Source organism: Miniopterus schreibersii (genome assembly GCF_964146895.1).
Source record: "Miniopterus schreibersii genome assembly, chromosome: 3".
In the NCBI taxonomy this organism is placed as follows: domain Eukaryota; kingdom Metazoa; phylum Chordata; class Mammalia; order Chiroptera; family Miniopteridae; genus Miniopterus; species Miniopterus schreibersii.
In genome coordinates this window covers 22745312-22853421 of record NC_138103.1, presented here as the reverse complement: position 1 = coordinate 22853421, position 108110 = coordinate 22745312, and the positions used below count along the sequence as shown (strand labels likewise).

At 46.6% G+C, this 108110-nt stretch overlaps 1 protein-coding gene across 13 annotated transcripts; it reads left to right on the top strand.

Annotated features, from left to right (window-relative positions):
* Nucleotides 1–40375: 40375 nt before the first annotated feature.
* Nucleotides 40376–105850, top strand: SYT17 (synaptotagmin 17). Of its 13 annotated transcripts, none has more exons than XM_081132725.1 (8): nucleotides 40389–40522; nucleotides 44669–44691; nucleotides 45350–45498; nucleotides 51467–51615; nucleotides 53029–53648; nucleotides 75720–75840; nucleotides 77418–77573; nucleotides 104489–105850. In XM_081132725.1, the coding sequence occupies exons 1-8, from the start codon at nucleotides 40465–40467 to the stop codon at nucleotides 104683–104685; spliced, it is 1473 nt and encodes a 490-aa protein (XP_080988851.1). In that variant the 5' UTR covers nucleotides 40389–40464; the 3' UTR covers nucleotides 104686–105850. The 13 variants fall into 13 exon arrangements, with proteins under 13 accessions (XP_080988850.1, XP_080988851.1, XP_080988856.1 ...); XM_081132730.1 differs by lacking the exon at nucleotides 40389–40522 and adding an exon at nucleotides 40616–41028 and having other exon boundaries at nucleotides 44674–44691; nucleotides 45364–45498; XM_081132726.1 differs by lacking the exon at nucleotides 40389–40522 and adding an exon at nucleotides 40638–41028 and having other exon boundaries at nucleotides 44674–44691.
* Nucleotides 105851–108110: the final 2260 nt, after the last annotated feature.

The window sequence follows — 108110 nt, the reverse complement described above, 5'->3', positions numbered from 1 at the left end:
AGAGTGCGTCACGCACAGAGGTGAAGGAGCATTTCGGTTTGGCTGGAAAGTGGAGACGGGGAAGCCAAGGATGAGGCAGAACAGGTAGGAAGGCACCAGGACACCAGGGGTCTTGAAGCCAGAACTTCTCACTACTGAAGTGTGCAGATCGCTTGGGAGTCTTGTTAGAATGCAGGTTCTGATCAGCAGGTCTGGGTGGGACCTGAGGTTGCATTTCTAACAAGCTTCCAGGGGAGGGTGATGCTGCTGTTTTGGGGGCCACGCTTTGATTGCAAGGCAGTAAACCGCACCGCAAGTTTGGACTGATCCAGAAGATACTAGATGAGCAAGAATGGCAGGGTCAACATTTGAGTTTGCCTTGCTCTGGCTGTAAGGTGGAGAATGGATCAAGCAGGGGTTGACAAACGATTTCTATTTATTTAGTTTAATTTAATTATTTTGTAAATAAAGTTTTATGGGAACAACCACACCCATTCAGTTACATACTGTCTTTGGTTGCTTGCACCCTGCCTCAGCCGAGTTGAGTAATTGGGACACAACCCTGAAGATATTTAGTCTCTGGCTGTCTACAGAAAAGGCTGGCTGAAAGTAATCAACCTGGAAGTCATCAGATGCTGCAGTGGTCCAGGCCTGGGTGGGGCGGGGTGAGGGGGGCTGCAGCAGGGACAGAGAAACCAGTTACCCTAGAGACAGAACAGTGTCACAGTGAGGGCCAGTGCTTTAATGCCAAGAGACCTGTGTTCAAGTCTTGTTTCCTGCACTTCTCATCTGTGTCTCTCTGCAAGTTACTTAATCCTTTCTGAATCTCAGGTCCCTCCTCTATAAATGGGATTCATAATAGAACCTCCCCCATAGGAGCAATAGGGGATTAGGTGAGTTCATGCCTGTCAAATGCTAGACTCATGTTAAGCACCCTGTACAAGTCAGCGTAGAAGTAATGATCAGAATGGATTGTCATTTAGTCTGTATCTCCAGCCTCTTCCTCTGTCCCTTTGCTGCTCACTCTTTCTCCACTGCAGGATTGTCTCCACTTTGTCCACCCAGCCATCTCTCTGCTACCCAAATTTTGTTCATCTCTTTCCTTGATGCCCATGGTGTTCCCCTCTATGAAAAGCTCTCACTGTAGCGTAGTGGACTGGTTTCAAAAATAGTCCCTATTCTCCAACCCTTCCTATACCCACACCCTTTGCAAAGTGACTTTGCGGTCTCCCCCATCAAAAAGGGGAGTGACCTTTTGCTGACTGCTTGAAACTGGAATGGCTTTGTGACTTTCTTCAGTCAATAGAATGTGGTGGTGCACATTTCCTTTATAGCACAATTTAATATAATACCACAATAGACATTGTGCTAGTTCCGGGCCTGGGCCTCAAGATACCTTACCTGCTTCTGACTGTTCTCTTGGAAGCCTGCCACCACCAAGTGAGGATGAGAGACCTCATGACCCAACCAGGCCTTTCACCAGAGCTGATAGCCAGCCACCTGTGAGACAGGTGGGGCAGCCATCCCAGACCAGCCCCACTACCCACTTCTCCCCGACAACTGATATGACAACAGACTGATTGTAACTCAAACCCATCTAAGACCAGCTAAACTTGACCCAGGTCAGCGGAACCACTCAGCTGGCCCATAGCAATAATAGACATTGTTTTAAGCCACTGGGTTAGTGGTAATTTCTTGCTCAGCACCAGCTAACTGATTTGGAAGCTTTAAAAAAAAACAAAAAACTGGTATGCTAGGGCTGCCACTGGAGAAAATATAGGCTGCCCTTGACTTCTGTGCTTTGGACTTTTTTTTGTTAATCCCTACCCCAGGATATTTTTTCCATTGATTTTCGGAGTGGAAGGAAGGCAGAAGGGGGAGAGAGAAGGAGAGAAACATCGATGTGAGAGAGACACATCAATTGGTTGTCTCCTGCACGCACCCACACCCGCCCTGACTGGGGCCGGGCATCGAACCTGCAACCGAGATACGTGCCTTTGACTGGAAATCAAACCAGCAATGCTTTGGTCCATACGCAGACACTAACCCCTGAGCCACACTGGCCAGGGCTGTGCTTTCAAACAGCCAGACTTTGATACAAGCACTGGACTGACAGTGAACCACCTTCCCCACGGCGCACCCAGGTTTCCCTGGCCGGCTGAAGCCCAGCGGGCTGCTGGCCTCCGGTTCAGTGGTGAGGTGCGGCAGCTTTGCCATCTTTGAGCTGTGTGTTTGCACAGCTGTTGGACTACATTCCTGTGCTTGTCCTTATCTTGTAAAAACAAATGGAAGCTGGGAAAACTAAATACCGATTCGGGTGACAAAATGCCACAGGTCTCAGATGATGGCACTGATTCAGCATCCCCAGCATGGCTAAGCTTCAGCCTCAGCCAGATGCTGGCTGGGGGGCAGCTGGTGGGCAGTGCAGTGCGTTCCGCTGTAAAGACCAGAACGACAGTGAGGAGCGGCATTTAGGAAGCGGCATCACCTAGGAATATTTGGCCACAACTTATAAAAACCTAACCTACAGTGACAAACAAATAGAGGCTTATATTTTCTCATCAGCCAGAAGCCTGGAGGTAGGTGGCCAGCAGTGCAGGGGTGAATCGGGGATCCAGGCATTGGTTTGCTCTGCCATTTTCATTTTATCCGTATTTTCATTTTTAGCCATATGCTTGTCATGTGAAGATCCGCAGTGGCTACGATAGGGATGGAGAGGAGAAAATGGATTAGGGAACACCGTAGACTTCCTCTTTCATCTCATTAGCTGGAATAGTGTCACATGGCCACACTTAGCGGCAAAGGAAGCTGGGAAAGAGAGGCTGGCACCTGTCGTACAGCAGCCCTGAGCATAATATGCAGGAAGAATGGGTGTTTGTGGGTAAATAAGATTCTGCTAGAAACAAATAGAAGATTATGTCGAAGAAGTGAGACGTAATTAGGGAATTTATAATTCTATAATTTATATTTGCCTAAGTCCTAGCGTAGAGTAAATGCTCCATAAGTATTAGGATTGACGTCTCAGCTCTGTCATTCACTGGCCTTACTCTTTTGAGCAAGCCAGTTAACTTGTCTGGGCATCAGTTTTTTGATTTGCAAAATGGGGGTGAGAGTACCTCCTTTTATAGGTTTGTTGGGAGAAGCAAAGAGTAATGCATGTGAAATTGACAGGTGCCATCCAGTTGCTAGCTGTGGTCTCCTAGGAGTGTGGCCAGCAGCTTTGGGACAACAGAAAGGGGAATCCATTTCTTAAGAGGGGGCCACCCTCAGGCACTTTGCCCAGTGCTTCCCCATCATCAAACCTCCCTTCCCACAGGACTGTGAGTGAGTCTGCAGTTGTGAGTATTTGTTGTACACGTTCCCAGAAGGGAGGAAATTAAGTGAGAGGACTGACCGCCCCCATATCTCTTTGTTTTAAATTATGTCATCTTCTTATAAGCTTTCTCCCCATTTTATTTCTCAAATGAAATTTGATTTGCATTGTTTGAGTCCTGGCAAAAAGCTCAAGCTAGTGGTTCTCAATCCTGTACCTATAATAACATACAAGGGGCTTTGTAAGATTGTCCATGCTCAGGACTCCACCCTGGCCCCATGAGGTCAGAAATTCAGGGGTCCATCCCAGGCTTGGGCACTTTCACAGCTCCCTGGATAATTCTAGAATGCAGCCAGGGTTGTGAACCACTGACTTAGGTCAGATGGTCCTTCTGGAACCTGTCAGTAGAGAACCCCTGATTTCCCCACCAGGTGTGTAGAACCACCAGTTGGTGGGTGTGAAGTTTGCTTTGTGGTAGAGACAGACAGCTGAAGCGGGTGGTGGTGGAATAAAATCCTAGGATGGAACCCTTTAAGAGACACAGGCAAAATATTGCTAAGTAGGCACAGGATTTAATTCCATTGGCAGTTCCTCTTTTCTTCAACCCCAGGGAGATGGAAACGATGAAAAATATTTTGAAAAAATATAAAAAGCCATCAGAGTCATCCTGACACTTCTCAGCAAAGAAAAGTCTATATTTGGAGGAACTGTAAACTCAGTCTAGCCTGGAGAGAACATATATCAGATACAGCCTGTTTTCACAAAATGCTGGCTCTTTTCATGAATAGTCAATGGTTTTTCCCACACTTTGTCCCAGTCTCTGCCCCCTCTGCCCCACCATCCTTAGATGCTGGGACTTTGAAGTCCATTAAGACACCTTCCAATGAAGCTGGGGGCGGGGGGGGGGATTAGGAGTCTAATTGTGTGCCAGACTCAAACTAAAAGCTTTTAAGGACCTTGTCTCATCAAAAGATTTTTATCTTCATGGTTTATTTAATCATTGGTCTCCTGGAATTAGGAGCTATGCCTCTGATGGGCAACTGTCGATCCTTATCAAAAGGAAACGATGAAAACATATTTCAGTCACATAGAAAAATGGTGTGGCATTTGGAGATGAGGGACCCTCGGGGCCTTGCATGGCAAGAAACTGCACAGAAAACACTGCTCCATATTTGAAGCAAAGGATTTGTGATGATTGTTTTTCCTCTGCTCAATACCTGGTTTTCAAAAGCAGTCTAATTTGTAGGAATCTTCAGCTTCCAAGCCTTCAGAATGCATTTGGGTATCATCTCACTAACGCTGGCCCCGTGAGGCCAGCCAAGAATTCTGAGCCCTTTATGTGGCACAGACACCTCTGCTTGCTTAATATCCTTGAGGAACCCAATATCTCCCAGCCCCCTACAGTTAGGAGGGCCAACTGACTGGTTCTGACCAATGGGCAGGGAACAGAAGGGACTTCTGTGAGATCCTGCAGAGGCAATAAAGGCCAAATATGGGGGGGGCAGCATCACCAGATGGAACTGAGTCACTACAAAGAAAACAGCTGTCCTTGACAGTCATCTGATTCATACTGGACTTCGCATGGGTGACAAATAAACCTTTGAGATGTTAGGCGTCTGAAACAAAACGTGGGCTCTTTGACACTGCAGCATAGCCCCACCTAACCTAACTAATGCAGCAGGAGGCCGAAGAGGGCTGCTATCATAAACTTATTCTGGAAGACCCCATTGAAGGCCCTCAAATTGATGTGTTGATTAAAAATGGGGAGAAGATGCTCTTCCCTAGGGCCCCAGGGAATTCCACATTATGAAGTGCTCCACCTCCAGTCACTCATTCAGTAAATAGCCTACTATGTGTCAGGCCCTGTGCTCGTGCCCAGGATAAAGTGGTTAGCAAAACAGGACACCATCTCATTTGTCTGCAGCTTCCAGTCTGCTGGAGGACAGAGATGCTTATCAATAAGCACGCCAATGAGTGCCGAATGACAGAGGTGAGCGCTCTGAAGGAAAGAAACAGGTTTCTGTGACACCAAATCAGAAGGGACCTCACTGAAGCCCCGAGGGATTAGGGCAGGCTGCCCTGAATTCTTGAAGCCCAGCACACTAAACCATGTGGGTCTGTCTCAAGGGGTCACCTTGCAGAGCACTTTCTGTGTGCGAAGCCCCATGTCAAAGGCTTGATACATACCATCCTCCTCAGTGGATCATCGAAATAGTCCTAGGAAATGGGACTATATCATCCCCATTTTACAGATGAGGAAACTGAGGCTCAGCAAAATGAGGCCACATGCCCCAACGCCACTTAGCAAAGTAAGTGCAGGCTGGGATGTGAATCTACGTCCACTGCTTCCTAAATGAACACTTGCTGCGCTTCTGGCCCTTGCAAACCCAGCCAAGGAGGTTAGTCATGCAGGAAGTAGTTCCTCATGAGTCCCACAGTGGGAGATCAAAATGAAACCAGCAGGCAGATGTTTACAAGTTGCCTGGAAAAGCCACCCACCCAAGGAGGGGGGATAGCTTTCTGCCCATCCCCCAAGCCCTTCCTATAAAGCTCCAGAGTTCCCTTTTCAGTTTTACAGTGTTCCCTCCCCCTCCCCCCAGAGGGCTGACCTCACTGGCCTTTCTGCAGAAGGGAAGGCGTGGGCTGCTGGTTCTGTAGTAGCCCAGCCAGCCACCAACTGGCTTCCCTCCAAACCTAACCCAGATGGACAGGGACATACCAGCCCTTTCTCTTGGGTTTCTAAGATGCTTCCCTTTCTCCCCAGAATAGAAGCAGGAAGGCCTGGGGTAGCTGCCTTTAAATGTTGGGTGGTACAAGCTTATTGCTTTCTTTTTATGGACTAAACAGATTAGGCGCATAGACACATTTACACTCATTCAGACACAGGCTTCCCACGCAGACATGTGTGTACACATATGCATGCATAGACATCCACACTCTTCATAAATACACACTGACAGCTAACACGCGGCAACACTTTTACAGCACTGTGTTCCGGGCAGTTTTCTAGGTCTGGGTAAACGACTGCCTGTGGGCCAAATCTAGCCTGCCCCCTGCTTGTGTAAATAAAGTTTTACTGGAACACGGTCGTGCATGTTTATTGACACAAACCATCCTCTGTTGATCACTGCGACAGTCCTAGTTATTATCTGTGGCTGCTTTTGCACTACAGCAGCGGAGGCAAACCTGAAATATTTACTACCTGGCCCTTACAGGAAAAGTTTGCCAACTCCTACAAAGTATCAGTTTATTTTCTTGACTCTGAGAAGGAATATACCTGTCAAAAAGGACTCTTGTGGTTAACAGGGCCCAAATTCATAATCAGTCTAGCAGCATTGTTTACGGGGGACCTCGCACGCACGCTGCATTTCAGGGAAAAGCCACAGACTAAGCTGCCAAACCTCCTGCACCGTGTTCCTGCCAGCTCTGCTGACCTTCTTAAAGGAATTCCTGGTAAACGTTTCAACTAATGGGCTCAGACCAGCCCCATCAAATTGGAGCTGTACACCTATGTCCTTATTTGCATCTTTTTTTTTTTTTAAAAAAACATATCTTTATTATTGATTTCAGAGAGAGGAGAGGAGAGGGAGAGAGAGAGATAGAAACATCAATGATGAGAGAGTCATTGATTGGCTGCCTCCTGCACGCCCCTGACTGGGGATCGAGCTCGCAACCTGGGCATGTGCCCTGATCGGGAATCGAACCCCGATCACCTGGATCCTAGGTCGATGCTCAACCGCTGAGCCACGCCCGGCCTGGCATTTATTTGCATCTTTACTGACTAATCAGAGTGGCGCCATAATGACCCACCAATAAGGACACACTATTCTGGACAACCCAGACAGTGCAATTTGGACCAATCAAACTATGCAAATTTAGATGCTCCATTTGTATAAAAATGGGCCAGTCAAGGACCAGGGCATGCCCTTCCTCTGTATACGTAGGCCTCCTCTTTGTCTGGAGGAGTGGAGTTTTGGTTTCTTCTGAAGGCTTTTTTTACCCATTTTGCAAACTGTTTACCTGAATAAAGTCACTCCTTTTACTGCATCCCAGGTTGGGGACTCCTGTTGGCATTGGATTGGTGGCAGGGACTTATTATTGGCAATTCGCTGCATGACTAACCACCCTAAAACTTAATGGCTCAAAAAATCACCACCACCACCATTCTCCCACAATTCTGTGTGTTAACTGAGATCTACTGACAGTTTTGTCCTGGTAATGTCAGCTGGGACTACAGTCTTCTGAGCATCAACTGAGATGGATTATCCTGTCCAAGAGGGCCCACTCCCATGGCAGGCAGTTGGTGCTGCTGTGTGTTGTGAGCTCAGCTGGCACTGAGGACCAGTGTACCTCAGTTTCCTTCCATGTGGCCTCACCTTTTGGCTCTGGCTTCTCATGGCTCAGGCACTGGGTTCTGAGAGGCAGTGATCTGTGTGTGCAAATGCAGAATTGTGATCTCTCAAAGCCCAGATTCTACTTGTCAGAACAAGTCACAAGTCCAGCCAAGGTTAAGGGGAACTGATATGGAACCCCCCACACCTGTCAATCAATGGTAGGAATGGAAGAGAATTTTTGGCTTCCTTTAATCCACCATGGTAAGTACTTAACCTTCATTTTAGACATAGGGAAACTGAAGCACAGTAAGGTTAAATAACTTGCCAACCAACAGCCAGATAGTAACACAAACACTCTCATACACACACAAATATGCAGGTGCTTACATCATCACGCATTATACATATATCCATCACATCCATAATTTCCATACATATGTACACTTACCTATAGTCACGTTTGCATCCTCATATAGACACCAACTCCTCATGCAAATTCACATATATGTGCATTCATGTTTGCACATAAGCATTCTCAAAGACACACTCCACTGCACACACACATACTCCTGGCCTACACACCCTCAGACACAACCCTTCCAGTCTCACATACATAATCATATGTATCTGAGTACATGAGTGCACATATACAGTGTGCACACAGTTTCCTCCCTCTGCACTGACCACGGCAATTTCCTCCAGGGTCTCAGGAGACCTTCCCCTCCTCCCATTTGAACGAGGTGTTCTCTTGGTGCCAGAAACCCTGCTGCCTCCCCACCATTGTGCAGGCTTCCTCTACCACAGAGAGGCCCCCAGCTCGGGCCCCTGGGTCCCCAGCCCCACTCGTAATGGCCTTAGGCCCTGAAACCCAGGCACCTCGGTTGGTGTTGGGTGTGGAGGGAGTCAGGGCCCAGGAAAGTTAAGTACGGTGTCCAGTGTTGCCCAGCAGAAGCCGTGCACCGAGCTGGTAGCGCACACCGACCGCCCAGCGTTCAGCTGGGCCAGGCCCAATGAATGAATGATTTGGAAGCACTTGTCCAGACTGAGTTTTAAAAAAAACAACTTTATTCTTTTAGAAGCAGTTTTAGTTTCACAGTAAAATTGAGAGGAAGGTACAGAGATTTCCCCTATCCCCCCTGCCCTGCACACATGCACAGCCTCCCTCAGTATCAACACCCCCACCAGAGTGGTACATTCGTTACAACTGATATATCTCCGCTGACACAACATCATCACCCAAAGCTCACAGTTTACATTAGGGCTCACTCTTGGCTTGTACGTTCTATGGATTTGGACAAATGTGTAATGACATGCTTCCATCGTTATGGTATCATACAGAGTAGTTTCACTGCCCTAAAAATCTATTCATCACCCCCCCGCAAACCCTGATCCTATTAATGTCTCCATAGCTTTGCCTTTTCCAGAATGTGATATAGTTGGAATCATGCAGTATGTAGCCTCTTTCCAGATCAGTGTCTTTCACTGAGTCATATGCATTTAAGGTTCCTCCATGTCTTTCCATGGCATCATACCTCATTTCTTTCTTTTTTAAAAAAAATATATCTCTGTTGATTTCAGAGATAGAAAAGGAGAGGGAGAGAGAGATAGAATCATCAATGATGAGAGAGTCGTCATTGATCGACTGCCTCCTGCACGCCCCCAACTGGGGATCGAGCCTGCAACCTTAGCATGTGCCCTGACCAGGAACTGAACCTCGATCTCTTGGACCCTAGGTCGATGCTCAACTGCTGAGCCACACCCAGCAGGGGCTAGCTCATTTCTTTTTAGTGCTGAATAATATTCCATTTTCTGGGAGTACCATGGTTGATTTATCTGTTCACCTACTGAAGGACATACTGGTTGCTTCAGTATTGGTTTTTCTTAGTGGCGGTAGAAAGCAGGTAGTACAGAAGTGCTCCTTAAACCTTATGATTCAGACACCAAGGATGTCAGAAAGACACATGAGATGTAGAGAAGAAACGTCCTCCTCATTGGGTGATCATCTGTCACAGCCATCTTTAGCCCTAGCCGGTCATTATAGTGACCACGTAAGATTTTAAAAATACCAATGCCTGGGCCCCACCCCTAGAGACTGTGATTTATTTGAGTGCAGCTGGGAAACAGGATTTTTGCATGCTCCCGAGATGATTCAAATATGAATGAAGGCAGAGTCAAAGAGCCCAAAGCAAGGTCAGAGAGAACCAGCTAACGGAAGGGTCCCTCAGGGAAGTGATGTCAGACTGAACTCAGACTTGGGGAAAGGACATGCCAGGCAGAAGACACAATGTAGTTTGACTTCAGAACTTTGGGGAAGTCCTTTTACCTCTCTGAGTCTCAGTTTCCTCATCTGTAAAGTGGGAACCTTCCTCGTGGGTCCTTGTGCGGATTAAATAAAATAAAGCACACAAGGTAACTGGCCCAGAACATAATGAACACTCGTGAATAATAATAAAGGTGCCATTTGTTGAGGGCTCATTATGTGCTTGGCACCTTGTTAAAAAGTCTATGGCTCATTTGGACCTAGGAGGTAGCTAGTGTTCTTTTTTTCACTTTGGAGTCATTGTAGTCTGCATTTGTAGGAACCAGAGGCTCCCCTTTCAGTTATTTCCACAGAGAGTCAGGCCAAGGAGCAAGTGGCCCCAATAGGTCAGAAACTGAGCCTGGGAATCTAGACGGGTACAGTCTGGCTCTGGATTGGTTTTTCAAAACACAAATAACTTTCTTGTTCGTTTGTGATCATAGAAATAATATATGCTCATTGTAAAATGTTTAAATCATGCAGAAGCATGTGAGAAAGAAAATCTTTGGAAATCCTTAAAACTTCTGGTCCAAGCTTCTGCCGTGAGCGAGCAGGCCTGGGAGGAAAGGGCTGCTCTAAGAGGGCTCCTCCCACCCACCCTTGCCCATCCTTTCAGGACAAAAGCATATTCCCATTACATCATGTCCCTGCCTCTTGGTGTTAGGGACAATGTCAGGATGTGGACGTCCAACTTAGAATTCTGACATCAGCCTACTTGGAAAGGGCTTGGCCTGGCTGGGACTTGCCCCGGTCAAGGCCTCTAGGAGGACTGTTTCAGCGTGCGTCCAGAGCTGTTCCCAGAGTGATTAATACTGGTGTTGACTAAACTATGACAATACACCGGGCATCACTCAAAAGGTGAATTAACTCATCAAATCCTCGTGACCAGCCTAGCAGTCAGGCTCTGTAGATGAAAAACGGGCCACATACTAAACTGGACAAGCCCAGGGGAGACCTGGACGGAGGGCCTTACAAAATCAGAGTCCAAAAGTAACCACATAGGATGTTCTGAAGTTAAAACTTTCTGACTAAAAGTGAGACATAGCACGTAGTCACGTCTTAGGCCAGAATCTTCCTTGACAAAGGTCAACCTTTACCTTCACCGAGCCTCTGTATTTTCTTTTTGCATCTAAGATAACATACCTTTGAAATGTCAGAGTAATCTCCTCTTCCAGACCCCTCAGGGCTCACCCAGGCACAGAACACAGAACCTCTCATTGTTATTTTGTTCCATGTCTATGTGCTGTAAATGTTAACTATTAATTATCCTGTACCCACCAATATTAAAGATGTATGTTCTCTGTTTTACTTTTTATCCAATTCCAGAGATTTTCTGGCTTTGCCTTCTTTCTCCCCCTTAACCTACCACCAATGGATTTCATGTAATCCCCTCATGTCTTCTCCTTTGATTCTAAATTATAAAGTAACCTGCAAAACTGCCATTCTCCAGAGCGTTTTTCTCAATCTGTTGAGATTTTGCTTCCTGGTAATTGTCATCAGTTCGGCTCAAATAAGCTCTTAAAAATTCTCTATAGGTTTGGATGTTTCTTACAGTGACAGTGCCATTATGCCCTTCTTACAGAAGCAGCAGCAGGCTCAGAGAGGTAAAGTAATTTGCCCAAGGTCACACAGCTCATGAGCATCAGAGCCAGGACTGGTGCCTGGTTCCAAGCCTTGAGATCTTCACAAGCCACATGTAAGCCTTTCCTCCCTCGAGGTAACATCTCAGAACAGCCATATGGGGCACGTGTATTTAGAATCCTCGTTAGATACATAAGGAAATCAGGGCCTTGCACAGCTGAGTGACTTGCCCAGGGTCATACAGCCAATGAGAGAGCCGAAAAAGAATTTAAAGCTCATGTGCCCTTAGAGCCAGCTCTTGGTACTGAGTTTCCTCAACTTCAGCCCTTGAGGTACCACCCTCATAACCTTTGCTACATCAGTGTACCTTATGTATCTAATCTTTTTTCTTAATGTTGCTGTTTTGCCTCTAGCCTCATTCCAAACAATATCTGTTAAATGATTGTTTTACTGTGCTAGTTATATATATTTTTCTAATAATTAAACCCCTACTGAAGTAAACCATGTATGTCATATGTTCTACTAATTATATATGTATTCAACTATAAAAAAAAACAGCTCTGCCAGTGTTGCTCAGTGGTTGAGTGTCGACCCATGAACCAAGATGTCACCGGTTTGATTCCTGGTCAGGGCAATAAAAATATATTTTAAAAAAACACAGGATGGTGCAAACACTGTGGAAAACAGTATGGAGTTTCCTCACAAAATTAAAAGTGGAACTGACTTATGACCCAGCAATTGCACTTCTGGGAATATATTCGAAGAAACCCGAAACATTTGATTTGAAAGAATATATGCACCCCTGTGTTCATTGCAGTATTATTTACAATAGCCAAAATTTGGAAGCAGCCCAAGTGCCCATCAGTAGATGAGTGGATAAAAGAGCTGTTGTACATTTTACATAATGGAATACTACTCAGCCATAAAAAAGGGAATCTTATCTTTTGTGACAGCACGGATGAACCTGGAGAGTATTATGCTAAGTTAAATAAGCCAGTCAGAGAAAGACAAATACCATATGATTTCACTTATAAGTGGAATCTAATGACCAAAACAAATTAACAAACAAAATAGAAACAGACTCATATTTATGTAGTAGGCAGTTAGATAGACATGAGCACAGCAAGGACAACGATGGGCCAGGTACAGAAGGTCCAGGGTAGAAAGCCCTGGGTGCCTAGCAAAGGACAGTTGTAGGGTAGGACCTCATTCCAGGGTGACCTTTCCTCCCCTAGCATATCTCTGGTCTTGTGGTTTGGACCTCCTGATCTTTCCTCCCTAGAGATAACATTTAGGCCTCAGTTGTATTTCAGCTCCAGGCCAAGAAAAGCAGCAAAACCAGACAAGTGACGCCACAGCTGACCTCAGGACCAGCTGAATTGAATAATGAACCCCCCTGCCCTGGCCTTGACCAATCAATCAGTGAAGACCCAGACCGTGAAACGCCATACCTGGAAAGCTGCTAAATATTCTATTCATATCTTCCCCTGGGACCTCTCCTAAAATCTCCATCTTTAAAACCCTTAGGACAGAGGACCCAGTTCACTCTCCCTCCTGGGAGTACACCTTGCCCCCAGGTGTGTCACCTTGACCGTCCTCACTTCTAAGCTCCAAGGGCCCTTCCTTTGCTCTATAACTTGTTTCCTAAGTCCATTTCTTTTATGACTCACTTCTTCAACATCTGTGACTTTCTAAATAAACTTTCTCTTATAGTTTGAGTCTTGGCTTTGAATTCTTTCCTATCCAGAACTCGAGTACCAAGATTGTTGAACTCAGGTCTGTTCTGACCCCACCTAGTGCCGTCCTCACAGCCACCAACAGATACAGAGAACAGATTGACTATGTCAGAGGGGAAGGGGCTTGGAGGGCTAGGTGAAAAATGTGAAGGGATTAAGAAGGGGGGAAAATAGACTCAGACAACAGTAAGGGGGGTAAATGGTGTTGAAAAGAGACTTGACTTTGGGTGGTGAGCACACAATGCAATATGCAGGTGATGGGTTATAGAGTTGTACATTCTAAACCTGTATAGGTTTATTAACCAATGTCACCCCAATAAAATAATTTTTAAAAACCACAAGAGTTTCTCTGACTAGACATGAACTCAACATTTATGGAGCTTACAGGGGAGTGGGGGAGATGGACAGTGTTATGGGCTGAATTATGTGCCCTGCCCCCCACCCAAATTCATATGTTGAAGCCCTAACCCCCAGTACTAAGAATGTAACTGTATTTAAAGATACTGATTCTCCAACTCCTTTTTCATGTGAGAGAGAAATAGACTTTAATCTCAGCCTTGTTATTTTCAGGGTTTTTTGTTTGTTTGTTTTTCGGAGGGGAACCTAATCCTAACTGATTTAGCTGCTTACCAAAATGGAAAGATGTGACATTCCAATCCAAATTTCTGTCTTCACTTGAAAAATAAGCTCTGGCCACTCTGAGCCCACATTCCCATGTGGCCACATTGGGGCTGGGGCTGAGGAGGGTCCCCTTTATTCCGGGCATGAACTCCCATCTCCAGTTCACACGGTTCTCACTAATCACAATTGATCTCTGACTTCATTTATATTGCCTGCCTGCCTGCCTCTGTAGGCACTTGAGCTTGTGGCCCCTGACCCACCTTCGCAGAGCCTCAGTTTCCTCAATGGCAAAACTGGGCTAATAGAACCTCCCTTTTAAGCTACTGGACAGTGGGAAGATTAGATGAGCTACCAGATGTAAAATACCAAAGTGACATGCACAAGCCTCAGTAGTGAGTGCCATGGTTACTGTCACCATCATCGTCTTTGTCAATATGGGAAGGAACTTGGCTTTCTTGGTGGATGGTCCAAAATCAGAAGAGAAAGCAGGGGAACAGCGCAGACTCTATTGAGAGTTTCCAGTGTGTGATCATGCCTGTGGGCAACTTTTCTTTTCAGCCCAGGGAAGTTTCCGATGTTTAGCTCATCTCTCTCTTTAAATGTGTCAGCAGCTCCTGGCATCTGTAAAGGATGAAGCTGCTTTTGATCTTGTCCAGCAGCTCTCAGCTTCTCTGGTCCCAAAGGGAAGGGCCACCCTGGGCTTCCGCCCACAGCCCCTGAGTTTTCCAGCCCGGGCCTCTCTGCCTCACTCTTCTGTGGGGCTGGGGCTGAGGGCAGGGCTGCCAGGCCCACTGAGGAGGGGCAATTCCAGTTAATCCAGGGAATGAGGGAGAGTGGGCTTTTCCTTTGCACTTTGATTTTCCCGAGGCTGGTACCTCCCAAGGAAGAGGCAATAAAAGGAGGGCATTTTGTGATATAACTCAAGGCTGGAAAGGAGACAGACACCCTTATTGCAGAGGTCTGGGGGATGTGCTGCAGAAGCACCCTCAGCATGTGCAGGGATGCTCTAAGCACCTTCTCTCTCTGAGGGCTGCTCCTGTGAACCCCTGCACCTCGGGCCAGAGGACACCCCATGCAGGACCAGAGGGAAGTGCTGGAGACTCAGAGGCCCCAGAGCAGGCCTCAACTAATGACCATGGGACTGGTGGAGAGACACCCCAGCTCCCTCACCTTCAAGTACAAGAGCTCTGGGATGCATGCTAGGGATGGTGGAAGAAAGGGTCTGGGGGCTCCAGTTGCCTGTGGAGACAAGGAAGACGGCCCATGCTAAGAGGGGTGAGTTGAAAGGACTAGGGAAGCCCCTCCCACCTCACCCGCGGGCTTCCCACTGAAGTAAAGAGCTAATGTGCCTGCCATTGGGATGCAATTCAAAGCTGCTCAATAGGCCAACAATGAGTTCATGTTGCTCCTGACCTGCTGGGTACCAGGGGGACCAAGGAGAGTACAGTGGCCAGGAGCTCCGGCTCTGGGATCAGATCTTGGTTTTCTGATTCAAAAGCTGTGTGATCTTCAGCAAGTTGCTTAACCCCTCTGAGCCTCAGTCTGCTATCCCAGTATCCGTGTGGTGAGCATTCCTCACCCTGTCTATTCAGGCAATGGGCAGGAGTTTCTCTAGAGCACATCCCTGGGGCCCGGACGTGCTGAGTAGTAGGCTGTGGGCAACCTCAGTGTTATTAATGTTATTAACGAAGGCCAGGGTGCTCTGCAGGGATGAACAGCAATTTACGCTCCCATCAGTGTGCGAGCTTCTCGAGCCCCTGGACATCCTTTACAAACACACAGAATCACAAGGTCGCATTCTTCAATTTGCTTTGTTTTCCACGTACTATGTGCATTGGAGATCTTTTCATATCAGCCCTATCTAGACATGCCTCATTTAAAAAAAAACCTTCTTACTGAGTTTTAACATAATTATGGAAAAGTGCACAGCATGATGCATTTCCAGAGTGAAAAACACCTGAGAAATCGATGACTACTTAAATCCAGAATCAGAATGTCCCCCTCGTCCCAGAAGCCCTCATCCTTCCCCTTCCCGCTCCCTGCCAAAATGGCTTTGTAAGTAATTTGTATTCTCTCTGTGTGTGAGGGGGGTGGGGGTGGGGACGGTGTCTATGTCCTTCAGCTAAACATCATGTGTGTGAGATCATCTATGTCGTTGCCTGTAATGACATTTTGGCAACGTCTGGAGACATTTGTGGCTGCCACGACTTGCAGAGGGGATGCTCCTGGCATGCAGAGGGGGAGTCCAGGCATCCTGCGCACAGCCTGCAACTCACAGGGCAGCCCCACAGCGGAGAACCCAGCCCGCTGCCAGGAGTGCCGACGCCGGGCAAGCCTGTTGCAGTCCAGGCTGAGAACTTCGGGTTTTATTCTGAGCGATGGAGAGTGGGAAACCCTGGGCTAAGTGTATGTCCAGGTGAACTAGATCCTGCCAAACTGTTTTCCAAAGTGGCTGTGCCCTCTTGCTTGATTAATGCCCACATTCTTTTCTGTCATGGGCATCCTTTTACCAGGTCCCATTGATTAACTTTATATATAGTTTATATGGTTTACACTACACCAGCATCAAAACGAGAACCCTGTCACAGTTTATTTAGAGAGAATATCATATTTCTATATTAACACGTAAACACCCTCTCGCACACATAGTTTCTCTTTCTGGAGATTCCAGACAATGACCGAAATTTAATTGAAGTGTAAATTTCCTTCACCCCAGCATGTCGAACATAGAACTGACTTACAGAAATAGCTCCTGTCATCTTGGCTCCTGCTCTGGGTTCACATCTTGTGCAAGTGGACGAAGGATCAGGAAAGATAAACAGGAAATCCTTGGCTGCGTGGGAAGATGGGCCAGGCCTCCATTCCTCTGAGCTGGGACTTGGAAACTCAGCATGTCAGCCCCAGGACAGGGGGAGGGGGCAGAGGACCTAGAGCTGACCACCCTCTGCCCACACGCAGGACTGACCAGCTCTGAGGATGATTTACAGTGTTTTCCTCCAAATGCTTCATGTGAACTAACTCCACTTTGAAATGAATCTCTGGCATCTCCATGCCTTTTATCTTTATCTAAAATTCAAATAATGGGCAGTGCTTTGATTTCAAATGCACTGTTTAAACTATGACCACATAATATGTCCTGACCATTTTACCCCACCTATTTTTCAAGCAGCGGGCATAACAATTTAAAAATATTAACTCTAAATAAATGTTACAGGAACAGCAGCGTCAATAGGACAGAAATTTAAAAATATGCATCACATAAAAGAAGACTAAGCCCAGACTCATCCAGTTACTATTTATTATTATTATTTTAAATATATTTTTATCAATTTTTAGAGAGAGAAGAAGGGAGAGGTAGAGAGAGAGAAACATCGATGTGAGAGAGAACCATTGATCGGTTGCCTCCCATATGCACCTGGACTGGGGACTGAACCCACAGCCTAGGTACGTGCTCTGACCGGGAATCGAACCGGCAACATTTTGGTGCATGGGGCGGCATTCAACCAACTGAGCCACACTGGCCAGGGCCATCCAGTTACTATTAATAAGAACTAAATTTAGCTCTGAGCTTCCCAGTAGCCAAAGCAAAAAGGGAAGTACACGGCATCACACAATTTCTTGTCTTCTAATGAAAGGAAACCGGCACGTCTTCAGCTGAGATGACTATTGTCTTGATTCTAAGTTCTGAAAGGATCAGAATGTGAAAATTTTGAATTTGTGCTTTCAGTCTGTGTTTCTATCTCTGATCTTTTTCCTCCCCCGGGATGGGGTATAGGTATAAATGCAATCATAAAATGATAGGTATCATAAAATGATAGCTGCCAGGCACTGGGCTAACTGTTTTACACTCAGGATATGGGCTGTTTGGATCCTCATTTTATAGTAAGGGAACTGAGGCTCAGAGAGGCTGAGTAACAGCTCCCACCTCACACTTGCCGGTGATGGAGCTGACAGGCAGGCAGGGCACTCCTTTGAGAAGGTAAAAATCTTGTCTAAGGTCACACAGCTGAGAAGTGCCGGAGCCAGGATCCAAGCAGGAGAATTTAGATTCTTAGAAATCTTTAGCACCTACCAAGTGCCAGGCACACCTTAGGGCTTTTTGTGTAATTGTGAAGGGGTGTAAGTTGAAATTAAGAGAGTGCCTGATGGGAGCCCTCTTCTATCTCTTACTAGCCACATGACTCTGGGCAATTATTTAACTCCTTTGAGCCTCTGTTTCTTCCTCTGAAAGATGGGCAGGTAATAGTGCCAGCCTAAGGGGGTGTTGTGGGGTCAGCGAATTGATACCTGGGGAGGGCTTGGCACAGAATCTGGCCAGGAGGATGCCACCTGATGGGCTCTCAGTATCAAGAACCCTTGATGATAAAGAAAATGTGGTATATACATAGGATAACAGCTAATTCATTCTTTAAAAACAAGGAAATCCTGTCATTTTTTTGTAACAACATGGATGGAACTAGAGGACATTAAGCTAAGTAAAATAAGCCAGACAGAGAAAGCAAAGTATTGCACGACCTCACTTATATGTGGAATCTAACACAGCCAAGCCGTGGAAGCAGAGAGGAGACAGTGGTTGCCAGGGGCTGGAGGGAGGGGAAGGGGAGGCGTCAGTCAAAGGGGAGTTTCAGTTGTGCAAAAGAAGCTCTGGAGATCATCTGTGCAGCATAGGGCCTAGCTGTGACTAAAAAAGCTGTTATATGCTTAAAAATTTGCTAAGAAGGTAGATCTCACGTTAAGTGTTCTTATCACAAAAGGGAAAAACACACAAAGGGGGCAGGAGGAAACTTTTGGAGGTGATGGATAAGTTGATGGCATTGATAGTGATGATGGTTTCACGGGTGTATACTTGCCTCCCGACGCATTAGGTTGTATACATTAAAGCTCTGTATAGATATAGATTTAAAAATCCGCGGTGACACAGGAATGGCCAGCTCTGTGCCCCAGGTGGGATTAACCTCCCTTCCCCCTTTTATAAGCTTTTCTTCCCCCTTGCCCTGCACTTCCCCAGCCCTCTGATTACCCTGGGGCGGTGGTGGGAGAAGGGGGTGTTGAGAGGAAACAACCAGGACAGTGGCTGGAGTTTAATAAATAAGCTTCCTTTGAGGTGGTCAGAAGGCCCCGCTGTAAGCTGTCTGCAGCGGTTTTCGCTGCAGCCTCTTAGTAATGCCTTCCGTTTTTATCTGCAAGCTTCCCTGTTTCCTAGCCCTATAGCCGCATGCCCTCGTCTGCCTGCCAACTGCCTCACTTCACTTCTCCAGCGATTCTGTGAAGGCACCGGATTCTCATCTCCATTTTATAAATTAAGCAAAAGAGGCTCAGACAATTTTGAACAAAAATTTAAAAAAAGAGGCTCAGGCAGGTTAAGTGACTTCTTCAAGGTCACTCAGCAGAGCAGATACAGAACCCGGCTCTTCTGGCTCCAAGCTCAGGGCTTTCTTCTCCCACATCCTGCTGCAGGCCAGCAGTTAATAAAGCTATTTCCAGAAATAGTTAAGAGCTAGAGCTGGGGGGGAAAACCCAAACACGTTTTGAATTGGCCAGGAGAGATTTGAAAAATAACATGTGTCAAATCCCTGACTTTTCTCCTGATGTGGCGGCTCGGCCCTTGTCACACGCTGTTCCTTCAGTCCTTGTGTCCCTGACGACCTTCATCCCGCTGCCCAGAAACAAAGCAGCAGACCCCTTCATCTGCTCATTTATTCATTCACTCGTTCATTTTCTGTTACGGACTGAATTGTGCCTGCCCCCTCTCCCCAATTCATATGTTGGAAGTCCTAATCCCCAGTACTCCAGGGTGGGGCAAAAGCAGGTTTACAGGGATACGTATGGAAAATAACACAATAATAAAGAAATAATAATACAAGAATAAACTCTGCGCTTTGCGTACTTACAATTGTAAACCTACATTTGCCACACCCCGTATTGGGAGATGGGGCCTTTAAAGAGATACGTAAGGTAAAAGGAGGTCATATTGGTGGGCTCTAAACCGATGTGACCGGTGTGTCCTCACAGCGAGAGGAGAGTAGGACACGGACACACATAAGTGGAGGGGCAACCAGGTGAGGACAGAGCAAAAAGGTGGCCGTCTGCAAACTAAGGAGAGAGTCCTCAGGAGAAACCAACCCTGCTGACACCTTGATCTCGGATTTCCAGCACCACGAGGAAGAAGATTTCGTTGTTTAAGATGCCCGTCCGTGGTATTTGTTGTGGCAGCCCTGGCGGACTCCTACGCTCACTGTTTCTTCCTTCCCACGTTCATACACACCTGACCTCGCGCAGGTCTCCGCTTCACTGCCACCCGGCAAGGCCTCCTGCCCACTCCCTTTAAAACTGCTACCCCATTTCTTCTTGCCTCCAACCCCCTAGTTCCCTTCTCGGCTCTATTTTTCTCTATAGCGTTTACCACTGCCTGGAAAGTCATATATTTGCTTTTTTGTGTGTTTACCGCCACACAGCAAGGGCAGGGATTTTTCGTCTGTTTTGTTCAGTGCTGCATTCACATGCCTGGGTCACGGTAGGTGCTCAAGAAGCGTGTCTTGAATGAAAGAGGTCATGGACCCACTCAACCAAGCTCCAGCATCTGAGCTATGATTTAGCACCGGGCACTGCGCCAGGGGCCAGGATACATGTGGGGACCCAAGTGTCTGTTTCCCATACGAGATGGAGAGATACTAGGTGTCAGGGGCCACATTGTATTCATTCCTGCCACCTTGGCATCTGTCCCAGGCTCGGCCCGGGGCAGTGCTGGACCCATGATTGCTGGATGACTGCGTGTTGGGAGAAAGGACCTGACATAGCCTGACACCTTGGACATGAGAGTGAATGGTCTCCCTGTGGGGTCATGATGTGGCAGGTAACTCATTACTTATTTATAATGAAGTGCCCAAGTCTGCAAACGGGAATAGAGGATGTAGTCTCCTCCCCCATCACTTGCTTCAACTGTACCCCCCTGAGAATGAGAAACAGGACGGACAATGCCCTGCTTGTCAGGGAGAGACCTGCCCAGCACCCCAGAACCTCTCGGGGCCCCAGTGAGCCACACTCCTCACCCTCCTGGCTTCCATCCATGGCCTGGGGGATGCTGAGTTGTTATTTTAGAATTACACTTATCTGCCTTTAATTTCACCCATGGAGATATGTTCACTAAGGTGGAAGACCAGCAGGGTTGAAAAAAGCAAGAGCACAGGACACTTTCTGGGGTGATGGTGACGTCCTGTGTCTTCATAAGGGCTCGGGTTGCACAGCTGTGGGCCTTTGTCAAAACCCGTTGAGTGGGGTACTTAAGATGTGTGCAAATTACTATATATAATTTTACCTACAAACAAATACGGACTCTAGAGAACGATCATGTTGGTGAGGTATTTAGGAGGCAGCCAACAGTGCCGGCAGCTTCCTTTGGAGCGCATCAAAGCTCAGGCGCGTGAACAGGTGGAAAGAGGGACTAGTAGACTCGTGGTAAAGCCTGGGGAGTAAAATATTAGGGATGGGGAGTAAAATATTAGGGGTAGAGCCTATGTGGTCACTGTAAAATTCTTTAAACTTTTTGGCAAGCTTGGAAATTTTTATGATCAGATGTTGGGGGTGAAAAGCATGAGGAAAGCACTCATCCTTTTGGGGAAGAGGGGGATACACAGGTTTCTTGGACACAGTAGTAAAGGGCTGGACAAGGGAGTGAGACTGAAATGTCATCTTCGGGGTAGTTTCCACATGCTCCTGATTCCTGTTCCTTCCTGATTAAAGAATTGCACTGGCGATGGCATCACCCACTCATCTCCTCTTTCCTTCTTTTTAATCTTTCTTTCACTATCTCCTTTAATCACTCATTCATATAGAATCAATTCTGTGATTAACATCATAGAATTAATATCAGACAAGTGGAATGTGCAATAATGCCTTTTCATATTAATAATATGTTAAAATCTATACAGTCTATGTGCTATCATTTAAAATAATAAAGTATATTTATGCTTCTTTATCAGTGGTAGATCTGGACAGGGTTGCCAGATATAGGAAATACAAAATACAGAACCATAGGTACATTTGAATTTCAGATGAACAATGAATACTTCTTAGTTTAAATATTCTCATGCAATATTTGGGATATACCTATATTAAAAATAATCATTGTTTTTCTGAAATTCAAATTTAAGTGGGCCTCTTGAATTTTTTTCTGACAACCCTCACATAGTCTCACCTCATGTATATTCCTTGTAGAGTAGAAACCTGGAAAACGTTAACATTGGTTTTTAAAAATCTTTTTATTTTGGAATAATTTTATATTTATAGAAAAGTCACAATGATAGTATAGGCTCTTCGCTCAGTTCGCCAAAGTTAACATTTTATGAAACCCTGGTTCATTTCACAAGACTGAGAAATTCACTGGTACAGGAGGATTACCAAAATCCATACTTTATTCAGACTTCTACTACTTTTCCACTGATGTCCTTTTTCTGTCCCAGGATCCAATCCAGCATACAGATTGCATTTAATAACTGATTTTTTTAGGTACCATACTTTTGGAAGTGAGATTGGGTGTGTTTATTTGCCTTTTCTTATAAAAGGTCAACTTTTTGAGATTTTTAAAATGACTATTTTAAGTTTTCATAGGCTAGCAAAATATTAGTAGGAAAGCCATAGCAAAAGAACTCAGCCTTGGGGCACTGATTACTTCCTAACAAGTTTTGGTTTTGTTACAATCTAGATGTGCTGATGGGAGTGAACTGCATGTGTGAATATCTTTTTGCATCTGAGCTGCAATTAGTAGCATTATTTATTGAGCAATTACTATATGCCAGATATTGAGATGTTATTATTATCAGATCACGAGCCCCGAGAGGGCAGAGACCATGCTTTACTCATTTTGGTAACCCCAGCACAGTGTCTGGCATACGCTCTGTGCTCTTTTATTTACCAAATAAATGACGTATATGATTGCTCTCCCCAAGTCCATTACAACCAGTTTAACTGGTTTAAACGGTTAGATTTTTCATTAGTTAGATGAGGCTAAGTTCTACTGTGGTAGTAAATTCATGAATCCGCATGACTTAAGAAAACAAATGTTTATTTCTCATTCCTGCTACCTGTCTAATTTAGGGTGGGGGGGCAGGGGTGGAGCTCTGCTCCACTCAGAGACTCAGGCTGACAAATATTCCTACACCCCAACCTCTGCATTCTTGGTCCCCAAAACAGAGTAAGAGAGAACTGATGGTTGAACCCTAGGGTTTTTTTAATTCTCACCTGAGGACATACTTAGAGAGAGGAAGGGAGAAAGAGAGAGAGAGAGAGAAACATAGATGTGAGAGGAAACCTTGATCTGCTGCCCTCCGTATGTTCCCTGACTGAGGATGGAACCCGAAACCCAGGCATGTGCCTGCCCAGGCCGCACCCTACTTCTTGAAGACATTGGTCACTTCTGCCACAGTTTTTTGGTTAGAATTAGTTACATGGCCTCAACTAGCTGCAAGGGGGCTGTGAAATGTAGTCTTCTTTGACCCCCAAAAAAGGGGGCTTGGAGAATACATGGCACCGTGCGCCACGCGTTTAATTACTTCCCTTGAAGGGGAGCACGCTTGTGGTGTGGGGCTAACCTTCTCCAAGCCTGAGGGAAATCATCCACTTCTATGCACGTGCCTCAACCTCCCGCAGAGGTTGGCACCAAAACGGTGCACTTTGGGGACTTGGGGACTGAATAAAGCAAACAAATGGTCACCTCACTTTTAGCCTGGCCTTGGGAAGCACACACTCTGAGTCATATTTAATTCCCTCACTCCCAGGCTGAACCTTTTCAAAGATCCTAATTAAATTCTTAGAAGAAATAATACCCATCAGACAAACCAATGACAGGAGGTTGCCGGTGGAGCTAACCTCCAGGCCGGGAAAATGTAATAAGAGGGTCTGTTCCTCGGGGGACCAGACAGTCCGAGGTGAAAAGGTCATGCCTATTCCCAGCAGGCACGAAGCCCGTAAAGAGTGTCCTTCAAGGACCAGCGCCCCGTTCGCTGTTAGTCTGACAAAGAAGAGAGAACACGTTTACGGAACTGTAAGGACACTCTGTTTCTGATTAATTAGGCTTCAGAGATAAATTAAGTTCAGATCAGTTAAGCTCCAAATTGTTGACAAGGGTGTTTTACAACCAAAAAGACTGCATGGTGGGGAATGTGGGGAAATCCAGAACCATCTCTGTGCTGCCCTTTGGCAAAGCGACAGCAAGTCACCTTGGTGTTCTTGCCTATTATTATCCTCTTGTGTGGATATACGTGGTTTGTCACAGCATCGTAGGGTCTCGCGGGGACCTCAGAATCATTTGAGAACAACCAGCTCAATTTGCAGATGAGGACATTGGAGAGCAGACGGATTAAACTCAGCAAGGTTTAATGTCTGTCGCTGAGCAGGCTGTGCACTGCAGAACTTCGAAGGTGCTGTTAACATAGGCTCCATGGAGTGCGCCTCCTGGGATAGTCCTGTTTGCTTCCACTGTGAACACAAAATGATCTCTTGTTGATTTGAATGAAAAATGTGTATAAATTTCAAGTGTCGTTCAGCTGCGATGATTTAAAGAAGGTTAGCATAGCTCTGTAAAGTGTGATTCTGGGATGTTTGGAGTCCCATATTTTTATTTCCTTTTTAAAAGTCAGAATTTCATTGCAGCTAAGAGCTCAGACTCTGGAATCAGGCAGAAATGTGATCTGACTCTTAATTAGCTGTGACCTTAGGCAAATCATTTTAGCTCTCTAACATCAGGCTCTTCATTGGTAATGTGAACATAATATTATCACCAGGGGAGACGACGTTACCTACAAATGACCATCCCCCCCACCCAACTTCTTTGCCTACTCTGGATTTGTTCTAGGTAAGCGTGGGCTTGCCTTAGACTATGGATCATGGTTGGTCACAAGTCAATCTTGCAATCCCATTCCCTACTTTCCCAGACTCCTTTGCAGCTAGAGGTAGCCATGTGATCTGTCCTGGCCAATGGGAATATTGCTTTCATTTACAAAATAATCAATTACACTTGAGTCCATTTCATTCTTTAAAGGGTTAGAGCTGAAGGTGGTGTCCAGCTGGGAAGAGACTCCATCTGTGCCAGTGGTCCTACTGTATGACCTGGGGCTAGCCACTTGCCTGTGGGGATCTTGGTTTTCTCATAGAAAGTGAGATGATCTCCGAGAGGTTATTTATTTATTCATTTATATAGGCAGAAAGTACCCTTCAGACCTCACCACCCACTGCCCATCACCCTTTTTGCTTCTCTCCAAGGGGAAGGTGCTAGTTGGCTCCCTCAGACTCTGGGACACTCGTGGGGCCATGTGTCCTAGTGAGAGGGGTCACTAAGTGGCATGACTGCAGCTCTGCTCTGCCTCCTCCATCACTTCACGAGGCTGTGCAGGGCCCTGACCTAACACCTGCCTGAGATCCTGCACATTCTAGTGCATGCTGGCCACTAGGTTAGGTTATATATTAAAGTTGGTAAGACTAAGATTTATATTCATGGGTGGGGGTGAGGGATTAGGAAGACTGTTTTAGCCTAGAGCTTAAAGTAAGTGCTCTAATCTAACTTTTTAAGGGTGTTTTGCACTGGTGATTATTAGCTCCAGGCTCAACTTTTAATAAAGAAGTGTCCAATCCAGCCCAGCCGGGCGTGGCTCAGCAGTTGAGCGGCGACCTAGGATCCAGGAGATCGAGGTTCAATTCCCGGTCAGGGCACATGCCCGGGTTGCGGGCTCAGTCCCCAGTCGGGGGCGTGCAGGAGGGAGCCGATCGATGACTCTCATCCTTGGTGTTTCTATCTCTCTCTCCCTCTTGCTTCCTCTCTCTGAAATCAACAAAGACATATATTTTTTTAAAAAGTGTCCAATCCAGTGACTATTCTTTTCATGTGGCTCCCTAAGGAACTTTGGGAGTGGGGTGAGTGGGAGGGAAGGTAGAAGGAGATTGACGGGGGGGGGGCGAGATTCAGGCATCCCTGGATCTCCGTCTCAGTAGCATCAGAAAGATGCGCAAAATCCCAACCCATGCTAATTCCTATTAAACTTTCAACAAATGTTTCAGGATCACCCATTTTGTGCTGTGTCAGGTAGCTCCGATGTTCTAAGATGTTAAAATTCTACCACATTGGTTGGGATTGACGCTGAACCCCACATTCCCATCTTCCCAGTGGTTTGTGGTTTCCAGTGGTGGCTCCAAGGGACAGCACGGGGGGGGGGGCTTTAGCTGTCCCCACTGCCCAGTTTCTGTCACCCCACCGCACTCATCAATACGGGCCAGTGGCCTTCTCCTAGACTGATGTGATGTTAAACACTCTCATCCTCAGTAGCCTTTCCTGCTAGAGTCCCAACCCCAAGCTCCTCCTTGTATAAAAATTCTGGGGCTACCTCTGCTGAGCAGTCCCCACAGGCTTACACTTCCCAAACAGCAGAATGGGTTCCACTGGGAAATAGTTCCTGAAAAGCAAACATCAGAATGTCACAGCTGAGTCCTGGCCCTGGCTTCCAGCAGCTTTTGGGGGGGTGGCTCTGCCACTGGTGCAGTTTGTCTTAGGCACCAGGAACCCCAGGGCATTGTCACGCCTTGAAAATTAAAGTAACAGGTATTGTTGAGGACATGGGCAGATGTTTGTAAGTTGGCCGTACACAATGTAGTCTTATTCTTTTCGCTAGGCAGGAATTAAAACAAATTTTTAAAGAATTGATAAAGGAAGTAGGCTAGTTTACAGAAACTCCAATGGGTGGGGTACGAAAAACTCAGTTCAAGTAACCATTCCTGACAGTGTGCTGTGCCAAGCTCTGTAGTGGGTGTTCAGGAAACAGAGGTGAAAATGTGCAGTCATTGCCCTTGAGGGACAGGTAGCCTTGGGGTGAAATAGGCACATAAACAAGTAACACATAGACAGGCCAGCCTTGGCCAGTACCTCTCATAATTTAGTATTCATATGGACCACTTGGGAGCTCCTTAAAATGCAGATTCTGAGCAGATTTGGGGTAGAGCCTGGGACTCTGCATTTCTCACAAGCTCCCAGGTGATGCTGACGCTGCCGGTCCAAGAACCACACCTTGATTAGCAAGTGGTCAGGCATTGAAAGCATGGGCTCTAGAGTCTCACAACCCTGGGTTCAAATCCCAGTTCCCCCGCTTCCTAGCTGAGTGAGCTTGGGGAAGCCCCTTTATCTCTCTGAGCCTTGGTTTCCTTGTCTATAGAATGAGGAAGTAATTCTTACCTCATGTCAACATCAAATGGTATAATTCAGGTTAAGCACTCAGCCCAGCGCCTGGCACATAGTAACTTCTCAATAAGTGGTAGCTGGTATTGGGATAGCCTATTAAGAACTATCTCAGAATTCTGAAGTTAGTGCTATGAGCATTCAAGGAGGGCTTCACAGAAGTGGTGATATTTGAGCTGAGCTAGACGGAATGGTAAGAAGTGTAGGACAGGGGAACAGAATCAGCAGATGCCTTATACCTGGCAGTGTTCTGGATATAATCATTCTTGGGTCAAGACTCAGTGTGACATGGAATTGCTCCTTCTGTCTTGCTCACTCCTGGTGTCATCATTGCTCTGGGAGGGACATGTGTAGGGATCTGCATGGAGCTGTTCTGTCCAATATGGTCACTATCAGCTGCATTTGGCTAGTCAACATATGCAATGTGCCTAGAGCCACATGTTGAAATGACAGTATTTTGGATATACTGGGTTAAAGAAAATATAAAATAAAATATGTAATAAGATATATTATTAAAATTCATTAAACTATTTCTTTTTACCTTTTAAAATGTGGCTAGAAGAAAATTTAAAATTAAATATATGGCTCACATTATATTCCTATTGGCCAGCACTGGTTTGGAGCCTCCATGTATTCCTGACTGGTTCCCTTGCTGGAGGCTAGGGCAGGATCCGTGGGAAGGTCTGACTGGGGGCCTATGTCAGGGTATGCTCCCATTGGCTGGAGCCGCCAGGAAAGCAGGCAGAGAATAGAACTGAGGACTGGGTTTGAGGCAGTAAGGGGATAGGTCACTGTCCTACCACAAGTTCATACTTGTGTTGTGTATCAGTTAGCTAGCTACCACTGCATAACAAACTAACCTAGCACTTAGGTAAGAAAACAACCACATTTAATTATTGCTTACATGTCCATGGGTCCTAGACTTGGCTGGGCTGATTTTGACTGAGTCTCTTCATGGGCTTTGGACTTAACTGGTCTGTGATGGGCTTAGCAATCAGTACTTTTTAAAAGCTCCCCTGGTGATCCTAATGCAGCCAGGATGGAGAACCATTGATTCAGACCCGAAAGCAGTGGTTCTCAAACTTGAATGTGCATCAGAGTCTCCTGGAGGGTTTCTTAAAACATAGATTTTGGGCCCCACCCCTGAAGTTTCTGATTCAGAAGGTTTGGGTTAGGTCCTTAGATTTTTCATGTTTTATAAGTTCCTAGGTGATGTGGATGCTGCTGGTCTGGGGACCACTCGTTGGGAACTACTGAGCAGGAAAAAAACACTTATGAGGTAATGATGAAAGAGGATTCCTACCAGACATGATGGGGAAGTAGAATGTCCACCTGGGAGAGAGAAAGGAAGTGAAACAAGAGATAAGATTTAAAAGTCCTCATTCCTAACTTCCTGGAGGAAGTCGTGCTATGAGCATTCTGAGAAAGTGGCTGAATCCATAGTGTGAGAACAGGTCTGGAATCAAGCTGACCAGCCTCACTCGATAATTACATGGTTACTGTCTCAGAGGCAGCATTTTCTTTGGGGAGGGAGAGGATCTAAGGGGCAGGGACAGTTTCTGGATCATGCCAGATCCAGGGAAAGACCTAGAGTTATGGACTGAACTTACATCCATATAAGGGATGCAAGCTTGGCTGTCAGATGCCATCCATTCTGAGACTGCAGTGGGGCACCTGATTAGGGATGTCTGTGGCTCTGGTGGTCAGGGAGCCAAACGTAGTTCCCCAGACAGTGAAGTCTATCCAGCCACAAAGAGGAGCCACAGTTAATCCCAGGTGTCACAGTCAGGAGACACTTTCCCTTCCCAACGCCAGACCTCATTGTTTTAATTCAGCTCTACCCTTACTTTCTCTCCCCTTCTCCAGCTTTCCATGCATCGTATGTATTCCCTCTACAAGACAGGATGAAGTGGGGTCAGGGAAGGCCTTGAATGCCAGGCCAAGGGGTTGGTATGTATCCTACAGGAATGGGAGCCATGCAATGCCTGGTACTCCCCAGACCCCACACCCTGGACAGTGCCTAGCTCATGGAAATTTGTGCTCAATACAGTTGGTGGAATAAATAGTCCAAGCAGTGTTTTAGGAGGAGCCAGGGAAGTTTCCTTATTTCAGCACAGCCTCTTCTCCAGGCTTCGAAAGCCACCTCCAGCCCATCCTTCCTCTGCAGGGTGGTTCGCACTTACTCATTTCCAGTGACCACTCATTTGGCTTATTCAGGAAGAATAGTGTCTCGAGCTCCATAGATCTTTTAATTTATTTAAATTTTTTTTTTTTAATCTTATTGGTGAAAGTATTACAGATGTCCCCTTTTACCCCCATTGATCCCCTCCACCCCACATCCACCCCACCCCAGGCCTTCCCCATATCAATGTCTGTGTCCATGGGTTGTGCTTATAAACATACAAGTTTCATGATTAGTCTCTCCCCACCCACACCCCTCTCCCTGCTTTCCCTCTGAGATCCCTCAGTCTGTTCCATGTTTCTGTGTCTCTGGATCCACTTTGTTCATCAGTTTATTTTATTACATTCCACATATGAGTGAGCTCATGTGGTACTTGTCTTTCTCTGACTGGCTTATTTCACTTAGCATAATCCTCTCCAGTTCCCTCTGTAGATCTTAATTCTGAACCCACTAATGTCTAAAACAATGGGTAGTCAAGTTGGGTTTGACTTTGGTCCTCATTGAAGGCACTTTGGTTGGCATCTCTTTGATTTTTTTCCATAATAATCTTCAAGTTGATCAATTTTAATAGAATGGGAGCACTGCCAAAGGCATCAAAGATAAAAATGCCTTCGTTTACCCTGCATCCAGTATCCAAGACTCTGTGGGGTTAGAAATGAGATGCTCAAACCTTGTTGAAAAGAGCAGGGACTCTGCTCACTGTTACACCTCGGTTCAGATCCCAGCTCTGCTGTTTATGAGCTGTCTGACCTTGGACAATATCTCTTAGCCTCAGTTTTTTCTTGAAAGGTGGGTACTGTCTCTGTGCCTGGCTTACAGAGTTGCTGTGAGGATGGAATGAAAACATGTATTAAAGTGTTTAGGGCAGTGTTGGGCACATAATAAGTGCTCAGTAAATGGAAATGATTATTATTAAACACCATCAAGTGGTGGCAGCCATGGTGATTGATCTCCATTCAGAAAGCCACTCATCACCTTCAACCCACGACCCACGGAAACTACTCGACCAAAGATGGAGGTAAACATTACAAGATGTACTTTAAGGATAAAACCCTTAGATTGTGAATCTCTTTCTCCTCACAGAGTCTCTAGTCTCAGAGATATTTGGGTTTCGGCTTGCAGGGGGAGGAGGTTTTGCTGTTATTTTGTGTGTGTATGTTTGTGTTTTTAAGTTTCTAATACTGGATAAGAGTGGGGCTGGGGGTGAAGGAAGAGGGGTACAGGAGTGACTCAAAGAAGGAGAGGGGGTACTGGAGTCCTCCAGGTGGGACAAGGGAGAAGAAACTTGTCATGAAGACAAGGCAGATTTAGTAGCAATGACACAGAGCCCCTTCTCAGAAAGATTCCACACTTGGTTTGATGTTCTGCTGTCAATGTCATCTTGAAATTACTAATATATGTTTTAAAAATATATCTTTATTGATGTCAGAGAGAGGAAGGGAGAGGGAGAGAGAGAGAGAGAAACATCAGTGATGAGAGTCGTTGATCGGCTGCCTCCTGCACGCCCTCTGCTGGCAATTGAGTCCATCCGGCCATTCGCCCTGGCTGGGAATCCAACCTTGATCTCCGGGGTCATAGGTCGATGCCCAACTGCTGAGCCACACCCGGCCAGGCTATTAATATTTTTAATCAAGGGCCCTGAATTTTCATTTTGCACTGAGCTCCGAAAATGATGCGCACCAAGCTTGCGTAAGTATAAGGGTGAGGAGTGGAAGGGACCCAGGGTACCTGAGCTGCCTGCCCTGTGGACTTCCCAGGGACCATCACCTTTGCACCATGTGCTCCCCCGGAACCAACACTCACAAATCCCCTTGAGTGGAAAGAGGACTTGGATGTGTGCGGGGTGGCTTTAAGAATGGAAAATCTGCCCAGCTGGGCGTGGCTCAGGGGTTGAGCGTCGACCTAGGATCCAGGAGATCAGGGTTCGATTCCTGGTCAGGGCACATGCCCAGGTTGCGGGCTGCAGCTGATCAATGACTCTCATCATTGATGTTTCTAGCTCTCTCTCTCCCTCTCCTTTCTTCTCTCTGAAATCAATAAAGATATATTTAAAAAAAAGAAAAAAAAGAATGGAAAATCTTGCTGCCCCTGATCAAGGTGGCTCTGAATATAACCAGGCAGGCGTTTCCCTATAAGCAGCTGTGAGACTGGCACCTATGGTGGGTTTATGCCGTCTGAAGCCTGCTCTGGCTGCCCTCCCCGTAGGACATTTTGCCCAATTATGATTCTTCTGCACATGGGAATAATATAATGGCTATCTACTGTTTCTGCCAACTCAGCATCCTTATTTCATTTGTGGGAACTGTCCTTTTTTCCACGTGTTTCCAATGGGGCTGCTAATCGTGGTGTGCTGTCCTCTGCCCGTGGACACGTGGCCTAGGCTGGGCAACCGCAGGGCGGCATCCCCTCACATCTGCGATTGAGCCAGGGTGGCCGCTGAGAGGCCCCCAAAGTTGAAACTGTCTCCATCCTCCGATTGCATTGAGACGGAAATTGCAGGTCACCGAAAGACAGGCAAATCAGAGTATTTCACTCCCCTTTAATTCCCCAGTGATCACAATGCAACTGCTGCTGCTGCATGAATGTGGGAATGGAATCATCAGTTGCCCTGATGGGCACAGATCCCTGGAGCTGGAGCAGCTCCCTCAGTGAGGGGCTCGGACAACACAGGGCCTGCACACAGGACCAGAAAACCACTCCGAAAGCCCAGAACATCACCCCCTTGACGGCCTTAGGGAAGACATGAGGCCTATTTGTTTGTTTTTTTGTTTGTGTATTTAGTTAGTTAGTTATAACTTTCATTTATATTATTTGAGACACCAATGGGCACTTTTCTTTCATCTTCCATAGAAACCGATATCTGAAGAGCAAGGAAGTGTAATTCTCAGAGAGTTTAAGAGGAGATCCTTTAGACAGAACCAAAGTAAACTTTTAGCAGGGGCTTTTCATTTTCTTTTCTTTTAAAAAATAGCTTTGTTGACATATAACTTGCATACCTTAAAATTCACTTATTTTAAGTGCGCCATTCAATGATTTCTAGTAATTTGCCAACACCACAATACAGATATAGAGCATTTTCACCTCCCTCCCTCAAGTCTCTTGTTCCTGTCTGCATACATTCCCCATCCCCACCCAAGCCTCTGGCAACCACTAATCTACTTTTTATCTCTATAGATTTGCCTTTTCTGAGTATGTCTTATAAATAGAGTGATATAATACGCAGTCAGTTTTGTCCGGCTCCCTTCATTTAGTAAAACGTTTTTGAGGACCTTTTGCTATGTTGTAGCTGTATGAGTAGTTTATAGTTCGTTTCTTTTCATTGCTATAAATTACCCCATTGTATGTCTACACCACATTTTGTTTATCCACTCATCCATCGTGAACTTTGGGTTGTTTCCACTTTGGGGCAATTATGAATAATGCAGCTCTGAACATTCGCATGCAAGTCCTCACACAGAGCAGTGGCCCTCTGGACAATGCTGGAATCTTCCTCACCCCACAGGGACAGTCTCTTTCTTGGAAGAACCTCTGTGAACCTCGCTTGAGAATAATGGAGAGGGTGATAAAACTCATCTGCTACGGTTGAGAAGCCAAAATTGTTGTGGAGGGTGTCAGAAGGTCTCAGTCCCTAAGTAAGGGATTTTCCCATTTTTCCCTTAGCAAGGCAGGACAGGACCCAAATGGGGCCAATTAGTCCTTCCCTCGATTGATACATACTGATGCCTGGAAAAACCTCTTTTCTTACTGGGGTTGTTATACTGAAAAAATGTTAAATTGGCACTCACTAGTGTCACTTGTTCAGGATGTGGAGGGATACTGTTGCCAGAATTTATTCAATAATATTACCAAGTGCCTTCTAGGTACTAGGCACTGTTCTAGGTATTAAAAATAATAGCTGTGCAAGAAATGGGCAAAAAAAACCCCAAACATCCTAGAGCTTATTTTTAGTTGGGGAGACAGACCATGAAAAATATAAGATATGTCACATGGTGATATGTATTATGGAGAAAAATTGAGCAGGGGAGGAAAGTAGGGAGTTCCTGGGAGACTGTAGGGGTTGCTATTTTAAAGAGGGGAAAGTTGGGGAAGATCGGATTGAGAAGGTGATGTTTCAGCAAAACCTTAAGGAAGCTGTATTATCTTAATGCTATCTAACAAATTACCACAGACTTAGCTGCTTAAAACAATACACATTTATTATCTCACAGCTTACGTGGGTCAGGAGTCTAGGTGTGGCTTAGCTGGATCCTCTGCCTCTGGGTCTCTCAAGTCTTTAATCAAGGTGTCCGCTTGGGTTGGGGTCTTACCCAAAGGCTCAAAGGGGGAAAGATCTACTTCCAAGCTACACGGTTATGAGAATCTCAGTTTCTGGAGCGCTGTTGGACTGAGGGTCTCAATTCCCAGCTAGGCACCCTCATTTCCTTGTTCCATGGATCTCTCCAGTATGATAGCTGTGTCATCAAAGCCAACAAGGGAGAGTCTGCCACCAACACAGACAGTATTGCCTTGTGTAACCTAGTCACAAAAGTAACATCCCAACACCTGTGAAGGTCCTGTCCATACTCAGTGGGAGGAGATTTTTCAAGGGTGTCAACACCAGGAGGCAGGATTATTATGGGCCATCTTAGAAGTCACCTGTCATAGAGGGGAAGAAGTGAGCCATGGGGGATCACAGGGGGAGGAGTGTAAGAGGCAGAAGGAACAAGTGCAGAGGTCCTGGGGGGGGGGGGGACTCGTCTGGGTGTTCAAGGAGTAGGGAGGAGGCCAGTGTGGCTGGAGTGGACTGAGTAAGGGATAAGGGAGTGGAGATAAAGACAGAGGGGTAGGTAATGGGGGCTCGGTTATGTGGGACCTTTTTGACTTTTACTTTAAATGAGATGGGAGCCACTGGAGGATTTGCTTTGAGCAGAGGAATGACATGAGTTGACATTATTCTAGATCCTTGATATTCCAACTCTGATCTGTGGAGCAGTAGCATCGCCATCACTTAAAGCTTGTTAGAAAGGCAGCATCTCGGCCCCCCCCCCCCGACCTTCTGAATCAGAATCTGCATTTACTGAGATTCCCCAGGTAAGTGGAATGCACAGTAAAGTTGGAACCTTACTGGCATCAGAATCACCTGGAAGGTTTGTTGAAACACAGCTTGCTGGTCCCCTACTCCCACCCCAGATTCAGTAGGTGCATTTCTAGCAAGGTCCCAGATGAACCTGATGCTGTGGGTCCAGGGACCATGCTTTGAGAACCACTGGTCTCCAGTGTGCCTGGTGCCAGGGCTCAGGGCTGAGTAAGACAAAACCCCTGTCCTGAAGTTACATCAGGCCTTTTTCCCAGCCTTTGGGGAAAGACAACATATCAAAACCAAAGCTCTTTCCTTGTCATAATCCTGGGAAGGTAGATTTGATTGGTGCCCTCATGCTCAAGCAGACCCTGGTGCTCTGTTCTATTTCTGCAGTTAAATCCCATCTCTGTTTCTCCTAGCCATGGAGAGAGAGGGAACAGGTGGTCACCAGCTCCCTGCTGATAACTCTTCATATGTTTGCAGCCCATTATTAAATCGCCCTCAGATTTTCCTTTTTGAAGACGAAATAATTAGCTTCCCTTTTCTGAATCATGGGGTGGAGAGGGTTTGGCTGACAGTAGCTACCAGCCTCTGACACGATCATATGTGGTGGAAATTCCTGAACCAGTGTGGGAACTGGAGGTAAGATGGGGTGGGGGCTTCAAAGCTTCCACTGTCAGACTCCTTCATCTAAGCAAGATCCTCAGAAGCGATGCCGGCAGACAGCATGCAAAATAAGGAGGTGTCCAGTGGGATGCGGGAATCAGCTGGAGGTCAGCCTTCACCGGTGAGTCAGACATCTTCAGGGTCTGTGGGCACCATCAGGCTTACCCCCACCTCAGTGCAGTCTCCCACCCTGCCCCATTCTAATCAATAGAACGACACTCATGGGGCATCCTGGCTGGTGGTGATCAGCCTCTTAGGTAGAAAATGTCTGAACATCACGAAGATGGTGTCCTAGCATGCCAAGGTCAAGGTCAAACTTTGGACTACCTGTATCAGCATCTGCTGGGAGACTTATAAGGAAGCAGATCCCCAGACCCCACTCCTAAACCTACTGCATCAGAATCTCTGGGTGAGGAGTCTGAGAATAGGGAATTTAACAAGACAGCCCCCATCCCCACCTCCCCTACCCCTGCTCATATGCACAATCAAGTTTGAGAACCACTCTCCTAGTGTGTGATATGGCTCTTTCTCCTCTCAACCTTGGCCATCAACATAAAGGGAAAGTTGTTCAGGGTAAATAAAGTGCCTAGTACAGCTACTAGTAATAACATTGACTTGTCTGTGTGATGTGTTTATATTTTGAAAATAAAAAATAGTAATAGCAATAATTTCTTGAGGACCTCCTTGTTGGCAGGCACTGTGCTAAGGGATGAATATAGATTGGAACCCTCACCTCCATGAAACAGTGGCTATTAATATGCCACTCACTGAGGAGGGAGCTGAGTCACACAGAGACAAGTCTGGAGTCATACAGTTGGTTAGTGGCAGGCCACATGCTTAGACCCAGGCCTGGCTGACCCCGGAGGCCAGGATTTTCACCTCCATTATCCCTTCCTCCTCCCTGACACACATTTCCCTTCAGACTATGAAACAGGCTATGAGGCACTGTGGCCACAGATTAAATATTTGCTGGGATGAGAGAGGGAGAAACCACTAATTCTGAACTATGCACTAGTGCTTCACATGCATTTTACTAATTTTCCTTATTTTACACCAACCCTGGGAAAGAATACTGTGCCCATTCTGCAGGTGAGGAAACTGAGGCTCCCAGGGATTAAGTGGATTGCCTGAGGCCACACAGCTATTACGTAGGCCAGGCTAGACTAAAAGCCGGATCTCTTGCTGTCGAATCACAGGGCCCCTGGTGAGGATGAAGATGAAAGGGGTCAGTGTTTAAACCAGCTGTTTCATTAGCCCAGACTTCTTACTTCCCAGGTGTTCAGAAACACTGCCCAGGTTTACCGGCACAGCTAAAACAGGACCTAAATGGCACGTTTGGGAAGCTGTGTACTTAAAACAGACCTAGGAGACAAATGTCGTCAGCCTGTATGTCAGAAATAGAAAGTCACCTAATCAAATGTGTGCTGCCCATATGGATTCCAGTGACTGCTTTTGCCAGTCTGGAGCTTTTAATTATAATGGGTATCCTGAGGTCTGTGGTTTGTGTTACCATCTTAAGAGTCCTGCAGAGAAAACTGTTATCATGTGCCTGCGTCTGCCATCCAGAGCTGGGGCTTAGAGGGGAGAAGGTGAGAGACAGGTTCCTTACAGCCGCTATAGGCTGAGATGAGCCCAGGAATGCCTCCTGGATGTGACTGAAGCCACATCTCCTAATCATCAACTCTGTCATTCTGTGCCAGGAGGGGCTGAACCCCAGAACCCTCTAATCTGCCCATATCATTGTGGCTGTGTTGCTTTTGTGTCCCAGAGTCTCTTCCTTAGAGAACCGGGCCCTCTCCCTCTCTCCGTGGTCCTTGTGAGATCATGGCTCACTGTGCCCGCACATCCCTGGTTACCTGGTCCAGGCAGACTCCAGCAGAGTCCGAGTCCTCAGCGCTTGGGCCAGAGGTAGGCACATGACCCAAGTAGGACCAATTAGAGTTTTTCCTTAAGATTTCATAGAAAGTCTCTCTTTCTTTTGGAGCATCAGCTGTTAAAATATAACACAAGTGGCCATTTTTCTGCCATGTGAAGCAAACTTACTCTAGATGGGGGAAAAATCCAATGTTCAGAGAGAAGCTGTAAAAAGGTGAGATGTGGGGAGAGAAAGCATGGGTCCTCATGACCTCAACAGCATCCCTAAATCCAGCCATGCCTATAGGACTCCCAGTTAATGAGCCTGGAAGTTCTTTGCTCAAGTTGGATTGAATTGGGTCCCTTTCAGGAACCCTAGATAATATATACCTGAGATTCAATGTATCCAAACACAAAACCCCAACTCCTCTCCCAGCAAACTGCTTTCCTCTAGCTTCCCCTGCCTTCCACGACCTCATCACTGCTCATTCAGTTAGGGGCATCATTCGCTGCCATGACCTTAGTTCAGAGGCGCATCACTTCTTACCTGGATTGTGGCAATGGCCTTGTGCCTCCAGGCTTGTCTACTCCATGCCCACAAACAGACCCTCTGCCCCAGCCAAAATCTTTCTTTCTGAGCCCCATCCTTCCTGCTCTTGTATGGGGTCATCTACCAGGCTGCCTGACATCGGGCCCCTCCTACCTGTTAAACTTCGCCTGGCACCACCCTCTCCTGGCTCCAGCAGGGGAACTACTTGCATTTCCCACACTCACTTCTAAGCAAACACTCAGGCTACTTTCAGGAGTTCTCAATCCTTTCTGTGCCAAGGACCCCTTGCCAATCTCTTGAAGCCTATAGACCCTATCTCAAAATAATGTTTTGTTTTGTTTTAATTTTGGAGTAGAATACAAAAGATTATAATGAAATTATAATTATATTGATATCTAGTTATCAAAATATTCAAACTAATTTATATGGTAATGTGTGTACTCCTTCATTAATGCATTAAATAGAAAGAGCTTGTGATGGACCTAACAACTATTATAATTTTCAAGCAGTGAAGAGTGTAAAAGAAATTTCAAGTTATTTGCAATAACTGTAATGTGATATGAATATATATGATTTCTGCTGGTGACAAAGTCCCAGGTAAGTACTAATGTTGCTGCCTGCATTCATAATGAAAGGCAATACCGAACTTCAGATAGAGGTTAGTGACAATGGAGATGTAACTTTTTTCTTTTCTAAGTTCATGGACTCTCCAGAATCCTATCCATGGACACCGCCACCCCTCCCCAGTCAAGCACCACTGGACTCTAGAGTGATCTCCCCATCTTTTGTTCTTTGGGACTCAGCTTAATGTCATCCCCTCTAGAAAGCCTTCTCTGACCCTAAATACAGTAGGCTTGGTGCCCTCTTCTGTACCCCCACAGCCCCCTGGGCTCCCTTTATTATACCACAGGCCCCGCACAATTCCGCACATTCATCAGTCTCCTGGGTTGGGGCTTCTCCTCTGAGACCTGTGAAGGTGCCAGCTGCCTCGTCCAAACAGGCACAGCCTTGGTCTAAGTGCAGGTTACACCTCAAAGCCAGACTGCAGACCCTGAAATCTGGTCTTAGAGTCACAACAGACACTCCTGATAAGTGGCTTAGGACTAACTTGTCATTTATTCGTTCATCTGGGGCAGATGGTGCGGCCACAAAGAGCTGGGCCTTTAGACCTAAACAGATCTGCACTTTCATCCTGTTCCAGTCACTTTCTCTGTTTACCTTGGGCTGCTCACTTCCTCTCAGAGCTTTGGCTTCCTCACCTGTAAAACGGATGAGACTATAATAGTGCCCACCTTGTAGGGCTCTGGTGAGGATTTAACAAGAATGCCTGCGTAGTGCTCAGCCCTCAGTCCTAATAATGACTCGAGTCATTACCATCCATTTACTCTTTCAACAAGCATTTATTAAGCACCTATTGCATGCCAGGTGCTTACACTCTCGAAAGCATCTGATACTCCCAGAGGTAGGTTCTATGATCCCCATGTTAAATAACCTCCTCCATTGGAGGAGGGGTGCTTGGCATTCTCAGACAGTTTTAAGTCTTCAGGGACTAAGGTCCCAAACTAACCCTAAAGATTTCATCTTCCCTCTGCCCCCCAAGATTCTGAACTGTGAGGCTGCCAGGTGCAGTGACTAAGGGGAAGGTTCCGGCTCAGGCTGCCTTTGAACCCCAACTGCTCGATGCTGCATAGCCCCTGGGCAAGTGACTTCACCTCTTTATGCCTTTTTTTTCACCTAAGGAGTGGGATAGTAAGAGTGCTCACCTCAAGGTTATCAGAGAATTAAAAGATAGAATTTGTGCAAAAGGTTTAAAACAGTCTTTCAGACACGCAATCTCAAAAACGTTAGCTATATTCTTCATGGGAACACCTGAAAAATTCCTCCACCTCTGGCAAGTCCCCTCAAGGAGCACCCATCCCACAGGCACCCTTCCTCTGTGAAGCCCACTGCCCACAATCAATCACCCCTTTCCATCAGTTCCGAAGAAACACTGTGGATAAATACCAGAAACTGAATGCCAGTGCCACCAGCAGCCAGGTGCCATGCCTCGGCTTTCCCTCTCTGCACCTCAGTTTCCTCAGTTGTAAGTTGGGGGTAATTGCAGCACCTCCCGCATAAAGTTGAGAGAAGTCAAGTCAACAGCAACAACAAAAACATTGAATGAGTGGCTGCTCTGTCAGGGACTGTGCTAGGTAAGAGCAAGCAAAACGGACGACATGAAACAACGCTGTGACCTGTTGAGCACAGTGCCCGCTGAGCTATAAGCGCTTAACATGTGTTACATGCCATGCGCTCCAAATGAGAGAGTATATCACACTCCAAATGTATATGTATGCTAGGTTTTTATGCAAAATATATAAACATGTGTAGCACATCTTTCAATATTTCCATATACATTTCCTCATTTATTCCCACAAAACAGTCCTGGAGGATAGGCAGGGCAGAGATTTTATGCCAGTTTTTACCCATGAAAACACAGAGGCCCTGGGAGGTTAAAAGGTTGGTATGATAAACTGGAAAAAAGGTTGATATGGGGACCGGCAACTGGAGATGGCTGGGCATTTAAAAAGAGAACCGGCGGAGGGCAATGTTCCGCCTCAAATCCCTCGGTGGAGAGCCAGCCCCAGCTCTGTGGCCTGGGGGTGGGAGGATCGGCCTGGAGGAGGCTTCCAGGCCCAGCGCGCGCGGATCCCGCCGGGAAGCTGCGGGATGGACACACCCCGGGGCGCACGTTAGGTGGCGCGGCGCTTCGACGGGCAGAAGCGCTCAAGACTCCGGGCACGACGCTGGGTGGCGCTGCCGCGCCGCCCCGCGCCGAACCTGTTGCGCCAAGGGCACAACTCGGCCAGTTTAGGGTAAAGGGGCGCTCCGCTCTCCCCGCGAGCCCCTGCGTCCCGGCCACATCTCCCCTGGGGCGTCCCACGCCCCACCTTAACCCGAGGCTCCCATTCATGTGGCCTCTGCGTCCCTCACTGCAACCGTGCTAGGCGCGTCTGGTGGGGCGGGAATAAAGTTTTTCCAAGCTGGTCTCCGAGAGGGCTGAATTGGGGAGGACCCTCCCGGCGGCAGGCTCCATGGCGGGCTGGACTGTGCCCCCTCGGTTTCGCGGCCATCCCAGGGGCTGTGCTCTCGGTAGGTGCCAGCCGCGGCGCCGACCGATGGGCTGACCCGCGCGCCGCCCTCTCCCACCCGCTTCCCAGCCCCGTCCCCTCCCCCGCCTCTCGCGCGCACGGGCCCCGGCGTCTCCGGCCCCGCCTGCGCCAGGGTCGCTGCAGTCCCCGGCTGCCCCCGGCTCCCTCCTCGGGCGCCCCGGCCTCCATCCAGCCCGGGAAGCGCCTCGGGGGGAGCGCGGGACAGCGGGGGAGGCCGAGGCGGGGATCCTGGGCACCTCGTCCCCCAACCTGGAGGGGGCCAGACTCCGAGAGCCGACACGCAGGGAAAGGCAAGGACGGGGCGGCCGGCGGAGGGGCGGGCGCCGCTCATCAGCCACGCCGGTCACGTCTGGGGCCACCGGCCGCCTTTTCTTCCTTTCCCCCTTTGCTTTCTCCCCCCTCTGCCGCTGGCGGGGGCAAAGTGGCCGTAGCGGCGCCATGCCCGGGCCGGAGTGAGTCTCGCCGGCGAAAATGGCGTACATCCAGGTAGGGCTGAGGCTGGGGGCCAGGTCCGCGGTTGGGGGAGGGGAGGAGCGTACCCCCTTAGACCGTGAGTGCGTGCCAGGGAGGGCATGCGGCTGCGCTCCCACAAACTTGCCTAGGGAAAAGAGGGTGCCCGAGCGCAGCAACCTGTGCGCCCCAGGAGGAGAGGCTGGAGACCCCCCCCCCCACACCCCCCGAATAAAGGGCCCCCTGCAGACTCTGCACGCGCGCCTTCGCCTTTTGGGGAGGGAATGGGGGTGAGGCAGACTTTCCCCCCCCCTTCCCCCTCCCCCTCCGCTTCCCTTTGCACCCCACCCCTCAGGGGAGGGGCCGGGCGAACGCGGCCCGGGGCGCCCCAGCCACCCGGCCCGCCAGCTGCGGTTGCCTTGGTGACAGCTCGAGCTAATTGGCAGGCGGAGCGAGCCTGAGGCAGCTGTTCCGGCCAAGTGGGACAAGGACGTTGCCTCTCCCGGGCACTGGGTGCTGAGGGGTGGGGGCCACGCCAGAGGTGTGCTGGTGGTGGTGTTGGTGCTGCTGGTGGTGCTGGTGGTGGTGGTGGGGGGGCGTCGATTGTTTAGGCCATTGTCTTGGGGTTGGAAGTTGTGCACCCCCATCATTTTGGGGAAACTCCCCCAAGAATCCTCGGACTGAAATAATTTCCACGCATGATTTTTTTGGGGGGTGGGGTTGGGCTGCTTGCCTAAGAGACCTTTCTCCTTCATACAAGGCTGGAAGCGGTGACAGGTCAGTGCCAAGGTCATGCAGTCAGACCCTTTGAGCTGCTTGGTTCTGGGACTGACTCCTCTGAGCAGCCCAGAGAAGCCTACAGGCTTCCACATCCAGGGTGCATCTGGTCTCACTACTCATCTCCTGGGCCACAGTTTGGGGGGCTGCTGGTCCCCTAGTTTCCTTCTGACTCACACATCCCCTCATCTTGTCCTCAGACTTTTCAGTGGGCCGGGAACTCTGCTCTGTCACCTGGCTATCCTCCTCATCACTCTCCTGGCTTAGATTAGCTCCATTGGCTTCCCTTTCATGGAATCCCTAGGTCATCCTTTCAAGTTCATTGAAGGTCACATTTACCCTCACTGTGTGCTGGGTATTGTTAGGGGGACTATTCAGTAGTCACTCTGCTATCTGTGGGCACTGGGGGCACAGCTGTGAAAACAGCATGGCCCCTGCCTCTCAGAATGCAAATCTGTTGAGACACTAAGAACATTTGAACAGGCTTCTACAGTTCTTAATGACCACCTTCAGCACAGAGAAATTAAGTGACTTGTCCAAAGCCACACAGCTGCTTAAGGGGTCTTGGTGAGATCTAAAAGGGGGATGGTGGGGATCAGTGGAGTATTTGTTAAGCATCCAGTATGAGGATGACCTGGTGATGTTGGCTTAACTTCTAAAACAAGTTGTTAAACTTTTTCTGTAAAGGGCTAGATAGTAAATATTTTTTTCTTTGAGGGCTGCAATGTCTGTGTCTCAACTATTCTACTCTGACTATGGTGCTGAACAGCTATAGACAATAGTAAATGAATGGGCGTGGCTGTGTTCCAATAAAACTTTATTTGTGGGCACTGAATTTGAATTTCATATACTTTGCATGAGTCAAGAAGTATTAATCTTCTTTTGACTTTTTTTAAAACATTCAAAAGTTTACAAACCTTTCTCAGCAGAAGTGCCGAACAAGAACAGGCTGCAGGCTGGATTTCTCAGCCCTGATGTAAAATGTCTCGGTTGGCTTTCATCCGGTTTCTTTCTGGCTTGAGTCAGTTTTCCCACATTGGGTGAAACACATGAACCCAGTGGACGCAGTGTGAGGAAAGGCTCGCAAAGCGCGCCTGGTATCATCTTCCCTTTCCTCTTTCTTGGCTTCTCTTTGCTCCCTGGCATTTTTCTTGCACCTTGGTCTTGAGAAGGCTGGATGGTTGTTCCTTAGCAGGGACCTTGAAGTGGCCTTATCTCTGCTCATCATGGTTTCATAAATGGTTCTCTGATCACCACATACTGAGGAAACGTTTCCCTAAATGAAGATAATGGGCATGGATTGTGAAAAAGCATCACTTTATTCTTGCACTTTATTGGAAGCATTTTAGAGCACTTGCTCTTGTAAGCCCCACGAGGAGGTAGCCTTTTGCTACTTTGCTCACCAGCATAGTCCCTGGTACCTGGTAGGTTCCAGCTAGTCTTGACAAACCACCGTGTTCTCATACGCCACAGAAAAGGGGGGGATATTTTGCAGCTGGGATCACAAGCATTTTCACAGTGTCCTAGCTTAGTCTTTACACTAAAGAAAAGAGGTAACTGAGCCTCAGAGTGGCCCCTTGACTTGCCTGGCACATGATTGGTTAGTGGAGAGGCCAGGACTAGACTTCTCTACTCAGCTCTTTGCATGGCCCCAGCAGCAGGTCTTGTTCTGGTTTGATTTTGCTTTTGGAAGAGTTTATGATTCATACCCAAGACTTTGTTTTCCAAGCTGCAGCCATATCCTTATCACTGCAAGGATTCTGAACTTTTCACGAGCTATGAACCACCTGTACTGTTATTTACTTAATATTTTTTCTATAAATGGACTGGCACTCATTTTACTTTAAAAACTCGTATGAAGGGGAAACTTTATGTCAGTACCATAATAGAAAACCAGGGTCACTTGCTATATACAGAAGGCAATTGGAAGAAAGAAACACAATGAAAATAATGCCATATGCTTAGATTCTAGCTGGAAAGAGCTCTCTGCAAGGCTCTGAGCTGAGGGTCTTCTCTCTGTTTAAAAAAGAAAGAGCAGGGGAAATTTGCATGTATCAGAAAGATGTTAACATAGAACGGTACCAAGTTGAGTATTTCTCCTCATTGCAAGAGATTTGAAAAAGAATAATTTTCTTCTCTTGGTTCAAATTTCTGAGTTCGAGTTTTGCCTCAGCTCACCTCTGGGACATGTCCCAGGCTAGGATGTGGGACTCCTTCTAACCTACCTAGTTTACTTAACCCATTTGGAAAGCCATCAAGACTTTTCCCTGGAAGAGGGGAAGGAGCCTGTCTCTTGGGAACCTGTGAGAAGAAGATGGGGTTGGGGGGGGGGCAAAGAAAGGAGGCAGCCCATCCCTCCTCCAAGGACCAGATTATGGCTTCCTTTTAGGCTCCCTCTGTTTGTGGGTGGTCATATGAAGCTCCCCACCATCGCCATTGGAGCAGAATTGGGAGGTAGGGCCTCTAGGAGGGTGGGGGAGCCAAGTCACATCCACTCGGTGCCTGCCTGCATGTTAGCTAATCGTGTCTTTTTGGGTTGGCTTCATGGCTATTTCTGTATAGGAAGGTTTGCTCTTCTGAAGTGTGGCTGCATTGGATAGCATGACTATCTATCCACCCGCTCTGATTCATAACAGCATACGGTGCAAATCAAACCGAAATGCTAAAGTTTCCCATTTATTCGGTGTTGGTTAGCCAGGAGGCTACCAGCCGCCCTGAAGATAGCAACACCTTGTTAGGAAGTCAGCTCCCTTCCCAGGATGGTAAGTGGAAAGATCCAGGGCTTTTTTTTCTTTTTTCTTTTTTGAGTTGCTAGAATATTGCTAAACTGGTCTTGTCTCTCTCTTTTTTGTCACCCCCACCCGCTCCACCCCGTGGCTTCGTCTTGGATCTCTAAAAGGGCAGTTGGAACCTTTAAACGAGGTGGGTTAATTCAATGATTCGTTTGGTCTGGCTTCTGATCAAGAAATGCTTGCTTTTGGTTTTGGAGTCTTATGTGAGGCTGTGGGGAATATTGAATATTAAACAGTAGCCGGATGTTGATAAGGGCACAGTTTCGATGCCTTTCTGTGGCAGGGAGATCCCAGGGAAAAGACAGTAGATGACAAGATAGGTTTCCCTCCCCACCCCCTGCTTATTCCGTTTGATTATCTCTGTTCACTTTCATGTCACTGAGATGGTCTTTTTTTAAAAAAACTATTTTGCTTTGCTTTCAAGAAGACAGACTAATATTCATTGTGTTTCGGGAACATTTTGTATAGCCCTCACCGTGTTGGGTATGCCGCCCACATGTCAAGAAAGACATTCCCATAAACTACAAAGGAAACTACCTGCAAATGTTTTGCTCGCTATTAATGGCTCAGGCGAGTTGGTGTTTGCCATCTTCGAGCCTGCAGTTGGTAAATAGAAATGGGAAACATTTTGTTCCAAGTGTCGACAGCGGAGACAGACCTCCTGAATGTCGTTATTTCTCACCAGGGATGGGCTGCTTGTAATTCGGGTGTTTTTCCTCTCCCTCCTCTCCACCCTTCCCATGTCCCCTCTTTCCCCCTCCCCCATCCTTCTCCCCCAATGGCCTCAGGGTTTTCTTTCTAGAATCTCCGATCTGCTGCTGTGCAGATGGACTTGCCGGCACTGCTGTCAGAAGTGCTATGAGTCCAGCTGTTGCCAGTCGAGTGAGGATGAAGTTGAAATTCTGGGGCCTTTTCCTGCCCAGACTCCTCCCTGGCTGTAAGTAACACTGCTCTGAACTTCCTTGAACGCAATCCCAGGACCTTTTTTCCCCCCTCAGTTTCAGAGAGGGGATCTGGGCTGCGGGAAGGAGGATTTGGGGTATGAAAGCCATTGACCTCTTTGCTGCTGATGGGGACATGCTCTATGCCTCTCATTTTGTCTGGCAAGCTCGGGAGACCAGCTGGTGGTGGGACTTTTGTTCATCTAGTTTCACTTCCTCTGAGATGTGAACTGTGTAATGCCAAACATGTGGGTACTTTTAATCAGGTTGAGTATCAGTCCAAGCGGAAAAAGAGATTTGTGAGCATCTGTAGTCTTCAAGGGATGTCCAGATTCTAAAGGTGTCCATCCAAGTCACTATGACAGATTGGACTAGCACCCAACCCAGTGCTTGGCACATAGCAGATGCTGAGTAAATGCTTGTCGCCTGGCTGGATGGACTGAACAAACAAGTGCATCTTAGCTGATCGGACCAAGAGCTTCAGAAATAGGGAAGCCGAAAAGCACCTCCAGGCTCCATCCTGTCCTCCAACGCTGTTTATGTTCTCTCTGGCATCTTTCATTTTATTTCCAATTTGTTCTCCTCCCGCGCCTGCATACAACATCTCCATCTGCCAGTCGCTCAGATATTTTGGGAATGCAGTTTTGAAGCTTTTCAGCCACATGTCTGGTCCACCTCTCTGTGGCTGGGAGAGGAACATGGCCAGAGAGCCTGGGTTGAGTCTAGAGGGTCTGGAAGCATCGAGCGCAACTTCTCATGATGCACAGGGGAGGCCCAGAGAGGAGAGAGACTGCACAGGCCTGCAGCCGGAGCCTTACTGGGGACCCAGGACTGTCTCAGCCAAATCCTTGGGCTGAGATTCCAGAAGCCTCTGGTGCCCTATCTTTACCTCCATATCCTGGGGTCATGCTTCAGTCCTTTCTCTTGTTTTCTCTTCTTAGAGACAAATATCTAATATATCCATAACAAAATGGTTCTGTGTCAGGCTCTGTGAGTTGATATCATATTTCTTTTGCTTTTTCCTAGTTCTGTGAACTTGAGCAAGTTGCTTGGTCTCTCAGTGCCTTGATTTTCCCATCTGTAAAATGGGGATGATAGAAATAATAGTCTTTATCTCATAAGGTGGTTGTGGCGATTGCATAAATTAATATATGGAAAAGAGCTTAAGAATGCTAGACACCGGGTTGGCAATCCTAGATGAGGGTCTTTTTACCTTGTTTTTGTCTTGGTTTCCTGATCCATAAAATGGGGACAGTGATAGGACTTATCTTATAGGGCTGTTATTAAGAGTAATGAGATATGCACGTACCATGCTTATTACAGTAGTAAGTATTCATTTCTGTCATTATTAAGTATTGATAGGGATTCTTTAAATTTATGTAAAGGCAATGTTAAGGCACTCTTCCATTATTCATAGGTTGTAGCCTGAGTCCTGCAGGTGTGTGTAGAGTTAAAATGTTTGGTGAAATCAACTCATTAATCAAGAGCTCAGCCCCATTTTCCAGTGTCCTAAGGGACAGAGTTTGGCTTAGCCCATCTGGTGTCTTTTATTTAAGGAATGTCAGCTCTGTGAGGGCAGGGTTTTTATCTGTCTTACTCCAAAAAACAGTTGTTGGCCAACTGAGTAATCAGAAACTGAATCCCGAAAATGCCAGTCATCCAATTGAAAAGTTCGTCTCAGTTTCTTTGGTAGTTATTTCTTGAGTACGCCCTGCAGGCACGGTGGGGTACACAGGCTCGAGAGGCCTGTTACTGTGCTCAGGGGATTTAAAATCTAGTATAGGAGCCCTAGCCGGGTGGCTCAGTTGGTTGGAGCGTCGTCCCGTACACCAAAAAGATTGCGGGTTCGATTTCTGGTCAGGGCACATAAAGGTTTTGGGTTCGATCCCCGGTCGGGGTGTGTACGGGAGGCAACTGATCAATATCTCTCTCTCTCCCCCCTCTCCCTCTCCCTCTCTTGCTTCCTCTTGGGCGAAGATTAAAAACAAAACAAAACAAAACAAAATCTAGTATAGGAGATAAGGCAAGTACATAAGTCCAGTCACCCCCTAGAGTTGTGCATTCACACCCTGCACACCCATATGACAGCCCTGCATTGAGTTTTTATTGGAAAAATCCAGGGATAATGGCTTCAGGCATAGCTGGATCCAGAGGCTTAAATGATGTCATTGGTGTGCATGTGCGTGTTTTCTCTTTTTCTTTGTTTCTTTTGTTTTGGCCTCTCCTTAAGCTTGCTTTCGTCTTTGCCTCATTATTAACTGCAGCAAAAACACCAGGAAAGGCTCTCATTGCCCTGGCTTGGTGTAAGTGTGCCAGTCACCTGATCCAGTCACTTTTCCTTGGAGGAAATGGTGCTAGGATTATCCCTAGGTTGCCTGACCATCCTGGAACCAGGGAAAGGGTCATTCCCACCTGAAACACATGTATGAAGCTAGTAGAACAAGGGTTGGCACACTTTTCTTGTAAAGGGCCAGGTAGTAAATATTTCAGTCTCATGGGCTTAGTCTCTGTTACTAGTCAATTCTATTATTACAGTGCAGAAGCAACCATGGTCAATACATTAATGAATGGGTGTGGCTGTGTTCCAGTAACACTTCATTTACAAAATCAGGCTGTGGATTTGCCCTGTAGTTTGCTGACCTTTGTAATAGACTGTTGTGGGTGCTGGAACTGGATCCAGGGCAGACAAACACGACAAATGGATACCATATCTCTGAAGAGTTTTGGGGATCGTAGAAAATGTGCCGGCATGCTTAGATTGTGTAGGGTCTTGAATGCCAGATTAAGGAATTTGGATTTTCTTTTGAACCAGTGGAGACCCTGATGGACATTGAAAATCACAGTCAGGTTTCTCTTTGCCCCCAGATACCCAGATGGAGTGTTACAGATGCATGGCCACTGAGTTGGATGACAGTTGCACTTTGACCAGGCTGCTGACCCTTTGTGCAAGCAGAGGACTCTTTCTGAGGGCAAGGGGTGGGACCCTGTGGGGAGACAGTTCTTTTGGTTTTGCCACAGGCAGAGAAGTAGGCTGGAAACTTCCCCGCAGAGCCAACATACCACACAACCTCAGGAGGTGCCATTCACTGGGTGGTTATTGTGAAATGGGACCACCTAGAGTTGTGCAGTCAGTCTACAGCCTAAACAGCTATACATGACCTTCATCCTTCCCAGGATGGGCCAGGTCTTCCTTGAATCCTGGGTATCACTTAGTGTGTTTTTGTCATGCAAGACAGTGCAAAACGTTAAGAGAAATCTGTAAAGGGAAGCGGGTTAAATCATTCATAAAGCGAGTTTACAGCTTGTGCTTTCCCCAGCTTTATTTACCAAGTGGGCAGTTCATGTTATCAAACAGGCAGGGAGTAGAAATGTCAAGTGCACAGGCTTTGCATTGCTGCTCCTGCTGTGACATTTGAACCTAGAACCACAGGGGTGGCAGATGAGCTGGCCCTTTGTGTGGGGGACATACCATTAATTGTCACATGTACCTCTGTCGCATGGATCCCCAGCTTTTCTTGGCTGGGCTGGCCTCAGGAACACAGTATAGTCCAGCTGGCTGCTTTTGGGGCAGTGCGAGAAAGCCCCTCATTGAAGAGGGAATTAGAGTCAGGTTATCTGTCCAACAAGCATGTGTTTAGTACGTATTGTGTACAAAGCTCTACAGGCCTTGCAGAGGATGCCCAGCTCAGAAGTGTGGAGCTGTGATCTGGAGTCTGGTGTTGCTTGACTCAGTTGGTGTTCTGTCATTTAACAGTGGTGCCAATTAATTACCCATTCCTCTCTCCACCCTACCCCAGGGCTTCCTTTTCCCCACCTGTAAAGGGAGCAGGGTTATTAATAACAACTAACTCCCATATTGTTTTAAGGGTGAAGTGAGATGGTTCATACAGAGCATTTAGCCCAGTGCCCAGCACATAGTAGGCACTCAGCACCTGGGACCTTTGATCATAGCAGGTACATATCTCACCACTTAGAAGTGTACCCTGGTTTAGGAGGGGTGACAAGACATGCACTCAGACCATTGTGACACAAGATAAATGGGATAAGAACCGCAGGAAGGGTGTGTTCATTCATTCACTGAGAAAATAAATGTGGGACACCCCAGATGTGCCTGGCACAAAGACAAGGTTGGCAGATACTTGTCGCTGTCCATATGGAGCTGCCACTTGGTGTCAGATGCAGAAGAAAAGCAAGCAAGCCACAACTAAAGATGAGTTACGTGCAGTATCAAAAAGGGACAGGGTGGGGCCTTTCTGAGGAGATGCTATTGAAGCTGAGACCTGAATGATGATAGGGAACCAAACAGGTGATGGGGACTGGAAGAGCATTCCGGGCAGAGGGAACAGCTTGGCTCCGTGTGTTGGAGGCAGGGCAGGGAGGCCTGGTGGTTGCAGAGGAGTCGGGGTGGCTCAGGCATACACTAGCACTGAGTCTGAGAGGACTCAGTAAAGGCTCCGGGGGTCGATGGCGTTTAAGCTGATCCTTGAAGGGTGGATGGGACTTCACAGGTGGAGGTGACTGCCACAGGGGTGTGACAGCTGGGAAAGTGGCTGTGCAAGTGGAGGTTCCCCAGTGGCACCTTCCTTGGAAGATGCTACAGATTTCATTTAAGGGAAAGCAAGAAGAATGATTGGTACAATGTGATCTCATTTTTGTGACCTCCCCTACTTTCTACCCCCAGCATTTCATCTGCTATGTTCACCTTCTAGAGACTGGGAGCAGGAGGCAGACAAGGACTGTGCGTTTCTCCCCAACCCCTTATAACACCGCCGGTCTTGTCCTCACTGTGACCCTTATATCACTTCGGCAGAACATCAGATCCATCTCATTTCATGCACAGGATGCATTGGAAGACCTCAGAGAATTCGAAACTTGCATTTTTCAGGACTAGTTTCCCTGCAGGCTTAAATGTCAAGCTGGGGGGATGCAGCCTCAGAACGTATCAATCCACAGCTGTGATAGCTTGGGGCATGTTATTAGCGGCATCCATCTCACAGCCACTTTGCCAGCTTTGGTCCCCTCCATTTCCCTCCCCCCGGCATCCTAACCTAGTAGCCTTATGAATATTGGGGGGAATCTTAAAGCCAACCCTGTTGCAGTGATAGTAGCTGAAATGTGTCGAGCACGTACCTATGACATACCAAGCACTGTTTTAAGCACTTTATATGTGTGAACTCATTCAGTGTTCACAGCAACCATGCAAGGTGGGCACTATTACTATTCCTATTTTACAGATGAGGATATGGAGGCACAGAGAGAGGAAAGGACTTGCCCAGCATTACCCAGCCAGGGTTCAAACCGAGAGGTTGTGCTCTTTAATTACTACTCTGTATCTCCCCACCCTCCGACCCAGGACTTTTCATTTATTCATTGGGAGCACATTGAATCGTGCCTGCTGCTAATTCACAGCTGCTGCTTTACATCGAACTATTGCTCTTCAGTCATTGATTCTCAGGGCCATTTTGTAGCTGTAGCCCTGCCACTCAAAGAACCCTTAAGTGATGTCGTTATGGAATATTTTTAAAAGATGTTAAATTATAGACACAGTGACTGTTGAAATAACAGGGCATTTCTCACCAAGAGCCACTTGCAAAAGTTGGGATGCACAAAAACAGCCACATGGTTCCTTCCAGACTGAAGATTGACAGGTCTCCTCTTGACTCGTCAAAGTGGCACCCCCTCCCTCCTGTGGCCATATCCTGAATAAGTTTCTGTATCCCTCCCTGCAGCCCAGCTTTGACTGATTGTTCTAAATTGGGAAATATTCATTCATATCATTTCACATTTTGTGCAAAAAGCAAGACATTGAGGACTTAGGGCTCCCACACCATTTCAGATTTGCATTATCCCAAGTTGGGTAAACTGAGCAGGAGAGCTATTCCTCATGGGTCTGTTCTTCAAGGGATGGAGATGCCAGTCCCTGGGGATTCTTTGACAACCATCGAGACCTCTTCCCTCCCATAGGATGGCCAGCAGGAGCAGTGACAAGGATGGGGACTCTGTCCACACGGCCAGCGACGTCCCGCTGACCCCACGTACCAACTCGCCAGATCGAAGATGCTCGTCCTCGGACACATCTAAGTCTACGTACAGCCTGACCCGGAGGATTTCAAGTAAGCATCTCTACTCAAGCATCTTGTGCTGCTCCTCCGCCCTTCAGAGTCCATGAACTAAAATCCCACTAGCTGGGCCCCAGGACAGAGGAAAAGAGCTGGCTTTCCCAGACACTCAGCAGCACCCCCAAGGAAAGATGTGAAGACCAAGGTTGTCCCTGGGGAGGGGACAGAGTGGGACGGCAGTCAGGAGACAGGATGACGGAGAGAGAATGACAATGGGACAGAAGTGCATTGCACCTGATTTCTGCTGAGTTCAGTCAGAAGCGATCATTTTGACTGATTTTTGTTTTGACTGATCACTTTTCATTGAATTGGCTCAGTTGATTGACATTGTCAGTACATATCATTTCAGACCCCAAAAGGCGAGTGTTACCATGTTATCCAGCAGGACTTGCAAATTCTAGTGACTCCAGAGTCCAGGTGGGTTGTGTCAGGGAGTGAGTACAGAGGGTTGGATAGAGATAAATATCACCCGAATGCAGTGACAAATGGCAGCAGACTCTCAGCCTCAAGAGGTGCTGGGGCAGGGTGGGGACTGTGGCCAATTAGGAAGCTAATGCCCCATTGAAAGGGACAGCTGCTACTCAACTGTAGCCATGTGGGATTGTGGGCCCAGTATTGCCTGATTTTTCTCAAGAGAAACTGACTATCTGGATTTTCATATGAAACTTTCTTACTTTTAAACCCAAACAAAATGTATTTATGGGTTGAATTTGGCCCACAGGCCCCCCAGTTTTTCCCCTCTGGTGTATACCATGTGTGTTTGATCAGATGGAATCATTTGGGTGGGGAAGGGGGGGGGGTAAAGCCCAAAGACTCCCTGAATAGGATCCTTGAAGAAGTACAATAGGTACTTTGAGGTAAGTGCCGTTGTTAGCTCTTTTTCACAGATGGGGAAATCGAGTCCCAGAGAGTCTAAAAAATGTGCCCGGAGTCACATGGCTCATTACTAGTGAGGCACAAGTAAGTAGCTGAGTTGGAATCTGACCCAAGCACTCCTGGCCCAGAGTCCACTCTGAAAGTGGAGGCAGGCTATTGGTCAGAGTCAAGTCTTACTAGTTGTGTGACCTTTGGCGAGTTACCTCAAGTTTCTTCATCTGTAAAATGGCTGGGGGGGGAGTGCTAGTCATTAGCTGATACTCTACGAAGGTTAGATGACCTGATATATGCAATGCATTTAGAACAGTGCCTGGCGCTTAGCTGGGTGATTGTGGTGATGAGCTGATGCTGCCACCGTGCTGCCTCTCAGAATAAATAAGGGGCCTTCAGGCGTGGAGAGCATGTGGCCAAGAGCGTTATGAAGCAGCATGGACAATGTGAGAAGCTGGGAAATGCTGCCCATCTCACCAAGTGGCCCAGGTCCAGTCCCCTGTGTGGTGGTGTTCATTGTTATTTCTGGCAACTGTTTAGGTCTCGAGTCCAGACGACCCAGCTCCCCGCTTATCGATATTAAACCCATTGAGTTTGGCGTCCTCAGCGCCAAGAAGGAGCCCATCCAGCCCTCGGTGCTCAGACGGACCTATACCCCAGACGACTATTTCAGAAAGTTCGAGCCCCGGCTGTACTCCCTCGACTCCAACAGCGACGATGTGGACTTTCTGACGGATGAGGAGATCTTGTCCAAGTACCAGCTGGGCATGCTGCACTTCAGCACCCAGTACGACCTGCTGCACAACCACCTGATGGTGCGGGTGATCGAGGCCCGGGACCTGCCCCCGCCCATCTCCCACGACGGCTCGCGCCAGGACATGGCGCACTCCAACCCCTACGTCAAGATCTGCCTCCTGCCAGACCAGAAGAACTCTAAGCAGACGGGGGTCAAGCGCAAGACCCAGAAGCCCGTGTTCGAGGAGCGCTACACCTTCGAGATCCCCTTCCTAGAAGCACAGAGGAGGACCCTGCTCCTCACCGTGGTGGATTTCGATAAGTTCTCACGCCACTGTGTCATTGGGAAGGTGTCCGTGCCTCTGTGCGAGGTCGACCTGGTGAAAGGCGGGCACTGGTGGAAGGCGCTGATTCCCAGTACCCAGGTAAGAGTGGGTTTGCGGTGTCTTCTTCCGGGAGCTTTTTATTTCTTTAAATGGGGATTTTTTAATTGATTTTTTTTTTTTAAGAGAGAGAGAGGAAGGGGAAGAGAGAAACATCGATGTGAGAGAGAAACATCAATCGGTTGCTTCCCGTGGGCGCCCCAACTGGGGATGGGACCCACAGCCTAGGTATGTGCCCTGACCGGGAATCGAACCTGCAACCTTTTGGTGTACCAGCGCTCCAACCAACTGAACCACCCGACCAGGGCTTAAATGAGGAGTCTTACTTTATTATTTTTAAAAATTGCATTGTGATTGTAAAACTTGTTATTTTGAAATAATTTTCTACTTACAAGTTGCAAACACAGAACAGAGAGTTCCTGTGTACCCTTCATCCAGCAACCCCCATCATAAATCTTACACAACCAGAGTACATTCATAGCACTGGGAAATTGATGTTGGCAACTAAACTACAGACCTTACTCAGCGTTTACCAGTTTTTACATGCACTGCTGTGTGTGTGTGTGTGTGTGTGTGTGTGTGTATGTACTTCTATGAAATTGTATCACATATACAGATTCATGTAACCACCACCACCTGGGAGCTTTTCAGTCAGATGCTGGGTTATTTAATAGGGAGAATGATTATCCTGGGTATGAAGCTATCAGTCATTTTGACTTTCAGAAATTGATTTGGGAAAAATAAAATGAGGGCTGAAAAACGAGATGATGGATGTTTTCCAGGCAAATTGTGGGATTCCAGCTCAGGGACATGCAATTGTGTGCTTGAGAAGCTACCAGGTTCTGTCCCCAGTGGCTGTTAGAGTCCTTCCCTTGGGCATTCTATGGGCTGGAGGATGATAGTGCACCCACTGTGGGTGCAGAATGTGGTGGGAGCCCAAAGGAAGGAAAAGCTCTAGCCAGTGGAGGCTTATCCAGCCCACCTGTGCTGCAGACACATCTAAGAGTCTTTCCACATGAGGGGTGAAGGAGCTGGGGGTTTTATTTTTTTAAAGAGAAGTATAATTTTTTTTTTTACTTCTCACCTGAGGATATGTTTTATTAACTTTAGAAAGAGAGAGAGAGAAACAGAAACATCGATGTGAGAGAGAAACATTAATCAGTTGCCTCCTGTACATGCCCTGAGCAGGGACGGAACCCGCAACCTTTTGGTATATGGGACAACGTCTAACCAACTGAGCCACCTGGCCAGGACAGGAGCTGGGATTTTTATGCACCAACTACTATCAGCCATTAGATGAAGACTGTTGGGGGACGGGGAGGTTTATTCCCTGGCATTTCTGTTGGATAAAGAGACCTTTGACATCCACAAATGCAGAAGAGCGCATTTGCTGGCGGCTAGACACAGGCCCATGTGCACCACAGGGGTCATGGCCAAGAGATGGTAGGCAAGGTGTGGACCGTGTCTGCTATGATCCCAAATCCTTCCTGTCACGTGACCAGAATATAGTGGGTGCTTTCCATGTATCCTCCTCAGTATTTGATATCACTGGGTGTTCAGCTGTCAAGAAAGTTACATTTGAAAGAGGGAGACCCACTCAACAAAATAGTGTCTTTATGGCCAAGCTCCACTGTTCACTTCAGTGGAAGGTACTGGAGATGTGGAGAACCTGGACACACCCGCATCTTGCCTCATTTAGGTCTTGGCTGAAATACCACCTTTTCAGCAAAGCCCTCCGGGCACATCTGCCCTAGTTTGGCTCTCCTGAGTGCTGAGGCCAAGGCAGGGACCTGGCTGCAGGTTTATTTAGGAGGAGATCCCAGGAAGCAGGAGTGAGGGTGAGAAGGTAAGAGGAAGGAGGGAACGTCATTACTGTTGGTTCTTAAAGTCTCCATTCTGGCAACAGGGTGGGGTGGACTTTCAGTCTCCCGGAGCGTGGACTCTGCCCTCGCACACTGGCCAGGGGGGCTCCCCAAAGCTCACAGAAGGGCTGGGACAGAAAAGAGAAAGGCCAGGTGTGCCGCTATCTGCCTGAGCTGAGGCCACGTCCAGCAGGATTACGGGAGCATCTGTAGCTGACACCAGAGGCCGTGTCCGCTGCATCACCCTGTTTATGTGGCTGCACCCACCTTGGGTACAGCTTTCGCCCTCCCCTGCTTTGTTTTCCCCATGGCACTTATCCCATAGACCATACATTTAGGGTGTGTCTGCCGTGCTTGAGGGTAAACCCTACGAGGGCAGAGCTGTCTGCTTTGTTCCTTTCTCTATCCCCTGCACCTAGAGCTCACCTGGCATGTGGTTGTGCTCAGTGCTGTTTGTTGGATGAACGAAGGATGGAAGGAAGCAAGGGTTCCCCAGAATGAATTTTCCTTCCTTCTCCCTCCTTCCCTCTCTCACCCCTTCACGCCCCTCTGTCTCTTCCTTCCTTTCTCCCGCCTGCCTTTTCTTCCTTCTCGCACAAAGAAAGGCTCATGGGAACTCTGGGGGAAGCAGGGACTCCTGTTTCCCATCTCAAGTTGGCTCAGCAATTGTGCTCCTGGGTGGAAAGGCCAGTTGTCTGTGGCTGGGTTTCCTTGAAGCAGAGCTTGAGATAAGAATTTGGGTGGATTCGCTTCCCAGGGCTGCTGGGACAAAACACCACGGGGTAGGTAGCTTAAAACTCAGAACTTTATGTTCTCACAGCCTGGGAGCTAGAAATGGAAGATCCAGGTGCCGGCAGGGCCGCGCTCCCGGGGAGACCTGCAGGAACCCTTCCTGCCTCTCTCTGGCTGCTGGTGGTTGCTGCTGCCCTTCCTTTCGTTGGCTTGAAGCTGCATCAGTCCCTTCTCTGCCTCCGTCATCACAGGTGTTCTGTGTGTCTGTGTCTTTTTTCATAAGGACACCAGTCACATTGGATTAGGGCTCCCCCCCCCCACCCCCCCGCTCCACTATGACCTCATCTTAAAAATCACCTCTGCCATGACCTTGTTGCCAAATAAGGTCACATTCAGAGATACTGGGTGTTAAGGTGTCAATATATCTTTTGTGGGGGGAGTAGTGGGCACAGTTCAACCCAAAACAAGATGCAGGAGTAAACCCTGCAGGGAAGGGAGTGAAGTAGTCTAGGTAAAGAGTGGCATGGTGAGGGCATGGTGTCAAGTCAGGGCTAGCCTGATCTGACCTGTGCTGGGGAGGAGACTGGCGGCTGTGTTGCTCTTTCGTCAGACTAGGGAGTCAGTCTGGCTGTGAACCACGCTGGGTGGCCATGGGCTTACCTAAAGCTCCTGTACTATGACAGTGGTTCTAAACCAGGGACAGTTTTGCTTCTCAGGACATCTGTCATTGCTGGCAAGCATTTTGGGTTTGATGGATGGAGTTGCTACTGGCATCTGGTGGGTGGAGACCAGGGACGCTGCCACTCATCCTGCAATGTACAGGACAGCCCCACCGCACAGAATGATCCAACCAAAAATGTTCATAGTGCTGAGACAGGGTGAGGAAGCCTGCTGTGGAAGAATGGGGGAATGGAGGTTGGGGGACGGCAGGCAGTAGGATCTGCTGTGACGGGCAAGCTGAGAGCAGGGCTGGTCCCTGAAGGTGTGGAGGATTTTTCAGGGAGAGGCCGTTGTTAGGGGGAGTCAAGGATGGGAGGCGTGGGGAGCAGAAACCTGGGTAACTGCTTTGCTTTTCATTCCATATGTGGGAAAGGAGATAGTGGTTCTGAACGACAATCCCCATCAGGCAAAACAGGCCCGTACTAGAGACAGAAAACAGTCCCTCACGCTGTGGTTCAAGGCCATTGCTGATTGTCGTTGGAGGCCAGCGTCTGCCTTCACCAGCATGCCTGGTTGGTCGGTTGAATGGGAGGGGAAGAAGCAGTTGTGTGATGGGGTGGAAGCCAAAACTCTGCAGTTTCTTCTTTTCAGCCTGACTTCTTGGTGTATGGGGTCAGAGTACCTCTTAGGGCCTAGTTCTAATTCTCTGCCTTGGAGGACCCATGGATGGGTGGCTGCTAGAGCCTGCATAGAGGTATCCTCTGGCTCACTGTAGAATGTCCCAGATGTCTGTGCCTTTGAACATTGTGTCTTTGATGTTGGCATTCAAGAAATTAGCAGCTAATAGAGCTACTGCATATTTTTTGTCTTGTTAATAAGGTTTGGTTAAAAGATAATGGAAATAAAGACATAAAAATAGGACGCGTGCTGAGTGACTGACAGTGTAAGGTTACTGGGTTGCTGAGGGAAATTCTACTCATCCACGTGGGCTGGAGTGAATTGATGCTTTGGCCATTGGGAGGTGAAATCCATGTAGGCCAACTCTTTTTTAAAAAAAATAATAATAATTGTGGTAAAATGCACATAAAATTTACCACCTTACCAATTTTTAAGTGTACAGTTCAGTGGTATTAAGTACATTCACATTGTTGTACAAACACCCCCACCATCCATCTCCAGAACTCTTTTCATCTTGCAAAACTGAAACCCATTCCCCCAGCCCCGGCAAACATGATTCTACCTTGTGTCTCTATGAATTTGACTCCTCAAGATACCTCATATAAATAGAATCATACAATACTTGTCTTTTTGTTACTAGCTTGTTTCACTTAGTATAATGTCCTCAAGGTTCATCCATATTGTAGCATGTGGCAGAATTGCCTTCCTTTTGAAGGCTGAATGATAATCTGTTGTTTGTATAGACCACGTTTTGTTTCTCCATTCATTTACCCATTGACGGACACTTGGGTTGTTTCCACCTTTTGGTTATTATGAATAATGCTGCTGTGAACATGGGTGTATAGATATTTCTTCAGTCAACTCTTTTTGGAGCCAGAAAAATATCAAGGATGAAGGCAGCTCATTTTCGTTTTCTGTTGAGATCGTGGCTTTGGGAAGGAAGGGCAAGGGAGGTAGAGATATTAGATGCCCCGTGAACATGTGGGAACCTCACAGAGTGTTAGGAAGGACCAGAGTTCTTGTTCCAGCCCTTTCACCAATTCAGTTGTGACTGGGATCATGCAACCTTGTGGGCCCTGAAAGTCCCTCAAGTTAGGGACAATAATAAATACATTGTACACAATAAATATATAATAAAAATATTGTACATGTAAACTATTGACTTATTGAGTCAATAAATATTTGTTAGGTGCTTATCCTTAGTAGCCTCAAGGGCCGGGGCTACTAATATAGCTGTACATTAGTGAGTGCCTTCTATGAGCCAAGCAATGTTCTAAACAGTGTACGTGTGCTAACTCATTTATCCTCACAAGGACCCGTTTACAAAGGGGGCAGCTGGACAGAGAGAAGTTAAGTAACTCGTCCATTGCTACTAAGTGGCAGAACTGAGGCTCTTTGGCTTAAAAAATGATGTTCCATAACCGTGACATTAGATTGGTTCTCTACAGCAAGCAAAACAAAGCTCCCTGCCCTTGTGGAGCTTACATTTTAGTGGAGGGAGATATGCAGCAAACAGATGTGTTAACAAATAACGCCGTGTTGGCATTGTCTATGCCAAGAGGAACAATGAAGCAAGGCAAGGAGCTAGAGAGGAATGGCTGGGTGGTGAGAGGGGGGAAGCTATTTAGATGGGTAAGGAGATGACATTTAAGTAAAGAGTTGGATGGAATGAGGGAGTAAGCCTGGAGGGTGCCTAGGAGAAGTGAGTAAAGAGGTGCAAAGGCCCTGAGGCAGGAGCTGGCATGGCTTGTGGACAGTTGGAGTGGAGTGAGTAAGGGAGGAAAGCAGTAGGAGATAACGTTTAATTGGTATAAAAGATCTTGTAGGCTGAGGTAAAGAGTTGGATTTTATTCCTAAGTGTGATAGGAAGCCTGGAAAGTTTTGAGAAGGAGGGGTACCCCCGGGAGAAGTCATTAGGAGACATACTCAGAGACAAGGTACTTATATCCAAAATATATAAAGAACTCCAACTCAAAAATAAAAGACACACCCTGATTTAAAAATGAGCAACAGTTTTGAACTAACACTTCACAAACGAAGACACATACAAATTGTCTATAAGCACATGGAGAAGTTCTCAAGATCATCAGCCATCAGGGAAATACAGATTAAAACCACAGTGAGACACCACTTCATACCCAAACCCCAGAATGTCTAAAATTACAAAGACTGACAACACCAAGTGTTGGTGAGAATGTGGAACAACTGGAACTCACTGTGCTGTGGTATAATGTAGTATAACCACTTAGGAAGAAGTTCTTGTGGTTTCTTGTAAAGCTAAACATTGATCCACTCTGTGATCTAACAACACCACTGCTAGGTATTTATCTAAGAGAAATGAAAACGTCATGTCCTCACTAAAACTTGCACACGAATGTTCACAGCAACTTCACACATAATGGCCCCAAACTAGAAATTGCCAGATGCCCATCAACAGATAAAGATAACAAACTGTTTATTCACATAATGGAACATTATTCAGCAATAAGAAGGAACAAAGTACTGTTACACACAACAGCGTGGATGAATGCCACAACATTATGCTAAGTAGAAACCAGCCCCAAGAGAGCACGTATATATTATTGCATTTATATGAAGTTTGAGAATTGACAAAACTAACCTACAGTGAAAAAATCAAAACAGTGGTTGTGATGGGGGAATTGAAGTGGTTGTGAAGGGAATTGACTGGAAAGGGGCAAGAGGGACATTTCTGGACTAACAATGCTACTCTGAATGTTGATAGAGCTTTGGGATACACAGGTGTGTGCATTGGTCAAACTTGTCTAGTATACTTAAGGTTCGTGCATTTCATTGTATATAAATTTTATCTGAGAAAAAAAAAGAGCCATACATGAATATTGAACTCTGATTAATTATATGCCCACTGAAGTGTTTAGGGGGAAGCACACTATGTTTGCAGGTTACTTTAAAATGCATTCAAAAAAGATCATTAGATAAGTGATAAAGCAAATATAGTATATTTAAAAAATATTTTAGGATTATTAATATCACTTGTTCATTGCAGAATCTTGGTGATGTGTATAAAGGGGTACACTGTACAGTTCTCTCAGCTCTCCTGTATTTGACAATGTTCATAATAAAATGTTGGAGAGCTAAAGAGAAAGAAGCAGAGGCACCAATTAGGAGTCATTTGCTGTGGTCTTCTAGGAGGAGGTGGTGATGGCCTGGACCCAGGTGTCAGGTACAGGTGCACAGGTGGCCAGCTTGGGACACAGTTTGAAGGCCGAGCCTTTGATGCCCAGGACCAGCCCTTAGACAGTGAACCCAAACTTCAGGGCCACTGTAAACACGAGCTGCAGACAGACTGGGGACTTCTGTCATGCTGCTGTTCTGTCACTTTCACAAGCATCAGGGTCACCCAGGAGCTGTGACCACGGGCTTCCCAGACCCCAGCCTCACAGATTGTGATTTCCTAAGTCTTGAGTGAATCTGCACTTTAGTGAATCGGCTGGGAGACTTTAATGCGGGTGAACTGTGGACCTCATTCTGAGAAACACCGGTGGCTGGTGGAAGGCAGAAAAGTTTGGCTGTTCGAGCAGCACAGGTGGGTGTGAAACGTGACTCTTCCACTCACTGGTGGGCTGTTGTGATGGCTGTCTGAGTGCCGAGCACAGGCTTCCATTAAGATTATGCTTGATGGGGCCATTTGGGGAAGCAGACTCAGGTTAAGTGCTCTTAGAAGTTCTTTGGGGATAATTCTGAGTCATGTGGGGTGTAGTATCTTTTATTACCAAGCCACATTTATCACTGAGGAGGAATATTTGATCTGAGCCCAGAAGAAGAAAATGTGTTTAGTCAGAAGTGATATTTGCACACCTGGATGCTGCATATTTATGTTTCGGAAAATTGCTTTAACCTGAGATTTGCTCAGTCCAGAGGAACGCCTTTTAGATCTTGGATCTTAGAATTCAGGGCCCCGGGGCTTAGGAAGTGAAGCCTTCCCGTGCTGCCTCTGCCAAGGTTCAGAGATGGTAGCAATAAATGTGTTCTGGTACTTACCACACCATGTACCACCTGCTGGCCCGAGTGCAATACTCACACTACCCTACCACATGGATAGTAATGGCACCTGCATCCTATAAATCGGGACCCCAAGGCTCAGAGGAGTTAAGGAATTTACCCGGGGTTGCACAGCTGGAATGGGGACTTGAATCTGACTCCAAGCCCATAGCCATAACCGCTATGAAATAATCTGCTAAGGAAAAAGTCCTGCCAGTGGGTGGGGGCTGCCCTGGTGCTAAGAGTGTGTCCCATGGCCTCTTACTATCAGGGTCTCTTCACCAGGGGAGCAGCCAGCCTTTGAGGATGGGCCGTGGTCAGATGGGCCCAACTCAGCTAACTTCTCTGGGGCTCACTGACCCATGGGAAAGTCCTCTATCTTCCTAGGTTGGGCTCCCCTAGAAACAGACCCTGAGGCCAAGATTTGATTGCAGGTATTTTATTTGCGGGGTGGTGATGCCAAGAAAAACCAGAAGGGAAGGGGGGAATGAGACCTATAATAAAAGGCATGTTGTACTGGCTGGTGTGGCTCAGTGGTTAGAGTGTCGGCCCATGCACTGAAGGGTCATAGGTTCTATTCCCGATCAAGGGCACATACCTGGGCTGCAGATTCAATCCCCGCCTTGGTCGGGGTGAACCAGTTAAAGTGTCCCTCACATCGATGTTTCTCTCTCTCCTCTTCCCTCCCTCCCTTCCACTCTCTATAAAAATCAATCTTCAGGAAAGGATTAACAACAAAATAATAATAATAATAAAGTAAAAGGTGTGTTATCAGGCAAGTTCCCACTGTGGGCAGCTGGATGGTGATCCACCTGGGGACTCAGTGTAGCTGACCTGAGGGCTGAGGGTGCTGGGGTATTTAGTCATCAGCTCTCAGCAGGCACAGGTTGAAAGATGCTTCCAGGAGCCTTCATTCCCTGGCTCCTCCAGCCTGTCTCATGGACATGAGAAGAAAGGACTCTGGTGGCCACAGAGACTCCTCCGGACGAGAGTTGCAGGGCTGGCCTTAGGGAGCTCTCAGCTCTCCAGCAGTGATGTGGTCAGGCTGGGGCTGAGGTGGCACCTTCAGCATCACCACACTTACTCTTGCCGCCACCAGGGCTCCAGGTGCAGGGTTTTCCATGCTCCCCCTTCTCTCTGCTGGCCACCTCTCTCCGTTTTCCTTTCCTCTGGCCGGGACGGTGCTAAGCAGATGAGCAAAGACCCTGGCTAAGCAGATGCCCATAGAGAACAAAGCGCCAGCCTCCGCTTCCTCTAGAAGCATCTGATCTGTGTGAGTGACTCGGCAGGTCCCTCAGCCTCTGCTGGATGGGCAGGAACAGTCCCAATTCTCCCCGCTCAGCCCGTGCCTCCTGCTTATAGAGGCGGGGGGTGAGGACAGTGTGGATACTGCAGGACTCGGTCTGTGCCCCTTAATAAATTCCAGAGGGCTGCCCAGCTGGTGCTGGCTCCTTGTCTCTCTCCCTCAACCCCAGCTTTGTTCTGGGATCAGCTGGAAAAATCCCCCTCTGCATCCTGTCAACACACAGCCAAAGGCTTGGCCAGACCGTAACATCAGCTTTTGTCATTTATTTAGTCCCAGTATTTTTGGAAAGGAACTTGGTAGATGTTTATTGAATTGAATCAGTATCATTATGTAAAAAGTATTAGCTTTTGAGTTACACTGACCTGGTTAAGATCCCAGCTTCACCGTTTACCAGTTAGGTGAACTTGGGTCCAACTCCTCACCTGTAAATTAGGTACAATAATACTCACCACACGGGGTGGGGGCATAGGCGGAGATAACAGTAACCATAGCTGACTCTTATGACACTCACTGTGTGCCGGGCATCGTCGGCCCATTTGATACATGGGGAAACTGAGGCATGCATTAACTAACAGGTGCAAGACCACAGAACTGAGATTTGAATCCAAGCTGTCCAACTCCAGGCGTTGCCTCTTGATAAACCAAGGTCAGGCAGGCAAAGCGCCTGGCGTGTAATAACACACTGAGTACGTGGTGACCGGGAGCCGAGGTTGGGAGAGGGCATTGAGGAGGGAGGACACCAGAGAGAGGGAGACGAAGTGGGAGCAATTGAGATGGAGGAATTGGTCTTAGAATCCTATTTGATTTTCAATATAGGCTACTTTGGTCTTAACCATGCTCCAGGCAGATGAAGGTGGAAGAGATTTAGGACATTTTTTAAAAGGAAAAATTGTAGACGATTCTAGGCGCCCAGCATCAGGTGCTGATTGGGTCCAGCACCTGGAAACTGCCCGGAGTGACTCATGCCCATGGCCTCTCCTGGCTGCATTTTGTAATTTGAGGTCATTCACCACCTGATACCATAGCAGGCAAGGCCCTCAACAAGGCAAACATCAGTGTGTGTTGTTGTTTTTAATGAGAATCTCTTTTTAACTTGCCCTGAGCTGCTGTCAGCCTTGACCCTCTTGGCAGAATCCTGGCCTCTGTTAAAAGGGTTTCCTGCCCTGGTTTTGGTGAATAGTTGTGTTTGGGCAACACTGTGCAGTCAGGGCTGGGCTCAAGCCAGCACCTTGCAAGGCAGCATTAGCTAGAATTTTTATTTCATGTGGCCCTTGTTTTCCTTCTCCTGAAAATAGAAACAGAGTTTACATTTCAGTCCTCAACATGAGCTTTCAGTTTCTAGTTATAATGTGAACTAGAAGGGGAACCAGAGATGATTTGGACCAACTCCATTTTATAGATGAGAAAACTGCAGCCCAGAGAAGTTGAGTGACTTGTCCAAGGTTACACAGCTTTCAGTGACAGAAATGAGGCTAGAGTTAGGTCACCCGCCTTCCAGGTAGGAGGTCTTGCCACTGTACCACACAGCTTTACCCCCCCCCCCACGGGAAGAAATCTACCGTGGCTAAGAGCACAGGCCCTGGAGTCATACAGACCTTGGTTCAAGTCCCAGCTTCAGCATCCTCCAGAGGTGGGGGCCCAGTAGACGTAACTTACCATCTCTAAGCCTCAGTTTCTTCCTCTATAAAATGGGGATTATGTGCTAGAGCTAGCTTGTACTGGCTCATAGATCCCATTGTTAAATTTTCAGGTGTTTTTCAAGCTGCTGAGTTCACGCTGCTAGCTTGAAATCAGCCATTGTGTATGGAATTGGCAAATGCTACAAATCACAGCCTTCTTCCCCCCTGGAGAGTTAAACATTTACCAGCACGCCCCTGATCATGGTAGTACTTCCGAGCGTTTTCCTGGGCAGTCAGAGGGCCAGTTCACATGAGGCTCAAAGCACAAAACCTGGCACGTGTGTACAGAGCATGGCCCTGCAGCCCCATAATCCTCAAGCAACAGCCAGTGCAGCCACTTCCACTGGTGTGACCTTGGGCAGTTATTCAATGTGAGTATCAGAGGGCTCCAGTCTTGGGGGTCATCTTAAAAATTTGGCCTCCCACACCCCACTCCCCCCATGGGAGAGGACTCTGATTGGCTGGTTTGGTCACATGGCCATTTCTGAGCCAATCACCTGGCCAGGGAGGAGGGTATACTCCTGCCAGGCCCGTCAAATGCCCACAGTTGCCCCGCCCAAACCACTCTAAATTGGTTCTGATACCAGAAAGGGGCAGGGGTTTTGAAGAGACAGAAAGTGTGGTTTTTCATAACAGAGGGAGGGCTTCTTAGGGCAGCAGATATAAGAAAGGTAAGTAGCCACAAGGGATGCTCACCACACGCCACTCCCTGGACTAGGTAGGAGGGTGAGCTTTGAAGTCTGACAGGCCCCAGTTTGAATCCTGACTTGACCACTTATGCCTTCACCATTGAATACATATTTTCTGAGCACTTAGGCAGGGCGGTAGTATTGTCTCAGGGGACACTCGTTGTGTGACCTTAGGAACGTCAGTTGACTTCCCCAAGCCTCAGTTTTCACTGGGGGAGAGTGACGACAAAAGCCAACTAGCATGGTTGTCAAGAGTACACAAACTGAAGTCAGCCCGCCTAAGTTCCTACCCCCTAAACTGTTTTTACTCATAACACTTCTGACACCTAATGTATGGGGTTATTCTCCACACCAACAAATTCTCCATTTCTCCAGACACTAACTGGGTGTCCTGCCGTTCAGTTCAGTTCTGACACTGACTGCCTGGAGTCGGCTCAGACCAACAGAGAAAGGGCTCAGTCCCAGAGCACTGCCCCCAGTTCAGATGCCAATCGCCAAGTCCCAGGTTGTCACTAACACTTATGATCAAATCGGGTCTTGTGACCTCTTCCTCAGGTTCTGTAACTTGCTAGAATGGCTCCCAGAACTCAGCAAGGCACTTTACTTATACTGTCCATTTATTATAAGTGATACAACTCAGGAACAGCCAAGTGGAAGAGGTACATAGGGCAAGGTATTGGGGGGATGGATGCAGAGCTCCCCTTCTCTCTCCAGACACTTTCCAGGCCCAGCACCTTTGTGTACATTAACTCAGAAGCTCTCTAAACCCTGTTTTAAAGGATTTTAAAATAGTTTATTGATATTTATTTATTTATTTATTTTAATCCTCACCCAAGGATATTTTTTCCATTGATTTTTAGAGAGAGTGAAAGGGAGGGAGGGGGGAGAGAGAGAGAGAGTGAAAAATTGATGTGAGAGAGACACATCAGTTGGTTCCCTCCTGCACATGTCCGACTGGGCCAAGCATTGAACCTGCAACCCACGTACATGCCCTTGACCAGAATCGAACCCATGACCTTTTTGGTGCACAGACTGACGCTTTATAACCACTGAGCCACACCAGCCAGGACAGTTTATTGATTTTTAGCGAGAGAGAGAGAGAGAGAAACACTGATGTGGGAGGGAAGTATCAATCGACTGCCTCCTGCTGCATACCCCCCACACCCGGGATCGAGCCCCCAACCTGGGCATGTGCCCTTGACTGAGAATGTAACCAGCTTCATCCTGGTGCACCGGACAATGCCCAACCAACTGAGCCACACCAACCAGGGCTTATGGAAGTTTCATTATATAGGCATGAGTAATTAAATCATTGTCCATTGGTGATGAACTCAGCCTCCAGCTCCTTTCTCCCCCCCAGGAGATGGGAGTTGGGGCTGAGAGTTCCAACCCTCTAATCATGCTTTAGTCTTTCTGGTAACCAGCCACCATCCTAAAGCTAACTAGAAACCTCCAGCCATCAATAATCTCATTAGCATGCAGAAGACATTCTTATCACTCCAGAGATTCCAGACGTTTTAGAAGCTGTGTGCTAAGAACTGAGGACAAAGACCAAATTTATATTTCTTATTGTATCATCCCCTGGCTCTGCTACTTGCTTGCTCTGTGATGTCAGGCATGTACCTTAAACTTCCAGTGTTCAGTTTACTCGTATGTACAATGAGGATAATAATAGTCTCTCTCCCAGAGGGTTGTGGTGAAGGTTAAATGGAAAAATAAAGGAAGGCACTCAAAACTCTGTGCCTGGCAGGTGGTGTGCTCTTAGTAATGTTGTTTATCAACATCATCATCATTGTTATCACCATCATCATCAACATCATCACTGTCATCATATCATCAGCATCAGCATCATCATCATTATCAAAATCATTATCAACACCATTATAATCATCATCAACAAAATCACTAACACCATGATCAATACCATCATCAACGTCATGATCACCATCAGCAGTAGCAACAGTACCATCGCAATCATCAACATCATCATCATCATCACAATCACCATCAACACCATTATAATCATTATCATCATCTGCAGCAACAGCATCAACACCTTCAAACACCATCATCAAGATCATCATCATCAATACCATCTTAACATCTTTGATATCAAGAGGTTCTTTTGAGAATTGAATGGGATAGTGCATGACGTATGCTCATCCCCATCCGTGGTACAGAAGTAAGTCAATATTTTCTGCTATTGTTATTCATTTATTTAGTGAATATGTTAGGAGGTTTCTCACACGTCAGCTCTAGTGTGGGCTCACAGTTTAGAAAGAAGGTAACAGTTAGAACCCAAAGTCCTAAGTCATGCCCTATGCAGACACCTCCCTGGGATGAGGTTCCTGGGGATCTTATTTACTGGTCTACACCCAGTGCTTTGCCAGTATCTGGCTCAGAATAGAGCTTTTGTCTGTGGAATGAATGACCTGTTGGTAGCATTCACTTTAAGAGGTAAGTCTGAGGCCTGTGGGAGCACAGGAGAAGAGCGCCTGTTCCTACTTGTGGGTGTGGCGCAGAAGTGGGAGGGAAGCTGAACGGTCTGGTATGTTCCATTTGCCTGCCACATAATTTGACCATACAAGGAATGGCATGACATGAGATTGAAGAGAAATGGAGCTGGGGGTTGAAGACCGTCATAGATAGCATTTATTGGGGGGAGGGGCAGGAACCATTAAAAGATAAAAAGGAGAGAAATCTGGTCAGGTTTGCATTTTAGGTTGCTCCTTCTGGGGCAGTGCACGAGTTGGGCTTAGAAAAGATGAGTTCAAGATGAGTTAGATCTCACCCTCGGCACTAGTGATGTCTTAGGCTAGGTCACTCTCTTTTGGGAGGGGCTATGCTGAGTACTGTAGGATGTTCAAAGCATCTCTGGTCTCTATCCACTAGATGCCAGTAGCACCCCCTCCCCCAGTGATGACAACCAAAAATGCTTGCAGACTTGGCCAAATATCCCCTGGGGGCACAATCACCTGGTTGAGAACCACTGGTTCAGAGGTGTGTGAGAACAGAGGCAGGTGACCTTTGACTGGTGGGCAAAACGTCCAGGTGGGACTGATGTCAGGGGGTGGGCTTGGAGTTGAGGATGTTTAGAAGTTGGAATGACAGGAGGGAAGAGGATGAGGGAGGCCTCCAGGATCTTGCTCAGTTTGCCTCAGTGATGAGTTTGCTGTTTGGGGTTGCTGGACAGTGAAGTGAGAGGAGCAGGTGAGATTGGGGTAGGGAATCTGATAAGTAGTTTAGTTTGGGATATGAGGTGTTAAGCATGACCATAGTGCATCCATGTGGATATTTCTAGTGGACTAAATTAAAGATCCCTAAGTGATCTTATCTGATCCCATAGCTTGAAACACCCATGTTATTAGTATTTGAGGGGTACTTGTTTAAAACACTATTTCCCAGGCCCTCTATGTGGTCTGTGACTCAGTCTTTTTGATTAATCCCCGCTGTATTTCCTGGGGCTGCCAGAACAAATCATCACAGACCTCGTGGCTTAAAACAGCTGGAATTTATTTTCTCACAATTCCGGAGGTTGGAAGTCCAAAATCAAGGTGTCGGCAGGGCTGGTTCCTCTGAAGACTCTGAGGGAGATTCTTCTGTTCCATGCCTTTCTCCTGACTTCTGGCAGTGTGGCCATTCTTGGCCTTCCTTGACTTGTAGATGTATCACCTCAATCTCGGCCTGTGTCGGCACATGGTGTTCCCTCTCCCTCTCTGTGTCTCTCTCTTTGTCTCTCGTCTTATTAGGACACCAGTCATATTGGACTTAGGGCCCGCCATACTCCAATATGACCTCATCCTAACTTGATTGCATCTGCAAAATTTCCAAATAAGGTCACATTCATAGATACCAGGGATTAGTACTTCAACATGTCTTTTTGGGGAGGCAAAATTCAACCCGCACCAACCATGCCACTTTCAGTTACTAGGGCATGAAGGAGAGATGGGTGAGAACACAGAAGATGCAGTCCTTCCCCGCAGAAATTATAGTACATGAAAAGTAAAATAGCCTAAAAAAGTTTATGAGAGCTGCAGAGAAGTGAATAATTACAACATGAATGAAAGAATGAAAGATAGATAGAACCATCAGAAGTGAAAAGAGGTGTAGCCAGAGGGGTCTTTTGAAAATGCATCTCTAATTAGGTGACTCTCTGCCTAAAGCCTGCTGTGGCTCCCCATTCCTCAGGATAATTCCAAACTCCTTACCTGGCAGGAAGGTGTGAGCAGACCTGTCTTGTCCTCAGCCTCAGCTCTGCACCCCCGTCCCCCCAGTCCACCTGCCTTCACCCCTTCATTTGTCCATATCAACTTTTCAATTGATCAGTGTGTGTGCTCTTTGGCCCTCTGTCTCTTGCTCCTGCTTCTACAGGGGAGTCTTAGGTCAGTTCCCACAGCACCCACCACAGTGCTAATTAAATCACCTCATAACTAGTTATGCATAATAATTAATTAAATCATGTTTACTCTCAGGAGCTGCATTACAGGGACCTTGCCTGTCTTGTCCACTGCTTTGCCCTGTGTCAATGGGTCATTATTGTGCACCTATTGTATGCTAGCCCTGTGCCTGACAAGTGGGAGGTACTCTAGAAATATCTGTTGACTGGGTAGTTGGGCTGGATCTGAGTTGGGTAGGGGTTGGTGAGACACAGAAAAACAGATGGGGACTTTCTATGCAGAAATGGAAGGAGCAGATGGGAGAAGGGTCTGGGGACTGGACCCTGCTGGGTCAAAAGCCCTCCCTTAGCTGTCACAGCTTCTCCCAGCTGCTGCTTTTTAAAAAATTTTTATTGATTGATTTTAGAGAGAGAGGAAGGAGGGAGAGAGAGAAACATCGATTTGTGGTTCCACTTATCCATGCAGTCATTGGTGGATTCCCATATGTGCTCTAACCAACTGAATTACCAGGCCAGGGCTCCCAGCTGCTGCTCTGTAAGTGCCCTGGTGTTTCCTATCTGCTACTGCTACTACTTGAGGGAGTGTCTCACTCTCATATAATCTGTCCACTGTCAGTCCTGTGTTATGAACACTGCTGGAGGCAAGCTTCATGCCTGTCGTTTGGGCTAAAGCATTGCATGTTCTGGAGCAGTCTCTGCCAAACAGCTGTGTCTGCCACATTGGGAGCCCCATTTAGGATGGAATCAATATCCCTTTCGAGAAGCTTGAGTGGGTCTGAAGTACGTTGATCTAATTTGGATGGCCATTGAGCCTAGACATAAACTCTCAGACTTCAAAAGATCAAGCATCTCTCGCATCTTCCCTGGAAGGTGTAGCTTCTTCTGAAGGATGTAGACAAATGTTTCTCTTGGCCAACATTCATCAGGGGTGTGTTCTGTCCCTGCGGAGATGGACGGAAACAGTGTAAGATCACTACCCTCATTGAGCTCACAGCCTCGTGGGGCTTGGAGACGGAGAAAAGAAGGTCCTACCTCAAAAGTGAAAACAGAGCCTTATCTCACACCTTACACCAAAACTAAGTCCAGGCAGTCCAGACGTACATTTGAAAGGCCAAACGTCAAGCTTTAGAATGGTCAAAAGGAGACTATCTTATGACTTTAGTGTAGCAAAGCATTTCTAGAAAAGCCATAAAGTGTGACCCATATTCTGCAGTAAAATTATGCATTCTGCTCACCAAAATATATGGGGGGGAAATTAAACGGGAACCCACAAACTGGGAGAATGTGCTTGTACACACACATACAAGTTTGCTAGGGCTGTTGTAGCAGAGTACCACAGACTGAGTGGCTTAGACAGACGTGTACTGTCTCGCAGCTCCAGAGGCCAGCAGTCTGCGACCCAGGTGTCAGCAGGGCCATGTTCCCTCTGAAGGTTCTTGGAAGGATCGGTTCCAGACTCTGTCTTTGCTTCTGGCAGTTCCTTGGCTTGTGGCAGCATAACTCTTCTTCATGTGGTCTTCTCCCAGTGTGTTTCTGTGTCCCAGTTTCCCGCTCTTATAAGGACACCAGTCATATTGGATTAGAGGCCCACCCTGCTCCAGCATGACCTCATCTTAACGAATTACCTCTGTGAAGACCTTATTTTCAGATAAGATCACAGCCTGAGATATTGGGGGTTGGGACTTAAACACATGGGTTTTGGCCGGACACAATTCAACCCATAACAACATATAACTGGCGAATAATTTAATAGTATCCATAATATTTAAAAACGTTTTTATAAGTCAATAAGAGAAAAATACCCAACAGAAAAAAATGGACACTATGAAACAAACAGCGTTTTCAAAGAAGAGAAAGCATGAATAGCTGATAAGCATGAAAAGATGCTCAACCTTTTAAGCAGGGAAATACAAGCTAAATCCACAATGAGATATCCAGTGGATGGGAATAATTAGAAAGCCTGACAGTAACAGACAGCAACCCAGTGCAAAATGTATCCTGTAGCCACACCAAACCCATGTCAAAGAGCATTGAATTCACACCGGAAATCAGAAAGTCAGCGTTTCCACACAGAACAAGAAATGCAATTAAATCGATATGTGACTAGGTATTCAAAGAAATGCAAACAAAAAATATTTTAACAACCGCACTGCTCAAGGCCATTTGTCAGAATTTTACTACCCAGTGCTGGATCTGTCCTCTCCCTCTGCTAGTGGCCGTGAAGTTCACGTAGCCCTTCTGGCCAGTGCTCTATGAGTTCATATTGAGTGGCAGAAAAAGATCCGGATATTTTTTATGTGTCTTGATAAATTCTTTGACCCGATGATCTTACCCTGGGTTTTATTAGAATGATGTAATCTAAAAATGTCAAAGTGCCCAATTTTAGGTCATTAGAAATAACCTAAGTACCTAACAATAGGAAAAAGGTTAAGCTAAATTATAGTGTTTCAGCCTAATGGAATATTCTACGTACATATTAAAATTATACTTTTTATGTCTAGGTAGTAACAGGTAGTAACATGGAAAATGTGTGTCTAAGTTTAAAGGGAGTGGGGAGATTTCAGAATTCTCCTGTTAATGCAGCTATGCAAATATAGTTTTGATGTATGACAAGAAATGAAAAAGAAGCTGAAGGGGGGTGGGCTGGAGAAAAAGCATTTGATGAAATGTGAAAAGTGCTGGGATGGTGGCTGGATTTTACTTTTTTAAAATGCATTCCACCCTAGCTGGTGTGGTTCAGTGGTTAGAGCGTCGGCCCACGCACTGAAGGGTCACGGGTTCGATTCCAGGTCTAGGGCATGTATCTGGGTTGCAGGTTCGATCCCCGGCCCAGGTCAGGGCCTGTGCGGGAGGCAGCCAATCGATGTGTCTCTCTCACATCGATTTTTCTCTTTCTCCCTCCTCCCTCCCAGCCTTCCACTCTCTTTAAAAATCAATGGAAAAAATATCCTCCAGTGAGGATTAACCAAAACAAAACTGCATTCCTATTTTCATGTTGTTCGTGCAGTAAAGGAAGAGATAAACTATTTCTCCCACCCCATGAAAACTAAGGCAGGGGAGCTCAGAGCAGCTGTGCTTGGACCTCAGTAAAAGTTGTGTGCATATACCTGAAGCCCTCTGCTGGGTGAGAGAGCAAGGGGCCCTTTAGAAGCACTTCAAAGGAAGTACTGCAGGAGGAGAGCCAGGCTGTTGTTTTCCCCAGAAAGTGCCTTTTGTCCCAAATGGTTTTCTTTTATTTCCTTTTTATTGATTAGAACTTAGCTGTGTTCAAAGGCTGCAGGGAGAGAGAATTTTTGTCTGGGAAGAAAGGGAGCTTTTGCACAAGCCGGCTGCTGGGAGCTTGCAGGGGGCCTTCTGGATTCATTTGAGTAATTTACAGTCTATTTCGGTTCTCCCAAGCTGCCCCGCGTGGTTCAACCAAATTAAGCTCATCAGGATCTTTAAAAAGGAAACAACGCCTGTTTATTTGTGGCATTGCCTTGAGAAGGAAGTAGAAGTAGAAGTGGCACCCAGTTCCTTCTCCCTCCTCGGCTTCCATTTGCTCCAGGTTGGATAGGGCAGGTGACAGACCATGGCGATGACTCCGCTGCGACTTGATGTGGCAGCAGAGCTGCCATGTTGGGGCTGCACAGCTCGTTGTCACGGTCATCTGTTGAAGTTGTTCGGTGTTACTATTATAGTGGTGGAGAGATGGACACTGTCCTTGCCTTTATAGAGAATGAAAAATATATCCAATAAGGACAGAGTGCAACAGAAGAAATAAAACAAAGTGATGTGATGGAAAGTGACAGAGGCAAGGAACTATTTTCCATGGGGTGCTGGTGGAAACCTGAGCTGAGGAGGTGACATTTCAGTTGAGATTCCCAAGCTGGGGGCACAGCAGGTGCAAGCCCTGGGGCCATGTCGTCTTGTGTTTTCAAGGACTAGAAAGAAGACAGATGTGGCTGCTGGATGAGGTCTGAGATGTTGGCAGGACCAAATTATTTAGATCCTGGTAGACCCGTGGTTCTCAACTGGGTGATTTTCCCCTCAAGGGAAGTTTGATAATGTCTAGAGACATTTTGGATTGTCACATTCGGGGCGTTTGTAGTAGGCTTTTGGCTAGGTCTGGTGGGTAGAGACCAGGGATGCTGATAACCATCCTACAATGCCCAGGATGACCCCCCTAAGACAGAAGGACCCAGCCCAAAATGGCACTAGTGCCAAGGTTGGCAAATCCTACGACAGACTAGATTCAGGATTTTGGATTTCATTCTGCGAGTGATGGAGGGTGTTAAGCAGGGAAGTGAGAGAATGGCCTACTTCAGTTTCCCTTATAAACCTAGAGTATTGGACCAAATTATTCCAGGTCTGACAGGACAACCTTATCTGACTAAATCAGAGTAGAAAGGAGACTTCAAAAAGTTGGAGATCCTCCCAGAATAAGCGGTCCATTCTCCCTGAGGCCTCTGAGCCTACTTCCTGGGAAGAGCTGTGTGTATGGTGCTTGGATTTCTGCTCGCAGCAAAGGAAGCCCTAAGGAGGAGGCGGAAGGATGGAGATTGTAGCTTGATCTTTCTCTGGTCTGGAGAAAACTTCAGTCTTTGGTTGCTATTAACACTTGTTAAGGCTAAAATCATGTATAAGAGAGGAGTCTGAATCACCCCAAGGTTCATCGGTTTAGTTAAGATTTTTCAACCTCAGCACTATTGATGTTTTGGTCCAGATCACTCTGTGTTGGGGGAAGGGTCTGCACTTCTTAGGGTGTTTAGTAGCATTCCTGGCCTCCACTCACAAATGTCAGTAGCAGCCCTCTCCCCAGTTGTGACAACCAGAAATGTCTTCAGACATGGCCAAATGTCCCTGGAGGTTGGGGGGGAGAGTTGGTAAAATTGCCAAGGTTGATATAAATTTAATATGCCAATTCTTCGTGGGTGTCCACAAAGATCACCATAAATTCCAGATCCTTTAGAGGAGGGGTCAGGTTGGGGAGCTACTGGAGTAGATGGTCCTGCTTTCTGTTCCTATTTCCTAAGTTTCTTGCCAGCTGGCTGCTGGTCAGCTTTTAAATGTAGCATCTTCTAGGGAAGAGAGAGAAAGAAATCACTGGCTTCAGGAACCCTCTGGGAACAGTTTTGCCCTCGGGCTGTTTGGAGCTGCAGTTTTTGATGCCATGTGGATGCTGTTGCTCACATGTGTTGCATATTCTGGGGCAGAGGAAATGAGGACCCTCCGCTTTTTCCAGGGTTGGGTTAAGATACGACCTTGATACCCCAAACCCTGAAGATTATGGAGCTTCTCATCCTATGTTGATCAAGATAATAATTGTCAACTGTAAATCATAGCAGTGGTCTAAGTTTCCCACAATGGTTATGTCAGTATTGTTTCTGAAATAGCACATATCCCGTTCTTACTAAAAGAATAAGATTTCTCTCTTTTTTATTTGAAGTGAGGGTGGAGGGGTATACCCTGCTGCTAGGGGGCCCAGAGCACACCCCTGTTCTGTCCAAGGGGGAAGCCAGCATTGTCTTTCCCACTTAACAGCAAACACACAAAACCAAGAATGCAAATGAGTGAGGGTAATGTTATTTGTAAGGCGAATCCTCACTAATTTATTTTAGAAATCCAAATTATTAACCATAGTGGTCAGAGTATCTGGAATTAGTTTCCTGCATCCAAATGTCAGCACTACCACTTTCCAGCTATCTGGCCTCAAACAAATATTTAATCCCTCTGAGCTTCTGTTTCCTCATCTATTATATGGGAGTAATACTCATACTTCACAGACTTATTATGAAGATTGAACCAGTTACTACATATAAAGTGTTTAGCACAATACTTGAATGACCTGTAGCATTTATTTATTATCATTATTGACACGTTTGTTATCACGTTGTTGCTGCTGTTAAGTGTTCTAAGAGCAGAAGAAACTTTCTGAGATAGAAAAAAATAATTGGGGTCAGAGACCAAAAGAAGTCAAAGAAAGAGGTACCCACTGTCAACCGATCCACCCACAGAAGCCCAGTTATGAGCTTCTGGGATCAATTTCCTGCGTGGTAGGTGCAAAATAAAAGAAGAAAGGCAACTTCCCGACTGTTTCCTTTCTCTGCAGAATGAAGTGGAGCTGGGGGAGCTACTTCTGTCACTGAATTATCTGCCGAGTGCTGGGAGACTAAATGTTGATGTCATTCGAGCCAAGCAACTTCTTCAGACAGATGTGAGCCAAGGTTCAGGTATAGTGTGATTCCCTCCTCCCCCCATTTCTTCAACAGGGCATTCGTGTTTGTTTGCCACAAAGGACCTGCTTTTCTTTTTCTGCATCCTGGATACTATTAATAAGACTCTGTGAGGATAGACGACAGTATCCGGAACGAGGGAGTTGGTTCAACAGGAAAAATAATCAGATGCCTCTTAAAATGAGGCAGGTAAATGATGCCATCTCACAGTCCCATTTGAATTGGGAATTTGACTGAGACCAGATGTGATAATTACTGAAATTTAGATTCTGTTTGTACACATGCAGCCCTGAGGAAGTGACTTGCCTTTCCAGTTGCTATGCCTGCAATAGAGACACCATCCTCCAGGTGGCGTTAGTGTGCACTGACAGTGCATCTTAACCAGCGAAGAGTAGTGTATACACCTAAGGTTTTTCTCCCCAGCTCATTTCAAATGTACCACAAATCTTTATAAATCCAAGCTCTGAAAAGACTGTCATATTTAAAGTGTCTATTCAGACCAATTCAAACATGACTTTTAATGAAATGGAACAGATTACATTCCATCTGTATGTAGCTTCTCCAATGACAGCAAGGATATTATGAAAGTAGCCCTGGTCGCTGGGATCTCTTCAGCTCAGTGGTGGAAGTACTGTCTTCTCTAAGTGCAATAGCTAAAATAAATTACTTTTGCTATAAAGTGACAGCTGAATTTAGAAGACAGTTTGCATTCTCAAAAATCACATTACAAAAACAGGTTTCGAAGGGGCCAATGGAAGGAATGATATTAAGGCTGGAGACTCAGTATGATAAAATGATTAAGGGTTTCAGAGTCAAACTGCCTGGAACCAAATCCCATTTCTCCTGCTTGCAAATAATGTGGCCTTGGAGAAGCTACCTGACCTCTAAAAGCCTCAGTTTCTCCTTCTGAAAAACTGACATAATAACAGTATTCATCTCGTTGGGTTGTTTAAACAATATTCAGTTAGATAATGTACACAAATCTCTTTGTAAAGTGATCTAAGAATGATAGTTATAATTCTGCCATCTCTATTCTGTGTATGGGCTATGGGCTCACTGACATGATAATGGGTTTCCAGGACAGAAAGCCAAGATAGGCTCTGGGTCTGGCTTTCTCCACTAGCCAGATCTTAAGCAAGTCATTTCTCATCTTGAATCCTCACTTTCTTCATCTGTAAAATGCCTGAGGCCTGGGAGGAGCTCAATAAATATTGGGTGGTGGGAGGAAGAGAAGAAGGGAAAAGGAGCAATGAAAAATAGGTAGATAGATGAGAAAATGGATGAATGAAAGGAGGGGTGGGTGGGAAGATGGATGGATTGATGGAAAAAATAGATGAAAGGATGGGGGGGAGGTGGTTGGGCTGTCAGATAGATGGGAGGATGGATGGAAGGAAGGAAGGAAGGAAGGAAGGAAGGAAGGAAGGAAGGAAGGAAGGAAGGAAGGAAGGAAGGAAGGGTAAAAAAATGAATGGATGGGAAGTTGGATGGATGGATGGATGGATGGATGGATGGATGGATGGATGGATTGGGTTTCATGATCTCTAACATTCTTTGATGTTATATCCAATTCTCAGACCCCTTTGTGAAAATCCAGCTGGTACATGGACTCAAGCTTGTGAAAACAAAGAAGACATCCTTCTTAAGAGGCACAATTGATCCTTTCTATAATGAATCCTTCAGCTTCAAAGTTCCCCAAGAAGAACTGGAAAACGCCAGCCTAGTGTTTACTGGTAGGTAGACCCTGATGACCCCCCCAGGTGAAGTGTGTTCAACTTACTATCCTAGAGGTAGAAGGCACCTAGAAAGGGTAATGTTTAAAAACTTCATGTCTTGTGTTCAGCTTAGGTTTGGATCTACTTACCATTTAGAACCTGAGCAAGACTCTTAAAGCCACATAGCATAATTGTTACAAATGTAAATTTTCCAGCCATATTTCCTGGCATTTCCTATAATTACCGAAACCTTGGGCAAGTTACTTAGCCCCTCTGAGCCTCAGTTTCTTCATCTATAAGATGTGGGTAATAATAGTATTTGCTTTCTAGGTTTGTTGTAAAGATTAAGTGACTTACAATTTTGGAATAATAATAAGTGCTCACTATGTAAGCTTTGATGATACTACTCAAAATAATAGGGGCCTCAGAATCCTCAGAGAGGAGGATTTTGAAAGGCTTCCTAGAGGACTTAGTGTTTAAGTAGAGACTTCATGTGCCACTCTGGTTGAATTTAATCTGTCGTGTCCAGGGTATATTAGTTATCCACTGCTGCATAACAAATCACCCTAAAATTTAGTGGCTTAAAACAATGAACACATATTATCTCATAGTTCCTATGAGTCAGTAATCCAAGAATACCTTTGCTTGGTGCTTTGGGCCAAAGTTCTTGACAGGTTGCAGTCAAGGTATTGGCTGGGGCTGCAATGTCATCTGAAAGCTCAACTGGGGGAGGACCTGTTTTCAAGCTCACTCATATAATTGTTGGCAGAATTCAGTTTCTTGCAGTCTATTAGACTGGAGGCATGAGTTCCTTCCCGGGTGTTGGCCAGTTGACCTTCCTCAATCCCTTACCACGTGGTCTTCACCGTGGAACAACTCACAACATGGCAGATGACTTCCATTAGAGTGGGCAAGTGAGGGAGCAAGAGTGGGTGAGCAAAATGGAAACCAGAGACTTTTTGTAACCTAATCTCAGCAATGACATCCTATCCCTTTAATTCATTAGAAGCAACTCACTTGATCCAGCTCACATTCAAGCAGAAAGGATTACACAAGGGCATGAATACTGGGAGATGGGGCTCATTAGGAGTCATTTTAGAAGCTGCCCACCACAACATGGTTAGAGTTCATAGAAGTAATGGTTATTATCTCCTGTGTCCCATTCATGGTGGGGGCTTCTCCGATATTACTGCTAATTTACATTAGAACCTACCTTGTCAAGTCAAGTTAGTATCATCCTCATCAGTTTACAGTGCTAGGTACCGAGGCTTAAAACCTAAGCTGGTTTTACGACTCAAGCTGGTAGAGAAAGGATTCAAGCTCTGGTCTTGTTAGCTCCAAAGATCAAGGGATCTGCATTTCCTCAAGCATGAGGTAGGCTGGCATTAGGGATCTGACGTCATACTTTGAGGAGTCCTGCTCCAGGGTAATTGGAAGCTCTCATCTGTTTAGATCTAGTCTAGCTAGAATTCTTGGCTGTGGGTCTCCCTAGAAATCAGGCCATGGCTGAAACCCCCTTGTGTGCATTGCTTCCTCTACATGAGCTTATTGCTTCTCATCACCAAGACTGCAAATGTTCCCTGTTCCGAGACCCCTCCAGGCAGGTTGGTTCTGAGCTTTCTCAGGGCCTGTCACACGGAGAGTCTGCAGCCATTAGGGGACACCTGCCCTAAGAAAATGTGACAATTCTATCTGATGCAGCCTGTGTGGCTGCTGTCCAAGGAACCTGCTCTCCCTGAGATGTTAGGTCAAGACAGAAGACAGTGACTTCATTGAATCTGTAAATGGTGGAGGGCAAGTAATGGGAACTACAGTTGAATCTTATTTAGTCAATAAATACTTATTAACTTCAATAAATATTTATTACTTATACTTTATTCAGTAAGTATTTATTGAAAAAAATTGTGTATAACTGAACCTATGCTCTTCAAACCTGTGTTGTTCAGAGGTCAACTGTATTTTCAATCCACATTTAAGAATCACAGATTCAAGGAGCTTACTAGTTACATGTAGATTTTCATGTGCGTGGGAGTCAGCACCCCTAACCCCAGCTTTGTTCAAGGGTCAATTCTTTATTGAACCAAGACAGGTCCAGGCATGGAATATATCAATGCCTAAGGCCCTACTGAGAATAAAGGACTTAATGTTGCACCTTTAGATTAGGAAGGTCGCTGGGGTCTGGGTGGGGGACGTTGAGAGCCCGTATGGAAAGTCTGACACTTATATTTCATGAAAAATGTAGCACATGGTTGTTATACTGATTGACCCAACCTACAGATGTGTAAGGACAAGGAATCAGAAGAGCAGAGAGGTGAAATGCATGGGCTGTGGGGGGCAGGGCCTGGTTCCTGGCTCTGTCACCTTGGACAACATCTGTGTGCTTATGTTTTCTCATTTGTAAAATGGGGATCACCATACAAGGGCGCATGAAAGGATTGTCACGTGGATTAAATGAGGGGGATCCGTAATCAGTGCTGGGCACTGGGCCTAGCACCTAGCTAGCACTGGGTTAGTCTTAACTCTTATTAAAAGGAAATCTTACTGTCTTCATCATCCCCCTTCCAGTCCCTTCTCCCTGAAGTCAGCACTTTTAATGGTCTGCTGCGCGTATCATTCCAGACACTTCTTGTTCACACAAACATCCACATATAGAGGATTCGGTTCTTTTACAAAGGTATTCATTAATTCAAGAAGTGTGTATTAAGTACCTTCTTTGAGCTGGACACTGTCTCCGGGTACTGGAATGTAGCAGTGAACAAAACAGACCATCCCTGCTCTTGTGGGGGTTCCAGACCATTCCGTGGACATCACTCTGAAACTTGCTTTTGTGTCATTAACAGTGAGTGTGTTCAGTCCCTCCAGGTGAATGTAAATACAAAGGCATCTAACTATTTTTAATTACTGTTATATACCATCACTTGGAATACTATAACAGCAGAGGTTATTCATTCTGGGGGAGGGGAGTGAGGGGTGTGTGACAGCTTCAGAGAATGTGATATGAACTCTGGATGACCTTCCTTAGAAAATCCACAGGAGGACAGAAAAGTTAACGTATAGTTCAGAGGTTTATTGAAACCCTTGAACCCTATATGTGAACCCCTATGTGAGACACCTGTATTTTTAAAGCACCCCAGATATTTCTAATGCTGTCAAGGTTCAACACAGCTGTGAGTGAAAATCCTAGCTGGGGTGGCATTTTTCATAAAGGGCACTGGTTGGAATAATAAAAGAATGCAGACTGAGCTGATGTATATCTAGACAAAGCTACTGTTCTTCTGAATCTAAATCCGTAAGGTTCTAGCTTGCTTTACTTACCAACTAGAGGAAAGAGCTGTTACGTCCAAGCTGAGGATCTGAAACCCAGCCCATTAACTTGTTTCCAAACACTTCATAACAAAAGCAAGGTTGATGTGCAATCTAAGTGTTTGCCAAGAATCCTGGTAAAAGCCTGTAATTAGCTGGTGGGCGGGGCTTTTTGTGCCGTTCCTTTCCTGTGTGGGAAAGGGTTCTCTATAATCTTCAGTCAGGTGCTTTCTGCAGCTGAGGTTTAAAGAAAAGAGGGTGGGAATTGCTTTTCAATTCCTGAGACAGCAAGATGTCATCTAGGAATATGGAGTGGGGTTGGCCACTGAGGTTATTGAGCTGTGATTGGAAGTAGGGGTAAAAAGTGAAAAGAAATTTTAAAAAAAGAAATGCAGCTTACTGATGGTTGTTAAAACATTTTTTAAAAATAGATTTTTATTGATTTCAGAGAGGAAGGGAGAGGGAGAGAGAGAGATAGAAACATCAATGATGAGAGAGTCATTGATCAGCTGCCTCCTTCACGTCCCCTGTTGGGGATCAAGCCCGCAACCCGGGCATGTGCCCTGATCGGGAATCAAACTGCGATCTCCTGGATCATAAGTCGATACTCAACCACTGAGCCATGCCAGCCGGGCTGTTAAAACATTTTAAAATGGAATTGCCATATATGATTTTATAATTCTAGTTCCCGGTGTACACCCAAAAGAATTGAAAACGGGACTCAGATATATGCACACGAATATTTACAGCAGTATTTTTCACAATAGCTAAAAGATGGGAGCAACCAGCTGTCCATCAGCGGGTGAATAAATCACTAAACGAAATGTGGCCTACGCATATGGCAGAACATCATTCAGCCTTCAAAGGAATGAGATTCTGACACCTGACCCAACACAGACGAGCCCTGAGGACGTTATGCTAAGTGAAGTAAGCCAGATAGGAAAGCAGAAGCACGGTATGATTCCGTTTGTATAAGGTGCCTGCAGGAGTCAGATTCATAGGGACAGAAAGTAGCATGGAGGTTATCAGGGGCAGAGGGCAGGCGGGAGAATGCAGAGTTACTGTTCAGTGGGTACAGAGTTTTAGTCTGGGGAGATGAAACGATTCTGGAGGCGGATGGCGGTGATGGTTGCACAACCAACGTGAATTGCCTTAGCAGTGAATTGTTTACCTACAAAAATGGCTACAGCGGTCACTGTTATGTTACATGCACCTTACCACAATTTGAAAAGGAAGGAAGGGAGAGAGGGAGGAAAAGAAATGTAGCTCGAGGTCCACAGGACCCAGAGTTTCTCTGAGCAGCTCCGGGTAGTGCCTGATGCTGAGGCTGGACCCTTGCAAACTGTCTCCCTGGGACAAGTCACCATTCTTTCACTGCTGCTCTGAGAGGGTGAGCACAGAGGTTAGGGGCCAGACCCCCAAGCCAGATGCCCGGGGTTCCCTGTGTGAACTTGGCACTTTCCTTGGCCCCTCTGTACCTGAGCTTCTTCATCTGTAAAGTGGGGATAATGGTCCTTGCTTCAGTAGATTGTTGTCAAGTCCAAAATGGCTTAATATATGTAAAGGTTGGAATGGTGCTGGCTCAGAAAGTGCTCCGTAAGTATTAGCTGTTATTATTACTTGAAGGACGCCAAATGCGTGCAGCCAGATGCCACCTTAAGGCTTTTCTGAAAGAAGAGGGGGCGTAGATACATAACTAATTATGTTCTACCCACTTTGGCAACTTAGTCTGAGGTTCTGTGGAAAACCCCAAAAGGGAAGGAAAAACTTATTTCTCAGACTTACCTGGGTGGGGCATTTTCTTCCTGTGCCCCTCCCTCCTAGCATCAGAGGAAGACCCTCTGTCTGCTTGGAGGTGAAGTTCTGGGGAAATCTTGAGGTTAGAGGAACTAAATGTCATGCTCCTCCGGCCCTGAACTTCCCTCGGTTTCCCTTAAGTACCCTGGGCTTCCTGGCCTTCTGAAAAGCATTCAGAGCTCTTACTTACCTGGTGATCTTGGTCAAGAGGCACTTGGCTTCGGAAAGGTTTCTGGTGCCTGGAGGAAGCAGGAGTGGGGCGTGCTGCCTACAGGCAGCCTCTGATGGGGGGGATGGGAAGGGTGAGGTCTGGTTCCTTGCAGCAAGAGCTGGCCAGATCATATCAGTCTCCGCAGATGGAATTTTTTTTGAGCGCCTACTATGTGCCTGGCACACTCCACTAGATGCTACATATTCAATAGGGAACCAGACATTCATGACACATGTTGTCATCGAGCTTAATTCTAGGAGGGGACAGACAAAAGTTAACAAATACCACACCAATAGTGACTTAATTGTGAATTGGTCTCAGGGTAATGAGGGAGAGAGGCAGGACATGTTGCGGGGTGCCTGACTTAGTCTGGGGAGTGAGGTCACATGTGAGCTGGGAGCCGAAGGTTATAGGGGATGAGAGATCAGTCAGGCTCCAGCCCAGAAGGGAAACTGAGGTCTAGAAGAGAAATCGAGGCCGACTCCACGCTTCAGCCTGGGAGCTAACGGGCTGCTAGGAGTTAAGCATGGAGGACTCACACCCTGTGCCCACCCGTCCCATTAAAGTTCTCAAGGCAGCTCTTGCAGGAATTGGCCTGGGTGCAGGCAGGAAGGGGCCCATCAGTGGTAACCAGTGCTGGGCAGCTGCCCAGCAGCCAAGAAGGGAAACCAGGTAATGACTGACACTCCTTACTTTTGCCAACTCTTAGTGTCGCTGGCTAGGACAGAGACGTGGCACCCTAAACGTTAACATGCATAGGCGCCTCGCAGGGGGGTATTAAAATGCAGATTCTGACTCAGTCCAGGGTGGGGCCTGGGATTCTGCATTTCTGGCAGCACCCAAGTGATGCTGATTCTGCAGGTTGCAGACCACATGTGGGGAAGCAAATACATACAAACCCCGGAGCGTGCAGCAGGGTGAGTAACAGTCATTCCACCTGTTAGCCTCAGACTGTCCGAAAGTGATCCCTCCTCTGCACATCATTAGCCATCCTAACCCTGTCTGTACATTTGTATTATGTGGAGACTTTTAAAAATCCTGATGCCCAGGTCCCAGCCCAGAGCAACTGAATCAGCCGAGGCATCGGCATCGAGGGGAGGGGCTGTACTTTTCAAAGTTTCCGTGTGGTTCTCTTGCACAGCCAGGGTTGGCAAGGACTTGCCTATACTGTTCTGCCTCCACCCCACCTCGCCGTCTGCTTGGAGGCCTCTCAGCCTCTCCATGTGAGTGAGTTCCAAGGCACCTGGTCTGTTTTCCATAATTGCTTAGCTTTCTGCAGCTGTAGCACCAAATTTGTTAATTGAATCTGCTGGTGAGATGAGCTGGGTGGGGAGGCATGGTGCAGAATGAGATGGGAGGACTGGGACATGTGCTGCCACCCTCTTGCCTGGGACGACCCCAGGATTGAATGGGCATCAGAGGACATGCTGAAAAAAGTGTCGGGGTTTGGGAAGTGGGACAGTGGAGACACTGAGGTTTTCCAGCACAGGAAGCCAGTGTGAGGGGGGCATTCTGCGAGAGGCAGAAACTCCCTTGAGATCCGAAGATGCTGTGGATTTGTTCTGGGGCACATCTGGCCTCAGCCCACCCATGTCATGCCTCCTCTCTGCAGCCTCCCAGCAGCCTCCAGCTTCTCCCCTCCCAGCCTGACTTACTGGGCACCAGGCCCAGCCCTGCCTCGTAGAGAGTCAGTTGAACAGCCATTCAAAGCATGGATTGCATTGAGATACAGTTTGGTTCTAATGTCACCTTTACCACTGAGCAAGTGCATGTGACCTTGGGCGAACTTCAGTTGCATTCTCTGTTATAACCTTCCAATCTTGATACTACATATAAAAAGCTTGCACATAGTTAATTTTCAGTAAATACCAGATGATGATGATGGTGGTGGTGGTGGTGGACCCTGCCTTAGAGGAGCAGACCCTAGAATTACACATACTTGGATTTGCATCTTGACTCCACTATTAACCAGCTGTGTGACTTCAAGCAAATGGCTCCACCTCTCTGAGTCCCAACTTTCTCTTCTGTAAAATGTAGCAGATCACTCCTATTATGGGAATTAAAGGCAAATCAGTATGTGGGCCCGCCCATCTCAGAAGTAGTCACTTGGAAAATCATATCTGCTGTTTTAATAATTGCAATGTGTCTGAGAGTTGAAATGCTGGCACTTTTGAGATGAATAGCTCAGCTCAGCTGCCTGTGGTTGTCTCCCCAGCATCTTCCTCACCTAATCACCATCACCCTAAAGATGCCAGCTGGTACAGTGTCCGGGAGCCAGGAATTGACACTAAAGCTGTGCTAGCCAGCCATAGAACCAGACTGGTTTGTGCTCCCTGCAGTGCCCTGGGGCTGGCAGTGTGCAAAAGGAGTTGGCAGTAGGCACTTGGCTCCAGGCCCTGCCCAGCCACAGGAAGTGAGAAGCAGAATGGGGACACTGAAGCCTCTGCTTTCTAACCAAAGGGACATGAAAATGGGCCGCTAAAAGCCATAGTATGGAGAAGGTTGCAGAAAGAAGCAGCTCAAGAAGAGACCCCATAAACTTATGTATAAACTCCTGGGTTCATTCCTGAGACACACATGAGTGGCTGTGACCCTCAACAGTACATCAGAGACTTTGAGAACTGAACTACAGGGTAGACCATCACCCAGGTCCTGAGCTGGCCCCTGGGGGACCGATATAAATAGCCTGCAGAGGTTTTGAAAACCAAACTAACATTGGAATAACAGCACACAGAAGGCTGATTAGAACTTGTGGTCTGAACCTAACCTGGTCAATTGCCAGCTACAACTAAAAAACTCAACATACTAAATAGGATTTAAACAAGACCTAGAGTTTTGTAACGTAATATTCAAAATGTCCAGAATACAATCCAAAATTACTTGATTTATGAAGAACCAGCAAAAGCTGGCAAGTTCTTAGAGGAAATATAATCAGTAGACACCAACCACAAGATGACCCAGGTGTTGAAATTATCAGACAAAGACTTTCAAGCAGTTATAATAACCATGCTCCAAGAAGTAAGGGTGAACCCTCTTGAAAAGAATGCTAAGTTGGAGAATATCAGCAGATCAGTAGAGAAATAGAAGATATAAAAGAGAACCCAATGAAAATTCTAGAACGGAAAAGTACAATAACTGAAATGAAATATTCATTGGATGGGCTCAATAGCACAATGGAGATGACAGAGGAAAGAGTTTGTGAACTTGAAGACAGATCAGCCTGGCCGGCCTTGCTCAGTGCTTGAGCATCAACCAGGAACCTGGAGGTCACGGTTTGATTCCTGGTCGGCCCACATGCCCAGGTTGCACGCTTGATCCCCATGAGGGGGCGTGCAAGAAGCAGATCATCTACGATTCTCTCTCATCATTGATGTTTCTATCTCTCTCTCCCTCTCGCTTCCTCTCTCTGAAGTCAACAAAAACTTTTTTTTTTTTTTAGAGAGAAATTATGCAGTCTAAGCAACAGAGACTAAAAAGATTAGGGGAAAGAGGAAAAGAAGGGAAAGAAAGAACTATGGAGTAATATAAAAAAGTCCAATATACACGCCATGTGGATCCCAGGAGAGAACAGAAGCAGTTAGAAGTATTGGGATGGGGATGGGTGACTCACCCCACAGAGGACCCCTGAGTTCCTTAGCAGTTGCTGGGCCCTCAGCTCAGGAGAGCCACTACTATTCTTCCCTTCCTAGAAAGCATTAGCAAGTCATGAGACAGTATAGCACTGTGGTCAGGGTCTGCCAGACCTGGCTTCAGACTCTGGGCAGCTGTGAGCAAATTGCCTTACCTCGCTATGCTTCAGTTTCCATATCTGAACAACGGGGACAGTAGTACTTATATTTATCATGAGCCTCTTGTGTGTACATTATCTCAATCTTTCAACAAACATTTAAGTTATGATGTATTTCATGCCTCCTTTTCAGTTGGGGAGACCAAAGCTCAGAGAAAGTAAGTACACTGAATTGAGCCGACTGCCTGAGCACAGTCCCAAGACTGGCCTCACTTCAGACATCAGCTGGAGATTCAGGGGTTCCCAGAACCACTCTCACTTCACACCAGTTGGCTACAAATTTGGGGTCCTTGTGACCACCCTGGAGTTCAATAATTCACTAGAACGACTCACACAACTGAGGGCAGCACTACTTATGACGATGGTTTTATGATAGCAAAAGGGTACAAATTAAAATCAGCCCAGTAAAGAGACACACAGGGCAAGGAGTCCAGGTGTGGAGCTCCCAGTCATCTCAAGGAGTCATGGGCAGCATTACTTCCCCTGGTCACTAAGTGTGACATAATGCACAGAATGTTGCCAACCAGGGAAGAGTACCGAGCCTTTGGTGTCCAGAGTTTTTACTGGGGCTCAGTCACCTACTGTCCAGCAGCTGATCTTCAGTCTCCAGGGCCTCATACCTTTACTCATCAGTTTCTCCTGAGGTTGGAACTGACACTACATGGCCTTAAAGCTGCCATCATAAACTGCATTGTTAGACTGGCCAGTGGCCAAAGCCCCCAGGCAAACAATGGCACTTCTGCAGGACATTCCAGAGGCCCGGGGGTCACCTCCCAGGAGCCAGGAGCAAAGACCAGACCTCTCTCTGGGTAAGGTGAGTTCTTCAGGGCACAGGAAGTAACTCAACACTCATGCCAAGTCATCCAGTGGGTGAGCTGAGCTTCAACTCAGGCTGCTTGGTTTCAAAGCATCCTCACTCTTAACCGCTACATCTGGAGTGCACCTAGGGATCTTGTTAAAATGCAGATTCTGAATCAGTCAGCCTGGAGTGGGGCCTGAGCATCTGTATTTGTAACAGCTCCGGGTGACACTGATGCTGGTCTGAGGACCACAATTTGAATAGCAAGAAGCCCTTCCTCTGTTCTCCCACTTAACCCCAGTGTGTCCAGCTTGTAAGATAAGAAGTGTGTGTGTTTTTTCTAAGTACATTCAGAGACCTTTGGAGGGTTTTGACCAGGGAAGTGACATGACCTGAATAGTGTTTTAAAATATCATTCCAGCTGTCAAGTGGGGAATGGGTTATAGAAGAGCAAGGGGGAGCTGGTGATGCCATGGTGATGGTGGCTTGGACCAGGAAGGTGGCAGAAGGGTTTCAGAGAAGCAGCTCAGTGGGCTGTAATACTGGAGGCAGAGTCAACAGAACATGCTGATGGATCAGTTGCGAAGGACCATTCCTCATCTTGAGAAGTGACTTAACTCCTCTGAGCCAGGATTTCCTTGTCTGGGGATCTCAGCTGCCACCTCTCAGAGTGTTGTGGGAACAAAGGAATGATGCATGCAACGTGCTAGCACAGTGCGGGCATACAGGGAGGGCTCGTGGATTGCAGCATTGAACCTGAATGTGGGCGGAGACAGAACTCCAGCCAAGTGGTCAGGGGGTGGAAACAGAGTCCTGTCACCCTGGGGCTCTCCTGGCAGAGCGCAGAGCCCACCTCAGCTTCTCCTCCAAAAAGCTCCTTGAGGCTGCCCAGTCCACCCAGGCAGTAAAACTTGGCTGGATCTTAAACATTCATTTTGGGTTCCAATGACAGCCTTTGAAAACTGGCCAGCTGCCAGGACTCCTAGGATTTTTGTCCCATTTTCATGGCTGTTTAATGATTTGGGTGCCTTTGGATGGAGCCTTGTTCCAGGCAAATCTTCATGGGGGACAACATCAGGGGGCTAGGAGTTTATCCAACCACACGTGTCCCTGCAGAGCGTGAGGTAGGTAGTGTGGGAAAGGAGCCAGCGGAGGGCAGGTGCAGCCTGGTGCCTCAGCGCTGGCTAGAAGCAGTCGGGCTCAGCAGCCAAGGCCAGCACCTGGGTGGGTGTGAGATGAAGGCTTGTGCATGGAATAACATCAGAGACCAACAGGCCCAGCCAGTGCGGCTCAGTAGGTTGAGCATCGACCTATGAACCAGGAGGTCACAGTTCTGTTCCTGGTCAGGGCACATGTCCTGGTTTTGGGTTCAGCCCCCAGCAGGGGGCATGCAGGAGGCAGCCAGTCAATGACTCTCATCATTGATGTTTCTCTCTCTCTCCCTCTACCTTCCTCTCTGTGAAATCAAAAAATATATATAGATATAAAAATTTTAAAAACAGAAAAGGAATCAAGAGTATTCTTTCTGTTCGTCGCCTCCTGACTTCACCAACTCAGGCTGCCTGTGTGCTGGAGAAGGCTTAACCTTTAAAATGCCAGGGCCTGCAGGTCACAAGTGGTAGTGTCACTGGTCTCCATACATTTCAAGGGAACCTTTTGCTGTAGTGAAAATAGCTGTGCTTAGGAATCAGAAAACTAGATTCCCAGAGCTTGGTATCTGTATTACCTTGAGCAGGACCTATTTTCCATCTTTCAAATGCATGTAATAAATGAACTACCTCAGGGTCATTCATTCAGTTTTAAACAATAGTAATAGCAAACACATATACAGAGCTTTCTGTGTGGCAGGCACTGCTCCAAGTATTAACTCATTTAATCCTCATAGCAACACGATGGATGTAGGAGTCCTCAGTTTACGAATGAGGAAACTGAGGCAGCAATAGAGTAAGTATCTTGCCTGAGATCCTGGAGCCAGGATTCGAATTCAGGTTGTCTTAATCCAGAATCTGGGCTCCCAGTCTGGGTTATACAGCCTCAAATATTTATGAAGCCCCTTACTACGTTGAGGTGCTGGGCTAGTTCCTGGAGAAATAGCAGAAAGACAGAAATAACTCATCCATTGTTATGCTGGCATTCTAGTTGGGGTGAGGCAAACAAGAAATAAATGCCTAAATAATAATAGAGTGAGGCAACAGAGAGGACCTGGAGCATCACTTTAAACTGGGTAATAGAAGCCCAGGAAAGGCCAGCTGTGCAAAGATAGAGGCTAGGAGCATTTTAGGCAGAGGAATGGCAAGTGCAGGGGCCCTGGGGCAAGAATTCGCTTGTTTTGTTCAAAGAAGAGAAAGAAGGCCAGTGAGGTCAGAGCAACATGGGGGATCCCATACCACCAAATTCCAGGTTTGGGGAATTCAGCCCAACAAGAGCTGTCCCTGCAAAAAATTCACCAAATACCTTTTGGCTGGCAAGCCTCAAGTACCTGCTGACATAGAAAAGTAGTTTTACCAGTGGTTATCAGCCAGAGCTGATTTTGTCCCCCAGCAGACACTTGGCAATGTCTGGAGGCAGTTTTGGTTGTCACAACTCAGAGGATGCCATTGGCATCAAGTGGGTAGAGGCCAGGGATGGTGCCAAACATCCTACAATGCACAGGACAGCCCCACAACAGAGAATGTCAGTGTTGCTGAGATTGAGACACCCTGAGCATGAGCCTCCTGGGGTTTGCAGGGGTGGCGTGGTGACCTTTGCCAGCAGTTCCGAAAGGCAGGTTGGCTTGGGCTCGGAGCCAGTGGCTTTTGTTATGTGCCTGTTTGAGGCTTGTTTATTCTCCTTATGGCATTTTAACCTCTTGTCATTCCCAGTGGTTTCTCTCTAGCTACCTGAGTGTGCAGAACTCAGAGGCGGAGCCTGTAGCATGAATTCCTGCTCATCTGCACAGATTTTTCAGATGATTTCCCCGTTTCTGCCCATAAAAATTTGGGCAGACAGAAACACCTTGCTCTGCAAACAAGCCCTGTGTCCCAGGTGGTGTGGCCTGGGTAGTTGGACTGTAACCCAGCTCAGGGGAAGAAGGGGTGGGAGCTCTCTTGGGAAGAGGGGTGCAGGATTTTTAAGTCAGGTCTCTACCCCTCCCCCACCTTGTGGTTTATGGGTGCATATGGTGATGTGAAGGAGTTACATGGGAAAAAGAGGACCGATGGCTTTTAATATTGTTATTATAGCCCTGGCTGGGTAGCTCAGTTGATTAGAGTATCATCCTGCTACACCAAGGTTGCAGGTTCATTCCCCACTCAGGGCACATACAAGAATCAATTAACGAATGCATAGATAAGTGGATGTTTCTTGCTCTCTCTCTCTCCCTCTAAAATCAAAAAATTTTAAAAATATATTATTATAAAATATGTATGTTGATATATATATGTCATACGACCATGCAGGAGAGAGTAGAATTAAAAAGTAAAAATCCCTAATTCCCCCTACTTAAAGGTAGCTACTCACAACAATTTATTGTAGCCTTCTTTTCAGGAATATATGAACTCATATGTATATATGTGTGTGCTGTATATAGGTATATATGTGGTACGTGTACATCTGTATGTGTGTATGTATATATCTCTAGCCTGTTGTTAGCATCCAAAATATATATACTCTTCTGCAATTTGTTTTTTTCACTTAATATATCTTGCACATTTTTCTGTATCAGCATTGTGTGTGTGTGTGTGTGTGTGTTCTACAACATTCGCTGAGCACCTCCTATGAGCCAGGCACTGTGGCTACAGCAGTGAACAGATTAGACAGAATCCCGGTTTCATTAGGCTAATACTTGGATGTGGGAAGACAGACGACAATAAACAAAGCAAATAACTGAATTATGCTGCGTAGAGATGACTTTAAATGCTAAGGCGAAAACAGAAGCAGGGAACGGGGGTAGTGAGGGATGGAGTGAGGGTTGCAATTTTTGAAGAGGTGACTGGATAAGGCTTCACAGAGAATGTGACATTTGAGCCAAGACGTGAGGGCGATCAGGGATGTGCCATGTGGGTGTTTGTGGGAAGTGCATCCGAGCCAAAGGGAATGGCCAGTGCAAAGGCCCTTCCATGGGGGAACAGCAGGGAGAGCAGTGTGGCTGACATGGAGTGCAGATTCCTCTGATTATTTTTAATGGTGTGTGATATTCCATTAAGCCCATGAGTTGAAGAACAGTTTATTTAATCAGCCCCCTGTCAGTAACATTGGGGTTAATCCCTGTTATTTGCCCTTAGAAACACTATTGGAGTGAGCATCCATGTACACATCTCTCTGCTTATGTGTCCAGGTATACCGTGTATTCAAACCCTGGCAGTGGGACTGCTCGGTGAAAAGCATATATGTTTGTCAGCTTTGATAGCTATTGTCAAAATTTGCAATTCCAAAAAGTGGCACAATTTACACTTTTGTGTCTTCTTGAAGCATGCAATTGAAACAGATGACTTGGGCATATGTTTTGGCCCCTCTGTGGCCCGGGGAGGCCCCACTCCTGCTGTCCTAAAAGGATTCTTGTAAGGATGAAATAAGCAAGCTTTGAAAACTATTAAGTGCTAAACAATTATGAGGCGATTTTTTAATCATCCTTTTTTACCTTGAAAAATTTTTTGATTTTTAATTATGTATTATGTAATAATTCAAACATATGGAAATGTACAGAAAAACAATCACAGGCAGCCATGGACTACCCCCCGCTCCCCATGGTCTGCTTCAGATTTGACTTTAGTTTGTATTTTTTAGTTGGCATAGGCAAAGCAGCTCCACATTGGTTGCTGGCTTCCAAAGCCTGGGGTGTGAAATTTTTTTAAAATAAAATGAGTGAAAAAGTAATAAAATGAGTGGGAATGCAAGATGCTGTAACCACTTTGGAAAATAGTATGCCATTGCATTATAAAGTTAAATATACATTTATCTTACAAACCAGCAATTCTAATCTAAAGTAAATACCCAAGGGAAATGAAAAACATATGTTTACAAAAAGTCATGTACACAGATGTTTCTAGAAGCATTATTTGTAATAACCAAAAAGTGGAAACTGTATGAATGCTTATCAACTTGTGAATGGATGAACACATTGTGACATATCCATACCTTAGAATACTACCCAGCAATAAAAAAGGAAATATTAATACACATATGCATGGATGAATCTAAAAAAACATTATGCAAATGCCTGTATACTGTATCATTCCATTTTTATGAACTTATAGTAAAGGCAAAAGAGTATAGTGACAGAAAACAGCAGATCTGTGATTGCTTGGTGGAGGGCCTGCTTGGATGGGGAGGGAATGGAGGGGAAAGGGGTAAGAGGGGACTTTTTTAGAGAGAGAACTCTATCTGGATTGCGGTGGTGGTTCCACATTTGTATATAATGATTAGAATTCATTCAGTTGTATACTTAAAGTGGATGGACTTTATTCTTTGTAAATAATACTTTAGAAAACAAAGTTGAGAGGAAATTTTTAAGTATGTTTTTATTGATTTTAGAGAGAGAGGAAGGGAGAAGGAGATAGAGAGAAACATCGATATGAAAGAGCAACATTGATTGGTTGCCTCCCATACAAGCCCTGACTGGGAATTGAACCTACAACCTTTCAGTGCACGAGACAACGCTCCAACCAACTGAGCCACAACAGTCAGGGCCCAACTGATATTTTGATTTGCATCTAACACAGTGTATCTAACCTGACTAATTGTACTTGAGAATCACCTGGGGAGCATTTGAAAAACATCCAGTCCCTCACCCCCAAACCAATCAACAGAATCTCCTGGAGTTTTTTTTAAAGTGTTCCAACTGTCAGTCAAAAAATCTAGGAGGGTAATAATTGAACAAAAAGCATTTATTTGGGATCAAAAGCATTGCAATTCTTGGGGCACAGATTCAGACAGAAGCCCAAATACTTTCGCCTCCTGTGGGAGAGGGTTTTTATAAGAAAATGAGTTAAGTTGTTTTAAAGAAGAGTTTATTGGTGTAAGATGAGGTAAGGTTAGATTTGTTCTTCACAGATTAGCTTGAGATTCAGTCGCCAGGCAAAAGGCTAGATTTATAATTCATTGATTGGTTGGCAGTTTGGTCATCAAAAAGTCCAATTTCATCAGTGCTTATGAACAGGCTATTCTCATTCTTACTGACTTCTCGGGATGTGGCAGTTGAGTCCAGTTCAGAAGATAAAGAAAATAAGGGGAGAGATCCAAGATGGCAGTGGACTGAGTGGAAGCTACACTGATACTCTCCCAAGACCAAACTGGAATTACAACTAAAATGTAGAAAAACTACCCTGAATAACCAACTGCAACTAAAGACGAGCTGGAGAGCACCCTCATAACCAAGGAGGAAAAGTGGAGACGGCATAGAAGCTAGTAGGAAGTGTGGAGGCGCAAGAGGGCTGGCTGGGCTCCCATAGGCAGCAGCTGAAGGGCTGGAGGGATATCTCAGCTGTGGGGGGTTCCCACTGAGAACTCTGGGGTCTAAACGCCAAGCTGGGCTTCCCAGCCAAGAGCACCAGAACTGAGAAAGGTGCCCACATAACATCTGGCTGTGAAAAGCGCAGGGTTTCTGTCTGCCAGGGAGCGATGGTGGGAAATGTAGGCACCTTCTTAAAGAGCCAATGCACAAAGTTTTGTGTGCAGCCACTCACCTTGGGCTCCAGCGGAGGCAAGGCAGAGGGGACTAGAGCAGTGTGAGGAGAATCCAAAGGGGCTGGATGGGGGAATAGATCTCAGAGGGCATACATCTGGACCCCAGTGCTGAATCATTCCCCCATACTGCAGAGGACATCTTTCTCAGGCAGACATTTACATTCCAAGCAGCTTTTGCCTGGGGGGAAGCAATTGCCCCACCCTGCTGGAAAACCTCTGGCCCCACCCTGTGGAGTTTCTGCAGCCTGAGGCTCCTTAAGAGACTGATAACAATCAGCCTCCCCACCCTGTGGAGTTTCTACAACCTGAGGCTCATTAAGAGATGGAATAACAGCTCCTGGATGCGTTGAGTCTTGGCCTGATTTGCTTCTGGACCTAGGGCTTACAAAAGCAGACCTTGGTGCACATCTTGGTCCTGTCCAAACACACCCAGCCCCAGCAGAGGAAACCAGGAGCTGTGGCATGTGGAAAACTTCAAACAGGGTACTCAAGGCCAATCACAAACAGCATCTGACATTGGCCTGCACCAGAGACTGTCCAAAAGACTGGGAGTCCTAGCACATAGAAACAAATCCAAACAGGCAGCCAAAATGGGGAGACAAAAACAAGTCCCAAATGAAAAAACAAAAGAATTCTCCAGAAAAAGAACTAAATGAAATGGAGATGAGCAATCTATCAGATACTAAGCTCAGAATACTGATTGTAAGGATGCTCAACAGCAGGAAAAAAGATACAGAAATCATGAAGGAAATGAAGAATGACATAGCAGAAATGAAGAATACATTGGCAGATTAGAGGAAGCTGAGGATCAGATCAGCAAATTAGAAGACAGGGTAGAAAAAGCACTCAATCAGAGATCCAAAAAGAAAAAACAATGAAAAAACAGGACAGTTTAAGGGAGCTGTGGGACAACATGAAATGTAACAATATTCATATCATAAGAGTGCCAGAAGAGGTCAAAAGTAAGCAAGGGTTAGAGAACCTGTTTGAAGAAATAACGGCAGAAAACTTCCCTAACCTGGTCAAGGAAAAAAAATCACACAAGTTCAGGAGGCACAGAGAGTCCCAAGCAAGAAGAAACCAAAGAGGCCCATGCCTAGACACATCATAATTAAAATGCCAAAAATTCAAGACAAAGAGAGACTCTTAAAGGCAGCAAGAGAAAAGCAATCTGTTACCTACAAAGGAGCTCCCATAAGGCTGTCAGCTGATTTCTCATCAGAAACTCTACAGGCCAGAAGGAAATGGCATGACGTATTCAAGGTAATGCAAAACAAGGATCTGAAACCAAGACTGCTCTATCCAGCAAGGTTGTCATTCAAAATAGATGGTGAAATAAAGAGCTTTCCAGACCGAAGGGGGAAAAAAAGGCTAAAGGACTTTATCACCACCAAACCAGCATTGCAAGAAATGTTAAAGGGACTGTTGTAATTAGAAGTAGAAATAGAGAGAATGAGAAACATAAGCATAAAGAAATAAAATGGCAATAGATAAGTACCTATCAATAATAACCTTAACTGTAAATGGATTAAGGGCCCCAATCAAAAACCATAAGGTAGCTGAATGAATAAGAGAACAAGACCCAAATATATGCTGTCTACAAGAGACCCACCCCAGAACAAAGACTCACACAGGCTGGGGGGAAAAAACCAAAAAACATCTGGAGGACTTTAAAGGAGAGATTGACAGCAAAACAGTCATAGTAGCGGGCTTTAACACCCTTGGCCTGATCTACCCCACTGACTTTCCTGGGTAGATCTTCCAGACAAAAAATCAACAAGGAAACAGTGACTCTAAATGACACACTAGATCAGGTGGATTTAGTTGACATTTACAGAACATTCTACTCCAAAGCTGCAGAACAGGCTTTCTCCTCAAGTGCAAATGGGACATTCTCAAAGATAGACCACATGTTAGGGCACAAAACAAGGCTCTACAAATTCAAGAAGATTGAAATCATATCAAGCATCTTCTCAGACATTTACACCATGGAATACTATGCAGCTGTAAAAATGAAGGATCCCTGACCCTTTGAGACAGCATGGTGGGACCTGGAGAGTATTAGGCTAAGCGAAACAAGCCAGTCAGAGAAAGACAAGTGTCACATGATCTTATTCATATGTGGAGTCTAATGAACAAAATAAACCGATGAACAAAACAGATCCAGAGACAGAAGCATGGAACAGACTGAGGGATCTCAGAGGGAAGGTGGGGGTGGGTGGGGAAAGATTGATGTAAGAATTTATATGCATAACCCATGGACAGACAATAGTGGGGTGAAGACATGGGGGTGGGGAGGGGTACAGGGTGGAGGAGATAAATGGGGGGGAAATGGATATTTGTAATACTTTCAACAATAAAGATAAATGTTTAAAAAAGAAAAGATGTAAAAGGCAGTTTCTCTGAAATGGCTACTTCAGCTCTATTTTAATATGGCTCCACTCACGTCACCCTTCACACAAGTGATTTTCACGTTCATGATATTTTTACTTTATATTCTCAATTATTTCTCAATTATTTTAGAAGATGGAGGGGGAAGATTTGATTGATTCATCCCTGTAAAGTTTCAATAGGTATCTTGTAACTCGTTCTGGAGAGAACATTTCCCCCAAAGCAATGCCAGCATCTCTAAGACAAATGTACAAAGACGATCCTCATTCAGATGTATAAATTTTGGTTGTTCTTGTAAAAACAAGCACATTACTTTATAGTCACACTTTAAATGCTTCCTCCAAGACGGTGTGATTCACACACAGATCAACATGATTCACACCATATGTCAGCTGCCTAAATGCAGGTTCCACATGGCTCAGTTTCCACACACAGAAATGGTCCAGCTGTGGTCCAAAGGAATTTGTAAAGGATTTTCAATCTTGACTTCTGTGTCCTAAGGAAGGAGAGATTTAATTCATAAGCCACAGCAACATTTCTCAGGAGCTCCTTCCTCCACTTCCCAATTTTCTCTCACCCTGAATTTGTTCTGGAATTTCATCTGTCAGGCTCCCAAACCCTCTCCAGCTCAGATGATGTGATTTCCCTCCTTCCCTCTCCCCAAGTCTCCCAGCTGTTTTTCCCTGTAGATCTGCACAGTCTCTCAGATCTCAGTGACTTTCCTTTGCTGGCCGTGGAAGGATTAGGTTTTGATGGAAGGAAACCCTATCACACACGCCTTTCCCTTAAGGCAAGGTTCTCAATCTTGTTGACATTTTGGACCAGATAATTTTCTGTTGTGGGGCCAGTCTGGTGCATTGTAGGATATTGAGTAGCATTCCTGTTCTCTGTCTGCTAGATGCCAATAGCATCCCCCCCCCCAATGTCTCCTGACATTGCCAAATTTGGGAACAAAACTGGCCCTAGCTGAGAACTAGTACATAAAAGGGGCCTCTAGCCTGGGCCTTGTGCTTTAAGTTGGGTGAGGGGTCTGAAGACAAGGAGTCCAAGGAGTTGTGCAAATGTGCCCACCTGGAGCCCATATCTTTTTAGATCACCTCCAAGTACTAGGATCCCAGAATTTCCCACCCAAATGACCCATGCTGGTTTCCAGGCCTATTCAAGGCTTCCTCCAGGTCCATGCTCAGGACAGCAGGCCACGATGCCAGCATGTGTCCTTTAGGTCCAAGGAGATAATAGTACTTACCTTGTAAGCAGTCATTGTGTAGATTAAACACATGATAAGTGCTGTCTAAATGTTAGGTGCTATTATTATTTAGTTCAATCGAAAGTCCCTAAACATAAGACAACTTCCTTGTCTGCTGCATGCTTGAAAAAGCAGCCATCCATTCAGACATTGGAGGTAAACCCTACCATGCTGGACCCCAGAGAGACGGTGTGAAGGTCTCCAACATGGCACCTTTGTGAAGGGTTTTCAAGGGCCATTGACTGTTGGCACCTCTTGCCTTACTTGCCGGCTTGAGGATTTAACTCCCTTCCAAGGCACACAGGTACAATGTCTTTCTGCTCCTAAATCTTGTCCTTGTAGCATGTCAGTGTCAGTGGAAGAGGGGAATGGGTAAGACTTCTTTCTGAGGTGGGAGAAGGAAAAATGATGCCAAGTTTTGAGTTTCAATTCCTGCTGTGCCCTGTGTTGGCTGTGTGACCTTGAGCCCTCAACCTTTCAACCCTCTAATTCCCCATCAGCCAAACAGGGATGTAAGTAGCACCCTCCCTAATAGGATTGTGGTTTGGATTAAGTAAAAAAAAAAAAAATGTATATAAAGTACTTTGCTCAGTGCCTGCTTTACAGAATTCAGGATTCATTATTGCTGATTTTTAATTATAATACTGCTATCTAAATTGTCATTTTGACTGTTGGAAGGAAAAATACGGAGAAAAAGTTCTGCCCAAACAGCTGCTATGAATCAGAAAGTGATCCAAGAAAAGTTAAAAAAAAATCACCCTTAAGTCACGAATGAAACTTCTTAGAACCAAAGAAACATCATAGCTAAAGGGGCCTTAAAACCTACAGACACTCACCCATCGTATAAATGGGGAAACTGAGGCCCAGGGAAGGGATATGAGCTACCTTGTTTTGAAGAAAAACCTGAAACAGCTGCTAAGTTTCAGAGAGAAGAAAAAAGAGGGTGTGCTATAGTTTGGGGAAGTTTTGTAGAAGTTGAAGAATGGGTACCACCTTCATTGGGGGGTGTCAGAGCCAGCCCGTGGGGAAGGGAGAGGGCAAGAAACAGGGATGTGTAGGCTGCTTTGGGGCTCCTCCGAGGGTCAGGATAACCGATGAACACCCTGATGAGCATGGGGATCCCTCCGTGGGGAGGAATTAGGGAGGACTGTGAAACAGCCCAGGATGGGTTTTGCTGAGTTAGAGCATCCAGCACCAAGAGGTGGATTACGGAGGACAGCCATGATCTGGGGGCACCCCTGCACTGTGCTGCCAGACTCGGAGCTGTCTATGGGGACAAAACCTTGTGAACCAAACATGCAAAACGGGGAAGCTGCCAAGTTGGCTCCCGTTGGTAAAGATCGAGATTCTTTTATTCCCTTTTAATTTGCAATGTTTATCACACCCACACTCTAAGTCATCCAGCTTCCCTTCCAGAATCATCTTGGCAAACTAAATTAGCAAGCCAAAGAGTTTAGCTCTAAGAGGGAAGAACAAATTCCTTTTTGCAACAAATATCAACATGTGAAAGACTCAACTTGCCCCTGACTCACTCAGGGCAACCAGATCTTGTCTGGAGCGGTGTGTGCTCCACCTGCACCTCGCAGGCCCTCGGTCTCCCCGCCTGCAAGATGGGCCAGTGATAGCTCCCTTAGAGCAGTTTTTCTCAGTGGGTGTCGGGGGGCGTGGATTATGCGCCCCAGGACATTGGGCAATGTCTGGAGATACTCTTGGTTGTCGCAGCTGGGGAGAGGGCTGCTAATGGGACCTAGTGGGTAGAAGCCAGATGTGCTACTAAACATCCTACAATGCTCAAAACAGCTCCTCACAACCCAGAAGGGTTTGGCCCAAAATGTCAGTAGTGCTGACAATGAGAAACCTTACGCTAGAGGGATGACATGAAAATAAAGTTAATCCAAGTGGCCTGCTTAGCCCTGGGCCATGCACTTAGTAGGTGCTTAACAAAGCAGTGTCACTCTCCATGCTTCTTTAAAGCCTGGCCACACCGTGACTATCTCTGGGCTCTGTGAAGGAGTAAAGGGTGTCTGCCCTTCATCAAACGGCCCGGTCCTACTGGGCTTATTTAAGTCCTTGTATCTGTCTGGTAGTCACAATCCGCTAAATTAATTTAAATTACTGCAGGCGGGGAAAGCAGATGACCAAGTTTAGTCGAAGTATGTCTAAATCCATGCGTAGGATCTAGGTTCTTAGAGAAAATGTGAGGAGCCTGCTTCCTGGGTTTTGTGCATGGACTTTGTGACATCCGTCCTGACTGTCCAGATGCCTCTTGCCACTGTCTGGACTGTGCACGTTGTGGGAAAGTTGCTTCCAGATGACTAGGGTACATCGGAGCATATACACTGTCAGGAACATACTAGTGACTGTAGCAAAATGAGGCCCCTGTTGCAGCAGCCGGTGGGAATGTGTGGGTGCCTTGCAACAACATTTCTAGATGTGATTGTTTCTGAAGAGGATTGTAGGGACTAGTTAGGAGGAATTGGCGTCCCTTACAGGTTATTAGCTGCAAGTACTGCTAGTTTTATCACCAGCTAGCTTCTGTGACTTGGTTTCCTTTCCTATAAAGTGGAGGGCACAGGGTTTCTGGCCCACTGCCTCCGAGCCCCTTTCTGTGTTCTGCAAGTACTCAGCCTTCGTTCCCTGTCCTCTCCAGCGACACACTCCCTGGAATTCACAGCGATGGCAAATCTTGCTGTTCTCCCAGGCAGCTTTTATAATAGAAATCATTAGTTTTATTCAGCTTCAGCTTATTATAATTTGCATTTCAAATGCTTGGTTTTTGAAAGACTTTAAAACTTTCCAACTGATTTGCCATAACTTGACCAAGTGATTTGCAACTGCCGAGCCTGCTAGTTAACTCCGATGGCTGCAGCAGCAGCTGCCTCAAAGGCTGAATCACTTAGAGGCTCCCACCCCTCAAGGGCCAAGTGACTCATCAAGTGACTGCAAATCGGGAGGAGTGTGGGATATGACTTCCTTTTAGCCTTCTTCCCCTTCTGGTGTCTTAGATGTGGATTCTCTAACAGGGACTTATTTTTTTCCTTTGTTTTCCTTCCATGATAATATGTACTTGTAAGAAGTTAAAATGTACACACTAACATAAGACGAAAGCGAAAGGTCCCCTGGTTTCCCTCCCTAGAGCGAGCCACTCTTAATAGTGAACATTCCTCCAGATATTGTTTTCTATTCTATATACTAATGTATTTTTAACAAAAAGAGATTGTGTTGACATGTATTGTCTTGCAACTTGCTGTGGTCTCCTAGCAATAGGTCTTGGAGATTTTTCTGTTTGTATTTATAGGTCTTTCTCATTTTTAACAGCAACATCGGTTTCCATGGTATTGTTATATCAGAAATTATCTAATTAGCCTCCTTTGGTCTGGGTGCGCACCAAACCTGATCCTAAGACAATGAATTGGGTGCAGACAGGCTCCTAGGAAGGGGATCCCAGGAAGCACTGGTTCTCGAGCTGGGAAGGGAGGCAGGCCAGTCAGGTTCAGTGATAGAAGATAGAAGGACTCACAGAACGCAGAAGAGTTGTTATACTCACGATTATAATTTATTACAGCAAAAGGATACAGACTAATGTCAGCAAAGGGAAAAGGCGTGCAGGGCAGAGTCCAGGAGAGCCCAGGCACGAGCTTCTGGTCGCCCTCTCCCAGTGGAGTCCTGTGGAAGCACTTAATTCTCCCAGCGACAGAGTGTGGCAGCTCACTCGGAGTACTGCCAACCGGGGAAGCTCACGCAGGCCTTGGTGTCCAGGATATTGATTGGGGGTCAGTCACGTAAGCATGGCTGCCGGTCCAAGTGGCTCAGCCTAGTCTCCCGCCCCTTCCGAGGTCAAGGCGATATTGAGTGACCCAAGGCCCCCCACCATGAATCACACTGCTGGCATAGACTGGTGTGGCCTAGGCAGAGAGCCGTGGATGCTCGTGGTAGGACACTATCCACAGAAGCTTCGGGAAGCCTGCAGGGTGGGCTGAGGGGTGGGCAGGGCACCCACAGCCTGGGCCACACTTCCTCATGGACATTTTTATTATTCCCGTTTTTCATTCTTATAAACAATATTCTAGAGCAGGGATCAGCAAACTTTTTTGTAAAAGGCCAGATAGTAAGTACTTTCAGCTGTGGGCCACATGGTCTTTGCTGAAGCTACTCAGCTGGGCTGCTGTTGAGCAAAGGAGTGAACATGATGGACATGTTGTGGACATGATGTGAACAAGTGGGTTTGACTGAGTCCCAACAAAACTCACAAAAAACGGGGCAGCCAGATCTGGCTTGGAGGCTCTGGTTTGCCGATTCCTGAGGCAGAAAATATCCTTGTATGTATATCTTTGTCTATTTGTGCAGATAATTCTATGGGGTAAATGCCTAGAAGTAGAATTGCAGGATCACAAGTTATGATGTTTTTATTTTGAGTAGATACTGTGAACTTACCTCAAAAGTTGAGCCAACTTTCCCTTTCACCAACAATGCATGATAGTGTCTGAGATTTTCTTTCTTAAAATCCCTTTCTCAGGGAAACAAAACCTATATTTATTTACTAAGATGTTTCTGCATTTTCATTTGAGCTTTGGCGAAGCAGAGGAAGAAAGAATATTTTACCCCCGGGGAAGGAAACCAAATGGGGCCTAAAATAGTCTCATAATATATCTTGCTAAAATAATAATAATAATACTAGCCTGGCCAGCATGGCTCAGTGGTTGAGCATCGACCCATGAACCAGGAGGTCACTGTTCGATTCCCCGTCAGGGCACATGCCCAGGTTACAGACTCGATCAGCACTAGGGGGCGTGCAGGAGGCAGCCGATCAATGATTATCTCTCATCATTGATGTTTCTCTCTCTTTCCCCCTCTCCCTTCCTCTCTTTGAAATCAGTAAAAACATAGTATGATGATAATAATAATAATGATGATGTCTTGCTTTAGATTCGATGCCCATAGAGAAGGGGACTCTGGTAATGTGTTCTCATTTGGTGAATCAAACCTTACACTGTTCATCAAATGTGACTCAAAACAGTCGAGTGTTACCTATTCAAAAACAATTTTTTTCAAATGCACCAGAAAGCTCCTTAGCAGTTTTCTTTATTAAGCAAAGATTCCATTCCTAATTTTCATGAAAATGAGGTCCACCTGTGCATACTGAGTACTTTACCAAATGTACAAAAAATATACATGGTCCAATTTTTGTCTGTGGAGCTGACAGGTATGGGACACTTGATTGAGATGTGTAGCGTTTCACTTAGCCTAGTTCACTCAGCTTCGTTCACGCTGGATCTTTTTGGTTATTAGACAATGGATGAGGTTTTTATTCTTTTTTTTTTTACATTTTTCTCCCCCCTCCCCCATTTTTATCATTTGGAATTTCTGATGTGGACCCCACAGGGGAGCACAGAGGCTCGTTAGCATTGAAGCTCTGTTTGGGGCTGCATATTATAGCTGGTTTATTTGTTAATGGCTTCCCTCCTGGGATGCAGCCCGCCTTGGCCGGGCTCACGCTGGGTGAATCTGTGATGTTTCCCATTCTGCAGCCCTTCATTTATAACCCAGATGCAGCCTGCCTTCCCGGGAGTGAGATGGCAAGCCTGGACTACCCACACGCAGATAAAGAATTAGGCGGAACTTGGCTGGGAAGATAAATCAGGCTAACTATCTCATTAGGCTTGAAAGACACAAATTAAGCTTGCATTGGAATTAACAAGAAAAGCTTTCCAAAGAGACATACAGTACAGCAAGGGAAAGAAGAAACTGCCATCGCCGTTTCTATCAGGGAACTTGCCTCTGTTCCCTGGAACAGGGCAAACGTGAAGTCTCTTTTTAAAAAGGTCCCCAGAGCCGGAGACTTAACTTGTATACAGATGATGTGTTGTAGGATTGTGCACCTGAAACCTGTATAATTTTTGTTCACTGGTGTTACCCCAATAAATTCAATGAAAAGGAAAAATAATAAATAAATAGGTCAACAGACAAATGTAGATGCGAAATAGCAGTCTTATTAAATGAGTGCTAACTGTGTGCCGGGGAGGCACTGAGTGCCGAGAGTTTTACACAGATTATCTCATCAAAACCTCACAACGACTTGTGAAGTAAAGTACTATTAAGACTGTGATTGAGCCAACGGGGAAACTGAGTTTCCCCATGGTTCTCATCTGGAATGACTTGTCCCCCCCCCCCCCCCGGTCCCCCCTAGGGGACATTTGGCCATGTCTGGAGACATTTTGGGTTGTGACAGCTGGGGAAGGGGTGCTACTGGTGTCTAGCTGGTAGAGACCTGAGGTCCTACTAAACCCCCTGCAGTGTACAGGACAGGCCCCCACAACAAAGAATTACCCGAATGTCAACAGTGTTGTGACTGAGAAACCCAAGTGTGACCACTCAGCTGGGTTCACTGATGGCAGCCTGTGCCACCAGGACTATCCAGTCGTCGAGCTCTGTAGGCGGTGTGGCAACCGGCCGTAAGTTTCAAGTTGCATATTGCAGTGGGGGCAGCTCTTCAGCGGATAGGACACCCAGGGCAAAGGCTGGGAGGCGGGACGTGCCTGGCCTGGGGACACCGCGGGAAACGGCCTGCGGGAGGAGAGCTCAGGGCACCGGGCATTCTCCCCGTCCCCCAAGCCGGGGCCTGTGCCTGCGGCTGAGGGACGCGCAGACTAACGGCCTCTGTCTCCTTTCTGCCCGCCCTCGTTCCACCCCCCTCCTCCCTCCGGCCTCGTCCCCCGCCCGGTCCCTGGCTCCCCAGTGTTCGGCCACAACATGAAGAGCAGCAACGACTTCATCGGGAGGATCGTCATCGGCCAATACTCGTCGGGCCCCTCGGAGTCCAACCACTGGCGGCGGATGCTCAACACCCACCGCACGGCCGTGGAGCAGTGGCACAGCCTCCGGTCCCGGGCCGAGTGTGACCGCGTGTCTCCTGCCTCCCTGGAGGTGACCTGAGGGCTGCTGGGGAGGCGGGTGTCATTTATAAAAAAAAGAAAAAATTAAAGACAAAAAATGTGTCATCGTGTCATCTACCTATTACATCCACACCCACCACACACACACACACACACACACACACACACACACACACCCCAGATTCTCTCAGACCTGAGAAGAAGCTGACTCTTGATCACGAAACGGCCACCCTCGATGAGTGAGGCCTGAGAACTCTCTGGAAGCCCCATCCGTAGGCCGCGAGCTGAGTGCACACTGCTGTGAGACTTACTGGCAGTGTTTGCTCTTGTGACACCCCCCCCCCAAATGCACTTCCAACCTTCAAGCCAGAGAAAGGGCCCCCCCAAACGGTGCCAGCCTCCACCAAGAGATTTTCCAAGAGTGTGGGGGAGGCCCGGCCCCCGTGCCCAAAATGTGCACCCACAGGGTGACTTTGGAACAGGCTGCTGTTCCCTGGGGTCCTTCGAACCTGACACCTTCCTCCAGAGTGTGAGTACTTCGTCTCCTGTTCCGTGGACGTGATAAATAGATTAGACTATTTGGAGAGCCAGTGGGCAACCAAACACACCGCAGTGTAAGAAACCTCTCCTGGCGTAACTGAACTTTTCCTTATGTTAGCTTACCCCTGGGCACTCCCTGTGGGTGTGTACGTGGGTGTTCTCGTGCGTGTGCCCTCACAGGTGAACGTGTGTGTGCCTGCGTGTCCCCTCGGTGAGCAAGGCAGCCGCCAGGACCTCAGTCCGGGCCTTCCCTTCTCTCTGCCTCTCCCATCGGTGAACTCGCACCCAGTGTCCTCCTGTCTGTCAAGACCCCATCTTCAGTAACCGTAGTGTGTATCTATGTCAAGAAAATAGAACACGATAGAGCAAAACAGCATTTTTATTGACCAAATCATGGTGATTGTGACTCACAGCAGACCTGCAAAGGACAGTGACATGGACTAAAACGGCCACCACATCCTCATTCAGGGAGAGCTCCTTCCCTGACACATCTGAGGACCTTTCTGTATTTGTGTGTGAGCCGAAGTCATTTCTCTTGTGCTAAGGAGTTAGTGTAGTTAGAATAGATCTCTCTGTTGGATGCTTCTGTATCTTTTCCCACAGCATATTGTCTGGTATACTGGGGAACTATTTGTTGAAATTAAAGATTATTTATTTGTGCCATGCATTCGAGTTACCGTTTTCTTCGGGGACACGGCGCATAGAGGGTGGGAGGGTGTTTCAGTTACTACTGCTGTGTGACAAACCATCCTGATGACTCAAAGCACCTGTATTTATTACACTCATGGGTTTTGGGAGTCAAGAATCAAGACCAGACACATCAGGTATGGCTCATCTCTGCTCCACGGTACCTAGGCCCTCAGCTGGAAGACTCAAGGGCCACAGTGGGTAGAACCAGACAGCCAGTCGTGCTAAACATTGTTGGTGACATTAAATTGTAGTCTCAGAAGGAAGAACAGTTGAAACATTAAAGTATATCAATCTGATGACTAATAAGAGAACCCATACAAAGAGGAGACAAGATTTAAACACAAACTAGTTTAAGTGACAAAAGAAGTCCGCCTTCAGGCATAGCTGGATCCAGGTGCTCAAATGAGGTAATCAGGGCTTTGTTTATCACTCTGTCCCCTGGATAGGCCCTCCCCATTCAACGAACATCATAATTACCAGCAGCTTAAGTGTCCCAACTCATACTCCTCATCAAGATCCAGCTTAAATGACCACATTCTGATTTTCCAAGACAGAAATATCAGCTCCTTTCTGTCCTCCCCACAGGAAGAACCTTGTGTTTCTATTTAGCTTTTGTAATAACAACTACCATTTATTGTGGCCTTACTGTGTGTGCTAAGCCCAGTATGTGCATAATCAAATTTAATCTTCACAACAGCCTTTTGGTGCAGGAGCTATTGTTCTCCCTATTTTCCAGATGAGGAAATTGAGGCTCTTTTCTATAAAACTGTCCCCTTGTTCAGGGTAAGACCCATGGCGATTTAGCTTTTTATTGGCTCAGGGCTTGACCCAGGTAAATACCCCTGGGTTGAGAAATTACCTGAGATGGCTTCACCCCTCCTGGCCACATTGGGCATTGCAGGGTCCCTCGTGGGTCCTCTGGTGTCTCCCCTCTGGAGTGAAGGTGGCATGGAGCTCAAGGGGAAATGCAGGTCAGGGTTAGGTCACGTTTCTCAGGAGAGAGGAGAAGACATCGTCCTTTTCTGTAAAATGGCTTTCTCACCAAGGGTGAAAGTATGAGAGAGCAAACGAGGAGGGCGGACAGGTGCAGACAGGCATTCAGGACTAGAGGTAAGCTAATGCGGTGATTGGGCCCATGGGCTTTGCAGCCAAAGAATCATGGTTCAAGCCCTGGGCCCAGCACGCCCTTGATGTGTGCCCGTGCACAAGCCACACAGCTTCTCAGCCTTCTCTCCGCGTTATCTTGGGGTACCTCAAAAGCAAACCTGGAGGCAAAGACTTGGGTGCAGAGAGTTTATTTGGGAGGTGACCTCAGGAAGCATAAACAGAAGACTGCTGAGGGAAAGGTGAACAGCAGGTGAGGGCTGCATGAACTACCGCTGTGGGCGGCTGGGGCTCAGTCACGCAGGGCCCCAGGCGGAACACACTTGAGAATGATCATTATAGGGAACGATCGTTTAACTACAGACCCCATTCCTCAGGGCTTAGGGTTGCCCCTGGGGGCATTAAATGTTTGGCACTTTAGAACTGTCCTGTGTGGGCTGAGTACCCTCCCACAGCACCGAGAAAACCCCAGGGGCAGAGAACAGAGGTGCACATGCTAAATCAGGTCAGGGCCTGTGTGCACGGCCAGGTGCCTGCAGCCACAGGGGAGCTCAGGTGGACTTTGGGCTCTGCGGTGGGGATGCCCAGCATCTGCTGCCCTCGGTAATAACGGGGGCCTGCTAACACTGGTGAAGTGCCAGGCATTTCATTTAGTCTTCATGCAGCGACGCATTGGGAGATAGTATTTCCCTGCTAACGAAGGAGGAAGCCAAGGTTTAATGAGAGCAAGTGGCCAGTCAGTGATGGAGCGAGGCTGCCAGCCCAGGCCCCTCTGACTCTAGCGCCTGCTGCAGGCTGGGTCCTGTCCCCTCAAAAAAGATATGTTGCCGTCCTTGCCCCCAGGATTTAAGTCTATGACCTTATTTGGAGACAGGGTCTTTACAGAGGCAACCAAGTTAAAATAAGGTCATGACAGTGGGCCACCATCCAGTATGACTGGTGTCTTTATAAAAAGGGGAAATTAGGACACAGAGACAGACAGACACACACAGAGGGAAGATGCAGTGAAGACACAGAGGGAGAAAGTGGGCATCTACCAGCCAAGCAGAGAGCCTGGCACAGCTCCCTCCCTCACGGCCCTCCGCTCACACTTTGATTTCGGACTTCTGATCTCTAGAGCTGTGAAAGAAT

Coding starts and splice junctions, on each gene's coding strand:
- SYT17 (XM_081132725.1), top strand. CDS start 40,465: ATGGCGGGCTGGACTGTGCCCCCTCGGTTTCGCGGCCATCCCAGGGGC. Junction 53,649..75,719: donor CGCTGATTCCCAGTACCCAG/GTAAGAGTGGGT, acceptor CTTTCTCTGCAG/AATGAAGTGGAGCTGGGGGA. Junction 75,841..77,417: donor AGATGTGAGCCAAGGTTCAG/GTATAGTGTGAT, acceptor TCCAATTCTCAG/ACCCCTTTGTGAAAATCCAG.